General features: G+C 47.0%; 1 long non-coding RNA gene, 1 other non-coding gene and 1 pseudogene across 2 annotated transcripts; all 3 read right to left on the bottom strand.

Annotated features, from left to right (window-relative positions):
- Positions 1-29,319: 29,319 nt before the first annotated feature.
- LOC132539270 (uncharacterized) lies at positions 29,320-83,682 on the bottom strand. The gene is made up of 3 exons (XR_009550534.1): positions 83,500-83,682; positions 33,774-33,893; positions 29,320-29,455 (listed from the first exon to the last, which is right to left on the bottom strand). It is a non-coding gene; the product is annotated as an uncharacterized LOC132539270 (long non-coding RNA).
- Positions 79,599-80,139, bottom strand: LOC103127602 (ubiquitin-conjugating enzyme E2 C-like; annotated as a pseudogene).
- Positions 83,683-91,234: 7,552 nt separating the features above from the next.
- Positions 91,235-91,365, bottom strand: LOC132539681 (small nucleolar RNA SNORA28). Its single transcript, XR_009551010.1, has one exon. It is a non-coding gene; the product is annotated as a small nucleolar RNA SNORA28 (small nucleolar RNA).
- Positions 91,366-144,179: the final 52,814 nt, after the last annotated feature.

The following is a 144,179-nucleotide window of genomic DNA, read 5'->3' as shown; positions in this document are numbered from 1 at the left end:
CCTTCAGCAGTGCTGACATTGACCACGGGGCTGTTAGTGATTCCCCTTATTTTCCTTTCCCTTTTTTCTGATATCCCACTTGTGAGGTCCTTTGGTATTTACCTTCTTCCGGCTTATTGCACTGAGCATGGTCCCCACTAGACCCTCTTGTGTGACAAGAGATAGATCTCCTGGCTGCTCACAGCTGAGTGGCATTCCATTGTGTGTGTGTGTGTGTGTGTGTGTGTGTTTATAGAGAACATTGAAGAATCTGATGAAGATGAAGTACCACATATTCCAGAGATACCAGGTAGGAACAATCCCTGAGTGTCGGCTCAAGGGATGTGTGGTCCTGAGTTTTTGAGAATGAAGGCGGGCGGTATGATGCCAGAAAGACAAAGCAAAGTGTTTTAAGTCCCTGCCCCCCCCATATGTTAGAGGCATATTAGGAAAAGGAACTATGTCTTAGACCTTTCATTTATAGAGTTATAATCATCTGTTTTCTTTGGGAAATCAATATGATCTTTCTCAGAGATTAGTACTAATGCTTGGCTGTTTCAAATCATGCTGACATGCAGTGAAACAGAAAGCTATAAGGTTGGGTTTTAACCTATAATAAACTGACCTATAACGAAAATACAGGCAACACAACTCTCTGCCATATGTTTATCCCTGAAACACTATTTTCTAGGGAGCCAGATGTGAGAACTAAACCTAGCAGTCTGAGTTCTGGTAGATTTCATGTGCAGTTTTGAGAGCTGATCAAACTATGTGTGTTCATAGTGTGCTCATAGTGCTGTTGATTTAGAATTCCCTGAATTTCTTTTGGTGGCAAGTCATCTCCAGGTCACTTGGGGAGGTCAGGAGACAGCAGAATGTGAGGGTGTTGAGGTTGTGATGATGCAGCAAGTTCAAACTTGTCCCATTCTTTAGAACATCAAATCAAATCAAATCTAAGTCCTTTCTTCCTGGAAAAGAAAAAACTAAGATTCATAGTATGTTGCTTAGTATCATACAGGCATCTCTATAGAGATGCATTTGGAAGGCTATATGTGAAGTGTGTTGTAAAGGTGTTAGAAAGACACCTACAGGAGAATTCTGTGAGCAGTTCCAAAGTGTAATTGTCTTTTTATCAAGAAAATGTTTTATACTGGCCTGTATTAGGAGAACACAGCCATTTCTCCCATTTGCTCAAGAGGCCTTATTTCAGACTTAGAAGAAACTTGAAAAACAGTAAGTGCAAACTTGTCCCACTCATTAGAATTGTGTGGAATTGTACCTCTCCTACCCTATAGTTTTGTTAATTAATCTTTTCTTAAATAGAAAATAAAAAAGAGAAAAAAAGAATATCAAAAGTAAGTGAGAATCTGCTGTCCTGTCTTCATTTAAGTGTTAGAAAAATGTTAGAAAGACACAGGACAGTGCTCTTTGTGTCTTATTTGTTTATTTATTTATTTATTTATTGCCTTCAGGGTTATCACTGAGTCTCAGTGCCTGCACTATGAATCCACTACTCCCAGAGGCTATTTTTTTGTTACCCTTCTTGTTGTTGTTATTGCTGCTGGTATTGGATAAGACAGAAAGAAATTGATGGAGGAGGGGAAGACGAGGTTGGAGGAGGGGGGAGATTAAGATAGACACCTGAGACCTGCTTCATTGCTTGTGAAATGGCCCACCTGCAGTTGAGGTGCCAGGGACTCAAACTGGGATCCTTGTGCCATCAGTCCCTGTGTTTTGTGCCATGACTGCTGTGCTACAGCCTGGCCGCTTCTTTGTATCTTCTTTACCAGTCTAAGATGAGAATTCTGTGAGAAGATCCAAAGTATAGCTGTCTTTTTGACAAGAAAGTGTTTTGTTTAGACCCAGTGCTGGCACCTCAGTTGCTCCTCCCGGGAGACTTTGTTTAGGAGAAACTTCATGGTGCTGAGGGTCAGGAGTTGAGACCTGGAGAGAACTTGTTACTCTAGCATTTGTATTTATTTATCTTGGCTTCATTCCTCCACTGGGGTGTCAGTTCTCCCCTAGAAATCTTGAAGCAAGAACAAGTGATACAGACAGGGATCAAGGATCTTAGTGAGGGTTTGCTGCTTGGCTTGTCTGTTGTGTCTTAGGACAAGATACCTGCCTCCTCTCAGGGAACTAAAAGGTTTCCTGTCCTAGATACATCATTAACTTGGGATCTGGACAGGCCCGGTCAAAGTACTAAATACCATTCCCATGAATGAGGATATTCTGGCCCCATTCCTAACCTGTGCCCCTGCATGACTGGTGTGGAAACCCCATGGTGTTCACAGACCATCTCCATGGTGGTGAAGCAGTGGAGCTGTGCCAACATGCAATGTCCATGTCCTCAGTCTCCTGTCCTCTAGTCTCCAAGTCCCTTTTATGGTTTCAGTAGTCAATCATACTCCTCTAGATAGTCTAGTACATAACAATATTATAGCACCCCACAGTCACCAATGCCTTTCTAAATAGGTAGTTAACTTAAACAGTAATTCATTATTTTTGTTTCATGCTGTAACCAGTTACTGAGAACATTTTCTCAGGACAGGGCTGAGGACATAGGGACAGGGCAGTAGGTTCAGAGAACAGGCTCAGTCAAGTGCACTTCAACCTTTCTAGATGGTCTTTTGGAACTACAGTATTTGTGTGTGCAATTGTTTTTGAGGTTTCATGTTTTGTGGCAAGGGGAATTAACAGAACAGTATACACTTAGTCTTCAGAGTGTTTCACAGTGTTGTTAATCATATTCTATATATTGCACAGTATATGCAAAGTTTATTAATTTTGCATAACAGAAAAACCTGTAATTTTTTGTCAAACATTTTCTCCCCCCCATTATATGCTTTCCTACCATTATATGCTCTTTGTGTGTATGTCAGAATGTTAGAGTCCCAATAACATTCATAGCATATTCATTGAGGGAAATGTCCTTTCTTGTTGACATAAATGTCAGTACATTCCTCTTAAGAAAACCTAATCATATACCATTGTTGTATATTTCACAATTTTATTATAATTCCCTGCTGAGAGGCTTTTTGTTCATTTCATAACTGTGGACACTGCTGGGATGAGCAGTGTGGGCATAGATCCCTTTGTGCTCTTATTTATGGGAACATACAAATGATTTACAAAGTGTTTCTAACAACATGAATCACCTATTTAATGTTTACAAACAAACAGAAGCCAAGCTCTTATTAACCCCCACTGCAGTGGGCTGAGGACAATGTGATCAGGCTGTGAACTCTGAGTAGATTACTATTTTCTATGCTTTTCTTTTCTTTTTTTAAAAGAAATTATTTATTCATGAAAAAGATAAGAGGAGAGAAAGAAAGAACTATATATCACTCTGGTATATGTGCTGCAGGGGATTGGACTTGGGACCTCACAGTTGAGAGTTCAATGCTATATCCACTGTGCCACCTCCTGGACCACTTCTATGCTTTTCTAACAACAAATGCCAGTACTCCTCTTTATTATAATGAATTTTCCAGGATCATTGTTGTAAAATGTTGGTTGACGGGAATCGGGCTGTAGCACAGCGGGTTAAGCGCAGGTGGCGCAAAGCACAAGGACCGGCATAAGGATCCCGGTTCGAACCCCGGCTCCCCACCTGCAGGGGAGTTGCTTCACAGGCGGTGAAGCAGGTTTGCAGGTGTCTATCTTTCTCTCCTCCTCTCTGTCTTCCCCTCCTCTCTCCATTTCTCTCTGTCCTATCCAACAATGACAACAACAATAATAACTACAACAATAAAACAACAAGGGCAACAAAAGGGAATAAATAAATAAAATAAATATTAAAAAAATGTTGGTTGACCTATACTTTACACACTGTAAGATAGACACCTGCAGACCTGCTTCACCACCTGTGAAGTGACTCCCCTGCAGGTGGGGAGCTGGAGGCTCGAACCAGGATCTTTAAGCCAGTCCTTGTGCTTTGCACCATGTGCGCTTAACCCGCTGTGCTACCACCCGACTCTCACAATGTCATGATACTTAAGAAACACCAACACACTATATTAATTGTAGAGAAGTATAAATGTGAACCCAGGCATGTGTCCTGAGTCTGATTCTCTGAGCTCCCAGCTGAACTTAGCACACTGACAAGGCTGCCCCTGAGCGTGGGGTCAGTAGGATCCTTCCAGGTTGTGAAAACTCTCTGTGTGATTCTGTAAATGCCTGAGTCCACAGTGAGCCTCAGCTCTCCATCATTCCGTGGGGGGCTTCCTGCTCACACTGCCTGAGGAAGCCGTCACCATATTACTAGTGTGACAACTCATAGAAGATCCAGGGATTCTGGTCAGCTTCTAGATGGGATAGATGAGGGGCACCGCATAGCAATACCTGTGACATCACATGTAGTGCTGTCACACATAACACCAACTCATTATAGCTGATATTTTGCTAGCTGTTTCTATGAGCATCACAAGTAGAAGAAATGCCCAAGTACTGAAAGGCATGTCCTAGCACAGATAGGGACGCACAAGACCATTTATTACTATGTTGGAGTCAGCATCTATTGCAGTGCTCATGTGCAGCTGTAGGACCCAGACTCTGTGCACACACAAGGTAGACATTGTGGGTGCTCAGGCCACTCCTCAGCTCTCCTGAGCTCTCCCCCCCCATGGGCCATCCTCAGTTGGCACAGAGGGGCTGTTACACAGTGACTGCAGAGAAGAGGCAAAGCAAAGGATGCACCTGAATGTGGGCATATCTATGATACTGGCTGTTTGCATTACTTTCGTTCATGAGAGTCACCAACAATGATTGTCTTTTTTAAAAATAGTTATTTATTCCCTTTTGGTGCCCTTGTTGTTTTATTATTGTAGTTATTATTGATGTCATTGTTGGACAGGACAGAGAGAAATGGAGAGAGGAGGGGAAGACAGAGGGGGAGAGAAAGATAGACACCTGCAGACCTGTTTCACTGCTTGTGAAGTGATGCTCCTGCAGGTGAGGAGCTGGGGGCTGAAACTGGGATCCTTGTGCCGGTCCTTGAGCTTTGCGTCACCTGCCCTTAACCGGCTTGTGCTACCGCCCGACTCCCAACAATGATTGTCTTATACAAACACGTAATACTGGATGTGGAAAATGGCATTAGACTGGCTTGTTGCATCTGGATTCTTCCCTGGACTTTATCTCAGTGGAATCTGAGGACAGTTGTGATAAAAGTACTGAGAGCATATGTGGCTGCCCTGGGGCAGAAGGGCTTGTAGAAGTCAAAGAGATGTAGCAATTGCCTGAGCTTGCAAACACCACGGGGCCTCTTGTACATTTGAATGGTTCCATGTATTTATATCCCATCTATCTCTGCTATCCCTGAATCTCTGCTACTGAGTCACATTATTTTAACTAAAAAAACAAGGGTTTGTTTTCTCATTTCTTTTTTAAGAAATAGATTAATTTATTTTTAAATTATCTTTATTTTTTTTGGATAGACACAGCCAGAAATCAAGAGGGAAGTGTGAGAGAGAGAGGAAGAGAGACAGAGAAATACCTGCAACCCTGCTTCATCACTTACAAAGCTTTTTCCCTGTAGGTGGGGACAAGGGGCTCGAACCTGGGTCCTTGCCCACTGTAACATGTGCACTCAACCAGGTGTGCCACCACCTGCCTCCCCTTTAATCAGAGCACTGGGTCAGTTCTAGCTTATGGTGGTACGGAGGATTGAAACTGGGACCTTCGAGCCTCAGGTATGGGAGTCTGTTTGCATAAGCATTATGCTATCTCCCCTGCCCTGTTTTCTCATTTCTTTCCTGATCTCCCTTGTGTTACTCCCATAAGAAGCTCAGCAGTCAGTTGTGGGCCTTTCACCCACTGCAATCACATCTCATAGTTGTGGTGTGTCCCTGTCTGCAGTAGCTTCTTCATTCACTTGTGTCTTTAAGATTGTGTTTTGAGTCCATTTTGTTTTGAGGAGGACATCTTTGAAGAGATTCCAGGTAGGGACAGCCCCTGAGGTTGGATCCAAGGGAAGTGAGGTGCAGAGTTATAGCTGCCATTTCAGACACAGAGGGTGAGTGATATGACAGAATGAGAAAGGAAATAGAAGTGGGGATCATTGTGTTCTCAAACTGTCTGATATGGTAGGAAGAGAAATCATGCCCCTGGTAACCAATGCAAAGTGTGTATAAGCATATTTTCTTACTTTGGGAACTAAACATGATCTCTCCTGAAACTCTTGTGTTTACCTAAGCATGCCATGCATGCATTACCTTGTTTCTATTTGGGCAGAAATCCCTGAAATGAAATTCACTGCCCATGAGTCTGAGTCTCATATTCATTCACCTGTCATGGAAACAATCTGGAGGCTCCCTCTCTCACTTGCACTTGCACTGGAAACACAGTTCTGCTGTGAACCAAGTGCTGAGTGTGAATTAGGCCCTCTCTGTGTACACAGTGTGCATGGGTGTGAGAGGGTGTTTCTGTGGTCTGGGAAGTGTGGTTTTTAAAGATTAAGGGAAAGTATTTTTATTTCTCTTCAGCATGCAGAGTAACTTATTTGGCCAACCTTCTGTAGATGAATTGCAAATGTCAACACAAGTTTGGTTAAGTTTCATAATAGTTAGAACATATCACAGTATTTTTAATATGAGGATATTTTACAGTATAAATTAGTGAATGTCATCATTATGCTACATGCAGTAACATTTCCCTAAACTTAAAAACAGATTTGCATGATTATTTGGAGACCATGAATGGCTCTGGAGAAATACATGAATAACATTATGCCACAACTTGTTTAAACGTCCTTTCCAAAAGCTAATATGAACACTTGCTTGGTTGAGCACTGGCAGACAGGAATTAATGGAATATTCAAGAAACAGTGGGATTTGCTTACGTTTTGTATTTCTTAAGTTAAGTTTGCATAGTAAACTTGGGCATGTTGTCCTCATTCTTGTTATCACTCACAAAATTAAAAGTCTTTTCCCCTTTGTTAAGGAGTATAGTTTCATACCTCCAGATGACTGTGTTGTTCCCTCACTCATCCCCAAAATTCTGTGTCCTACCAGCAGCTGGAAACCTTCACCTTTCCTTGATCTTCCATGCCCCTCCCTTCTGCTAACAGCCTCTGTTATAGATGTATAGTCCTAACAATTGCTAAATTTTTAGTTCACTTGATAATCAAAGATAGTTTTTCTATTTTTCCAAAAATAGCAGTGTGTTACACTCTAAAATCCAGGAAGTATTCCACTGGGCATATATTCCATAACTTTATTACTTAGTCATATAGTTATGACACCTACAGACCTGCTTCACCACTCGCTAAGCTTTCTCCTTGTAGGTGGGGACCAGGGGCTCGAACCCAGGTCCTTGGGCACTGTTACTTGTGCACTTAACCAGGTGCACCACTACCTGGCCCCAACACTATTTCTTAAAGAAAACTTCATTTCACTATTTTGTAGTTTTGATCCCTCTGTTGTGCAAAATGTGCCTATACACGTGTGGATCTAATTCTGGGCTCTCAATCTTATTCCATTGGTCTGAACACTTGTGTTTTTTCCAGAACCACGTTGTTTTAATTACTGTTGTTTTGTAGTATACCCTGAAGTTGGGTATTGTGGTATCTCCATTTTTCTTCTTTTTCCTGAAGAGTCCTTTTGCTATGCATACTATTTTGAATAAGTTGTTCCGTTTCCTTGAGATATGTCATTGGGATTTTAATAAGGATTTCACTGAATCTATTGATTGCTTTTGGCATAATTGCCATTTTAATAAGATGTTTTCTTCTGATCACCCATTAACAGGAAATGTTCTTCCATTTCTTTGTGTTATCCATCCTCTGTTTCTTTTAAAAGCATCTTTTTTTTCCCCTTTGGAAAGCCCTTTTACCGCTTTTGTTAGATTTATTCCTAGGCATTTTATCTTTTTTTTTTTTGGTCCATCATTTGTGTAGAGAAATACCACAAATTTCCAGGTATTTTTTTTTAATCTGCTACTTTAATATTTTGGCAGAGTTTCTGGGGTCCTCTATCTATATTAACATATCATCATCACATAATGAAAATATAAGTTCATACTTCCCAGTTTGGAAAGAATCCTTTTTTTCTTAATATTCTGTTAGTGATTTAATAATGATTAACAAGATGGTAAGATAACAGCGGTACAATTCAACACAGTTCCCACCACCAGAGTTCCATGTACCATCTCTTCCACTGGAAGCTTCCTTATTCCTTTATTATTATTATCTTTACTGGATAGAGAGAGCCAGAAATCAAGAGGGTAGGGGAGATAGAGAGGAAGAGAGAGAGAGCTAGAGAAAGAGAGAGAGAGAGACCTGCACCACTGCTTCATCACTTGCAAAGTTTTCCCTCTGTGGTCAGGTCAGTTGCCAGGAGACCAGTGGAAGCTGTTGGCCAGGGCATCCCAAGTGCAGCAGGGGGGGCTTGAGGGAGGTCACCCCCACAGAGACGGTTCTGGACCTCCAGGGACTATCCAGGTGCTGGCCTGGAGGACAACACACTCACTGAAAGAAACACATCCCATCCTCTTGCTGCAATTCCAACCTATACTGGGTGCTGTAGGGTGCTTTTCTCCCCACCCCCATTGAAAAGTGGACTGTCCCTGTGCCCTGTGATTGGTGAAAGGTGTTTTTTTTTTATTTCTTTATTGGGGAATTAATGTTTTACATTTGACAGTAAATACAGTAGTTTGTATGTGCATCACATTTCTCAGTTTTCCATATAACAGTACAACCCTACCAGGTCCTCTGTCATCCTTCTTGGACCTGTATTCTCCCCCTGCCACCCACCCCAGAGTCTTTTACTTTGGTGCAATATGCCAATTCCAGTTCAGGTTCTACTTCTGTTTTCTCTTCTGATCTTGTTTTTCAACTTCTGCCTGATAGTGAGATCATCCCATATTCATCCTTCTGTTTTTGACTTACTTCACTTAACATGAATTTTTCAAGGTCCATCCAAGAGTGGCTGAAAATAGTGAAGTCACCATTTTTGATAGTTGAGTAGTATTCCATTGTGTATATATACCACAACTTGCTCAGGCACTCATCTGTTGTTGGACACCTGGGATGCTTCCAGATTTTGGCTATTACAAATTGTGACAGATCTTTTTGGATGGATGTGTTGGGTTCCTTAGGATATATCCCCAGGAGAGGAATTGCAGGATCATAGGGTAAGGTCCATTTTTAGCCTTCTGAGAGTTCTCCAGACTGTTCTCCACAGAGGCTGGACCAGTTTACATTCCCACCAGCAGTGTTTTGAGCCCACAACCTCTCCAAGCTTTGCTGCTGTTAACAAGGTGTTTTTCTAATGTCAATTAAAAGTGATGGTGTTCCATGACTGGCCCTCCCCCAACCCTTGGTAGGAATGTTCCACTTTTGAATGGGGGCATTTGCATATCTGCTAGATAGGGGAACATACCCTGTATCCACTGAGTATTGGAATCTACTTTTAACTGTATGGCTGTTAATGTGACTCATTTTACTAATACTTGCTTTGTGTATTTGCTGCTCCTTTATTTGGTTCATAGATAGGGTAGCACATGTAACACCTTCATGGTATTATGGGTCCCTAATCATCATATAATGCCCTACATAGATTTCTACCATTTTATGTGGGGATCTATGTTAGGATGTAAGTCAAGTTGTTCCTGCATTTTTTATTTTATTTTTTATTTTTTTTATTTTTATTTTTTTATTTAAGAAAGGATTAATTAACAAAACCATAGGGTAGGAGGGGTACAACTCCACACAATTCTCACCGCCCAATCTTCATATCCCACCCCCTCCCCAGTAGCTTTCCCATTCTCTATCCCTCTGGGAGCATGGACCCAGGGTCATTGAGGGTTGCAGAAGGTAGAAGGTCTGGCTTCTGTAATTGCTTCCCCGCTGAACATGGGCTTTGACTGGTCGGTCCATACTCCCAGTCTGCCTCTCTCTTTCCCTAGTAGGGTGGGTCTCTGGGGAAGCTGAGCTCCAGGACGCATTGGTGGGGTCTTCAGTCCAGGGAAGCCTGGCCGGCATCCCGGTGGCATCTGGAACCTGATGACTGAAAAGAGAATTAACATACAAAGCCAAACAAATTGTTGAGCAATCATGGACCCAAAGCTTGGAATAGTGGAGAGGAAGTGTTAGGGAGGGTACTCACTGCAAACTCTAGTGTACTTCTGCTTTCTTACTTTGGTGCCATACTCCAAACTCAGTCAATTTCTGCTTTGCGTTTCTACTTCTTTCTTCTTCTTTTTTTTTTTTTACATGCATAACATTCCCCAGATTCCCATTTAACAATACAACCCCCACTATTTGATTCATCATTTTTCATGGACCTGTATTCTCCCCACCTACCCACTCACCCCAGAGTCTTTTACTTTGGTGTAATACTCCAATTCCATTTCAGGTTCGACTTGTGTTTTCTTTTCTAATCTTGTTTTTCAAATTCGGCCTGAGAGTGAGATCATCCCGTATTCATCCTTTTGTTTCTGACTTATTTCACTCAACATGATTTTTTCAAGGTCCATCCAAGATCGGCTGAAAACGGTGAAGTCACCATTTTTTACAGCTGAGTAGTATTCCATTGTGTATATATACCACAACTTGCTCAGCCACTCATCTGTTGTTAGACACCTGGGTTGCTTCCAGGTTTTGGCTATTACAAATTGTGCTGCCAAGAACATATGTGTACACAGATCTTTTTGGATGGAAGTGTTGGGTTCCTTAGGATATATCCCCAGGAGGGGAATTGCAGGGTCATAGGGTAGGTCCATTTCTAGCCTTCTGAGAGTTCTCCAGAATGTTCTCCACAGAGGTTGGACCAATTGACATTCCCACCAACAGTGCAGGAGGGTTCCTTTGACCCCACACCTTCTCCAGCATTTGCTGCTGTTACCTTTTCTGATGTGTGACATTCTCACAGGAGTGAAGTGATATCTCATTGTTGTCTCGATTTGCATTTCTCTGACAATCAGAGACTTGGAGCATTTTTTCATGTGTTTCTCGGCCTTTTGGATCTCTTCTGTGGTGAATATTCTGTCCAAATCCTCCCCCCATTTTTGGATGGGGTTATTTGTTGTCTTGTTGTTGAGTCTGGCAAGCTCTTTATATATGTTGGTTATTAAACTCTTATCTGATGTATGGCATGTAAAGATCTTCTCCCATTCTGTGAGGGGTCTCTTGGTTTGGGTAGTGGTTTCTTTTGCTGTGAAGAAGCTTTTTAATTTGATGTAGTCCCATAGGTTTATACTTGCCTTAGTCTTCCTTGTAATTGAATTCGTTTCATTGAAAATGTCTTTAAAATTTATGCGGAAAAAAGTTTTGCCAATATTTTCCTCTAAGTATCTGATAGTTTCTGGTCTAACATCCAAGTCCTTGATCCACTTGGAATTTACTTTTGTATTTGGTGAAATACAGTGATTCAGTTTCATTCTTCTGCATGTTTCAACCCACTGTTTCCAACACCATTTGTTGAAGAGACTCTGTTTTCCCCATATAATAGTCTGGGCCCCTTTATGGATTAGATGTCCATACGTGTGGGGCCTCATTTCTGGGCTCTCAATTCTATTCCACTGGTCAGTGTGTCTGTTCATGTTCCAGTACCTAGCAGTTTTGATGACAATGGCCCTATAATACAGTTTGAGATCAGGCAGTGTGATGCCTCCGGTTCTGTTCTTTTTTCTCAAGATTGTTTTGGCAATTCTAGGTCTTTTCTGGTTCCAGATAAACATTTGTAGCATTTGTTCTATTCTCCTAAAAATGTGCTTGGGATCTTGCTGGGGATAGCATTAAATCTGTAGATGGCTCTGGGTAATATATTCATTTTGATGATGTTAATTCTTCCAACCCATGAACATGGAATATCTTTCCACTTCTTTGTGTCTTTTTCAATTTCTTTGAGTAGTGACTCATAATTTTCAGTATACAAGTCTTTCACTTCTTTGGTTAGGTTTACTCCTAGATATTTTATTGTTTTTGTTGCTATAGAAAAAGGAACTGATTTCTGGATTTCAATTTCTTCTAACTTAGTGTTTGCATAGAGGAATACCACTGACTTTTGAATGTTAATTTTATAGTCTGACACATTACTGTATTGCCTGGTGATTTCCAAAAGCTTCTTGCTGGATTCCTTAGGTTTTTCCATGTATACTATCATGTCATCTGCAAATAAGGAGAGTTTGACTTCTTCTCTTCCAATCTGTATGCCTTTAATTCCTTGCTCCTGCCTGATTGCTATGGCAAGAACTTCCAACACTATGTTGAACAGTAATGGTGATAGTGGGCATCCCTGTCTAGTACCTGATGTGAGTGGAAATGCTTCTAGTTTTTCACCATTGAGAATGATGTTGGCTGTAGGTTTGCTATATATAGACTCCACTATCTTCAGGAATTTTCCATCTATTCCCATTTTTTGTAGTGTTTTGATCATAAAGCAATGTTGTATTTTGTCAAAGGCTTTCTCTGCATCTATTGATATGACCATGTGGTTTTTGGTCTTGCTTTTGTTGATGTGGTGGATCACATTGATTGATTTACGTATATTAAACCAACCTTGCATACCTGGGATAAAACCCACTTGGTCATGATGAACAGTCTTTTTGATATACTGCTGTATCCGGTTGGCTAGAATTTTCTTCAATATTTTCGCATCTATGTTCATGAGAGATATTGGTCTGTTGTTTTCTTTTTTGGTTGTGTCCCTGTCTGCTTTTGGTATCAGGGTGATGTTGGCTTCATAGAAGCTAGCAGGGAGTATTCCAGTGTCTTCAATCTTCTGGAAGACTTTTAAAAGTAGAGGTATTAGTTCTTCTTTGAAAGTTTTGTAGAATTCATTTGTAAAACCATCTGGTCCAGGACTTTAATTTTTGGGAAGATTTTTGATAACTGTCTCAATTTCATTAGCTGTGATGGGCCTGTTCATGTTATCCACTTCCTCTTTGCTTAGTTTTGGAAGTTGGTAGGTATCTAGGAAATCATTCATTTCTTCCAGGTTCTCTAGCTTGGTGGCATATAGTTGTTCATAGAAGCCTCGCATGATATGTTGAATTTCTGCAGTGTCTGTTGTGATTTCTCCTCTTTCATTTACTATCCGATTTATTTGGGTCTTCTCCCTTTTTTGTTTTGTGAGTCTGGCTAAAGGTTTGTCGATTCTGTTTACTCTTTCAAAGAACCAACATTTACTTTCATTGATCTTTTGTATGGTTTTTCTATTCTCAATGTTATTTATTTCTGCCCTAACTTTAGTAATTTCTGTCCTTCTGGTTGCTTTAGGATTCCTTTGTTGTTCTTCTTCTAGGTCTTTGAGATGTGCAATCAGGCTGTTTATTTGTGCCTTTTCTTGTTTCCTAATGTGTGCTTGTATAGCTATGAACTTCCCTCTTAGGACTGCTTTAGCTGTGTCCCAAATATTGTGATAGCTTGTGTCTTCATTTTCATTGAACTCTCGAAACATTTTGATTTCTTCCTTGATTTCCTCTTTGACCCAGAAGTTGTTAAGAAGTGTACTGTTGAGCTTCCACATTTTGGCACTGTTACTAATCTTTTGTTGATTGTTAAGTGTTAGTTTAATTCCACTGTGGTCTGAGAAGATGCTTGGGAAGATTTCAGTGCTCTTGAATAGGCTGATGCTGTCTTTGTGGCCTAACATATGGTCTATCCTTGAGAATGATCCATGTGGATTTGAGTAAAATGTGTATTCCAGTTTCTTGGGATGACTGACTCTGAAAATGTCCAATAGTTCTAGTTTATCTATCTCTTCATTTAGCTCCCTTATGTCTTTACTGATTTTCTGCCTGGATGATCTGTCAAGTTGAGATAGTGGAGTGTTGAAGTCCCCTACTATGATTGTGTTACTGTTAATATATTGCTGTAGTTCTTTCAATAGAAGTTTGATGTATTTAGATGGCTTCTCATTGGGTGCATAGATATTAATAATTGTTAAGTCCTCTTGATTGACTGATCCTCTGAGCATTAAGTGGTGTCCATTCCTATCTTTTTTAATCTTATCTATTTTAAAGTCTATCATGTCAGATATGAGAATAGCTGTTCCTGCCCTTTTTTGTGGGCCATTGGCTTGAATGATAGTTTTCTATCCTTTCACTTTAAGTCTGTGTTTGTCTTGTTGCGTTAGGTGAGTTTCCTGTAGACAACATATTGTTGGGTTGTGTTTTCTGATCCATCTTCCTACTCTGTGTCTTTTAATAGGTGAATTCAGGCCATTGACATTTATTGATATCAAAGATTGAAGATATTTTAACGCCATTCTTGTATAGTTTTAGAGTGTTTTGATATATGTCCTATTTGTGGTAGTCTGGTTGTTTATAGGAGACCTTTCAGAACTTCTTTCAGGGCAGGCTTGGTGATGGTTGCTTCCTTCAACTGTTGCTTGTCTGAGAAGGTTTTGATGCTTCCATCTAGTCTGAATGACAATCTAGCAGGATATAGTATTCTTGGCTGAAAGCCTTTCTCATTGAGCACTCGATAGATATCATGCCATTCTCTTCTGGCCTGTAGTGTTTGTATGGAGAAGTCTGCTGCTAATCTTATGGGTTTTCCTTTGTAGGTGACTCTTTGTTTTTCTCTTGCAGCCTCGAGGATCCTTTCTTTATCCTTATTCCTTTTCATTCTAAGTATGACATGTCTTGGTGTCTTTAGGTCTGGGTTAATTCTGTTTGGGACCCTCTGGGCTTCTTGAATCTTTATTTCTTTGGTGTTGTCTAGACTAGAGAAATTTTCAGCTATTATGGCCTGGAGAATGCTTTCTTCCTCTCCTTCTCTTTCTTCCTCTGGTATGCCAATAATGCGTATATTGTTTCTTTTGAAGTCATCCCATAGGACTCTGTTGTTGTTTTCAGCATCTCTTAATCTCTTTTTGAGATCTCTTACTTCTTTTTTAGTTGTCTCTAATTCATCCTCAATCTTGCTAATTCTTTCTTCAGCCTCATAGATTCTATTCTCTCTGCCCTCTACTGCTTTCTGGAGTTCATCTATTTTGTTGCCCTGCTCTGATACTGTTTTAGCTTGTTCAGCTAGTTGCCTTCTTAGCTCAGCGATTTCAGCTTTCAGCTCTCTAATAACCATGAGATTATTAGAATTTTCTTCCATATTCTCATTTGTTGTTCCTGCATTTCTGATTACAATTTTTTCAAATTCTTTACTCACTCCTGTTATTATTTCCTTAGCTAATGTTTGGATATTGAACTCATTGTTTTGTGCTTCACCCTCTGGAGGACTTTTAGCTGGACTCTTGTCCTGGTTCGAGTCTCCAATATTTTTTCTTGTTATTTTAACCATTTTATATATTTTGTTATGAGTTCCCTTTATCAGTACTTTTCAAATTATTGATCACTATTGCCTGGATTGACTTGTGTCTAAGTAATTTAATTAAAGGGTTTACTGCGGTGGAAGTTAACAGTTTTTTTTTCAATCCCTGAGTTGGAGCTCAGTGGTGTAAAAACCTCTTTTTTTTCTTCCCTGTAGGCTATGGGTGCCTGAGGGCTTTTAAACTATCAATAGGCTTCTTACCTTAATCACTGACTCCTGACCAAGAGATAAAGCAGGGTGTGGCAGAGATAATCCAGTGGTTATGCAAAGAGACTTTCACAGCCCCTCAGCTATGCCAAGGAGGTATAGATATTCTCCTGAGTTTCCCGGTTAGATCTCTGTACCCTCGTGTCCCTCCCTGTTGCTGCTCCGGATTCTGAGGGTAGTAGCAATGGAGACTCAGAGTTGCACTTGGTGAGTCTCTGGGGAGTCCTTTCCTCCCTTCAGCTGTCCCCTTGTTGTGGAGCAGACTGGAGGTGGTGTCTCCACTGATAAACTGCTGAATGTTAGCAGTCACTTAATCTCTCCTTAGGCCCCTCTCTCCTCTCTGTCACCAGCCACGCGTGTTTGTACTCATGGGTGATTTACTGGTTCCTGTGGTCATTGTAGTCCTGTCTTGTTTCGGTCCGGGTGGTCTCCTTTGGTATTCCTAGTTGATCCGGGAGAGGAGAGGAGAGGAGAGGAGAGGAGAGAAAGCGATCTGCTGCTCGTAGCTCCCCTGCATTTTTTAAATGACCATCTGTTAGTGGGAGCATCTTCCTACCATTGACTTGGCACCTTTTTGTCTTAGAAGCTCAGCTGGATTTCTTGTAGAGAGCAATTCAACAAATGGTGTTGGAGAAATTGGGTTGAAACATGCAGAAGAAACTGGACCACTACATTCCACCACACACAAAAGGAAACTCCAGATGGATGGATCAAGGGCTTGAATGGTAGAACAGAGACTATCAAATACTTACAGGGAAATATTGGCAGAAGTCATTTTCATCTAGTCTAAAAGACAAAAACGAAAAGAAACCAATGTGGCGATATCAAATTGTAAAGCTTCTGCACAGGAAAGGAAACCACCACCCAAACAAAAATATTCCTTAGAATGGGAAATCTTTACATGCCATACATCAGACAAAATATTAATAAACAACAAAATACATAAAGAGCTCACCAAACTCACAAGAACCACAAAACAAATAACCCTATCCAAAAATAAGGAGAGCATATCAACAGAATATTCACCAAAGAAGAGAACCAAAAGGCCAACAGACATGAAAAAATGCTCCAGCTCATTAATTGTCAGAGAAATGCAAATAAAGACAACAATGAGCTACCACATCAGAAAGGATAGCAACAACAAATGCTGGAGAGGTTGTGGAGATAAGAAAACCCTTTGAATTACTTCTGGGAACATGAATTTATCCAACTCTTGTGGAGAGTAGTCTGGAGATCTTTTAGAAGGCTAAAATGGGCATACCCTATAACTGGCAATTCCTTTCTCGGGTATATATCCTAAAGAATCAAACACACCCTTCCAAAAAGTTCTCTGTATACCTGTGTTCATAATAGCACACTATATGATAGCCAAAACTTGGAAGTAACCTAGGTGTTCAAACCAGATGAGAAATTAAGTTGTGGTTGGGGCCAGGAAGAAACACACCCATTTAAGCACATGTCGTAGTAAGTTCACATAGTAGTAAGCACAAGGACCCATGCAAAGATCCGGGTTCAAGCCCTTGGCTTCTCACTTTCAGGGGGGGACGCTTCACAAACCGTGAAGCTGGTCTGCAGCTATCTATCTTTTTTCTCCCTCTCTATCTTCCCCTCTTCTCTCAAATTCTCTTTGTCCAATCCTATAAAAATGGGGAAAAAACGGCTGCCTGGAGCAGTGGAGTTCTAGTGCTGATACGACGTTCCAGTGATCACTTGGAGAGAAAGAAAAACATTGTGGGATATATGAACCGTGGAATATTACTCAGCTATTAAGAATGATGAATTCACCTTCTTTACCTCATCTTGGACGGAGCTTAAAGAAATCATGTTAATTTCCCCCATATTAATTAAATCGTGATTTATATGACTACAAATTAATAAGAGTGTACATAAACACCATTCCCACCACCAAAAGTCTGTGTCTCATCCCACCCCACCGCCTTAGGAAGCCGAACATCAAACCTCACCCTCACCCCAGGGTTTTCACTTTGGTGCCGTACTCCAGATTTAGTTAAATCCTGCTTTTAGTTTCCTTTTCTGTTCTTCTCAACTTCTGTTGATGAGTGGGATCATCCCATACTCATCTTTATCTTTCTGACTTAGCTCACTTAACATAATCCCTTCTAGCTCCATTGAAGATGGGTCAGAGAAGGTGGGTTCATTGTTCTTAATAGCTGCATAGTATTCCATTGTGTATATATACCACAGCTTTCTCAACCACTCATCTATTGTTGGGCACCTGGGTTGCTTCCAGGTTTTAACTATTATGAATTGTGCTGCTATGAACATAGGTGTACATATCTTTTTGGTTGGGTGTTATGGAGTCCTAACAAAGGGATTTTTCAAAGTTAACCCAATTGCCAAATAATGTGATTATGGCAATGATTCTTGTCTTCTTAACCCTATGACCTCCTGCTTCCTCTATAGAGCCTATATTTCCCCCAATCCTGGAAACTCTAGGGTGGGGACACACTTTCCTGCATGCTTCTCTCAATTCATACCAAATGATATTGCATCCTCCTATCCCAACATAATCAACACAACGAGTACCACCTCAGCATGCTTCACTTCAGACTGTGTCCACAGAAGTCAAGCATGGAATGTCAGCCCTTCAGCCTCATTACTTGAGTGAGACCTTTCCTTTCATAGGATTCTCTAATTCCATTCCAGGAGGTTCACTTCTAACAAAGTCCAGAAACCTAGATATAGACCAGGCCTAGTAAGATAGAGCATATGTTCACGTGTCCATAAAATAGGGCAAAATATTTACCTGAAAGCAAAAATACACAATAGTCTGTAGTGAGTCAGTATAAAGTTCATAATGAAAGAGTCTACTTAGACTTAGATACCCTCCTCACCTACTTCCTATTACAGTTATCTCACTCACTCCAAAGGAACCTTAGCAAAGTAAGGACTGCAAAAGCTGAATAAAGGCAAGAGGCTGGCACACTTTAACGATGACTCTTTAGTCACTATCAGACAACCACATCAGCTGGAGCCCTAACTGGGGAGTCCTGAGATTCTCAAACAGACATAATGGGCCTAGACCTCAAATAAATCTCTCTTGCCTTATTACCAGTCATCTCTAAGGAATAACGAAACAGACCCCTTTGTGGGCTCCCCATAGGACCTTGCCCTCAACTTGGATCAACAATGGTAGAGACTGTTCCATCCTCTGAAGGGAGGATGGACAATATACTCTATGCTACATCTGAGGAAGATGGGTCAATATTGGGGCAGCTTGGAATGTTTCTACGTATGACCACAGAATGTGAGTTCAGATCTACAGGGATGAAGATGTCACATAGGCTACAAAGCTGAATATGGGCCCCAGACCAAATCAAATAGATGGTGTTTACAGTCAACAATATTTATACCCCTTTCCCATCTTAGGGAGCTACTCTCTTGCCTGATCCAGCTTTCTTTTCCTTTTCCAGTCATGACATCATCCCCCCAGACAATAACTTGGATCTAACTGTATATCAGATTTCAGGCTCAGGGGACAAAAACAAACAAACAAACAAACAAAACTAGTATAGCCACAGGCCCTTTGGAATATAAAATATGCCTACTAGCTATCTACAAAATGGAGACCCCCCTCCCCCAACTCTTCATCTGCATCATTTCAGCCTTTAAGTTCATGATTGATCAACAATTTGTTTGGACTTGTATGTTAACTCTCTTTTCAGCCACCAGATTCCAGATGCTAGCAGGATGCTGACCAGGCTTCCCTGGACAGACAACCCCACCAATGTGTCCTGGAGCTCTGCTTCCCCAGAGCCCCACCCTACTAGGGAAAGGGAGAGGCAGGCTGGGAGTATGGATTGACCTGTCAACGCCCATGTTCATCGGGGAAGCAATTACAGAAGCCAGACCTTCCACCTTCTGCATACCACAATGATCTTGCGTCCATACTCCCAGAGGATTAAAGAATAGGAAAGCTATCAGGGGAGGTGATAGGATATGGAGATCTGGTGGTGGGAATTGTCTGGAGTTGTACCCCTCTTATCTTGTGGCTTTGTCAATGTTTCCTTTTTGTAAATAAATAAAAATGGGGGGGAGAAAGACTTGCAGCAACAAATGTCCAACTAAAACGCACCTAGTTGACTGACAATTGGCACCTCTTTGGGATTGTGGGTGGTGACTAGCACAATAAAAACCTTTGCTTGTAATGAATCAGACAAACAACAGAGGGAAATTCTATCCAAATTTTCCCCCCACGGCCCCACTTTTCTAAGGACATTTATCCCAAGAGTGGGTTCGCCTCTCAGCCACCTCCAGAGCAAGGACCCCCCTCCACACAAACCCCGCAGGGCTGAAGATGAACAGGCAGGGCAGGAGCCAGGAAAGGGTAGTAGGAGACTGAACAGCTCCTCAGACTCTCTGGTTCCTCTTGTGCTGGAGCTCCAAGGGCCAGAGGACGACCCGCCTGTCTGCGCCCAGTCCAGCCCAGAACTGCCCGCTTGGCCATGCGAGGGCGGTTCTGGGGGCAGCGGTGGGGGCAGCTCTCACACTCTTGTGAGTGTCCACCTGCAGCTTCTGCAAGATGATCTTCTGCTCCACTGTTGCAGGAGGCACGGGCCAGGAGCCACAGGCAGCAGTGAGGAGGTGGCAACTCTGGCCCTAGCCTAGGGTGGTGGGGCCCTTTGCAGCTGTCCTCCTCATTCTCTTTCTCCTCCCCACCTTTTCCTCCTAGCTGAATTCAGCCGCCTAACTCCCTCATCTCCCAGCTGAACCTTGCCCCCAAGGCCCTGCACCTGGCTTGCTCCCTCCTGTCTGCTTAAGGCCCCAGGGGTCTGCCTGCAGCTCTCAGGGCTATGCTGGGGCTACAGGCTGGGTCAGTGGCCCAGGCTGTAGGTAACTGCCCCCGGGCTCTGCGAAGGCCCCCACCTGCTCCTGCCTTCTTGGGGCTGCTGGTACACTCATGGCCTGGCTGGGCAGCTCCCTCGGTGATGTGGCCTCCACGCTGGACCTGGCCTAGACCACGGCATGACCCTGCCCACTGCACCATGAGTCCCTCACTATAGTGTATCTTCCAAAGATTATCAGGGGGTGACATTAATGCCTGTGCTGTCAGAAGAGAATAGGAGACACATTTTACTTTGTTTTGTGTAGTTGTCTACTTGTTTGCTGAGTTTATTAGGTCTAAGACTAGCTGCAGGGTGTGTGTGGATAGGGAGGGGTTAATAATCACCATGGAATATGATAAGAACTTTCATAGTAAGAGAGAACTACTTTACAGAAAATAGTCTACAGAGTTTTAACTACTACATTAAAACCTGACACTCCTGACTCTGGGCCTCTCTGGTCATTATGTTTTGCTTAAGGTCTGGAACATTTAAGATAGATGCACTTGAGAATATCACAGCCACTTTCCTCTCACCACCCTATGACCTACAGCCTAGGACAGTATGATGCAGAGTCCACCTTGAGAAGAGTTCTTTAAGAGCCCATAGACCAGAGCTGGCCAGTGGCCCATCTGGTTGAGCATACATAGTACCATGCACAAGGAACCACTTTGCAGCTTCTGCTCCCCACCTGCAGGGGGGAAGCTTCACAAGCAATAAAGCAGGTCTATAGGAGTCTCTCTTTCTATCTTCTTCTCTACCTTTTTCTCCACTCCCAGTTTCTCTCTGTGTCTTCTTAAATAAAAGAGAAAAGAAAAAAATGACACCCAGGACGAGTGGCTTTGTGGTGTTTGTACTTAGCCCCAATAATAGCCCTGGTGGCAAGGGGGGGGATAAGAAAGAAATATCTAAAAGAAATAAAAAATAAGTAGCCAAAATTTCACATTAGGGAATTAGGTAAAGTGAATGATTTTAGATTAAAGTAAGAAAATATAAAGAACTGGGATGAATTAATATTAATAGCAGTATTTAGAAGTCATTAGACTGCAAATAGGACAATAGCAGAGTAAGTGGAATTAAAGCCAGTTAATAGAAAAGATTAAAAACTTAATATCTAAGTGTACCAAGAAAAATAGAAGACAGGATTATGGATATCAGAAATGAAACAAAACTAACTTTCTGGGTATTAAAAGAATGATATAAAGCCCTAGAGAGAGCTCACTAGAAGGCTGGGCCTTGGTGTGTGTGTGTGTGTGTGTGTGTGTGTGTGTGTGTGTGTGTGTATGTGTGCATGTGTGTGTTCCTAGATTGATCCCCAGCACCAGATGGATCAGGGGAGCCCTACTGCTCTGGTGTTACTTTCTTTCTCTGGTTCTGTTATGCTAATGAGAAAGCAGATAGGGAGCAGTGAAATCATGTATGTTTTGGGAGCCACGCTCTGCTCATAAGCCAATAGAAAAGACATTCTATAAATAATCTTTGCCCACAGATTTGGGAAAAGTTAAATGGATACATTCCTTGAAACTTTATACAGAATGTCATGGGGATGGTCAAGGAAGATGCAATTTATTTTTATTTATTTATTTATTTATCTTTTTTATTTAAGAAAGGATTAATTAACAAAACCATAGGGTAGGAGGGGTACAATTCCACACAATTCCCACCACCCAATCTCCATATCCCACCCCCTCCCCGATAGCTTTCCCATTCTCTATCCCTCTGGGAGCATGGACCCAGGGTCATTGTGTGTTGGTATCTTCTAATTCTGCTTTTAAAAACCCCTTCTGTTTCATTTGGTTTAAATCCCCCCTGCTTAACACTGCATTCTATTTACATAACCACTGTATTCTATTTACATAACCACTGCCATCTATTTACATAAATCACTTTTACATTTACATAAATGTTTATGTAAATGTAAAAGTGATTTATTTACATTTACATAAATGGTTTAGTGGTAGAATTCTCACCTGCTCCACCCCCTCTCCTTGTCACACCCTGATCCTCTCCTTGTCACACCCTGATTTTCACCAGTCACTTTTCTCTCCACCCTCTCTGCGTCACATCCTGTTCATACCCTACTTGGGAAGTATATATAAAGACAACATTGTTCGTTTTAGTTAGTTGTTAGTTTAGTATAGCTTGGTATAGATTGCGCTGTGTCCTGCATGAATAAAGAGATACTGCGTACAGCTCAACCATGAGTCCCTGGTCGTCTGTCTCCCGTCAGTGAAGCTCAGCCCGGCAATTGTGGGTTGCAGAAGGTAGAAGGTCTGGCTTCTGTAATTGCTTCCCCGCTGAAATGGGCGTTAACTGGTCGGTCCATACCCCCAGTCTGCCTCTCTCTTTCCCTAGTAGGGTGGGTCCCTGGGGAAGCAGAGCTCCAGTACACATTGGTGGGGTCTTCAGTCCAGGGAAGCCTGATGACGTCTGGAACCTGGTGACTGAAAAGAGAGTTAACATACGAAGCCAAACAAATTGTTGAGCAATCATGGACCCAAAGCTTGGAATAGTGGAGAGGAAGTGTTAGGGGGGTACTCACTGCAAACTCTAGTGTACTTATGCTTTCAGGTATATATTTTGCAGTAGTTCATGGATACGTGTTCATGGATATGCTCTCTCTCACAGAAACTGGTGTATATCTAGGTTTTGGGACTTTGTTAGAAAGTGAACCACCTAAGATGGAATTAGAGTATACTATGAAAGGAAAGGTCTCACCCGAGTAATGAAGCTGAAGGGTTGTCATTCCACAGGTGAAGTCTCTGGACACAGTCTGAAGTGAAGCATGTTGAAGTGGCAATCGTTGTGTTGATTAGGTTGTGATCGGCAGATGCAATATTATTTGATATGGATTGGGAGAGGCATACAGGAAAGTGGGCCCTATCCAAGGGTTCCAGGACTGGGGGAAGTAGAGGCTCTATAGTGGAGATGTGAGGTTCCTGCTGTCTTAGGTTTCAGAAAGACAATGGATAGTTAATGTTATCATCACATTAATTGTTAATTGGGTTAACTTTGAAAAGTCCTTTTGTTAGGGTTTGCTGTACAGTACCCAGTATCTTGTATATAGATGTGCTATTGGTTGCTTCTGATCTACTTTGTCTAGGCTTTTGAGAGAGTCTGCATATCAATTACACAGCCTATATATTAAAAAGATTCAGTTTGTGTTTTGAAAAACTTTAAGACATACAATTAATTTCCCCCCTCATATTAATTAGTGATTTATATGACTACATTTTACTAGGAGTGTACATAAACACAACACATTCCCACCACCAAAAGACTGTGACCCATCCCTCCCACCCGCTCCCACCCCCCCACTGGCCCAGGAAGCTGCATGTCTACCCCTCACCACAGGGTTTTTACTTTGGTGCCCTACTTACAGTTTGGTCAGGTCCTGCTTTTAGTTTCCCTTTCAGATCTTCTTACTCAACTTCTGTTGATGAGTGGGATCATCTATTTAATATTTACATCAATGACCTCCCAGAAACTTCTTCAAGGAAGTTCATCTACGCCGATGACATCTGCTGTGCAACTCAGGCATCCAAGTTCGACATCCTCGAGGAAACACTCACGAAAGACATGTCTCTGATATCTGATTACTGTAAAAAATGGCGACTAATCCCTAGCACTGCAAAAACGGTATCTGTTTTCCATCTACACCATGCCTCGGCCTCCCGTGAGCTTAATGTGCAGCTTGGCGGTACGAGAATCCGGCATGAAGCCCAGCCAGTCTATCTTGGCGTTACTCTCGATCGCACTCTGTCATTTCACAAACATCTCATAAAAACTGCAGCAAAGGTGGGCGCGAGGAATAACATCATTGCAAGACTGGCCAGCTCCTCATGGGGTGCTAGCACTTCCACACTACGATCATCATCTCTGGCATTATGCTATTCCACTGCAGAATACTGTGCCCCAGTATGGTTCCGTAGCCCCCATGTCCACTTGGTCGATTCCAAATTATATTCCTCCATGAGGATAATTTCTGGAACCATCCGTTCCACCCCGGTTCCATGGCTGCCAGTTCTTAGCAACATCGCCCCGCCAGATATTCGTCGGGATGCGGCATCATCTAAGTTCATTTCCCACGTCTACGCTCGACCGGACCTGCCAATATACGCGGATATCTTCGCCCACCCTGTCCAACGCTTGACGTCTCGTCACCTAATCTGGTCCCCTATGCCTACACTGAACTTCTCTGTTCCAGTCTCTTGGAAACAGAGTTGGCAGTCAGCTGAGGTAAAGAACAAACACCTCATCACAGACCCCTGCAAGGGTCAACCCGGCTTTGACCTAGCACGTTATGATTGGGCCCTCCTCAATCGCTATTGAACAGGCCATGGCCAGTGCGCCGCTATGTTCCATCGCTGGGGAGCCAGAGATGACCCGAATTGCCCCTGCGGCTACAGACAGACTATGACCCACATAGTCAATGACTGCCACCTCTCCAGATTCAAAAGAGGTCTCGAAACTTTACATCAGGCTCAATCTGACGCTGTTGACTGGCTACGGAAGAAGGGCAAACGCTAGAAGAAGAATCCCATACTCATACATCTTTATCTTTCTGAGTTAGCTCACTTAACATAATTCCTTCTAGCTCTGTCCAAAATGGGTCAGAGAAGGTGGGTTCATTGTTCTTGATAGCTGCATAGTATTCCACTGTGTATATATACCACAGCTTTCTCAGCCACTCATCTGTTGTTGGGCACCTGGGTTGCTTCCAGGTTTTAGCTATTATGAATTGTGCTGTTATCAACATAGGAGTACACACCTCTTTTTGGTTGGGTGTTTATTCCCTTTTGTTGCCCTTGTTTTTTTTTTTTTGTAGTTAATATTGTTGTTGGTGTTGATAAACGTCATTTTTGGATAAGACAGAGAGAAATGGAGAGGGAAGGGGAAGATAGGGGGAAAGAAAGACACCTGCAGACCTGCTTCACTGCTTGTGAAGTGACTCCCCTGCAGGTACGGAGCCGAGGCTTGGAACCAGGATCCTTATGCTGGTACTTATGCATTGCACCACCTGCGCATAACCCGCTGTGCTACTGCTCAACTCCTGAGATTATTATTTTTTTGCATGATAATTATTACATGTTAATGTTGCTGCTACATAAAAATGTCATTTATTTATTTAGTTGCCACTAGGGTCATCATCAGAATTGCTGAAGGATATTACTTTACCCTTTAAGATTATCATTTAGGATAGAAGAAGCGTAACGGCTTTTAAAAAAAATTCCATTTATAAAATGGTAATATTCACAAGACTACATGATAAGAGGGGTACATTTCCACACATTGCCCATCCCCAGAACTCGATCTCCAATCCCCTCCCTTGACAGCTTTCCTATACTTTATCCCTCTGAGAGTATGGATCCAGAATCATTATGGGATGCAGAAGGTGGAAGGCCTGGCTTCTGTAATTGCTTCCCTGCTGAACATAGGTGTTGGCAGGTTGATCCATACTCCAACCCTGTCTCTCTCTTTCCCTAGTGGGGTAGGGATCTGGGGAGGCAGGGCTCCAAGACACATAGTGGGGTCGTCTGCCCAGGGAAGTCAGGTTGGCATCATGGTAGCATCTGGAACCTGGTGGCAGAGTAATGAAGCTGAAGTGTTGACATTCAGAGCCTGAAATCTCTGGACACAGTCTTTAGTGAAGCATGCTGAGGTGGTACTGGCTGCATTGAAATAGGTTGGGATCAGCAGATGCAGTAACAGTTGGTATGACTTGACAGAAACATGCAGGGAAATGAGCCCTGCCCTAGCGGTTCCAGGCCTGGGAGAAATACAGGCTTTATGGAGAAAGGGGAAGGTTTCTGCTGTTTAAGGGTTTAATAAGACAACAAATAGTTATTGCTATAACCAAATAATCTGGCAGTTGGATTAACTTTGAAAATCCTATTAGGATTTGCTGTATCAGACAAGACTTTACCATAATTTATGTCCTTTTATGCTATTTATATAGAGCTGTATTTTATTTATTTATTTATTTATTTATAAAAAGGAAACATTGACTAAACCATAGGATAAGAGGGGTACAATTTCACACAATTCCCACCACCAGATCTCCATATCCTATCACCTCCCCTGATAGCTTTCCTATTCTTTAACCCTCTGGGAGTATGGACCCAAGGTCATTGTGGGATGCAGAAGGTTGAAGGTCTGGCTTCTGTAATTGTTTCCCCACTGAACATGGGCATTGACAGGGCGATCCGTACTCCCAGTCTGCCTCTCTCTTTCCCTAGTAGGGTGGGACTCTGGGGAAGCGGAGCTTCAGGACACATTGGTGAGGTTGTCTGTCCAGGGAAGCCTGGTCAGCATCCTGCTAGCATCTGGAATCTGGTGGCTGAAAAGAGAGTTAACATACAAGGGCAAACAAATTGTTGACCAATCATGGACCTAAAGGCTGGAATAGTGCAGATGAAGAGTTGGGGGAGGGGGTCTCCATTTTGTAGATAGCTAGTAGGCATATTTTAGTTATATTCCAAAAGGCCTGTGGCTATGCTAGTGTTTTTTTTTTTTTTTTTTCCTTTTTCTTTTTGTCCCTGAGCTTGAAATCTGATATGCCAGGATCTAAGTTATTGTCTGGGGGGATGATTTCATGGCTGGAAAAAGGACCAGAGAGCTGGATCAGACAAGAGAGTAGTTCCCAAGATGGGAAGGGTGTATAAATATTGTCGATTGTAAACTCCATCAATTTGATGTGATCTGGGGCCCATATTCAGCTTAGTATATCTGAGCTCACATTCTATGGTCATAAGTAGGAATATTCCAAGCTGCCCCAGTGTCAGGACCCATCTTTCTCAAGTGGAAGATGAGTATATTGTCCAGCCTCCTTTCAGAAGATGGAACAGTCTCTACCATTGTTGATCCAAGTTGAGGGCAAGGTCCTATGGGGGCCCACAAAGGGGTCTATTGTGTTGCTCCTGATAGAAGTGACTGGTAACAATGGAGAGAGGGATTTATTCCAGGTCTAGGCCTATCATATCCGTTTGGGAATCTCAAGACTCCCTGATTAGGGCCCCAGCTAATGGAATGGCCTGATAGTGACTAAAGAGTCATCGTTAAAGGATGCCAGTCTCTTGCCCTTATTCAGCTTTTGCAGTCCTTGCTTTGATGAGGTTAGTTTTGGAGTGAGTGAGATAAGTGTAATAGGAAGTAAGTGAGGAGGGTATCTAAGTCTAAGTAGACGCTATTTCATTATGAACTTTATACTGACTCACTACAGACTATTGTGTATTTTTGCTTTCAGGTAAATATTTTGCCCTATTTTATGGACACGTGAACATATGCTCTATCTTACTAGGCCTGGTCTATATCTAGGTTTCTGGACTTTGTTAGAAGTGAACCTCCTGGAATGGAATTAGAGAATCCTATGAAAGGAAAGGTCTTACTCAAGTAATGAGGCTGAAGGGCTGACATTCCATGCTTGACTTCTGTGGACAAAGTCTGAAGTGAAGCATGCTGAGGTGGTACTCGTTGTGTTGATTATGTTGGGATAGGAGGATGCAATATCATTTGGTATTAATTGAGAGAAGCATTCAGGAAAGTGTGTCCCCACCCTAGAGTTTCCAGGATTAGGGGAAATATAGGCTCCATAGAGGAAGCAGGAGGTTCCTGCTGTCTTAGGGTTTAAGAAGACAATAGATAGTTATTGCTATAATCACATTATTTGGCAATTGGGTTAACTTTGAAATATCCCTTTGTTAGGATTTTCTGTATCATATACAACATCACCATAATTTATGTCCTTTGACATTATTTGTATATAGCTGTGCCACGGGTTGCTTCTGTTTTCCCTGGTCTAAGCTTTTAAGAGAGTCAACAAATCAAAGACACATCCTATGTATTAAAAAGACTCAGTCTGTGATTTAAAAAATTTGAGACATTCAATCAATTTTCCCCTCTCATATTAAAGAGTGATTTATATGAGTAAAAATTGATGTGTACATAAACACCATTCCCACCACAAAAGACTGTGTCTCATCCCATCCCCCCTCCCCTCCTTCCCCACCTCCTGCCCCATGAAGCTGAACATCCATCCTCACCCTCAACCCAGGGTTTTTACTTAGTGCCTTAATGCAAATTCAGTCAAATCCTGCTTTGAGTTTCCCTTTTTGTTCTTCTTTCTCAATTTCCGTTTATGAGTGGGATCATCCCATACTCATCTTTATCTTTCTGACTTAGCTCACTTAACATAATCCCTTCTAGCTCCATTGAAGATGGGTCAGAGAAGGTGGGTTCATTGTTCTTAATAGCTGCATAGTATTCCATTGTGTATATATACCACAGTTTTCTCAGCCACTCATCTGTTGTTGGGCACCTGGGTTGCTTCCAGATTTTAGCTATTACGAATTGAGCTGCTATGAACATAGGTGTACACATATCTTTTTGGTTAGGTGTTATGGAGTCCTTGGGGTATATCCCCATATGTGCAGCCTGTACCGTGACTCAGGCACTGTGACATCTCTCTGCCCCTCCCTGACAAATACACTTAAAGTTGGGCCAGAAGTCAGCTGGGCTGTGCTGGACAAGCCCTGGGCCTGAGAGGAAGGGTCCACCCACCCTGGGGTCCCACCAGCCTGTGGCACAAATAAAAACAAAAAAATATCACCACTCAGATTAAAGAATAATCATCTTTTATTTCACTTTGTTTTATTTCACTTTAAGACCCACAACCCATCAGCAGACTCCTCAGCAGAAGCAGTTGACAGCAGCAGCTCTGCAGAATCCGAGGCCATGAGTTGAGGGCCATCACTTAGCTCCCAGCATCACCTGCAGAGGAGAGAACAGTCCAGTGAGACTCAGGGTGGGGCTGTCACCAGGGGCTTGGGCTCTGTGTACTCACCAGACCGCAGAGGGATACCCTCATGTGTTAGCTGGCTGGACACAGGTTCTCCTGCCTGTGTGGGAGGATGAAGAGCAGCAGCAGCACAGCCGCAGGAAGCCATCTAGCAGCCTCCTGGCTTTGCCATGGTGCATTGCTGGCCTCTGGGCCCTGGCTGGCGGCAGGACAGCTTCGGAGGAGGGGACAGAGCAGCTGCTGTCAAGGGTGTTGGGAGTCCCCGGTGGGGGTGCAAGGCTCCAGGTGAACCCAGTGCAGCTGCTGTCAGAGATGTTGGGAGTCCCAGTGGGGGGTCAGGGCTCAGGATGGAAGTCCCTAGTGTGGAGGAAAGGCTCGAGATGGACAACTCCGGAAGACAGGAGCTTCCCTACAGGAGCCAAGCTCCCAGGCTTTGTCCTTTGGGGCTGGTGGTGAAGAAACACAGGTTCACCAGGGAAACAAGGCGAAGGGCACTCTGGACGGGATGAGCTCATCAGTGGGCTTGGGTTCCAGGAGTGCCCTTGTTGGCCCAGAGCACCCAGGGGTGACTTATTGTCTGTGTCCACCCCATTTGCCGCCTAGGATTTATTTGCAGCATGCCTTCCAGTAGGTGCTGGACTTGTGAGGATAGGGTGTTGCTGTGTGTGAAGGGACAGCTGGCTCCTGAAGGTTCAAATGGCCAGCATCCCTTCAGCATCTCATGCAGTATGATTCCCCAGCTCCCACAAATTGACCCCTGGGCCATAGGTGCCCCCCATGATGACCTCTGGCTCTATGTAACCTGGAGTGCCACACAGGGTTGTCATAGGCTGTTCCAGAAAATAATGACCCAAGCCAAAGTCCATGATTATGAACTTGTCCCCGTTCTCTATGAAAATGTTCTCTGGTTTTAAGTCTCTGTGACAGTAATGTACTGCGGATGCCAGCTAGAGAAACACACTTCTGACCTCCTCCTCCTCCATCACTGGCCCATTCTTATTGAGGTACTGCCTCAGGTTTCCCCCGCTCACAAAGGGGCATGGCCATAAAAAGCCTGCCCCTCTCCTCAGTGGTGCCCAGCAACCGCATAATATTAGGATGTGCCAAACCCTGTATGATTTCCTCTCTTGTCACGCCATCTCCAGGTTTGAGCTGCCCAGCTTGGTCATTTTGATGACAAACTCTTTGTTGGTGCTGAGACGCAGGACCAGTATTATATATGGAAAGGCACCTTCTCCAATGGCGCCTAGAACATGGCAACCTTTTGGGACCAAAACCTCTCCCAAGGGAGGGGTTTTCTGGTCCATTATACCTAACTATACTTAACTATTTCAAAGAACTAAATCTATCAACTATTAAAAATAACAAACAACTAACTTCACTGCTACTCTTATTATATAAACCCAAACCCAAAACTATTTACACTATGTACAGTATCTGATTTAGCTAAGGGAGGGGGTGAACAGGGGAAGGGGGACTAAAAAGCCTGCCCCTCTCCTCAGTGGTGCCCAGCAACCGCATAATATTAGGATGTGCCAAACCCTGTATGATTTCCTCTCTTGTCACGCCATCTCCAGGTTTGAGCTGCCCAGCTTGGTCATTTTGATGACAAACTCTTTGTTGGTGCTGAGACGCAGGACCAGTATTATATATGGAAAGGCACCTTCTCCAATGGCGCCTAGAACATGGCAACCTTTTGGGACCAAAACCTCTCCCAAGGGAGGGGTTTTCTGGTCCATTATACCTAACTATACTTAACTATTTCAAAGAACTAAATCTATCAACTATTAAAAATAACAAACAACTAACTTCACTGCTACTCTTATTATATAAACCCAAACCCAAAACTATTTACACTATGTACAGTATCTGATTTAGCTAAGGGAGGGGGTGAACAGGGGAAGGGGGACTAGCAAAGAGAATGGAGGGAGGGGACAAGTGTGGGGGAGGGGAGGGGTGGGGAAGGATGGGTAAGGGAGGAGGAAGAAGGAGAGTGAGTGGGTGGAGGGTAAGGTGCAGGGAGAGGAGGGTCAAAGAGTTCAAGGGAAAAAAAAAGAGTGCAAGGGTGAGAGAGAGAGAGAGCAAGTGTAAAGAGTGTGTGTGTTTGTGAGGAGGTGGTAATCTAGCTAGGGTCTGCCACAGGTCACCGAAAGCTTCCAGGGCATGTGGGAAAAAAAACCCAGTTTGGGCTGTGCTTTTTATATGTTTCTGGTCCCCATCATAATGGCTACCAGGAGGTCACAGCAGCAGGGCAGGCATGGCCTGGGTGGGGCAGTCATGGCTAGGGGTCACAGGGAGGTCAACCACAGGTTTTGCCCTTAATGGTGGAAAAGCCAACACCTTTGTATGATAAGGTCTCCCTATGATCCTTATATGTCCCTGTGACCAAAGTATCTGGCAGTGACTAGAGATCAATATCTGCTGAATCAAAAGCTGTAGGATCCTTCAGAGCACTCCCATAGCTAGTTGGAAAATCTGATAATTTTGCCTCAACACCTGTCTCATTTCCAGATGAAATGGTTCCATAAAACTTAAGCATCACACCAGTCTTTAGTATATTTAGGGAACTTAGGAAAGTTGAAAACAAAAAAACATTTACCCCATTATACCATCCTAGAGAATTTTTTTTAGAGTTGGGAAACATCTCATTTCAGTCTTTTCTTTTTTTTTCATCTTTTTTTTAAATATTAATTTAATTTTTTATTCCCTTTTGTTGCCCTTGTTGTTTTATTGTTGTAGTTATTATTGTTGTTGTCGTTGTTGGATAGGACAGAGAGAAATGGAGAGAAGAGGGGAAGACAGAGAGGAGGAGAGAAAGACAGACACCTGCAGACCTGCTTCACCGCCTGTGAAGCGACTCCCCTGCAGGTGGGGAGCCGGGTTCGAACCGGGATCCTTATGCCGGTCCTTGTGCTTTGCACCACCTGCGCTTAACCTGCTGCGCTACAGCCCGACTCCCTTTTCTTTTTTTTTCTTTGATGTATTTCAGGTCATTTTAAAAATTCCTAATTGATGATTACATATTTTGTTCTTACTGACTTTATAGCATCTAGAGTGTCTTTAGGAAGCATATAAGGAGACTTATTTATTGGAGAAAGTATCTCAATTTCTATTAGGCCTCTGATTTTACAGGTAAAATGGTTTTTACTGGAAAACCTATTTCAGAACAGCAGAGACTGTGACCTGCCTCCTTAAGAGCAGGCTTACTCCTATTCAGTCTGGTCAGTGTGGCAGTAAAGTTCAGAGGAAAATAAGTGGGGGGTCTTATTTGTTCTGAGACACACAGGAACAACCCCCCATCTCCAGCTCTGGAGATGCCACATGGCCCAGGCTAGTGCTCTCTTCTTAGCAGCATTGAAGAGGCTCCTAGACCAGCCCCACTCCATGCTACCTAAGCCTGAGGTGGAGGTGACCAAGGCAGTCCCAGGGAGTCCAGGGGGCTGTCTTTCAGAGGACAGAAAGTTGTTTGTTCAGCAAGTGCCTTTGCTCAGTGTGGGTGGGCTGGGTATAGCAGGTGTACTTCCTGGGTGTCAGTGCTGGGTTCTGGGTACTGCTGTGTGAGCAGGGCTGCCACTCCCAAACCTGCTGGACTCCCATTGGCACTGCTCCCACAGCCTCCCCCTGGGCCCAGCTTGTGTTCTGTTGCCCCCTGCTCTGTGCTTCCTTCCCTGAGGAGCTCTCACTCCCTAAAGGGACAGCCTTTCTCTCAGCCTATTCCTGTACTGACTCTGTGGTGTCCATCACCCACCTTGAAGGCTGGTCTGGGAGTCCCCACGAGACACTGAAGACCAACCAGGCGTGCAGGATTCACATGGGGCTGGGGAGGGAGCTGAAGTACCAACTCCTGTTGGAGTTGACTCTGACTGGGTCCAAGGAGACACCCCCACTGGGAGCCCTGAGGGTGGGTGGGTTTGGGGAGGTTCACATTCAGCCTGTTAAGTTCCTGGTGGACAGAAGCCTCCCTTGGGGGTCTGCACTTTATTCTCTAGCTCTCACGCACATCTCTTGGTGTCTCCATTCTGTAAGCTTATGGCAGTTGGTACCCCTAACTGCAGCTCTGTCTTGCTGAGGGATGCTGTCTGTCCATGGGGCAAGCAGCACCCCTCTTTCTCCCCCTCACTCTGTCTCTCTTGGTTCACTGCTTACTGTTCTGGGGATGGGTTTGTGCTGGCAAGGCAGGCTGACTTAGTGGGGGGTGGGGGCCACTGTCCCTGGTGATCACTTATGCCCACTTATGCACTCATGGCCCCTGTTAAGGTCCAAGTGAGGCCACTCCATGCTCCCTCAGTGGTCTCAAAATCAGGGAAGACAGCCTCTTCACACAGACCAACAACACCACAAGACACAGAAAATGACCACTTCAATGCTTGATTCTAAACATGCCCTTCATTTGCCACTGACATATGTGACACAGTGGTCCTTGTAGTCACAAGTCATGAGGCTCAGGAGAGAGACAGAGATAGTTCCATTTCTATTTCATAAAGTACATGGACTGCACACCCTGTACTCTGTCACTCTGGACTTCAAAGTCATCCTGGCTGCCAGATGATCTGTTTCCCTGAGCTGATTCTCCCAAAAATACATAAGGAAGGAGTCACAAGGCTCCCTTCTCATCCTCCAGGGTGGACCAGAACCTCCTCTAAGAGGGAAGCAGGGCAAGGCACTAAATGCCTACCTGGTCTATCACCAGTGGAGCTCTGTGGGGCAGAAGGCATCAGCCAGGTCCAAGTCCTCCACAGCAGGAATCCTGGGCAGCAGGCATGCACACCCAGGGCTCAGTGAGTCCTGATTATTCCTGCAGAGAAAAATAGGGAAGTGAGACAGTCACCCTCAGAGAGACTCCCCAGAACCCCACTCAGAACCCTACACAGGACAAGGATCTGGGGTACTAGATTCTCTTTTTTCAAGGGAATTTTATTGATATAAATATTACTTTTGCAGCAGGGCTTCAACCTGCACAAATCCACTAGCTCAGCAGCCTGTCGATAGGAAATGATATCCACAGCATATGACTTTGGTCCCTCTGTGTGGTGTCTCTGGAAGTGTGGGAGCACCCTAAGCCAGCATTATTCACCAGGCTGGACGCTGGGCTCTACCTCTCCTTCCTGGGCCAGGATGACTTCATTCCCTTGTAGTGTCCTGGAGGTACCCGGCTGACACCGTTTGTGGCCACCACTCACTCACTGTTCCCAACTGATAAAAGGTGGTGCCAGCAGGAGCAACAGGTACCATGGGAAATGGAGTGGCTGAGAGAGGACTAGAGGGCATCACTCACACCAGGGTGAGCAGTAAACACCCCAAGGCCCCACATGATGCCATAGATACAGCAAGACTGAAGGGGAGTGGGAACGACAGCATGCAGCACCAAGGCTTCTTCCACTGTAGTTGGGACTGGGCTACAACAGGCACAGCAGACAGATAATCCCGGTGAGCTCTCTGGGGAGCCCTACTCTGTAGATTCTCTAGAGAGACTACACAGGGTGGAAGAGACTGGCAGGAGACATTCAAAGCTTTGGAAAGAATTGCCAAACAAAGGATATTACTTTACCATTTCAGATTATCATTTAGGATAGAAGAATGTATAAGGACTTAAAAAAAATTTCTATATATAAAATGGAAATACTGACAAGACTACATGATAAGAGGGGCACATTTCCACACATTGCCCACACCAGAGCTCTATATCCAATCCCCTCCCTTGACAGCTTTCCTATTCCTTAATCCTCTGGGAGTATGGACCCAAAATCATTGTGGGATACAGAAGGTGGAAGGCCTGGCTTCTGTAATTGCTTCCCCGCTGAACATAGGTGTTGGCAGATTGATCCATACTCCAACCCTGTCTCTCTCTTTCCCTAGTTGGGTAGGGATCTGGGGAGGCAGGGCTCCAAGACACATAGTGGGGTCGTCTGCCCAGGGAAGTCAGGTTGGCATCATGGTAGCATCTGGAACCTGGTGGCAGAGTAATGAAGCTGAAGTGTTGACATTCAGAGCCTGAAATCTCTGGACACAGTCTGTAGTGAAGCATGCTGAGGTGGTACTGGCTGCATTGAAATAGGTTGAGATCAGCAGATGTAGTAACAGTTGGTATGACTTGACAGAAACATGCAGGGAAATGAGCCCTGCCTTAGAGGTTCCAGGCCTGGGAGAAATACAGGCTTTATAGAGAAAGATAGATTTATAGATACAAAGATTTATAGATTCCTGCTGTCTAAGGGTTTAAGAAGACAGTAGAGAGTTATTGCTATAAACACATAATTTGGCAGTTGGATTAACTTTGAAAATCCTATTGTTGGATAGGACAGAGAGAAATGGAGAGAGGAGGGGAAGACAGAGAGGAGGAGAGAAAGATAGACACCTGCAGACCTGCTTCACCGCCTGTGAAGCGACTCCCCTGCAGGTGGGGAGCCGGGGTTCGAACCGGGATCCTTATGCCGGTCCTTGTGCTTTGCGCCACCTGCGCTTAACCCGCTGCGCTATAGCCCGCCACATTAAAAAAAAAAAAAATCCTATTGTTAGGATTTGCTGTATCAGACAAGATTTTACCATAATTTATGTCATTTGACGCTATTTATATTAGCGTCAAATTAGAACTGTATTTTATAAAGTAACGCTACGAGCTGCTTCTGTTCTCCCTGGTCTAAGCTTTTAGGAGAGTCAACAATTCAAAGAACAAACAAGTCATTATTAGAAATGCATTAACAATTTGAGCCCACTGTTACAATTCAATCTGATTACCAATGTGAAGTCTTAAGTACATAGACTGAAGGAACATATACTCAGCCTATGGTCTATGCATCAAGTTGGAGACATTTGGTCCTCTTTTCCTCTCTCATATTAATTAGTTATTTGTGAGACTGTAAGTTAATATAAGTGTATATTAACACCATTCCCTCCACCAAAGGTCTGTGTCCATACCCCCTCCATTCTCCCCCCCAGTGCAGCTGGGCATCCACCCTCACCCTCTACTCAGAGAATTTTTACTTTGGTGCCCTACAAGAAACTCGGTCAGATTCTGCTTTGAGTTTCCCTTTCTGTTCTTCTTTCTCAACTTCTGTTTATGAGTGGGATCATCCCCTACTCATTTTTGTCTTTCTGTCTTAGCTCACATAACATGATTCCTTCTAGCTCCATCCAAGATGGGTCAGAAAAGGTGGGTTCATTGTTCTTTATAGCTGCATGATATTCCATTGTGTAAATATACCACAACTTTCAGGACTTTTATAGGTAGCAGTAAATGAAGGAAATCACATCCAATCAGTGTTGTGAGAAACACTAGATGAAGCCTTATCAAACAAAAATCCAGCTCAGTCAAAATTAGTGAGATATAAAAAACTGTACAAGAAAGATGAGGCATAGGTGACTCCTAAAAGAGTGTAAGAGTAGTCTGTCCAGGGTTTTATGTTGTAGTAGGATAGCATCTAGATTGGAAATTTACTTTTTATTTTGGTGGAAATAGTGGAGGGGGATCCAAACTCTTTATACAAAGAGCAAAATGGGGCCATTTGCATGCAGAGCAGCTAAAGATGCCAAGACAACCAAGAAAGACCTAAGAACACAATGTTAGGTGGTAGAACTCATGGTCTGGTATGTTCTATCAAGAACAAGTAATCCTAATCTGTGTTTCTCCTGTCACATTCAGGAAGGATAAAACCCCTGAGGGGAATATCACCTGGCTTACTGATGGGCAGCAAAGACTGTCAATAACGACAGGTGGAGCAGGTGCAGAAAGAAGAGAGAAAAGTAGCTGGAGATGACCCCTACTTCATTATAATGTCAGAAATTTACATTGTGCCTTTGCCTCCCAGCCCCCAACTTGGTTTTTCTGTACACACTATGAATAATGCACAAAGTACTGTAGGTTACATAAACCCCAACATTCAATCAGTTGTATAACTTCAATTCCTCCCAAATTCTTGCTTTAAAACACAATCAGACCTATACTTCCTGGCTCACTTCCTTTCTGAAAAGTAAGTCCTCTCATTCTCTGAGAATATCTTTACTTACTAACACTAAAATAAAACTCATTTATTTATTTTATTTTGCTTCCAGGGTTATTGCTGGGGCTCTGTGCCTGCACTATGAATCCACTGCTCCTGGAGGCTCTTTTATCCACTTTATTGCCCTTGTTGTTGCCCCTGTTGTTGTTATTGCTATTGTTGTTGGATAGGACAGAGAGAATCAAGAGAAGAGGGGAAGACAGAGAGGCTGAGAGAAAGACAGACAGACACCTGCAGACCTGCTTCACCATCTGTGAGGCGGCCCCCTACAGGTTGGGAGCCAGGGCTTGAACCTGGCCAGTCATTGCACTTCACGCCATGTGCGCTTAACACCTGCTGCGCTACGGCCCAGCACACCACAATAAAACTCTTTGCTTCAGGGAGTTGGGTGGTAGCGCAGAGGCTTAAGTGCAGGTGGTGCAAAGCACAGGGACCAGCATAAGGATCCCGGTTTGAGCCCCTGGCTCCCCACCTGCAGGGGACTCCTTTCACAGGCTGTGAAGCAGGTTGGCAGGTGTCTTTTTCTCCCCCTTTCTGTCTTCCCCTCCTCTCTCCATTTCTCCATATCTAACAACAACAACATCAAGAACAGCAATAATAACTACAACAATAAAACAACAAGGGCAACAAAAGGAAAAAAATATATACATAAAGAAAAACTCTTTGCTTCAAACTTCCATGTGTCAATCTTTAATTCTTCACTGTTTCTCACAAGGACCAAAGTAACTGTGATTCCTTGAGCTGATTATCCTTTAAGTCCCTCGAATTGAGAAATTAAAAGTCAGACCTGACAAGAACATTTAGCATAATCTTAAGATAAAACCTTTCAACAAAAGCACAAGAACATAAAACCCAAATATAACACAAAAGGAATAAGTTAAAGTATAAGAGAAGGAAAGAGAAATACAATGAGAAAATATATAAAATTAATTAAATGATCATAAATACTAAGGTTTCAATATTTACCCTAAACATTAATGGCCTGATTTTTGCAACTTAAAAGGCAAAGAGTAGATAGCTAGGAGAGTCAAGAAAATCCCACTTCTTGCTCTCTATAAGGAACTCACCTGAACATCTAATACAAAGAGAGACTCCAAGTCAAAAGTTGGAAGATATCCCGACCAACAAATGGTCACTTTAAAAAAGACAGGTGCAACTTAACTCATATCCATTAATATAGATTCCCACTACAAAAGGCAGAAACGTTTGTAGAATGCTGTATGGCAATTAAGCTTCCATTACAACGTGAAGATATTACATTTATTCCCCTATATATGAACCAAATAAAGGAGTAGCAGAAACATGAAGCAATTATTAATAAAACCAGAGAGTAACATGAATAGCCAGACAGTTAACAGTATCTAGCAGATATGCAAACTGTGCCCCATTCAAAAGTGGCATGGGTTGGGAGAGGGGCAGTAAGGGAATGCCATCACCTTAACTGACATTAGAAAAACCCTCTCCACCAATCACATGACACAGGGACTGTCCACTTTCTGATTGGGGTGGTGAGGTTGTTGCTAAAGTATCCAGGATAGGTTGGGGTTGCACCTGGGGAAGGGGATGTGAATCTTTTAATGATCCACTTGTTGATCAACTATTTTAGGCAAACTGCAGAAAAACATCCATGCCAGAGCTGTTCACAATTACAGACTAAATAAAAATGTTTCAGAAGTTGCTTGTTCCTCACCACACTGTCCAGACACACATGGACTTCTTAAGTTTGGCATGCCATGTATCTGGATTTCTTTTTAATTTGTGAATTTAATTAATTGATTAATTTACCGATTTTGCTGCCAGAATTGTCACTGGTGCTCTTTGCCAGCACAAAGACTACGCAGCTCTCAGTGCTCACTTTTTTCTCTTTCTTTTCCTTGATAGAGGAGGGGGGTGTCGAGCGGTAGTGCAGAATGTTAAGTGCACATGGGGCTAAGCGCAAGGACCGGCACAAAGATCCCAGTTTGAGCTCCCAGCTCCCCACCTGCAGGGGAGTCACTTCACAGGCAGTGAAGCAGGTCTGCAGGTGTCTATTTTTCTCTCCCCCCTCTTTGTCTTCCCCTCCTCTCTCCATTTCTCTCTGTCATGTCCAATAACAGTGACAACAATAAATATCAACAAATATCAATAACAACAACAATAAACACAACAAGGATAAAATAACAAGGGAAAACAAAAAGGAAAAAAATAGCCTCCCAGAGCAGTGGATCCATGGTGTAGGCACTGAGCCCAAGCAATAACCCTGGAGGCAAAAAAAAAAAAAAGAGGGTGGGGGGGGTGAGGAAGAGGACAGGTAAGTGAAGAGAGATAACCGCAGCACTGCTCCACCACTTGTGAAGTTTCCCCCACTGGTGCAGATGAGTATCAGGGGACTGAACTGGGTCCTTGCTCATAACATGTAGGTGTGCCTCCACCTAGCCCCTACTTGGAAATTTTCCTGCTATGCCCACCAGTTACTCAGTTGCTTATAACCAAATTTCTGCATTTAGTAATATATTTTTGTTTTATGTTGTATATACTTTGTGTATGTTAAATTTATTATCAAATCAGTAAAATAGGCACAATAATTCCCTTTTTACAGATGGTTAAATTGATATTTATATTTCACACTATCTTGTAAGAAGCTCAGTAGAGTCATTAATTCTTACCCCTATAGCTGTACCTAAACTCCTTCAGTTATGTTAGTCTTCTGACTACTAATCCTTGATCACTGGGACTTGCATATATATGCACTCATACATAAATTCATATAAGTTATATATTGTATACATATACAAATACACAATATATAAATAGCATATACATATAATTGCCAATGGAGCTTCATTGCTCAGGGTCAACTTTTTTATTTATTCTGATAAAGGGAGATGGAGAAAGAAAGGGAGAGTAACACTATAGTACTGAAGCTGCCTTCAATGTGTTGGAGGGTAGGGCTCAAACCTGAGTTGCACATATGCCACAGGAGTGCACTATTGTGGTGAGCTATTTTGCCAATCCAATCCATATTTCTTTTATTCTGGAATCTATATGAGGGCTTTTGGTCTTGACATTTGACTATCAATTTCAATATATAGTTTTTAAAAGTTAAATTCTCCTCACTCTCTTTATTTAAACTCTTTTCCTCAATCAAAAGTCTGTGACCTATGGCTGCCAATGACACCCATAAGACATCTTAAGCATAATTAGATGAAATCCAATTTTATAGCAGGTATTTACATACATAATTATTAAACTGAAAGACCCATCAAATCACATTTAGTGGCATTTACAGTACAAATATTGACTTGTTCCCATTGACATCACTACTTGAGAGGATGGACCAAGGTAGAGGAACACTGTCTTAACAACACTTTTCTAAGATACCCCGCTGTTAATGAACACTACCAGTATTACAGCTGATGAAAAAGTGGCTCACAGTTACTACTCTTTTCTGTAATAAACCTGCCTAGCTGTACCCTTAAGTCTCAACTCACAAGTCAAGAAGCCCTTGTCAGCCTGGCTCTAACTTGCTTTTTATTTTTATTTATTTATTATTTATGGTCTCCAGGGTTATTTTTGGGGCTCAGTGCCTGCACTACTAATCCACTACTCTTGGAAGCTATTCTTTCCCTTGTTTATCGTCATTGTCATTGTTATTATTATTGTTGTTGTTAGATAGAACAGAGAGAAACCGAGAGAGCAGGGGAAGACAGAGAGGGGGAGAGAAAGATAAACATCTGCAGACCTGCTTCACCACTTGTGAAGCAACCCCACTCAGGTTGGGGAGTCTGGGGCTCCAACCAGGAACCTTACACCGGTCCTTGTGCTTTGTGCCATGGCCCTCTAACTTGCTTTTTATAACATCACGAGGATGTTCAAGGATGGAGGACATTCCTGTGCACATGCATAATGCATATACTGCTTGAGCTTCGGGGTGGTGCTTTGAGTGTTTCGTGCCCAGGTTCTTCTACTTGCTTTGTTTCAGTATGTCTGGTAATATTTTTGCTTATTAATATTTACTTCCCCATCTAGACTTTCTGTCTGACTTCTGAAGACACTTCTAAACCTTGAATGAAAGACCATCATTTAGGACTAGTAAGTCTCAAAACCTAGATATAGGCCAGGTCCCATTAGGCAGAGCATATGTTTACATGTATCTATAAATTAGGGCAAAATATATACCTGAAAGCAAAAATACATAATAGTCTGTAGTGAGTGAGTACTTTTCCATTTCTACTGTTGACTCTGGAGTCAAGTGTCTATCACATGAAGCTAGATGACTGTGTTTTCAATAATATTAATAAGGCTGGACTTTTAAGGATGGTCCTTTCTGTTTTTAAATGATGATTAATTTCTAGAAACCAGATTATCTTGAGAAGGAGTACTTTTTGAAAAGGATAGTTACTTTAGAGAATTACTAAATACTTATCTCTTGTGGCTCTATGTGGATGGTTTTGATTAAGAAGATAAGGCTGCCCACTGTAAAGATTTGTTTTCACACTCCATCTGTTTAGCATGCACTGTGTAGAATAGAAAAAAATGTTCTTACCTTAGTGAAACACTGTTTGATATTCTCATATTCCTTTTTTTGTGAGTCATTCTTTCCTTATGTCTAACAAGCTTGTGACCTTTATACAAACAACAAAAAAAGAAATCTACTACTCAAAAGAGAATGAGTATTTACATCATTAAAGTTGATTTTTAAATACCATATAGTGGATGTTATATAATAAATGTAGAGAGGTACAGGACATGTGAACTAGACTAGCACTTTGTAGTGAAAGCAAACATGCCTGGAGGGGAATTTTGATTGTAGTGTGTTTCAACACCAGTTGCACAAACTTTTTACACATAAAAATCTTTGTTTTCTTGGTGTAGAGTTGAAATAACTTTGGCTTAATCACAGATTATATTCAACTCCATTATATGTATTGATTGATTTGTCATGTGATTTTGTTCAGAATTTAAGAATAAACAATAATGAGTTTAAAGGCAGAACAGTTATTTGTTTAACTTAGATCTGACCAAAATCTTTGTTTTCACTGGTACACAAAGTCCTTTATTTTAATTAATTAATTTAATTTAACTTAATAATGAGAAAGGAGGAGAGAGAGAATCAGACATCACTCTAGTACATGTGCTGCTGGGGATTTAACTCAGGATTTCATGCTTGAGAGTCCAATGCTTTATCCACTGCACCACCTCCGGACAACCAAAGTCCTTTATTTTTAATATATATATGTATATATATATATTTAATTTCTTTTTTCTTTTCTAAATGAATAACAATGGTCTTTTAAAAATATTTATTTATTCATTCCCTTTTGTTGCCCTTGATGTTGTTGTTGTTGGATAGGACAGAGAGAAATGGAGAGAGGAGGGGAAGATAGAGAGGGGGAGAGAAAGACAGACACCTGCAGACCTGCTTCACTGTTTGTGAAGCGACTCCCCTACAGGTGGGGAGCTGGGGGCTCAAATTAGAATCCTTACACGGGTCCCTGTGCTTTGTGCCACCTGTGCTTAACCAGATGCACTACCGACCAACTCCCAACAATGGTTTTTCTGTGTCATCTTAGGGATTAATCATACATTATTATATGTATTATATGTATTATATATTATATAATATATTATATGTATTACATTATAATTTTACTAGTAGCAGAATTGTAGACTGAAATTGATTTTGAAATCACTTCAAGTGACAGTAATATGAACGATAAGCACATCTCTCTTAGTAACTTGTGGTCTACTTACTTAACACTTGGGAATACTTAACAGACATTTTAAAAGATGTTTTATCACATTTCCTCCTAGTTTAAAAACTTTTCCATTTATAAATGATTTTTTACATATTTTTTCAATATGACCATAAATTTTCTTGTGCCAGTAACTGTGATGAAATGTCATAACATGTCAAGTAAAATGTCTCACATTCAGTAAGTGCCCAATAAATGCCAGTTCATGTTGTCAGGGAGTTAACCACATTGTTGGAACATAACTTTAAAAAAAAATTATATTTATAAAATGGAGGTACTGACAAGGCCATAGGATAAGAGAGGTATAATTCCACACAGTCCCCACCACAAGAACTCCTTATCCTCCTTCCAAATACTTGAAAGTTCTATTTTTTATCACTCTGGGAGTATGGACCCAAGATCATTATGGGGTGCAGAAAGTAGAAGGTCTGGCTTCTGTAATTGCTTCCCCACTGAACATAGGTGTTGGCAGGTTGAACCATATTCCCAGCCTGTCTCTCTCTTTCCCTAATGGGGTAAGGATCTGGGGAGGTAGAGCTCCAAGACACATGGTAGTGTCCTCTGCCCAGGGAAATCCAGCTGGCATCATGGTAGCATTTGGAACCTGGGGACAGAGTAATGAAGCTGGAGGGTTGACATTACATGCCTGATGTCTCTGGATACAATCTGAAGTGAAACATGTCAAGATGGTACTGGCTGCATTGATTAGGCTGGGATCGGCAGATGCAGTATCAGTTGTCATGAATTGGGAGAAGCATGCAAGAAAGTGAGCCCCACCCCAGAGATTCTAGGACTGGTTTTGTAGATAATGGGGAATGTTTCTGATGTCTAAGTGTTTAAGAAGGCAATAGATAGTTATTGCTATAACTAAATCATTTGGCAGTTGGGTTAACTTTGAAAATCCCATTGTTGGATCTGCTGTATCATACAAGACCTTGCCATAATTTATGTCCTTTAATGTTATTTACATATAGCTGTATCTTATAAAGTGACACCAGCAGTTGCTCCTTTTCTCCCTGGTCTAAGCTTATAGGTGGTTTAATATTTCAAAGAACAAGTCATTACTAGAGATGTATTAACAATTTGAGCCCACTGTTAAAATTCAATCTGATTACCAATTTGAAGTCTTAAGTGCTTAGATTGAAGGCATATATACTCAGAGCTATGGTCTATGCATCAAAAGTTCAGACATTCAATCCATTTCCCCCCTCATATTAATTAAGTAGTGATTTGAGAGACTATGAGTTAATAGGAGTGCATATTAACACCATTCCCACCACCAAATGTTTGTGTCCCTCCCCCCTGACTCCTACACTGAAAGTGAACATCTACCCTCCCCCTTCCCCCAGAGATATTTACTTTGGTGCCATACTTAGAACAGAAGTTTTACATAGAAATTGTCAACAGCCATTATTACATCTAGTTTGTTCTCAAACCATCTTCTATTAAGAAACGATTAAGAAACCAATACTTTCCTGACTACTTGTAAATAATTTGGCACAATTAAATAAGAAAACTTCTTTACTGGGTATTCCACAAATTTTTTGCTTCTAGTAATTCTCACATAAATCCAGATTTTGCATTAATAGAAATAATATATGAATGTTCCACTACAAATATAAGCAAAGCATTAAGGACCCATTCAAGGTTCCTGGTTAGAAGCCCCAGTTCCCCACCTGCAGAGGCGGGGTGGGGGTGGGGGCTTCAGAAGCGGTGAAGCAGGTCTGCAGATGTCTTTCTCTCTCTTCCTTTCTGTCTTCCCTTCCTCTTTCCATTTCTCTCAGTCCTATCAAAAAAGTGGACGCAGGAGCATAGGATTCGTGTTGTAGGCACCAAACCCTAGTGATAACCCTGGAAGCAAAAATAATAAGCAAGCAAGTAAATAAATAACATTTTCTGCTTCTGATAAGTGTATATTATACATAACTAACTATACTAGTTATAATTTATGTCTAGTTTTAAAGTACTTGGAATGAAAGTTATTAAACATTTTTAACATTTAGGCAAAGTTAAGGGAAATTTAAAATGTTTAATGAAAAATTAATTTTTATCCTCTTAATGCATATTAACATTACTTCCCTTATTAAGAAATAAGATCTTTATAGTCATACATTCTAATAATAAAATAATTTATATCTTGTTCAGTTTCACATTTTCAACATTATAGTTATTGATCCGAAGAGACTAATACATCTACTTTAGTGAATTATTAATCCTGATTTCAGCAAAGACCAAAATGTAGGGTCCTTAACTTCAATCAAGTTCATTTATATGCCCCTATTCTCTGACTTTTCAGACACAGAGACACAAAGTAGCATCAAGTTTTATTCTTTACTAATCAGTAATGTCATATATTTGATATAAGAGACTAATTTAGAAACTTATAGGATTGGAATGATACCATAATGGCTATGCAAAATGTTTTCATGCCAGGACCTTTGTTGTCCCAAGTTCAATCTCCAGCACTACCATAAATCAGATCTGAGCAGTTCTCTGACCTCTTTCTCTGTATCTCTCTCATTAAAATACATAAAACTTTTTAAATAAAATGTTATTGATGCAAAATGGGCTAATATCTGTATTTCTTAGATGTTTCACCCCAAGGAAGATCATATGCATAAAAAGAAAGTTTGTTACATGATTTAATTATAAATTCTTGATATCTATAAGCAAACATTTATCTTTAGAGTCAAATTGTGTAAACATTACAGTAATATGAAATCAGCATATTATTCTGGTTGTAACTGAATAGTTGGCTTTTTTTTTGTCTACTTAGGTGTCTTTATAATAACATTAAATGGAACCGGTTTGTTTTATCTAAAATGAAACTCAAAAATAATACAAGATGAAAGAAACGATCTCATATAGATATCCATAGGAAGATTGCTAATCACTAGAATTAAAGACAATTTTCTTTGTGCACAAAAAACTAGTATATAGTAAATTTCATTCTGATATCATGAGTCCATTATTTATAATTACATTATATTATGGAATGACCAAAGGAAGCCAACTAAATATATTATTTCAAAGAATTATGAGGAAACACTTAATAAATTTTTATTAGCAATTTAATATTGATTTACAAAATTATAAGATAGAAAAGGTATAGTTCCACCCCTCCCCACCACCAGAGTTATGTGTCCCCATTCTTTCCTCTGGAAACTGCATTAGTTCTCCTAAGATCATAGGTATGCTTGACTATTATTTCTCCATCTATCTATATTTATATTTGTTGATATTTTCCTATGATCCAGACTTCTCTTCCTTTCACACCTACTACTTCCTAGTTTCCCCCCCCCCTTTTCTCTCCAGGTCCTGGTGAAATTGGAGTTGAGAACCCACTTTCCCGAGATCAGACGAGATCGGGCGTGTTCAGGGTGGTATGGCCGTAGGAGAACCCACTTTCCCATAACATTAACTACCCCTCTGGAAGTTTAGACCAAAATTCTTTATGGGGTGCAGAAGTTGGAAGATTTGGCTTCTGTAATTGCTTTTCTGTTGGAAATGGGCATTCTTTCTCTATCTTCCCCTAGTGAGGCAGGGCTCTGGAGAGATGACATTTTGGAATACCCTGGTTACATTGTCTGCCCAGGGAGCTCAGGATAAAGCCATGGTAGCTGTGGCTTAGTGAGTTTCTGAAGCTCTGGCTGTATTTTGCTGAGTTTTCAGGTGGTTTTTGTTTATTTCTAATTTATCAGCAGTGTGATCCAGAATGGCTCCTACTCCATAGTCAAGGCTCTGGAAGTTTAGAAATTTTTTTTTTTTTAACAAAAGCATTGGAAATTATGTGAAGAAGTAGTCCAGGAGGTGACACAGTGGATAAAGCACTGGACTCTCAAGTATGAGGTCTTGAGTTCAATCCCTGGCAGAACATGTACCAGAGTGATGTCTGGTACTTTCTCTCTTTCTCATTAATAAATAAATAAAGTCTTTAAAAAAAAGAAATTTGTGAATAAAAGACAAGGAAGCATTATGCCAAAAGATCTCTGTTTCTGAATTTAAGATTGTTAGCATTCCTACTTTCGATTAGACTAGTCTAACACTCTGCAAACACATTAAACTCAGATTTCATGTAATGGAATAGAGATGAAGCTGGGGAGCATTCAGTGACTTTGCAAATGTTACTGATGCCTAATGAACAATAAAACCTCCCAAAATTCTACTTACACCTGGTAAAACTCTGAACTAGCTTGTCTGATGACAACATGCTTATGTCCATGAGTATCAGGATGGACTGTTTACTTCAAAATAGTTCCAAATTACATATTATTTTATCTTTTTATTCTAAGGAAGTGGGTATATTTATTTAAATTTAAAGTCAAATTTATAAAATATATATCACTGGGTCAGTTTTTTATGCCTCCCTCCTATTCTCTCATCCTAAATTTTATGCTTAATGATTTTAATTCGTCTTCAGTAGCCAGATCCATATATAACTATGCTAACATACAATTAGTAGTGTATTAAGTTTAATAATTATCTCATATTTTTCCTATTACACAGTGGAGACATATTTATACCTTCATTAGTTTTCTGAAATTTTGAATCCTTAGAGTGTGTGTGTGTGTGTGTGTGTTGATTTTAGCTTGCTAGAATCTTAGTTAACATTTCAGTCTAATTTTTTTCATTTAAGTTAAAAAGAAAACACATTTGATGAATTCGACTTCCGGAGGCGGAGCTACGAGCAGCAGATCGCTTTCTCTCCCCTCCCCTCCCCTCCCCTCCCCTCCCCTCCCCTCCCCTCCCCTCCCCTCCTCTCCTCTCCCGGATCAACTAGGAATACCAAAGGAGACCATCTGGACTGAAACAAGACAGGACTAGAATGACCGCAGGACCCCAGTAAATCACCCGTGAGTACAAACACGCGTGGCTGGTGACAGAGAGGAGAGAGGGGCCTAAGGAGAGATTAAGTGACTGCTAACAGTTCAACAGTTTATCAGTGGAGACACCACCTCCAGTCTGCTCCACCAACAAGGGGACAGCTGAAGGGAGGAAAGGACTCCCCAGAGACTCACCAAGTGTAACTCTGAGTCTCCATTGCTACTACCCTCAGAATCTGGAGCAGCAACAGGGAGGGACACCAGGGGACTAACCGGGAAACTCAGGAGAAGACCTATACCTCCATGGCATAGCTGAGGGGCTGTGAAAGTCTCTTTGCATAACCACTGGATTATCTCTACCACACCCTGCTTTATCTCTTGGTCAGGAGTCAGTGATTAAGCTAAGAAGCCTATTGATAGTTTAAAAGCCCTCAGGCTGCCATAGCCTACAGTGAAAAAAAAAAGAGGCTTTTACACCACTGAGCTCCAACTCAGGGATTGAAAAAACTGTTAACTTCCACCACGGTAAACCCTTTAATTAAATTACTTAGACACAAGTCAATCCAGGCAATAGTGATCAATAATTTGAAAAGTACTGATAAAGGGAACTCATAACATAATATATAAAATGGTTAAAACAACAAGAAAAAATATTGGAAACTCGAACCAGGACAAGAGTCCAGCTAAAAGTCCTCCAGCGGTTGAAGCACAAAACAACGAGTTCAACATCCAAACATTAGCTAAGGAAATAATAACAGGAGTGAGTAAAGAATTTGAAAAAATTGTAATCAGAAATGCAGGAACAATAAATGAGAATATGGAAGAAAATTCTAATAATCTCATGGTTATTAGAGAGCTGAAAGCTGAAATCGCTGAGCTAAGAAGGCAACTAGCTGAACAAGCTAAAACAGTATCAGAGCAGGGCAACAAAATAGATGAACTCCAGAAAACAGTAGAGGGCAGAGAGAATAGAATCTATGAGGCTGAAGAAAGAATTAGCAAGATTGAGGATGAATTAGAGACAACTAAAAAAGAAGTAAGAGATCTCAAAAAGAGATTAAGAGATGCTGAAAACAACAAAAGAGTCCTATGGGATGACTTCAAAAGAAACAATATACGCATTATTGGCATACCAGAGGAAGAAAGAGAAGGAGAGGAAGAAAGCATTCTCCAGGCCATAATAGCTGAAAATTTCTCTAGTCTAGACAACACCAAAGAAATAAAGATTCAAGAAGCCCAGAGGGTCCCAAACAGAATTAACCCAGACCTAAAGACACCAAGACATGTCATACTTAGAATGAAAAGGAATAAGGATAAAGAAAGGATCCTCGAGGCTGCAAGAGAAAAACAAAGAGTCACCTACAAAGGAAAACCCATAAGACTAGCAGCAGACTTCTCCATACAAACACTACAGGCCAGAAGAGAATGGCAAGATATCTATCGAGTGCTCAATGAGAAAGACTTTCAGCCAAGAATACTATATCCTGCTAGACTGTTATTCAGACTAGATGGAAGCATCAAAACCGTCTCAGACAAGCAACAGTTGAAGGAAGCAACCATCACCAAGCCTGCCCTGAAAGAAGTTCTGAAAGGTCTCCTACAAACAACCAAACCACCACAAATAGGACATATATCAAAACACTCTAAAACTCTACAAGAATGGCGTTAAAATATCTTCAATCTTTGATATCAATAAATGTCAATGGCCTGAATTCACCTATTAAAAGACACAGAGTAGGAAGATGGATCAGAAAACACAACCCAACAATATGCTGTCTACAGGAAACCCACCTAACTCAACAAGACAAACACAGACTTAAAGTGAAAGGATGGAAAACTATCATTCAAGCCAATGGCCCACAAAAAAGGGCAGGAACAGCTATTCTCATATCTGACATGATAGACTTTAAAATAGATAAGATTAAAAAAGATAGGAATGGACACTACGTAATGCTCAGAGGATCAGTCAATCAAGAGGACTTAACAATTATTAATATCTATGCACCCAATGAGAAGCCATCTAAATACATCAAACTTCTTCTGAAAGAGCTACAGCAATATATTAACAGTAACACAATCATAGTAGGGGACTTCAACACCCCACTATCTCAACTTGACAGATCATCCAGGAAGAAAATGAGTAAAGACATAATGGAGCTAAATGAAGAGATAGATAAACTAGAACTATTAGACATTTTCAGAGTCATTCATCCCAAGAAACTGCAATACACATTTTACTCAAATCCACATGGATCATTCTCAAGGATAGACCATATGTTAGGCCTCAAAGACAGCATCAGCCAATTCAAGAGCACTGAAATCTTCCCAAGCATCTTCTCAGACCACAGTGGAATTAAACTAACACTTAACAATCAACAAAAGATTAGTAACAGTGCCAAAATGTGGAAGCTCAACAGTACACTTCTTAACAACTTCTGGGTCAAAGAGGAAATCAAGGAAGAAATCAAAATGTTTCAAGAGTTCAATGAAAATAAAGACACAAGCTGTCAAAATATTTGGGGCACAGCTAAAGCAGTCCTAAGAGGGAAGTTCATAGCTACACAAGCACACATTAGGAAACAAGAAAAGGCACAAATAAACAGCCTGATTGCACATCTCAAAGACCTAGAAGAAGAACAACAAAGGAATCCTAAAGCAACCAGAAGGACAGAAATCACTAAAGTTAGGGCAGAAATAAATAACATTGAGAATAGGAAAACCATACAAAAGATCAATGAAAGTAAATGTTGGTTCTTCGAAAGAGTAAACAAAATCGACAAGCCTTTAGCCAGACTCACAAAACAAAGAAAGGAAAAGACCCAAATAAATCAGATAGTAAATGAAAGAGGAGATATCACAACAGACACCGCAGAAATTCAACATATCATGCGAGGCTTCTATGAACAACTATATGCCACCAAGCTAGAGAACCTGGAAGAAATGAATGATTTCCTAGATACCTACCAACTTCCAAAACTACGTAAAGAGGATGTGGATAATATGAACAGGCCCATCACAGCTAATGAAATTGAAACAGTTATCAAAAATCTTCCCAAAACTAAAAGTCCTGGACCAGATGGTTTTACAAATGAATTCTACAAAACTTTCAAAGAAGAACTAATACCTCTACTTTTAAAAGTCTTCCAGAAGATTGAAGACACTGGAATACTCCCTGCTAGCTTCTATGAAGCCAACATCACCCTGATACCAAAAGCAGACAGGGACACAACCAAAAAAGAAAACTACAGACCAATATCTCTGATGAACATAGATGCGAAAATATTGGACAAAATTCTAGCCAACCGGATACAGCAGTATATCCAAAAGATTGTTCATCATGACCAAGTGGGGTTTATCCCAGGCATGCAAGGTTGGTTTAATATACGTAAATCAATCAATGTGATCCACCACATCAACAAAAGCAAGACCAGAAACCACATGGTCATAACAATAGATGCAGAGAAAGCCTTTGACAAAATCCAACATCCCTTTATGATCAAAACACTACAAAAAATGGGAATAGATGGAAAATTCCTGAAGATAGTGGAGTCTATATATAGCAAACCTACAGCCAACATCATACTCAATGGTGAAAAACTGGAAGCATTTCCACTCAGATCAGGTATGAGACAGGGCTGCCCACTATCACCATTACTATTCAATAGTGTTGGAAGTTCTTGCCATAGCAATCAGGCAGGAGCAAGGAATTCAAAGCATACAGATTGGAAGAGAAGAAGTCAAACTCTCCTTATTTGTAGATGACATGATAGTATACATGGAAAAACCTAAGGAATCCAGCAAGAAGCTTTTGGAAATCATCAGGCAATACAGTAATGTGTCAGGCTATAAAAATTAACATTCAAAAGTCAGTGGCATTCCTCTATGCAAACACTAAGCTAGAAGAAATTGAAATCCAGAAATCAGTTCCTTTTTCTATAGCAACAAAAACAATAAAATATCTAGGAGTAAACCTAACCAAAGAAGTGAAAGACTTGTATACTAAAAATTATGAGTCACTACTCAAAGAAATTGAAAAAGACACAAAGAAGTGGAAAGATATTCCATGTTCATGGGTTGGAAGAATTAACATCATCAAAATGAATATATTACCCAGAGCCATCTACAGATTTAATGCTATCCCCATCAAGATCCCAAGCACATTTTTTAGGAGAATAGAACAAATGCTACAAATGTTTATCTGGAACCAGAAAATACCTAGAATTGCCAAAACAATCTTGAGAAAAAAGAACAGAACCAGAGGCATCACACTCCCAGATCTCAAACTGTATTATAGGGCCATTGTCATCAAAACTGTTTGGTACTGGAACATGAACAGATACACTGACCAGTGGAATAGAATTGAGAGCCCAGAAATGAGGCCCCACATGTATGGACATCTAATCTTTGACAAAGGGGCCCAGACTATTACATGGGGAAAGCAGAGTCTCTTCAACAAATGGTGTTGGAAACAGTGGGTTGAAACATGCAGAAGAATGAAACTGAATCACTTTATTTCACCAAATACAAAAGTAAATTCCAAGTGGATCAAGGACTTGGATGTTAGACCAGAAACTATCAGATACTTAGAGGAAAATATTGGCAGAACTTTTTTCCGCATAAATTTTAAAGACATTTTCAATGAAACGAATCCAATTACAAAGAAGACTAAGGCAAGTATAAACCTATGGGACTACATCAAATTAAAAAGCTTCTTCACAGCAAAAGAAACCACTACCAAAACCAAGAGACCCCTCACAGAATGGGAGAAGATCTTTACATGCCATACATCAGATAAGAGTTTAATAACCAACATATATAAAGAGCTTGCCAGACTCAACAACAAGACAACAAATAACCCCATCCAAAAATGGGGGGAGGACTTGGACAGAATATTCACCACAGAAGAGATCCAAAAGGCCGAGAAACACATGAAAAAATGCTCCAAGTCTCTGATTGTCAGAGAAATGCAAATCAAGACAACAATGAGATATCACTTCACTCCTGTGAGAATGTCACACATCAGAAAGTGTAACAGCAGCAAATGCTGGAGAGGGTGTGGGGTCAAAGGAACCCTCCTGCACTGTTGGTGGGAATGTCAATTGGTCCAACCTCTGTGGAGAACAGTCTGGAGAACTCTCAGAAGGCTAGAAATGGACCTACCCTATGACCCTGCAATCCCCTCCTGGGGATATATCCTAAGGAACCCAACACATCCATCCAAAAAGATCTGTGTACACATATGTTCTTGGCAGCACAATTTGTAATAGCCAAAACCTGGAAGCAACCCAGGTGTCCAACAACAGGCTGAGCAAGTTGTGGTATATATACACAATGGAATACTACTCAGCTGTAAAAAATGGTGACTTCACCGTTTTCTTGGATGGACCTTGAAAAAATCATGTTGAATGAAATAAGTCAGAAACTGAAGGATGAATATGGGATGATCTCACTCTCAGGCCGAATTTGAAAAACAAGATTAGAAAAGAAAACACAAGTCGAACCTGAAATGGAATTGGAGTATTATACCAAAGTAAAAGACTCTGGGGTGGGTGGGGAGAATACAGGTCCATGAAAGATGATGAATGACATAGTTGGGGTTGTATTGTTAAATGGGAATCTGGGGAATGTTATGCATGTACAAACTATTGTATTTACTGTTGAATGTAAAACATTAATTCCCCAATAAAGAAATAAATTTAAAAACAAAAAAGAGGAAATATCATATATTAACAGTATTTTAAAATAAAATGAATAAAAAAAGAAAACACATTTGATAATGCTATCCTTGGTTGGCTTTTTCTTTTTTTCTATTCTTTTGTTTTTTGGCTTCCAGGGTTATTGCTGGGGCTCAGTGCCCGCACCATGAATTCACCGCTCCTGGAGGCTATTTTTCCCCCTTTTGTTGCTCTTGTTGTCTTATCGTTGTTTTGGCTATTATTAGTATTATTATTGATGTTGTTGTTGGACAGGACAGGAAGAAATAGAGAGAGGAAGCAAGACAGAAGGGGAGAGAAAGACTGACACCTGCTTTACCGCTTGTGACGCGACCTCCCTGCAGGTGGGGAGCTGGGGGCTTGAATGGGGATCCTTAGACCTGTATCCTAGATGTGTCCTTGCGCTCTGCGACATGTGTGCTTAACCTGCTGCGCTATCTCCTGACCTCCACTACCCTTGCTTTTCTTATTTTCCCTGACCATCCAAGAATGTAGATTTTAAATCTCATGCTCTGATCCTGACATTTAATTTTTTGATTTTTTTCCTAAATTTTGAATTCCAATTTTACATTTCAGTCAATTCCTTTAGTTTTATTTTCAAAGTTTTATTTACTTTATGATTTTTAAACTTTTAATTACAATAAATGCGATTTTTTTTTTTGCTTCTAGGGTTATTGCTGGGACTCGGTGCCTGCACCACGAATCCACTGCTCCTGGAGGCTGCTTTTAAAAAAATATTTATTTATATTTATTTTTCCCTTTTTGTTGCCCTTGTTGTTTTCTATTGTTGTAGCTATTATTGTTGTTGATGTCTTCGTTGTTAGGACAGAGAGAAATGGAGAAAGGAGGGGAAGACGGGGGCCCCGAAAGAGAGACACCTGCAGACCTGCTTAATGCCTGTGAAGTGACTCCCTGCAGGTGGGGAGCTTGAGGTTCCAACTGGGATCCTTAAGCTGGTCCTTGCACTTTGCGCCACATGCGCTTAACCCAATGCGTTACCGCGGACTCCCACGGAGGCTACTTTTTTCCCCTTTTGTTGCCCTTGTTGTTTTATCCTTGTTGTGGTATTGTTGTTGTTATTGCTGTTGTTGTTGGATAGGACAGACAGAAATCGAGAGGGGAGGGGAAGACAGAGGGAGAGAAAGACAGACACTTACAGACTTGCTTTACCATTTGCGAGGCAACCAACCCTGCAGGTGAGGAACCAGGGTATCAAACTAGGATCCTTGCTCAGTTCCTTGTGTTTCACACCACATGCGCTTAACCCGCTGCACTACCGCAGAATAGGACAGGCATGCTTATTTAACTTGGGCAAGAGAGGAGGTATTAATTTGCTTTTTTGCACAGAACTGATAAATTCGTTTTGTTTTTTTCTAGACTCATCTTTCTCTTTTGTCCCCTATGTTAATTGGTGCTTAAAACTCTCTGTCATAGTGATTATTTTAGACAGTCCATCCTGATACTCATAGACATCTGCATATCACGGGGATTTAACACATGCAGGTACTGGCTATACACAAGTATATACTGGCTATACACAAGTATATACTCCCCATCCTGTAACACATGATAAGGTATTTCAGTCACTACTGTCTCTTCTTCTGTTTTAGTTACCTTTTAATTTTATTTTAAAAAACTTATCTGAGTGCATGCCATTTAATCTTGGGAGGGCATAGCGATACTACCTCATGACTAATCCATATAATTAACTTGAATATACCAAAGCACTGTCAAGTTTCATTTTAAAACATTTCAAATTATCTGCTATTGAATAGGAAACAAATGTATGAAGGTACACAAGTAAAAGATCACTCTTGTTCCTGTTTATATTTCTTTTATGGAATCGGTCTTCTTTTAGCTTGCATTATGGCAAAAAGTATACACCCAACTGTTTTAGACAGTCAGACAGACAGAGGAAGACTCTCTCCTTCTTTAAAATAAAAAACAGTTAAAAAGCTGACCTTGGGGGCTAGGTGGTGGCGTACCCAGTTAAGTGCACATAGTACTAAGTGCAAGGACCCACACAAGGACCAAGGCTAAAGCCCCAGGCTCCCCACCTGTAGAGGAGGAAGCTTCACAAACAGTGAAACAAGTCTGTAGGTTCCTTCCTTCCTCCCTCCCTCCCTTCCTTCCTTCCTTCCTTCCTTCCTTCCTTCCTTCCTTCCTTCCTTGCCTCCGGGGTTATTGCTGGGACTCAGTGCCGGCACTGTGAATCCACTACATCTGGAGGCTATTCCCCCCCATTTTTGTTGCCCTTGTTGCTGTTGTTGTTGTTATTGATGCTGTAGTTATTGGATAGGAGAGAGAGAAATGGAGAGAGGAAGGGAAGACAGAGAGGGGGAGAGAAAGATAAGACACCTGCAGACCTGCTTCACCGCCTGTCAAGTGACTCCCCTGCAGGTGGGGAGCCGGGGGCTTGAACCGGGATCCTTACACCAGTCCTTGTGCTTTGTACCACCTGTGCTTAACCAGCTGCATTACTGCCCGACCCTCATGTGTCTTTCTTTCTTTATCTCCTTCTACTCTCTCAATTTCTCCATTATATACAATAAAATGGAAAAAAGGGGAGGTGTCACCAGGCGCAGTGGATACATAGTGCCGATACATAGTCATCGAACCCCAATAATAATCCTAGAGACAAAAAAAGAAAAGAAAAGGAAAGGAAGGAAGGAAGAAAGAAAGAAAGAAAGGAAGGAAGGAAGAAAGAAAGAAGTGGACTTGGAGCTGTGAAATATCACGTGCTCAAGAACTTGATGTCACACAAAGAGAGAGAGCGAGTGATGCCAATGTCATTGAAAAAAGTATTCCTTTAAATTGATCACTTTCAAATGTTAACTTAAATTTTCTTTTTTTAAAAGCAACATACCATATACTGTGTTTTTATTGTATTGAAAGTCAGTTGATTAAAAATATTTATTTAATTTTAGTATTATTTTACTTTTTTGTATTTATGTATTTTCCCTTGTTTTTTATTGTTGTAGTTATTATTGTTGTTGTTGTTATTAATGTCGTTGTTGTTAGACAGGACAGAGAGAAATGGAGAGAGGAGGGGAAGACAGAGAGGGAGAGAAAAAGATAGACACCTGCAGACCTGCTTCACTGCCTGTGAAGTGAATCCCCTTCGGGGAGCCGAGGGCTTGAACCAGGATCCTTATGCTGGTCCTTGTGCTTTGTGCCACATACACTTACCCCACTGCGCTATTTTACTTTTATTTATATTCATTTGTTTATTGTTTGCCACCAGAGTAATTGCTGGGGATCCAGGGCCTGCACAGCTCCCAGTGGCCTCCTTTCTTTATTTCCCTCCCTTCCTCCCTTACTTCTTTCCTTCCTCTCTTCCTTTTATAGAAATAGAGAGAGGGGCAAAACCAGGTCCTTGCACATGGTAATGTGTGGGATCAAACACTTTCACCACCACACAGTCCCTTGAAACACCTAGCCTATGACCCAGCAATTCCTCTCCTGGGCATTCACCCAGAGGAAAAAGAAACTATTAGAAGATATCTTTTTATATCTATGTCCATAGCAGCACAATTTGTAATCACTTGAACCTTTAAAAGTGTGGGACTATGTGAAAGCTTGGTAGAGCTTAGAGGAAACTCCCTCATCCCTGGATGGAGGTCTGGGAAAGACATCCCCTTGCTAGCCTCTCTCACAGAGATGAGCAAAGGAGAAAACAGTCTCCCAGACTCAGTTTCCCCTTATTAGACTCTCAAGCCCACAGAGATCTCACTGTTTCTCCCCTAGCTGCAGGCCACATGGCTGCCTGCTTTAAGGTTCATTCAAAGTTCACACAGTCACCCAGAGTTCACATAACCACCTCACTTTTGATCACTAAAGAGAACATACTCCATCAAACACCTCCCTGACATCAGTCAGTGAAGCCCCCAAAACACTACTCCTTATTTCCTTTGATATGATGATTTACATCAAGCCTTGTTTATCTTCTCTCTGTCTCACCCTGCTGGTTTAACCCCTATGCTTCTCTCAAATGCCTTTAGATAATTAACCTGTTTGCATCATGGAGAATAATTGTCTTGACCTTTATGTGTCGCATCAATTCTTGTCATACTAGCCCCCTACCATAGGGGCAAGCTGACCTGTAAGAAACCTGTAATTTCTGACGTATTTGAAAAATGTTCTTTGTATGCATCCCTATATAAACCCAAGCCCACCTTCCAATAAATGAGAGTGTTCCAATTCTCCCCAGTGTCTCTTATCTATATTGCTGAGCCCTTGAGCTAGCAAGGGAGAACTGGTAGCTTACCTTCCTGGCTGAGAGTCACCCCGCGTGAGCCCCAGCATAGAAGGAACCCAGATATCCAACATCAGATGAGTGGGTAAAAAAAATGGTATATATAGACACAATTGTATACACAGTGGAACACTACTCTGCTGTTAAAAATAATGAAGTTGGCTCCTTTGCATCCTCTTGGATGAAACTTGAGGACATCATGTTGAGTGAGATAAGCCAAAAGAAGAAGGACAAATACCAAATGATCTCATTTATTAGCTGAACTTAAAAATGTAGGGACCAGGAGGAAGAACACAAAGTGAAACATGGACTGGACACTGTATATTCACCAAAGCAAGTGACTCTAGGGAAGAAGAGGGAGGGAGAAGAGGAAAAAGACTCCTGGGGCTGGTACATAATGAGAATGAATGCATATGTTAATGAATGCACTGTAAAGCATTAGCTCCCTCAATAAAAAGAAAAAATACACTTTTAATAATTGCTGATACATTTTTGGAGCACCTACATCTCTGCTAGGCTAAACTCAACTGGGGAAGCACAAGGTATATCCCTCAACTTCATATTTTTTCACACTTTCTTCCTAAAATCATAGATTAAGCTCTGAGTTCTTGGCAGAAGCATGTGTGATAAAGCACAGTTGGTACTACTGAGACATTCTCAATGAATAAATCTCTACATAACTGGCTTCTCTATGTAAGCACGTTTCCATGTTAGTACATATACCGGTCTTAATATGTCCAAATAAAATTTCAAAAAGATGGTAGAAAAGATAAGCATTAGAAATAATCAACAACATAAGGATTACTCATCAAACATTAGTGTCTTCATCTTTTAAAATTTGCAATATTGTATCATTGCTAGTCATCTACCAATAATAGAATCACAGGCATTTTGAGATTGAGCTACTGCATTAGTGTTCATACTTGCCTAGTAGCAAATAAATCACATTAATATTTAAGCAAAAAAAAAAAGCGTATTTTGCTCAACTTTTGGTTAAATTATCACATACAAAGCATAATATAAATGAGAGAAATAAATAATCCTCTAGGATTTTTCTTATCAAGAAAAATCAGAAAAAGATTTTTGAATCCATTATCAGAGCAGAAAATAAACTGTCTCCTTTTGAGTCATACAGAAACAAGTATTGTGGCCAGAATCAATAGTATCTTAGAATTTATTATATCAATTTCAAATCAGGTTGACTGTTTCTAAGATTATTTAAGAGCAACTGAATTGACTTTCATGCTATAAAGTAATACATAATTATTATATAAAAACCGAATTTTTTTTTTATTTTCGCTTTTGTTGCCCTTGTTTAACACTGTTGTGGTTATTGATGTCGTTATTGTTGGGTAGGACAGAGAGACACGAAGAGAGGAGGGGAAGACAGTGAGAGAGAGACATCTGTAGACCTGCTTCACCGCCTGTCAAGTGACTCCCCTGCAGGTGGGGAGCTGGGGGCTGGAACCAGGATCCTTACACTGGTCCTTTGTGCTTCGTGCTATGTGCGCTTAACCCATTGCGCCACCGCCCAACTCTTGAAAACTGAACATTCTTAAAAGCCTTAAGAAGGGGTGGAGGTAGGATAGGAGTAGGTAGAATAACAGTTATGCAAAGAGACTTTTATACCTGAGGTTCCAAAGTCCCAGGTTCAATCCCAGGCATCATAAACCAGAGTTGAGCAGTGCTCTGGTAACAAAACAACAACAACAACAACAACAACAACAAAACTTAAGAAAAAAAAATTAAAACAGTCATAGTCAAATGACTTTTTTTTTTAGATGTAACACAATTTCATACACATAGAATTCATTTCATTCACTCATCAAAGAAAGTACAGCACAGTGAGATTCATTTGTCTTTTGAGACCACAGGTCTAAAAATTCTAAAAATGAAAGCCTGAAAATTAAAGTCCACTGTTCTCAAATGTAGGTAAGAGCTCACCCAGCTATGGGCCAGCTGAAAGACTTTAAGATCAAACTAGAACTAAAGAACTATAACGAAAGGGAATTTAAAACTTTTTATTGTTTTTGATTCCCCAAATGCAGAAGATTTCATTTCTCAAGAGTCTTCTGCCTTTTAAGACTGGAGTAGGTTAGTACACATTAATTTCTAAGACTTGTAAGAACTTAGAAAATTTGTGTCTTAATTGTTGCATTTAAATTAGTGCGTTGCAGCTGTTGTTTTCCTGTTTTAACTTTTTTTTTTTTTTACATCTTCTTTTTATTAGCAAGTCTAAAGAAAGCCTTCACTGAACTGGGGGACATCATACAAATCATAGTTCCCTGCACGTAAAACCTGGCTCCAAACAGGAACTTTTAGAAACACTGATTTATTTAAAAAAGGATTAAAATCTGCACAGGACACAGTGCAGAATGACAATCCACCAGGAAGGCTCACAGTGGTAGGTCTGGCCACTGGGCACAGTAAATAGTTGGTCCCAGTCACAGGGATGAGCAGTGTGTGTGTGTGGCACTATGTGAATGAGGCCCCCTTGAGGAGACAGGAGCTGGCCTCTGAGGACAAGCCTGTGGGCACCAGCACCTGGCTCACACGGAACTGACAGGTGCCGGGAGAAAGCTGGGCAGGGCTCTTCCCTTGCCAGGTTGCTAAGCTCAGACCAGGACTCCAGCCCTTTGCAGACAGATCAGCCTTGACATCAGAGGTGACTTCTGCCATTCCCAAATGCATTTTTTTCCCCAAGTAAGCTGATCGATTCTGGTTTGGGGAGTCAAGCCATAATTAGCATCATTTTGAGGATTCCAAACTAGTTCTTATATCATTTTGTGCAGGCCAAGGCCCTGAAATACTTTTCAGAAAGGTTATAATCACAACAGAAGAAATGGAATGACGGTGGTCTCAATCTGAATGCAGCTGGGCAGTTTTAACCCAGAAATTACGCCGTGTCAGCAGACAGACAACGGACAGAGTCAGGTCCCTCATGCCGGGTGTGGACTCGTTATAAGTTTTCAATAAATTTCCAAGTTCATATCCTCTAGACTTTTTTTTTTTTCATCACTGGGACATCACTACTTCAGGCCAACTTTTCATATGGAAATAGAGGGGGTGGGGGGTAGGGTTGAGAAGTGTCAGAAGGGTAGGAGTCAGTAGGGGAGTGGCAAGTGGAAAATATCCCAGCATCAACACTGCCTTCAGTATAGTGGGGGGCAGGGCTTGAATCTGGATCACACACATGGCAGAGCAGGTGCACTTTCCAGGAAACAATTTTTAAGCAAATTCAATTATAATAGCAAAATGAATAATTTCACTGACTAGATTTATCAAATGCACTTGAGAAGACATGATCCTAATATTGATATATTCTGTAAAATATGAAACTTTAGAATTGAGGACTTTGTATAGCTCCTTCTCGTTCTTTTTTTTTAATTGGAAATTAATTCTCTTTACATCCAAAGGAGCTGTCCATAAATTTACTTGTAATCATATTTTAGGAGAACATTTTATTTCAAAGGGATCAAAAATTAAGTAAAATTATATGGAAGTCAATTTATTTTCAGGATAAAGCAGCCTTTGAAATCATGTACTCCAATAAGTCCTGCCAAAGAACATGTTATTAAAAGAAGCTTTATACTCTTTCTCACAGTTTTTTTTTTTTCTTTTAAGTTATTTTGACAGTGTTGGGGAGATTAGATGTATTTATGCTTGTAGCTTTAGATGTAATTCTCTTCATTGATTTGTCTCTGGACATTTCTCGTGTAAACCATAATGCAATTCCAGTTAGCAGAACTATCTGAGATGGTCTACTAACATGTGTTTAAAAGCAGTGAGAAACAAATAAATTACCTCATATGACAATCAGAATTTCACTATACAAAGGCCTCCAAATAGAATGAAACATAAATCAGCGCAAGCTGTGAAAATAATAATTTCCCAAATAGTGTACTCTAGTGTCTACATAGTGTTACAACACAAAAACAGAGTCTCAATGAGTCTACACCCAGGATTTCAAAGGAAAATATACACCGTTGCCTCAAACAGATGCCGATATACATACGTCTGGCACAGTTGTAAAACAGGGCCTTCAGGTTCCGTGGAGAGGTGCTGATGGCATCACCATTAACTGATCTCAGTCAAGTTTGTGCTAATAAACAGAATTTTTAAGAGGATTTGGGGGTGGTATCTACAGAAAGTTGTCTTTTATTGATGCATTGCTGCTCTTTCCTGACATTTAAACAGAACTGGTTTAAACACTATTGTAAAATAGGTTATTCTTCGGTAGCCACCATTTTAAAAGGTCATAAGTAATAGTGCCTTTTTATACAAAAGACCCTATGATATTCAATGTATTTATACTTATAACTCATAAGAAATGAAGAATGATTTAGATGCAATAAAACTGCTGCTACCTGATATGTCTCGACCTCAAACAATATATTGATTTAGATTCCTACCTGTGAAGTAATATAGCTGGGAGGAATTGGTAGTTGTAAAATTTAATGGTAGATGCTTAAGCATACTTTCAAAGGAAATGAAAACACTGGTCTGAAGGAACACAGTCACCCTATGTTCATAGCAGCACTATTCACGGTTGCCAAGGAGTGGAAGCAACCTCAATGTCTGTCAACAGACAGTTGGATAAAGAAGTTATAGGAAATAAATCCAACAAACACTACTATGTAATTTAAAAAGATACCTTCCCAGGTGATTTATCTTCCTGACTTACTTATTTTAAATAGTTCACTTATTTTAATTAAGATAGATAGGTAGGTGGATAGACCAGATTACTATTTGTCTTTCATTTTCTGTCTGTCTCTATCAACAACATAAAAAATAGGAAATAACAGGAAAAAACAATCTTTGAAGTGGTGGATTTGCTATGTGGGCACCAAATCCCTATGACTGCACTGGTGGCAATTTAAAATCAAACAACAACAACAAAAACACTTGTCTCAAGGTCTTCTCCTATTATTTTTTAAGTGTTTTTATTTAATTTTATTTATTTATTCAATTATTGAAAAGAGACAGAAAAAACTGAGAGGGAAGGGGGAGCTAGAGGGGGGGGACCTCTGCAGCATTGTCTCACCACTAGTGGAGTTTGCCCTGAAAGTGGAGACCCAGAGATGAAGATCAGTCCTTGTACACCCTAATATGTAAGCTCAACCAAGTACACCACCTCAGTACCTCAAGTGGTTCTCATTTAAAAAATTTTCTATATGAGTCGGGCTGTAGTGCAGCGGGCTAAGCGCAAGTGGCACAAAGACCGGCATAAGGATCCCGGTTCGAACCCCGGCTCCCCACCTGCAGGGGAGTCGCTTCACAGGCGGTGAAGCAGGTCTGCAGGTGTCTGTCTTTCTCTCCTCCTCTCTGTCTTCCCCTCCCTCTCTCCATTTCTCTCTGTCCTATCCAACAACAACAACAACAATAATAACTACAACAATAAAACAACAAGGGCAACAAAAGGGAAAAAATAAATAAAATTAAAAAAAAATAAAAAAAAATTTCTATAAATACTATTGAGCACTTAGTATGTGGCAGACATTATGTGCTAAAGATACAGCAAATAACAGAAATAAACTTTTCTGCTATTATGGTACTAAATCCCTGGGGAAAGACAGACCATACACAGAAAAGAAGAGATAAAATACTAGAGGCTGGTTAAGTTCTTTTCAGAAGATTAAGGCATAACAAAAGAGTGCTCAGAGAAGGGGATTCAGAGTAGCATCCAGTAACTGGTCCAGAAGATTTGCTGATGAAATGGGAATCGAGAAGACAGTTTAAGTGTGTATTTTTTTGGCAAAAAACACAGAAACAGAAGGTGTGAAGCCCCTGAAGGAGGAATATGTTTGAAGTTTACAAATACATACGAAAGGAGCCAGCGTGAATAGAGAAAAGAGGTGAAGAAGATTAGTGATGGGTGCTGGGCTAGCTTCACGGATGGGAGAGAGACGACCAGGAACTCATGGCTGAGCTGAACGCAATATGCCCTCGTTTATTAATCAGATACATTGCCTTTTAAGTATCTCTTCACTGGAAGTGGCAAGGGGGAAGAAATGACTAGGAGAGGGGGAGGAGCAAAAAAAAAAATAGCTCGAACAGAACATAGAAAGCTTCCATTTTACCAGTGGGGATTAAACCAATACCCTGCAGGCAGAGTGTGAAAGTAGCAAGCTTCCATTTAACCAGTGGGGATTAAATCAATACCCTGCAGGCAGGGTGGGTCTCAGGCAAAACAGTGATTATGTAAATAGACCACAACATCAAGCAATACAGCAGACCTGGTAATGAACAACAAATGGGGAGATAGCAACAGCAGCAGCTCACAGGGCTTGTATACAAGAGGTCCCAGGTAGCTGAACAGTGCACCAGGGAAAAAGTCTATAGGGTCAATGGAGGTCAGTGATTAAACTTACCTTTTAATTAATTTATTTTTTATCTTTTAATTAGTCATTTATTTTCCCTCCAGGGTTATTGCTTGGGGTTCAGTGACAGCACTATATATCCATCACTCATGGTGACCATTTTTTCTTTCTTTTTTTCTAGTTCAACAGGACAGAGAGAAATTTAGAGGGGAAGGTAGAGAGCAAGAGAGAAACTTAGATATCTGCAGGCCTGCTTTAATGCTTGTGAAGTGTCCCTGCTAAAGGTGGGGTGTTGTGGGCTTGATATTATGTGATTACTAAGCATGTGATAAACAGATGTCAAATGTAGTTAAATCAATTCTTACACCCACTAGTAACTAGAAAAAATTACATTAAAACTTATTACAAAGACTTACTATTTTAAAAAATATTATCTTTATTTAGTTATTGTATAGAGACAGAGAAATTGTGAGGGGGAGAGGGAGATAGAGAGGAAGAAAGAGAGACACCTACAGCCCTGCTTCACCACTTTGTAAAGCTTTCCCTCTGTAGGTGGGGATTATGAGCTCAAACACAGGTCCTTGTGCATTGTAACATGTTTAACCAGCACCACCACCCAGCCCTCTAAGATCTACTATTTAGGACTGCCTTCACTGTTGCTGATCTAATGAAGTGGGTGACTACTGACTTATTTTGGACTACTAATGAAATCAGAACATATTTACTGAATTTTTCTTCCTTCACACTGTCATTTATATTTTTGCCAGTTTCCTGTAATTCTTAGTTTATAACTGTTATAATTTCTAATAATTTCTTCATATAATTATAAAATTAGAATTGCATATAGAATTTCTATTGTGATTATTACATGTCACATGAATTTCATAATGCTTCCTATTAGAACAATTTCTAAGTACTTATCCTTCTTACACTTTATCCATTTATATGACAAAATATCACTTTAAACTAATACTATAGTCTTAGAGAATCATTTTTAGGATACTTTTCCTGTTGTTGGCACCAAATTATTAATTATTAAACTTTATTATATAAATTAAACTCTTTATCATTTAATAACCTAAGACTATTCAGTTTTACAGTTCTATATGGTGCATTGAAAAATATGCCAAAATAATATCATTAGCTATTTGTCAGTCCAATAATACAGTTCTTTACTTCCACAAAGAATATCATCACATACACACATACAAACACCTATAAGATCATGTACATAAAGTATCATTTACTCATCCATTTGAATATGTAAGCTCTCTATTAAATAACAGTTTAAAAATATGGTGTTGGCCCATAGTTAATACATCATATGCATTCAAAGCTATGCAAAGTCCTTATGTATATAATGTAGAAAAATACAAAATAATTAGAAATTTGAATAACAGAACACATGTATATGGAAAATAACCTCCACTTACTAGGATGTCATGATAACACCTGAGGTATACATTTGGTATAGATTAGCAAACCGCCAATCAATCTGCAAATCAAGCAATTTATTACCCACAAGAATTTACTGGGGAGTTTGGCCTAGATGCTGGTATGTACGCTTAGAAAAACACATTCCAGAGATTTAAAACAGGCTGATAAATCTACCTATATTACTAGATGTCAGACAAAGTACAGTAAGTAGGATAAGGGTGATGGAGACCAGGCTTATAAACACAAAAAATTCAAATTATTGCCAAGTTAGAGATTATGGTTCAGTTAAGTGGCCTCTGTTTTCTGGGTACATTGTTGATAGAAAAGCATAAGCATGTAAATAAATATGTATGCTTTATTAGAATTAAAAGTGCATTAATATGATTCTTACATGTAAATGAATATTTATGCATTATTAGAATTAAAAGTGCATTAATATCATTCATACTACTATCATTGTAATATTTAATCACGCTTTTTTTTTTTTTTTGCAAGAGCATTAAAGTCTCTTTGTATAACCACTATACTACCTCCCCTGCCCTTAATCATACATTTCTAATGACAACACTGACTAGTGTTTTATTAAATGCTAGTTGGTATACTCAAAGGAGTTTTGTTTTAATTGCATTCTGTCTGAAAAAACAACAGAATGAGGAATCTGATTGCAAGTTTGGGAAATAACCTTCAAGGAAAATAAAAAAGGTTCTGCATCCTGAAGGTGACATCATGGAAAAATGGAAGAACTTGCAAGCATAAGATTCCAAGGTTGTTCCCTAGCACTGCATATGCCAAGTTGACACTCTTTCTCAAAAATAGATCTTAAAAAAATTAATTTAGTGGTCTGGGAGGTGGTGCAGTGGTAAAGCTTTGGACTCTCAAGCATGAGGTCCCGAGTTTGATCCCCAGCAGCATATGTACCAGAGTGATGTCTGGTTCTTTCTCTCTTCTGTCCTTCTCATAAATTAATAAAATCTTTTAAAAAATAAATAAACTTAAATGAAAAGGTGTTCAGACAATAAATTATAACTTTAATAAATTAATAATAAAACCAGTATGTCTTTAAAAATGTATATTTGGAGAGCTGGGTGATAGAGCATCTAGTTGAGCTACAGTGTGCAAGGACCAAGGTTCAAGGCCCCATTCCCCACATGCAGGGGGAAAGGTTGGCAAGTGGTAAAGCAGTGTTGCAGCTCTCTCTCTCTTTCCCACTTCTCAATTCAATAAATATAGATAATAAAATAAAAACAGTTTAAGTAAATACACACACACACACACACAAAATCACATCACCAACACAGTCACCAGAGGTCTAGGAGTCCTGTGAACTCCAGCCTGGCCTCTCCCTTGGGGATTGATCCAATCCTTGCACTCACTACCAGAGGTCTGCACTACAGCCAGGTCTCTTGAGACCTCCAATGTGGGACCTCACGAACTGTGCATTTAACTAAAAGTCTGTGCAGCACCCCCCCCCCCACATCATCTAGGTCTTCAGGGCCCCCAAGGAGGGGCCCCATCACTGGCTGAATGTTCTATCAGCACCTGAGCACCCAGTCAGAGATAGAGTGTCCCTGCCCTGCCCACTCTGAGAAACCAGGAGCCATCGTCCATCCTCCTATGACCATTAGACATTGCCTGCTCTTCCTGGGAACCAATGGTTCTGTTTCAGCCATGTTGAGTGTCCCCCCCACCCCAGTGTTGCAGAACACACTCAGGAGCTACCATACCCTGTGTGCCCCCTTTTAGAGGCACTCAGGAGATGCTGTGTACCCCAACCCCCGTGACCTTGCCAGTCCTTATGTACCCTCCCAAAGTTAGCCAGATGGCTTAAGGTTCATGACAGTACCCCATATATTTGACCACCCCAAGAGCACCTTGGCAATCTTCCTAGGCTGATGACTGAATAATCTTGAGCATGCTGACTATTCCAGGAACCACTTTGTGACTGTTCCAAGATGAACTCTTGGTGTGACTCACCCCTGTGAGCCATTCATCTCTGAAATCTCAGCACAATCTGAAAAGTGTTGGCAATAATCAGAATGGGGAGACTGAAAAAATCCATCCCACCAGCAAGTCAAGAAAAAAAAATCTGGGAAGAAAACTCTAATAAGTCAGAATCATAACCTGAAAAAATAGTCCACATTTGCCATTGAAGTGGCACAACTCCTGGGCAAAAATTCCACTGTTGGGAACACTATTCTCTGAATGTTATCTTTTAAAAGTTCTCTTTGCTTTGTTTCGTTTCTTTGTCACTGAAGCCAATAAAATCACTAACTTAAAGTTGAGAGTATGATTTTTTGTTTTGTTTTGTCATTCACATGTCTTATTTGAACCCATGCCAAGATAGCTAAACCTTTCCTCTGCAAACTTCTCATAAGAACTAAGGACCTGGGAGTTGGGCGTTAGCACAGCGGGTTAAGCGCAGGTGGCGCAAAGCATAAGGACCAGCGTAAGGATCCCTGTTCAAGCCCCCGGCTCCCCACCTGCAGGGGAGTTGCTTCACAGGCAGTGAAGCAGGTCTTCAGGTGTCTATCTTTCTCTCCCCTCTCTGTCTTCTCCTCCTCTCTCCATTTCTCTCTGTCCTATCCAACAACGATGACATCAATAATAACTACAACAATAAAACAACAAGGGCAAAAAAAGGGAATATATATATATATATGGACTAAGGACTTGATTGCAGTACCTCAACACCCTGGATAGGCCATGATCACCACACAGGGACCACCTGGATTCTGGGCTACTTGCTGGTTTCTGTTCCAAGATTCTAGAGGCATTTGTCCACATTTTGGTTAGATAGGTAAATGGACCAACAGTTCTCCAGGCTAAAAAAAAGCTTTAAGCTGATATCTAAGTATTGTGCCTGCATTCTTGGGCAAGTTCAGAGCTGTGTGGAGTAAACTCCAGTGACACAAAGTTGCCTTTTTACTGGTAACTGTAAAGACCGAACATCTTAGTCCATTTTTATTCTCAAAGTGGGGAAATGTTGGTGAGTAAAAGGAATTATGAGACATTAGCATAATTAGCATATGGGTAACATCAGACTGACATTAAGAGCATAGGACAGACATAGGTAAACTCACAAGGGGTTGTGGGTGTGGAAAATAACTTAAGGGCAGGAGTAGATAGCATAATGGTTATGCAGAGACTCTCATGCCTGAGGCTCCAAAGTCCCAGATTCAATCTCCCATTCCACCATCTGGCAGAACTGAGCAGACACACACACACACACACACACACACACACACACACACACACACACACACACACACACACACACAGACTTTTAGTATGTGTTCTGGTATACAGCAGGTTTTTTGATGATGTTAATGTTTATAGGAGGCCTTTTAGCTCTTTCAGGGTGGATTTGGTGGTAGTTGGCATCTTTAATTGCTGCTTGTCTGAGAAGGTTTTTATTTCTCCATCTAGTCTGAATGACAGCCTAGCAGGACATACTATTCTTGGTTGAAACCCCTTTTCATTGAATGCTCTATATAGCTATCTTGTGATTCTCTTCTAGCTTTTAAAGTTTATGTGGACAAATGTGCTGATAGTCTTATGGGTTTTCCTCTTTTTGTTTTTCTCTTGCTGCCTTCAGGATCCTTTCTTTACCCATACCTTTTCTTTTTCTATTGTAACTGTGATGTGTCTTGTTATCTTCAGGTATGGGTTGATTTTGTTTGGGAATCTCTGAGCTTCTTGAATCTTTTTTTTTTTTTGCCTCCAGGGTTATTGCTGGAGCTTAGTGTCTACACCATGAATCCACTGCTCCTGGAAGCCATCCCCCCCCCTTTTGTTGCCCTGGTTGTTATAGCCTTGTTGTGGTTATTATTGTTGTTGTTGATGTCGTTTGTTGTTGGATAGAACAGAAAGAAGTCAAGAAAGAAGGGGAATAAAGAGGGGGAGAGAAAGATATGACACCTGCAACCTGATTCACCGCCTATGAAGAGACTCCCCCGCAGGTGGGGAGCCGGGGGCTCGAATTGGGATCCTTATGCTGGTCTTTGAGCTTTGACATGTGAACTTAACCCTCTGCGCTACCACCCAACCCCCAGCTTCTTGAATCTCAATGTCCTTTTTGTTCAGGGTAGGGAAGTTTTCTTCTATGCATATGCTACTGTTTTTGAGGTTGTAGTTTTCAGTTATTATGTGGTATGACCTCTAGTCTGTTACTTTACAGACAACTGACGTGAGTCACCTTGTGATCTGATTTAGGAGTTGCTGGGGCTGTTGTTCTAAACTATATCACTGCCACTGCAGTGAGAGGAAGTGTTTCTTGTGTCCTAATTGAAATGGGGAATATATGACTGGAATGCCAAAAAAAAAAAAAAAAAACCTCACAACAAACCACAAAACTAAACTTCCCTCACAAATGAAATCACAAAGAAATACCAATCAATACAGCAACAACAACATCAAAATGAAAGATTGATCAAACCAGAGATAATGAAAAAAAAGTGAGAGAGATAAATTGGGGGGGGTTAAAGCACAGGAAGCTGCACCCTCCTTCAAAAGAAATCACAAGGTTCCAGCCAATACAATAACAATAACCATAAAAGCAGAGTTGATCAAACCAGAGGGAATGGGGAAAAACAGAAACAAAACAAAATACATGAAAAAACAAAACCTAACACCAAGAGCCTTGCAATTAAACCAAGAAAAAAGTGCCCCCTCCCCCCCCACCAAATCTAAACTGAGACTTGCGACTAACTCTAACAAGGTGGGTTAAAACCACTGGAAGCCAAACTCCTTTCAAAGAAACTGCAAAGATCAGCAGATGCAATATTATTTGATAAGAATTGGGAAAAGCATACGGGAAAGTGGACCCTACCCTAGGGTCCCAGGACTGGGGGAAGTTTAGGCTCTATAGTGGAAATGTGAGGTTTCTGCTGTCTTAGGGTTCAAGAAGACAATGGATAGTTACTGTTCTCATCACATTATTTGGTAATTGGGTCAGCTTTGAAAAGTCCCTTTGTTAGACATACAATCAATTTTTCCCCTCATATTAATTAAATGGTGATTTATATGACTACAGTTTAATAGGTGTGTATATAAACACCATTCCCATTACCAAAAGATTGTGTCCCATCCCACTCCCCTGCCCCCCCCCCACAGGCCCAGGAAGCCGCATGTCCACCCTCCCGCTCACCGCAGGGTTTTTACAACCTAATCAACTCAATGAGTGCTACCCCAGCATGCTTCACTTAATACTGTGTCCAGAGACTTCAGGTGTGGAATGACAACCCTTCAGCTTCATCACTCGAGTAAGACCTTTCCTTTCATATTATTCTCTAATTCCATCCCAGGTGGTTCACTTCCCAACAAAGTCCCAAAACCTAGATATAGACCAGGTTCCAGGAGATACAGCATATGTTCACAGGTATCCCATAAACTAGGGCAAATATATACCTGAAAGCAGTAGTAGACTAGAGTTTGCAGTGAGTACCACCCACACACACACTTCATCTCCACTATTCCAAGCTTTGGGTCCATGATTGCTCAACAATTTGTTTGGCTTCGTATGTTAACTCTCTTTTCAGTCACTAGGTTCCAGATGTCATCAGGATGCCGGCCAGGCTTCCCTGGACTGAAGACCCCACCAATGCGTCCTGGAGCTCCGCTTCCCCAGAGACTAACCCTACTAGGGAAAGAGAGAGGCAGACTGGGAGTATGGACTGACCAGTCAATGTCCATGTTCAGTGAGGAAGCAATTACAGAAGCCAGACCTCCCACCTTCTGCAACCCACAATGACCTTGGGTCCATGCTCCCAGAGGGATAGAGAATGGGAAAGCTATTGGGGAGGGGATGGGATATGGAGATTGGATGGCAGAAATTGTGTGGAGTTGTACCCCCCCATCCTATGATTTTGTTAATGTCTCCTTTCTTAAATAAATTAAAAAATAAATAAATAAACTGCAAAGAAATTCCAGTCAGCACAACAACAATAAATGCAGAGTCTGATCAAATCAGATAGAAGGGAAAGAACAGAAACAAAAACAAATAGAAAAACAAAACCTAACACCAAGCAGCTTTCAAATTAAAACAAGCAAAAATGCTCCACCCCCACCTATACCTAAATTGAGACTTGTGCTTACTTTACCTGGGTTCAGATGGCTCCCACTGAAGGCTGACAAAAGGTTCAGTATTGGAATCTTTCTTGATGAATTTAATTCCACATGGGGCCCCATAATCTCCAGCTGCTTTTCTTTCCTCTAGTAAGCCATTTCTGCCTTGGGTTGGGGAAGTGCAGAGTGAAAATTCACCACCTGCTTAGTTTGTCCTATTCAGCACCAGTTTGCCAATATATAGTTCAGTTATAACATTCCACTCTGGTTCCTCCATGTCCCTTCTTCTCTCTATAGTTTCTCTCCTACCGGTCTGGAAATCCTACTCTTGGAATTCCCAGGTTTAAATAGTTGGGGTTTTTTTGTTTGTTTTTTTTTGTTTTTTTAAGGAAAGTTGGCTAGGTGTTGTCTTCAAGAGTTCTGTATCCCCTTCATTGGAAGGTTCCCTATTCTTTATCCCTCTGGGAGCATCAACCCAGATCATTACGGGGTGCATAAGGTGGAGAGTTTGGCCTCTGTAATGGCTTCTCTGCTGAACATGGACATTGGCAGGTCAATCCATACCACCAACCTGTTTCTATCTTTCCTGGTGTGATAGGGTGTTGTTAAAATTCGGAGGTTCCAGCTGGCCTGGCTAGCTTCACGGGCGGGTAACAGAGACGACCAGAGACATACGGCTGGGCAGGGAAGCTGTATTTCTTTATTCAAGAACAACGATTCATAAACTAAACCAAACTAATCACCAAACAGAACTCTGCTGCCTCTTTCCCCCGTGGCGGCGCCAAGCACTCTCTCTAACTCTGGAACTCTCTCGGGGTTCCTTGGGGCGGGGCCAAGCGGGCCTGCGAAACTAGCAGGACTGATCCAATTTTCTTGGCTAGAACAACCTTGTGTAAAGCATACAACAATTCCCCCTTTTCTTTTTAACTAAATGACTACAGTATCAAGGGTGTGGGGTGAACAGAAACCTATATCGTACAGGCATTTTTAAAAAAAGAAACTGGCACAAACATGGAGAAACATGTAAGCAAGTAACAAGAACCAGTGTGCTGCCAAGGGAAGGCCTGAGGGGGCCTTTTTTTTTTTTGCCTCTGTGGGCAAAACTTTATCAGCTTAAAAAAAAAATGTCTTCCCTCTGGGGGGCGTACTTGCCTCAACAGGCATTTGCATGGGGGTGGGGAATGGCCTAGAGTCCCAAAGGCAGCTGGAGATCTTGTGTGCCCAGTTTCGGCAGGGAGCCCGGGGGTCCGGGATCGTTCCAGAATTCATAGCACAAGGGCGGGTGGGCCAGCCTTGTAGAAGGTGCGGGCCGAGGTGCCCAGGGGTGGCGACCATGATAGGCCGCCGCGGCCCTGCCCCATGGCCCTGCCATGTCTACTGCCCTGTTTCATGGCCCTGTCATATCTGCTGCCCTGTTCACAGTGGCCGAGCAGCGTGGAGAAATCCCGCGTCCAGTGCCCTGCGCCACGCGGTGGAGAGCTGGCTCCTGTGGGCTGGCCTCGGGCTCCTGCATGTTGGCATCGGGCTCCAGCGTTTTGGCATCGGATTCCAGCGTGTTGGCATCAGGCTCCAGCGTGTTGGGATCGGGCTCCAGCGTGTTGGCATCGGGCTCCTGTGTGGTGACATTGGGCTCCTGCGTGCTGGCGTCAGGCTCCTGTGTGGTGGCGTCGGCCTCCTGTGGGCTGCAGGGCTGCGGGGCTGTGGGAGCAGTGCGCGGGGTTGTCTGGGCGCAGCCGGCTGGCTGGCTGTTCCACCAGGTGGAAAAGGCAGCTCCGCGCCTTGCCTCTTGTCCGCTGACTCTTCCCGACTCCTCTGGCTGTGGTAACAAAGGTTTCTCTCCTTGTGTATTAATGACCATGTTTATGTGTGTGTTTAAAGTTTGGTAAACAGTAACTTAAGGCTAATTTCTTACTAGACAAAGTTAAATGAAAAAGGTTTTCAACGTAATTCTCATAAAGATAAAATTAACTTACATTTAAAGTCTGAGGTAAAAATTAGTTAACAATCAATATATTTTAACTAAGTTGGTCTAAAGACTTGCGCACACCTAGGGTGTGTCTCCATCTTGAATGGATATAACAAAAGGTTAAATATACTTGTTGATATGTAAAACTCTCCATTACCTTCTCTATTAGAAATGGTAGATCGCACAATGGCTATGCTAATTATTCTCATGCCTGAGGTTTCCTTTCCTGTGCACAACTAGGGTGTGACTCCATCTTGAATGGGTGTAACAAAAGGTTAAAAGACGTTGTTGATATGTAAAAGACTCAAATTCCTTCTCTGTTAGAAATGTTAGATTGTGCTGTGGTTATGCTAATAACAAGTTTTGTTTCATAGTAAGTAAATTGCAGCCAGTTGCCTTTGGGACTCTAGGCTGTTCCCCACCCCCATGCAAATGCCTGTTGAGGCAAGTACGCCCCCCAGAGGGAAGAAATTTTTTTTTTAAGCTGATAAAGTTTTGCCCACAGAGGCAAAAAAAAAAAAAAAAAGGCCCCCTCAGGCCTTCCCTTGGCAGCACACTGGTTCTTGTTACTTGCTTACATGTTTCTCCATGTTTGTGCCAGTTTCTTTTTTTAAAAATGCCTGTACGATATAGGTTTCTGTTCACCCCACACCCTTGATACTGTAGTCATTTAGTTAAAAAGAAAAGGGGGAATTGTTGTATGCTTTACACTAGGTTGTTCTAGCTCTCCCCCGCCAAGAAAATTGGATCAGTCCTGCTAGTTTCGCAGGCCCGCTTGGCCCCGCCCCAAGGGACCCCGAGAGAGTTCCAGAGTTAGAGAGTGCTTGGCGCCGCCGCGGGGGAAAGAGGCAGCAGAGTTCTGTTTGGTGATGTTTGGTTTAGTTTATGAATCGTTGTTCCTGAATAAAGAAATACAGCTTCCTTGCCCAGCCGTATGTCTCTGTTACCCGCCCGTGAAGCTAGCCCGGCCAGCTAGAGCCACCGAATTTTAACAACAATAGGGCTCTGGGGAGGATACAGTGGTGAGGTCGTCTGCCCAGGGGTGTCAGAATGCTGTCACAGTAGCATATGCAACTTGCTGGCTAAAAAGTAGTAAGATATAAAGCAGGGAAAATTGTTTAGTAATAAGGAACTGTTGTTTTCGACGGGCTATGTTGTTTTCGCTGGGCTGGCTTCACCGGCGGGTAACAGACGACCAAGGACTCATGGGTGGGTTGTACTCAGTATCTCTTTATTCATGCAGGATGCAGCGCAATCTGTACCAAGTTAAGCTAAACTAACAACTAACTAAAACGAACAATGTTGTCTTTATATATACTTCCCAAGTAGGGTGTGAACAGGATGTGACACAGAGAGGGTGGAGAGAAAAGTGACTGGTGAAAATCAGGGAGTGACAAGGAGAGGATCAGGGTGTGACAAGGAGAGGGGGTGGAGCAGGTGAGAATTCTACCAATGGTTTAACCAATGCCCTGAAGGGAAGGTGGTGTTTTATGTAAATGTAAAAGTGATTTATGTAAATAGACGGCAGTGGTTAAGTAAATAGGATACAGTGGTTATGTAAATAGAATGCAGTGTTAAGCAGGGGGGATTTAAACCAAATGAAACAGAAGGGGTTTTTAAAAGCAGAATTAGAAGATACCAACAAGGAACGTAAAGGTAAGAATAGAGCAGATGGAACTAAGGGTCTTTATGTGGGAAGAAGTTCAGAAGTCTATTTTAGGTATATTCCAAGGGCCTCATGACTTTATTAATTTTTGCCTGAGCCCAACAGCTAACATGCAGGTGGGCTAAAAGTACTGACTGGGAAGAAGGTGTCAGAGTTGAGATTAGGACTAGAAAGCTGGATCAGGGCAGAGTGCTCCCAAGTCTGCAGGTCTGCAGTGGTCTTTCTTAAAAGAGACTGGCATACTTTAAAGATGACTCTTTGGTCACTACCAGGCCACCCCATCATTTGTGGTCTTAGTCAGGGAGTCCTGGCATTCCAACACAGGCATGACAGGCCTAGACCTCTAACAGATCCCTCTCACCATTGTCATTGGTCCTCTCCATCAGGAACATCACAATGGACCCTTTTGTGGGCCCCTGCAGGACCTGGCCTTCAATGTGGATCAACAATGATAGAATGCTCCATTCTAGAAAGGGAGGTTGGACAATATACTCTACCACCCAAGGAAGATGGGTCCTGAAATTAGTGCAGCCTGGAATGTTCCTAGCCGTGACCACAGAACACGAGCTCAGACCTACAGGGATACAGAGACCACACAGAGTCCTGTGCTGAAAATGAGCCCCAGGTCGAATCAATGGGGTTTACAGTTAACAGTATTTATATAATTTTTGCATATTTGGGAGCTATTCTCTTCCCTGATCCAGTTTCTAGTCCCTTTTCCAACTATGACACCATCTCCCCAGATAATACCTTGGGTCCACCTGCATGTTAGCTGTCAGACTCAGGCAAAAACTAGTAAAGTTGGAATATACCTAAAGTAGACCTACAAGCTTTCTCCAAAAAGGAGACCCCAAATCTTTATCTGCAATATTTTTGCCTTTAGGTTCATGATTAGTCAACAATTTGTTCTGCTTTATAGCTTGACTCTTTTTCAGCCACCAGGTTCTAGATGCTACCAAGATGCCAACCGGTCTTCCCCACCAATGTGTCCTGGAGCCCTGCCTCCCCAGAGCCCTGCCACACTAGGGAGAGAGAGAGACAGGCTGGGGGTATGGACCAACCTGCCAATGCCCATGTTGGACAGGAAGCAATTATAGAAGCCATACCTTCCACCTTCTGCAATCCATAATGACCCTGGGTCCATACTCTCAGAGGGATAAAGAACTGGAGAGCCTTCAAGGGGCCAGTGGAGACAGATGGGATAGGGAGTTCTGGTGATGGGAATTGTGTGGAATTATACCACTCTTATAAGACCCTATAACCTATGGTATTATCAATATCTCAATTTTATTAAAAAATTAAAAATTAAAAAAATCTTACTGACATCTTGTTTTCTATAGTTTCAAGGATCATTAATTCACATAAAATTTTGTGAGGTGGGGACTGTACCCCTCTTATCCTATGGTCCTATCAGTGTTTCCATTTTATAAGTTAACTAATTAATTAACCAAAAGAAAATAAAATTTGTAGGGCCTGGCAGTGGTGCACCTGGTTAAGTGCTTAAATTACAGTGCACAAGGATGCAAGTCCAGGCCCATGGTTCCCACCTGGGGGAAGCTTCAGGGTTGGTGAAGCAGGGCTGCAGCTGTCTGTTTCTCTCCATCTCTGTCTCTCTCCTCACTCTCTCCCCTATACTCACAATTCATCTGTCTCTGTCCAACAATAAATAAAATATTTAAAAAGGAAAATAAAAAGGGAAATCAAATTTACTAATATTTATAAGTAACTTCATATAGTGACTAACATACAGCGATATTTTCATAAGAATTTGACTGTGTGATTACAGTTTATCTTACAGATTTGTAAATGAATTTTTTTCCATTTTTCTTGTATAAGACAGAGAGAGGAGGGGAAGGCAGAGAGGGGGAGAGAAAGTTTAACACCTCCAGGCCTACTTCACTTTACTACTTGTGAAGTAACCCCCCCTGCAGGTGTGAGGCTAGGGTCTCCAACTGGGATGCTTGAGTAGGTCCTTGCACTTTGTACTATGTGAGCTTAACACTGTGCACTGCTGCCCAGCCCCCTTAAATTAAAATTTTTATTTGATGGTTAAAAAAAACTATTATGAACCTTTACATACTTATTTTCTGCCTACCCCTATGTTCATTTACTTTTCTAAAAAATACACTAGAATGCTTATTACAATGATATGCAAAAGTTTATAATCCTCTTTGACTCCTCTTTCCCTCTCAACTTATCTCTGTCTCTATAAAAATGGAGGAAGAGATGATGACCCTAGTGGCAACTAAATAAATGGCACTTTTATGTAGCATCAACATCAACATGTAGCAATTATTATGCAATAAAAAAATAATCTCAGGATTTAGGGGATAGTGCAGCGGGTTAAGCGCAGGTCACACAAAGTGCAAGGACCAGCATAAGGATCCTGGTTCAAGCCCCTAGCTCCCCACCTGCAAGGGAGTCGCTTCACAAGCAATGAAGCAGGTGTTCATGTGTCTATCTTTCTCTTCTCCTCTCTGTCTTCCCCTCCTCTCTCCATTCCTCTCTGTCCTATCCAACACTGACAACATCAATAACTACAACAATAAAAAAACAAGGGCAGCAAAAGGGAATAAATATTTTGAAAAATTAAAAAAATAATAATAATTGCACCTTCCTTGCCCATCCCCAGTTTCTCAGCATGGCATTCTGTATAAAGTTTCAAGGAATGTATCCATTTAACTTTTCCCAAATCTGTGGGCAAAGATTATTTATAGAATGTTTCTATTGGCTTGTGAGCAGAGCTTGGCTCTCAACACATACATGATTTCACTGCTCCCTATCTGCTTTCTCATTAGCATAACAGAACCAGAGAAAGGGAGTAACACCAGAGCAGTAGGGCTCCCCTGATCCATCTGGTGCTGGGGCTCAATCTAGGGGCGCACACACACGTGTGCACTTGCACACACAGACACACACACACAGACACACACACACACACCAATGCCCAGCCTTCTACTGAGCTCTCTCTAGGGCCTTTTATCTTTTTTTTTTCCTTTGGCCTCCAGGGTTATTGCAGGGTCTCAGTGCCTACACCATGAACCCACTGCTCCTGGAGGCTATTTCCCCCCCTTTTGTTGCCCTTGTTGTTGTAGTTATTATTGTTATTGTTGATGTCATTCATTCTTGGATAGGACAGAGAGAAATGGAGAGAGGAGGGGGAAGACAGAGGGGGAGAGAAAGACAGACACCTGCAGACCTGCTTCACCACCTGTGAAGCAACTCCCCTGCAGGTGGGGAGCTGGGGGCTCGAATTGGGATCCTTATGCTGGTCCCTGCGCTCTGTGCCACCTGCGCTTAACCCGCTGCGCTATCGCCTGACCCCCGCCTTTTATCATTCTTTTAATGCCCAGGAAGTCAGTAGTTTTGTTTTGTTTCATTTCTGATATCCATAACTCTGTCTTCTACTTTTCTTGGTATAGTTAACTAACTAGAGATTAATTAAGGTTTTTTTTTTTTCTTTGCCCCCAGGAGCTCGGTGCCATCACCTTGAATCCACTTCTCCTGGAGGCTATTTTTTTTTCCCTTTTGTTGCCCTTTTTTTTTAAACCATTGTTATGGGTATTATATTATTATTTTTGTTATTGTTGTTGAATAGGACAGAGAGAAATGGAGGAGGGGAAGACAGAGAAGGGGAGAGAGAGACACCTGCAGACCTGCTTCACTGCTTGTTAAGTGACCCTGATGCAGGTGGGGAGCTGGGGGGTTGAAACAGAATCCTTACCCCAGTCCCTGCACTTCCCTCCATGTATGCTCAACCTGCTGCACTATCACCTGACCCCCCTAGAGATTAAGTTTTTAATCTTTTCTGTTAACTGGCTTTGATTCCATTTACTTACTCTGCTACTGTCCTATTTGTAGTCTAATGATTTCTAAATACTGCTATTAATATTAACTCATTCCAGTTCTTTATTTCTATTTTCTTGTTTTAATCTAAAATCATTCACTTTACCTAATTCCCTAATGTGAAATTTTGGCTACTTATTTATTCTTTCTTTTAGACATTTCTTTCTTCTTAACCCCCCCTCCCCCCGCCACCAGGGTTATTTCTGGGGCTAAGTGCAAGCACCACAAAGCCACTGGTCTTGGGTGTCATTTTTTCTTTTATTTCTCTTTTATTTAAGAAGAAACAGAGAAAATGGGAGGGGAGGAAGAGGTAGAGAGGAAGATAGAGAGACTCCTGTAGACCTGCTTCACTGCTTGTGAAGCTTTCCCCCTGCAGGTGGGGAGCAGAAGCTGCAAAGTGGTTCCTTGTGCATCATACTGTGTATGCTCAACCAGATGGGCCACTGGCCAGCTCTGGTCTATGGGCCCTTTTTTTTTGTACAAAACACCTCAAATTTATTTATTTAATATATTCATCACAAGAGCTTAACAAGAGACTACACACACCTACACACTTATGTACACACACAAACAAACACAGATACCACAGTTAAGGACAGAGTCCTATACAGACACAAATTCAAAAGACACTATCCAAGGGGGGAAAAAGGGACAAGGTGAAAGGCTGGACAGTGCAGGTTAGGGTTCTTAACTGGAGACCCGCTTTGAGTAGGTTTCTTGTAGGTACTTCTTAAAGGCTGTGGGATTTTTCCAGAGCTCAGCAGCATGTGTTCAAAGGGCTGTTGATATTGGGTTCTCCAGGAAGGCTCTGGATGGAGAGCAGGATAGTCCTGACCTCATACAGGGCAGACCACTTGTCTTTCAAGATGTCCAGGCAGATGTTGCTCTGGGTGTGTACACTGGGGTGGTAGCAGTGTGTGAGGAACTTCATAGTGGGTGCGTTGTAGGGGTAGTCAGCAGGGAACTGCAGGGAGAGCTTATACTTCAGGTCATCATATATGGTGCCAGCGGCTCCATGGATGGTCCCCACCCATTTGAAAAGGTTGTCTTATTCAGGGAAAGCAGAAATTCCTTTGCCACCGGACATCATGAGGTTCATCAGTTCCTGCTGTAGCTTCTTGCCCACAGGGCCTCTAGAGATGTCCCTGCTGGGCTTGGCTGCTTTGAGGACTGCAGCAGTGAATCAGGAGGTGACTGGGTCATTGTTCTGCAAGGCCATCACAGAGGCGCTGGGAGAAACACTGGAACAATGCAACAGCAACTCCTGGTCCACGGTCTCTTAAAAACTCTTCTCCCCACACACCTATGGACATCTAAGCTTTGACAAGGGGGTCCAAAGTATTAAATGGAGGAAGGAGGTATAAATGGTGCTGGCAAAACTGGGTTCAAACATGCAGAAGAATGAAACTGAACCTTATCTCACCAGAAACAAAAATCATCTCCAAATGGATCAAGGACCTGGATGTTAGACCAGAAAATATCAAATACTTAGAGGAAATCATTGGTGGCACACTTTCTACCTAAACCTCAAGGACATCTTTGATGAAACAAACCCAACTGCAAGGAAGACTAAAGCAGAAACAAACCAATGGGACTACATCAAATTGAAAAGCTTCTTCACAGCCAAAGAAACTACCACACAAACAAAAAGACCCCCTTCTCACAGAATGGGAGAAGATCTTCACATGCCATATATCAGACAAGAGCCCCCGCCCCATAGGCTAACTCTTTGATATGTTGACTCTCTTGAGAACTTAGACCAGGGAGAACAGAAGCAACCAGTGGCACAGCTCTATACAAATAATGTCAAAGGACATAAATTATGGTGGTGATGTGTATGATACAGCAAATCCTAACAAAGGAATTTTTCAAAGTTAACCCAATTGCCAAATAATATGATTATAGCATTAGCTATCTACTGTCTCCTCAAACCCCAAGACAGCAGGAACCCTCCCGCTTCCTCTATAGACCCTATTAGCCCCCCCGCCAATACTGGAACCTCTAGGTGGGGGCTCACTTTCCTGCAAGCTTCTCTCAATTCATACCAAATGATGTTGCCTCTGCCAATCGATCCCAACCTAATAAACACAATGACTACCACCTCAGCATGCTTCACTTCAGACGTCTCCAGAGATGTCAGGCATGGAATGTCAACCTCTCAGCCTCATTACTCAGGTGAGACCTTTCCTTTCATAGGATTCTCTAATTCCATTCCAGGTGATTCACTTCCTAACAGAGTCCCAAAGCCTAGATATACAGTGAGTCCCATGAGATAAAAGCATATGTTCACATGTACTCATAAATTAGGGCAAAATATATACCTGGAAGCAAAAGTACACAACAGTCTGCAGTGAGTCAGTATAAAGTTCATAATGAAATAGTGTCTACTTAGACTTAGATACCCTCCTCACCTACTTCCTATTACACTTCCCTTACTAACTCCAAAACTAACCTTATCAAAGTAAGGAGTGCAAAAACTGAGTAAGGCAAGAGACTGGCAACTATGATATACAAAACAGAGACCCCCCAACTCTTCATCTGCACTATTCCAGCCTTCAGGTTCATGTTGAGTCAACAACTTGTTTGGGGTTATATGGTAACTCTCTTTTCAGCCACCAGGTTCCAGATGCTAGCATGATGCCAACCAGAATTCCCTGGACAGACAAACCCAACAATGTGTCCTGGAGCTCTGCTTCCCCAGAGCCCTGCCCTCACAGGGAGAGAGAGAGACAGGCTGGGAGAATGGATCGACCTGTCAATGCCCATGTTCAACAGGGAAGCAATTACAGAAGGGAGACCTTCCACCTTCTGTACCCCATAGTGACCCTGGGTCCATACTCTCAGAGGGATAAAGAACTGGAGCACCAACACATTGGCCAAGATGATACCAATTTTCCCATTATTGTTTGCTGCTTGTAAAGTAAGCCTATCACTGCTGGTTATTTTTAAATACATATGGCATTGTCTAGTGTTCAATCTAAATTGACTCAAATACTAAAAATTAGTATTCCTATGACTATACTCATTCCACTAGAATGATTATCTGACAAATTTCTGTGAATTAACATTACTTCATATGACCTATTAACACATTAAGTTTGAGATACTTAAAGTAAGCAGACTTTATAAGTTAAACCTGTCAGCAACTTTCTTCTATTATAGACACTGGCACTAGCACTCACAGTCAACATCACTGGGGCAAAAACTTTTAATTAAGGTTTATATTAATTATATAGTTCTATCCTAATTATACTATAGCTGTTCCTAATTATAACCACTGAACTTGTCTTATTTCATATTCTACTTGAAGCCACCCTAACTTGCTACAATTATCACCACCCAGTGAGGCTACGACACAGAAAACTTAAATGTAGGACTTTATTTCCTGCTTTATACTTTGCTTGGATCTTTGCCTCTCTTAGTTGCCCTAGTCTACATGGAAGGGACATTATGTTCCCTAAACTTTATTCTCCTTCAACCCTGAACCCAAACATTATCATGCCAGTGATATAGCAGCAATCTTGTTGTGATTAGGGAGTTAAGGTATAATACAAATTATAACTTTAACTGAATTTTAACAGAATTATTGTGTTGCCTATTTAGCATCTGTCCCAATGAGGGATAACTATTACTAGCTCTATTTGTCTCCATCAGATGGATTTAAAATCCTTAATTGCTTACTCCTCTGTACTAGTAGTAATCACTGTCTTAACTCAGAGCCCCTGAAGCCATATAGGAACCACCACCCTAACAATTTCCCATGGTCTAACTTCTTCCGTATTATCTTCATTGGCAGAGGCAAACTACATGCAGATTCACAGCTGTCCTAGATTTCTCCCGCAGGCTTACAAACTACATTACCATTAATGGCAATACGATGACTACTTACAGATTTAGCAAATCTAGACCTCCCACCAACCATCGATCTTGTGGTGAATCAATCCTGATAGTTAACAGCATTCTCTTGATCCAGTCTCACTATTTTTCTCACAGGAGTAAATATAGTACTCACAGCAAGTTACTCACTCTATACAACAGGGTAAATCATCACGACACATTAGTAACACAAATGAAAATTCCTTCACGCGAGAAAATACACTTATAACACTTCCTATTGTCCCTCTTCTAACACTGTTACTCAAACCCCAAAATTACTCTAGGATCTCCATTCTGATAACAGAGTTCAATAAAATATTAGATTGTGAATCTAACATTAGAAGCTTACAGATTCTTATTCACAAAGTCTGCAAGAACTGCTCCTTCCTGCCTACCGCCCGCTGCTCACCTGCCCCTGCCCCTGTCCCCTACTCTCCCCCTTGGGAGTCCCCGAGTTCCCCACTCTCCCCACACCTATCCCCTCGGCTCACCTGCCCTCCCCTTTCCCACTCTCGCCCTACAAGTATCTTCCAGATCCCCTGCCCTCCATGTTCCCACTCTCCCCCTTACCTGGACCCCAGGTCCCTTGTCTCCCATTCCTCTCCCCTATCTCCACTCCCTCAAGTCCCTCCTCCTCCACTCTCCCCACCCCGCCCCCTCCCCAGCAGTGGCCTGGCTGTGCCACCCCCACCTGGCTGCTCACCTGCTCAGGTGTCCCCACTGACCACACCCCGAGCTGCAGAGCCAGGCAGGCAGCTGAAGCCCAGGCCGCTAGTGGAAGCTCTGGACACCCTCCATGAGCACACTGAGGGCCGCTGAGCGTAGAAGCCGGCTCCGCCCGCCATCTGAGGAGGGAGAACGAACCCAGCTGTGCCTTTGAAGCCTCCCCAACTCAAAGGCCTTCTCTGGGCTCAGGACCCTCTGAGCGTGCCTTCCCAGCAGCCCTTGAAGCAGCAGCCAATCAAGAGGGGGCAGGCGGTTCCAGGGAGCCAATCAGATGCCGGCGCAGCCAGCCTGTCTGGGCAGAGGAGAAGCAAGACCCCACCTCCCAGAGTACCTGGGGCTATCCAGGAAGTGAAACTAGAAGTGACCTGAGCCCACGCCCCTTCAGGACTTGCCAGGCCTTCATTGCATCGTGGACGGTGAGAAAGAGTCCCCCGCTGGCCTCTTTAAATTGCTGCTTGCCCCTCTTGGGAATGTTCACAAGAAGACAGAGATAACTGTAGAGGGAAAGGGAGACAGGCATCCGCTGGGCTTCCTCCCCATCTGTGAAGCTTCCCCCTGCATCTGGGGACCCGGGTGTTGAATCCCAACCCTTAGGGGAGGTGTGCTGAGAGCTGAGCCAGGTGCGCCAACCGTCATCTCTGTTCTGCAGGTGCACTTCCTGCAGCGTCCCGCATGAGCTGAGCTGCCCTCAAGTCACTGCTGACTGTGTCCAAGCTGTCCCCTGGCCCCAGGGGTCAAGGTCACTGAGGGGCGTTTCCAGGTCTAGAAGCCGGGAGCCCAGGGCTTGTTTGCCACTTCTTTATTATTATTATTACTTCTTCTTCTAGCGTTTGCCCTTCTTCCATAGCCAGTCAACAGCGTCAGGTTGAAAGCTGTCAGGAGCTGCTTGTTGCTGGCTTTGAAAGTGACTGGGATCCATGTGGATTCAGTCGGCTAGGAAGGATCGTCAGTTTCCCCAATGAATGGGTACTCACGGGATGCACCACGAGAAGGTCGATCCAAATTATTACTTATTTCCCCTAGCATCGTCGCTTCCACTTCCATGGATAATGACACATAGCATTGATTTTCCCCTTTATGGATGGCAGTTGTTTATTTATTTATTAATTTTTTTGGAGTATGATTGGGAGCCAGGACTCTGGGAGGCAGGCTTCTAGGTTTCTTACTTTCTTTTGTTTATTTTTTATTTATAAAAAGGAAACACTAGGGAGTCGGGTGGTAGCACATCGGGTTAAGCGCACATGGCGCAAAACACAAGGACCTGTGTAAGGATTCCTGTAGGAGCCCCTGGCTCCCCACCTGCAGGGGAGTCACGTCACAGGAGGTGAGGCAGGTCTGCAGGTATCTGTCTTTCTCTCCCTCTCTCTTCCCCTCCTCTCTCCATTTTTTTCTGTCCTATCCAACAATGACGACATCAATAACAATAACTACAACAATAAACCAACAAGGGCAACAAAAGAGAATAAATAAATATTATAAAGAAAAAAAGGAAATGCTGATGAAAACCATAGGATAAGAGGGGTAGAACTCCACACATTTACCACCACCAGAACTCCGTATCCCATTTCCTCCCCTGATAGCTTTCCTATTCTTTATCCCTCTGGGAGCATGGACCCAAGGTCATTGTGAGGTGCAGAAAGTGGAAGGTCTGTCTTCTGTAATTGCTTCCCCGCTGAACATACAAAGAATTGAATGGACCCCCTGCAAGTGGAAAACCAGGGGCTGGGATATTTAGGCAGGTCCTTGTTGTAGTCCCATTGATTTGTTTCTGCTTTAGTCTTCCTTGCAGTTGGGTTTGTATCATCAAAGATGTCCTTGAAGTTTAGGTGGGAAAGTGTTCCACCAATGTTTTCCTCTTAAGTATTTAATAGTTTCTGGTCTAACATCCAGGTCCTTGATCCATTTGGAGTTGACTTTTGTTTCTGGTGAGAGAAAGTGGTTCAGTTTCATTCTTCTGCATATTTCAACCCAATTTCCTAGCACCATATATTGAAGAGAGCCTCCTTCCTCCATTTAATACTTTGGGCCCCCTTGTCAAAGCTTAGATGTCCATAGGTGTGGAGGTTTAGTTCTGGGCTTTCAATTCTGTTCCACTGGTCTGTGTGCCTATTTTTGTCCCAGTACCAGGCTGTTTTGATGATGATGTCCTTATAATCTAATTTTGAGATCTAGGAGTGTGATGCCTCCATTTCTGTTTCTTTTTCTCAAGATAGTTTTGGCAATTCTAGGTGTTTTCTGTTTCCAGATAAATTATTGTAATTTTTGTTCATTCTCTTAAAGAAGCTTGGTGGAACTTTGATGGGCATCGCGTTAAATTTGTATATGGCTGTAGAGAAAATATTCATTTTGATGATATTAATTCTTCCAGTCTATGAGCATTGGATGCCTTCCCATTTCTTGGTATCATTTTCTATTTCCTTGAATAGTGATTATGCGAATGTTACTTCTTTTGAGTTCATCCCATATGTTTCTTTTGTTTTCAGTGTCTCTCAATCTATTTTTTTTTTTTTTAGCTCTTTTACCTCTTTCTTAGTTTTTGCTAGCTCATCCTCTGTCTGGATAATTCTGTTTTCTGCTTCTGTTAATCTGATTTCACTGTCCCTCAGCTTCTTTCTACAGTTCAGATATATATTTAGCTTGTTCTGCTAACTGGCCATTTAGCTCAGATATTTCAGCTTTCAGCTCTCTAATTACCTCAAGATAGCTAGTATTTTCCTTGAGAGTATCATCTGTTGTTTCCCTATTTCTGATAGCCCTTTCCACCATAGTTGTCTTCATTTCTGTGATTATTAGGTTTATTATTGCTTGCATACTTTTCTTATCTATGGTTACTTCTGGCTGATGTGGAGTTTCTTCTGTGCTCCTGTCCTGATTCATTATGGTAGAAGTTTTATTTACTCTTGATTTAACTGTGTTTTTTAATTGATGTGGCTTGTATTTTTCTTTTCTGCCATTCTTCAGTTGTTGTGTTTTGAGTAGAAGCCATGCTATACCAATGTCTTTTCACAAATGAGTCACAAACCTCAGAACTTACAATAGCGACTGAAGCAAGGATTGATGCAGTTCAACCAATACCAGTTAGCCAAACAACACCTCCAGTCCAAGAAAAAAAAAAAGAAGAGAAAAGAAAAATGGCAAAGCAAGAATAGGTAATTATGCAAATCTACTATCCACTATAAATTGTAGTTTTAGCAAGAGGAGAAATGATAGTAGAAACGAGACACACACACACACTGGGAGAGGGAGAGAATGCACTTCAAGTCATATTTCTTCCACAAAATAAATCACAAATGAGTGTCAGTGAATTCAGAAAGCAAAAGAAGGAAGAATAAGAAAAAAGAGCAGTGAATGGAAAGAGATTTTTTTTTAATTAGCTAGGAAATAAAAAGGAGGGTTGAGGGAAGAGAGAGAGAGAGAAAAAGTTCCTCCCACAGTGGATAGGATGCAGTCACCTATCAATGGAAAAGGTCACAACAGTTACTTTTGGTCAACCTGAAGAGGAAGGAAAAGGGACATGCATATATAACAATAGTAATAATAAAATAAAATAGAGTAAAAAACCCTAACACTCAGTCTGCAGCTTGGACCGCTTTAGATTATCTGCATGCAGCCTGGTCCCCTTACTAAACTAAGCAAAGACAAACAATTATAAGAAGTATCAAAAAAAAAAACTCCAGCTAGACTTTCCTAGGCAGGGCGGAGGACCTGATTGGTCAGGTATTCTGTCACTCAAATAGAGCTCCCTATAATACCCACCAACAGAGTTTTGTATCAGATCCCCTCCATTGGAAGGTTCCATATTTTTTATTCCTGTGGAAGTATGTACCAAAGATCTTTTGTACAGAAGATGGGAAGTCTGGCTTCTGTAATTACTTCTCTGCAATTTTAAAAATGTTATTAGTGACTTAATATTGAGCCACAAAATTATAATTTATCAAGGGTCTAATTCTGTACCATTCATACCACCAGAGTTCTATATCCCCATTACCTCCATTAGAAACTATAGTAGCCAGAGTGAGGCTGTAGCACAGTGAGTTAAGTGCATGTGGTGCAACGCACAGTGGCCAGTGTGAGGATCCTGGTTCGAGTCCCTGGCTCCCCCCCTGCAGGGGAGTTGCTTCACAGATGGTGAAGCAGGTCTGCAGGTATTTATTTTTCTCTCTCCCTCTCTCTCTTCCCCTCCTCTCTCCATTTCTCTCTGTCCTATCTAACAACAATGACATCAATAACAACAACAATAACTACAACAACAATAAAAAACAAGGGCAACAAAAGGGAAAATAAATATTTTAAAATATTAAAAACTTATAGAGAGTTGAAAAATTTCTGCTCTAAGGTGGTATTTCTTTTCTGATCTCTAAAAACAGCTATCCTATACTTTTTTATCTATAAAATGGAAATATTGATAAGATCTTAGGATAAGAGGGGTATACTTCTGGGTACACTTCCACACAATTCCCTCCACCAGAACTCCATATCCTATGCACTCCCTTGAAAACTTGCCTATTCTTTCTTCCTCTGGCAGTATGGAGTCAGGATCATTATAGGGTGCAGAAGGTGGAAGGTCTGGCTTCTGTAATTACTTCCCCACTGAACATGGGCATTGGCAGGTCGATCTTTACTCCTAGCCTCTCTCTCTCTCTCTCTCTCTCTCTCTCCCTAGTGGGGCAGGGATATCGGGAGGCAGGGCTCCAGGATACATTAGTGGGCTCGTCTGCCCAGGGAAGTCAGACTGGCGTCTGGAACCTGGTGGCTGAAAAAGAGTTAAGATATAAAGCAGAACAAATGTTTGACTAATCATGAACATAAAGGCAAGAATATTGCAGAGGAAGATTGGGGTTCCTATTTTGTAAAAAGCTAGTAGGTCTATTCTAGGTGTATTCCAAAGGGCCCATGACTTTACTAATTTTTGCCTGAGCCTGACATCTAATATGCAGGTGGACCCAGGTTATTGTCTGAGGAGATGGTGTCATAGTTGGAAAAAGGACTAGAAAACTGGATCATGTAAAAGAGTAGCTCCCAGATATTGGGAAAGTTTATAAATATTGTTAACTGTAAACAGCATTGATTTGATCTGGGGCCCATATTCAGCACAGGAGCCAATGAAACTCTGAATCCCTGTAGGTCTGAGCTCACAATCTGTTGTCATGGCTAGGCACACTCTAGGCTGCACTAATTTCAGAACCCATCTTCCTTGGGTGGTAAGTAGAGTTTGTTGTCTAACCTCCCTTTGGATACTGGAACAGTCCCTACCATTGTTGATCCACATTGAGAGCAAAGTCCTTTAGGTGCCCACAAAGGGGTCCACTATGTTGTTCCTGATGGAGATGACCAGTGACAGTGGTGAGAGGGATCTGTTAGAGGTCTAGGCCTATCATGTCTGGGAATCCCAGAACTCCCTGACCAGTGCCCAGGGTGATGGGGTGGCCTTTTAGTGACCACAGAGTCATCATTAAAGTATGACAGTCCCTTGCCCTTATCCATCTTTTGTAATTCTGACAAGGTTAGGTTTGGAGTGATTGAGGAGAATGAAGTAGGAAGTAGGTGAGGAGGGTGGCTGGGTCTAAAGAAATTATTTGGTTATGTACTTTATGGTGTCTTTTTTAGGTCTTTTTACTTGCTGCATTTATTGGCTCACTGCAAACTGTTGTGCTCTGTTGCTTTAAGGTATATATTTTCCCCCAACTTATGAATACATGTGTACATAATCCCTATCTTATGGGCCCTGGTGTATATCTAGGTTTAGGAAGTGCACCACCCGAAATGGAATTAAGGAGTTTTATGAGCTAGGAAGGGTCTCACTAGAGTAATGAAGTTGGAGGGTTGACAGTCCACACCTGCTGTCTATGGACACAATCCGAGGTGAAACATGTCAAGGTTGCATTGAATAGGTTGGGATCAGAAGATGTAATATCAATTGTATATATTGAGAGGAGCATGAAGGAAAGTGATAACCACCCTAGAGGGTACAGGACTGGGAGAAATATGGGTTTTGTAGAGAATGGCGAAGGTTATTGCTGTCTTAGGGTTTAAGAAGGGAATAGATAGTTATTGATATAATCATATTATTTGACAATTGGGTTAGCTTTGAAAATCCCATTGTTAGGATTTGCTGTTATCATACAAGACCTACAAGACCTCACCATAATTTATGTCCTCATGTTATTTGCATATAGTAGTATCTTTAAGTGACACCAATAGATGCTTCTGTTTTCCTTGGTCTAAGCTTTTAGGAGATTTAATATTTTTTCTTTTTTTAAATTTATTTTCCCTTTTTGTTGCCCTTATTCTTTTTCACTGTTGTTGTAGTTATTATTGTTGTTGTTGATGTCATCGTTGTTAGATAGGACAGAGAAAAATGGGGAGAGGAAGGGAAGACAGAGAGCAGGAGAGAAAGACACCTGCAGACCTGCTTCACTGCCTGTGAAGCAACTCCCCTACAGGTGGGGAGCTGGGGGCTCAAACTGGGATCCTTAAACCGGTCCTTCCGCTTTGTGCCACATGTGCTTAACCTGCTGCACTACCACTGGACTCCAGAGATTTAATATTTCAAAGAACAAGTCATTAGAGATACATTAGCAATTTGAGCCCACTGTTAACATTCAATCTGATACCAAGTAGAAGTCTTAAGTACTTAGATTGAAGGAACCTATACTCAGAGCTATGGTCAAAAAGATTGAGACATTTAATTTTCCCCCTCTCATATTAATTAGTGACTTGTGAGACTATGAGTTAATAGGAGTGTATATTAACACAATTCCCATCACCAAATGTCTACACACACACACACACACACACACACACACACACACACACACAGAAGCTGAACATCCACCCTCATCCTCCACCGAGATTTTTACTTTGGTGCCCTACTCCAAACTCAGTCAGATCTGCTTTGAGTTTTGCTGTCTGTTTTTCTTTCTCAACTTCTGTTTATGAGTGGTATCATCCCATACCCCTCTTTGTCTTTCTGACTTACCTGACTTAACATAATTCCTTCTAGTTCCATCCTAATGGATCAGAGAAGGTGGGTTCATTATTCTTAATAGCTGAATAGTATTCCATTGTGTATATATACCACATCTTTCTCAGTCATTCATCTGTTGCTGGACACCTGGTTTGCTTACAGGTTCAAGCTACTATGAATTCTGTTGCTATTAACATACGTGTACTGTTTCAGTTTCTTTGTCTGTGATTTGTCCATTTAGGTTTTGTAGTTCTTCGCGCTGCAGTTTTGGAATGTTTCTAGGAATTTTTCCATTTCTTCCAGATTATCTAGCTTGGTGCCATATCGTTGTTCATAGAAGCTCCGCATGACTTTTTTATTTCTGTAGTGTCTGTTGTGATATTTCCTTTATCGTTTATAATTCCATTTATTTGAGTCCCCCCCCTTTTTTTAGTGACTCTGGCTAAGTTTTATTCAATTTTGTTTGATTTTTCAAAGAACTAACATTTGGCTTCATTGATCTTTTGTATGGTTCTCTTATTTTCTATGTTGTTTATTTCCACTCTAATTTTAGTGATTTCAGTCCTTCTGGTTGCTCTAGGGTTTCTTTGTTCCTGTCCCTCTAAGTCTTTAAGGCATGCAGTAAGGTTGTTTACTTGAGCTTTTTCTTATTCTTTAATGTGTGCTTGTATGGCTATGAGTTTCCCTGTAAGTACTGCTTTAGCTGTTTCCCAAATATTTTGACAGCTTTTTTTTTTTTTTAAATAATGTTTAAGTCTATATAACAGCATGTCTCAGAGGAAAGAATACCAGAATAGGTTATACTTTCTTGCTATAGCAAGCTCAATAGCTCATTTGTTTCTAGGAACATTTGAATTTCTTGCTTGAGTGCCTCTTTGAACCAGTGGTTATTAAGCAGTATGTTGTTGATTTTCCAAAATTTGTGACTTTTAGTAATTTTCTCTTTGTTGTTATTAGCTTTACTCCACTGTGGTCTGAGATGATGCTTTAGTGCTCTTGAATTTGTTGATACTTTCTTTGTGGCCTAAAATATGGTCTGTCTTTGAGAATGTGCCAATAAGAACTCTGAAAATGTCCAGGAGGTCTAGTCTATACATCTCTTCGATTAATTCTCTAGTTTCTTTGTTGATTCTCTGCTTACATGATCTACGTGTGAGAGTGGGGTGTTAAAGTCCCCTACCCTTACTGTGTTACTACTGATGTATTCTTGTAGTTCTTTCAGTAAGAGTTTGATGTATTTGGGTGCATATATGTTAATAATTGTTAAATCTTCTTGGTTGATGGATTCTCTGATCACTATGTAATTGCTTTGTATATATTTTATTACTTATTTATTTTGAAGCGTATTGTGTCAGAGATGAGAATGACTGTTCCTGCCTTTTTGTGTGGTCCATGAGCCCATATAATACTTCTCCATGCTTTCACATGTGTTTGTCTTGTGGGTCAGGTGGGATTCTTGCAAGCAGCATATGGTTGGTTTTTGTTTTCTGATCCATCCTCCTACTCTGTGCCTTATAATGGATGAATTTAAGTCACTGATATTTATTGATATTATGGCTTTAAGGTATTACAGTGCCATCATTCAACAGTTTTTTGTTTGTCCTGATATATGGGAAGATTTTTGATGCTGTTCTTGTCTACAGGAGGTCTTTTAGGACCTCCTTTTTCAGGTCAGATTTAATGATAGTTGCCTCATTTAGCTAGTGGTTATGTGAGAAGGCTTTTATCCCTCCATCTAATCTGAATGAGAGTCTAGCAAAATATACTATCCTTGGCTGAAAGCATTTCTCATTGAGAACTTGATACCTTGCCATTCCTTGTCTTAAGAGTTTGAGTGGAGAAGTCTGCTGATAGTCTTATGGTTTTTCCTCTATATGTGATTTTTTTGTTTTGTTTTTCTCTTGCAGCCTTCAGGGTTCTTTCTTTTTCCTTCCCTCTTTCAACTGTAAATATTGTTTTGGTGTCTTCAGGCTTAGGTTGATTCTGTTTTGAACTCTTTGGACCTCTTCAATTCTGATGTCCTTTCTGTTGTTTAAGACTGGGTAGTTTCCTTCTATTATTTGCTCTATGATGTTTTCTTCCCCTTCCTCTGTTTCTTGCTCTAGTATGCCAATTATGTGAATGCTGCTTCTTTTGAGATCATCCCATATGTCTCTGTTGTTGTTTTCAGAGTCTCTCAATTTCTTTTTTAGCTCTTTTACTTACTTCTTAATTTTCTCTATCTCATATTCTGTCTGGGTAATTCTGTCTTCTGCTTCTGTTAATCTGCTTTACCTTCTCTCAGCTTCCTTCTTCAGTTCAGCTATTCTTTTCCTTACTCAGTTACAGTGTTATCTTGCTTAACTTTAACTCAATGATTTCAGCTTTCAGTTCTCTAATTTTCCTTGAAGGTCTCATCTGGTATCTCCTCATTTCTGAGAGCATTTTCATCCATAGCTATCCTCACTTCTGTGACTAGTAGGTCAATTAATGTTTGTATATTTTCCACATTTTTAGTTGCTTCTGGCTTACTTGGAATATTTTCTGGGCTCCTGTCCTGATTCATTGTGGTAGCTGTTTTAACTGCTTTGGATTTGGCCATATTTGTTAAAATGATGTGTTTTTTATTTCTTGTTATCTTGGTGATGGTTTAAGGGCTTCTTTAAACACATGGCATAATAGCTTCTCTTTCAGTAAAAACCAGATGCTTCTCTGCCAGTATATTTTTATACATTTTGTTCCTATATTTATCTTATTCCTTCTCAGATTTCTCCAGCATTTTTGAAACCTAATTTTGTTTTTAAACTTTAATTCCATTTTAATTTTAATTTTAATTTTTATTTAATCACCCTATTTAGTCCTCATATCTTTGTTTATGCAGATATAGAAGTGAATAATTCCGAGTTTTAAATCTCTCCTGGAAGACAAACTATATCAGTGGGTGGAAACTTTGACACTATTTTCATGAAGGAAATTGCTTGATATGGAAAAGTATTGTCTCCATTTTTCCATTTGAAAATATGTTAAATCTTTGAACAAGTAGAACCTGAACTGGAATTGGCATATTTTAACAAAGTAAAAGGTTCTAGGGTTGGTGAGGGGGGGAGAATACAGGTCCAAAAAGGATGACAGAGGACCTAGTGGGGGTTGTATTGTTATATGGAAAACTTGGAAATGTTATGCATGTACAAACTATTGTATTTACTGTAGAATGTAAAACATTAATTCCCCAATAAAGAAATTTAAAAAAAGGGAAAAATGTTAACTCTTTTGAGTAACTGGAGGAGGAGGTGGAGGAGAACTTTTCCATCTTTTCTTCCCATTTATTTTTGTAGGACCACTTGTTTATTATACTGACCACTTGGGTAAAAGTAAGCTTATTTCTTGCTTTTAGAGTTTTACTTGTGTATTTAGCATTCATTTTGCGTCTCGAGATTTATGGAACAATAAATGTCATTTAATGCTGTGTGCAGTTTTGAATCCTTCAAGTTTTAAAAGTGGATTAGAATAATTAAAAGCTCATCAGACTTGAAACTATACCAAGTGACACTGGACATCAGTTTGTCCCAATGAAGTTGGATGAATTTTGGCACCAGCAAATTTGTTGTTTTTTTAATAGTAGAATGTACACATGTTAGTATAATAAATATCTTCTATATGTTTTGCAGAAAAGTCAGAATTTTAGTTTTTCACTTTTAAAATATAATGTTCAAACCCTCAGCAGAGAATTTGAAAGTTAATGCAGTATGTTAAATTATTACATTTACAACAAAAGGAGTTAACAGCATGCAATATGTCCCCCTAACCCAGTTTAAGAAATAAAATATTTTTACTATAATTGAGGTCCTTTTTGTCTCTCCAGCCAAATACATCCTCTTTCTACTCATTACCCTGAATGTAAGCACTAATCATGTCCATGCATTTTTAGCAGTATAATCACAACTCATAATTGAACATATAAATAGTAGATACTTAAAGTTTACTGCTGCTATTTTCTTTATTTGGCTTGTTCCCTCCTCTTCATTCCCTCTCTTTTAGACTGCACAACCTTAGTCTTTTATATGACTTTGTAGAGATTTGCAATAGTAGTCATTTCCTTATACATTTACATCAATTTTTTCCATATGCCATTCTCTAAGAGTATAAACTTTGCTTGACTCAAAATTTTAACTGTAAGAGATGACCAATTTAATTAAATGAGCTTCATTAATTCTTGTTGTTTTACATGCCTAAGTATATAAATGTACAACACTAACATTCTTTCCTCCAGGGGCTAGGTAGCGGCAACACACTTGGTTGAGTACACAGATTATAGTCACTATTCAAGGAAACAGAAAAAGTTACAATGAATTGGAAAGTTATTTCATGTTCATGGGTTGGAAGAAATAAAACCATCAAAATTAATATTCTACCCAGAGCCACATACAAATTCAATGTAATCTCCATTAATGTCCCACCAGTCTTTTAAGAGAATAGAACCCAAGCTACAAACATTTATATGGAACCAGAAAATACCTAGAATTGCCAAAAAAAATACTGAGACTATATTTAAGGATGTTGTGATGAAAACTGATTGGTACTAGAAAAAATACTCCGAAAACTAGAATAGAATTAAAATCCCAGAAAAAAATTCCTATACCTGGTAGGGGATTGGATATGGAGTTCTGGTGGTGGGAATTATGTGGAATTGTACTCCTCTTATCCTATGGTCTTTTTAATATTTCCACTTTATAATTTTTAATTTCTTTATTGGAGAATTAATGTTTTACATTCAACAGTCAATACAATAGTTTGTACATGCATAACATTTCCTAGTTTTCCATATAACAATACAACCCCCACTAGGTACTCTGTCATCCTTCTTGGACCAGTATTCTCCCCCCTGCCAGCGTCTTTTACTTTGGTGCAATACGCCAATTCAGGTTCTACTTGTGTTTTCTCTTCTGATCTTGTTTTTCAACTTCTGCCTGAGAGTGACATCATCCCATATTCATCTTTCTGTTTCTGACTTATTTCACTTAACATGAATTTTTCAAGGTCCATCCAAGATCAGCTGAAAACGGTGAAGTCACCATTTTTTATAGCTGAGTAGTATTCCATTGTGTATATATACCACAACTTGCTCAGCCACTCATCTGTTGTTGGACACCTGGGTTGCTTCCAGGTTTTGGCTATTACAAATTGTGCTGCCAAGAACATATGTGTACACAGATCTTTTTGGATGGATGTGTTGGGTTCCTTAGGATATATCCCCAGGAGGGGATTGCAGGGTCATAGGGTAGGTCCATTTCTAGCCTTCTGAGAGTTCTCCAGACTGTTCTCCACAGAGGTTGGACCCATTTACATTCCCACCAGCAGTGTAGGAGGGTTCCTTTGACCTCCACACCCTCTCCAGCATTTGCTGCTGTTACCTTTTCTGGGTTTGAGCCTTGTGGGCCCAGGTTCGGGTCTCATGGGACCTGATTCGATCCTCTGGGGACCCGGATTCAAGCCTTGCTGGACCCGGGTTTGAGGCTCACATGTCCAGGGTTTAAGCCTCTGGACCTAGGTTCAAGCTCGTACACCCGGCTTCGAGCCTGTGGGAGCTGGGTTTGGGAAACGGTACCCGGGATAGGGCCTGCAGCACATGGGTTTGAGCCTCGTGGAACCCGGGTTCAAGCCTTGTGGGCCTGGGTCTCATGGAACCCTATTCGAACTTCTTGGGACCTGGGTTCAAGCCTCTTGGGACCCAGGTGCGACCCTTGTGGGACCCAGTTTTGAGCTTTGTAAGCCCAGGGTTGATTCTTGTGGGACCCAATTTGAGCCTCGCAGGACCCTGGTTATGGACTCAAGGGACTCACTATAGGGCCTGCGGGACATAGGTTCGAGCCTCACGGAACCCGGCTTCATGCCTCATGGGACCCGGGTTTGGGAATAAGGGGACCTGGGATAGGGGTTGGTTCTCACGGGGTCTGATTCTAGACTCTCGGGACCCGGGTTGGAGCCTCTCAGGACCTGGGTTCGAGCCTCGTGAACCCGGAGTTGATTCTCACAGGACCCGATTCAAGCCTCGTGGGACCTGGGTTGGGACTCAAGGGACTTGGGATAGGGACTGTGGGACCTGGATTCGAGCCTCGCGGGACCTGGGTTCGGGAATCAGGGGACCTGGGATAGGGCCTGCAGCACACATGTTTGAGTCTTTTGGCACCTGGGTTGGAGCCTCGTGGGCCTGGGGTCAAGGCTCATGGGGCCCGATTTGAGCCTCGCAGGACCCGGGTTCGAGCCTCGTGGGCCCGGGGTCGGGTCTCGTGGGACCTGATTTGAGCCTCTCGGGACCCAGGTTCAAGCTTCGCGGGTCCAGGATTTAAGCCTCCGGGACCTGGGTTCGAGTCTCTCAGGATCCGGATTCATTAATAAGGGGACCCAGGAGAGAGCCTGCAGCACACATGTTTGAGCCTCATGTGACCCATTTTAGAGTCTTGTGGGTACGCGGTCAAGTCTTGCAGGACCCTATTTGAGCCTCTTGGTACCCGGGATTGAGACTCATGGACCCAGCTTTGAGCCTTGCAGAACCTGGCTTCGGGACTTATGGGACCTGGGATAGGGCCTGCAGGACACGGGTTCGAGCATCGTGGTGCAAGTCTCCCAAGACTCGTGTTCAAGCCTCATGGGACCTGGGTTCAAGCCTTGCAGGACCCTGGTTCAAGCCTCATGGGACCTGGGTTCTATCCTTGTGGGATCCACATTCATGGCTCTCGGGACCCAGGTTCAACCATCACGGGATATGGGTTAATCCCTCGTGGGACCCGGGTTTAAGGCTCATGTCACCTGTTCAAGGCTAATGACACCTGGGCTCAAGTCTCCCAAGACTTGAGTTTAAGCCTCGTGGGAGCCTGGATCAAGCCTTGCCATAACCAGGTTCTAGCCTTGTGGGATCCAATTTCATGCCTCGAGGGATATGGGTTCAACCTTCATGGGACCCAGGTTCAAGTATCATAGAACACGGGGGGCCCTGGCTTTACCACCCTCCATTGGTATTAGCAGTTCAAACCTCTTGGGACATGAGTTCAAGCCTTGAGGGGCCTGGGTTCTAGACTTGCAGGATCCAGGTTCATGATTCACAGGACTCGGGTTAAAGCCTTGCGTGATCTGGGTTCAAAACTCAACCCTGGTTTAAGGCTCCTGGGCCCTAGATTCAAGACCAATGACACCTGGGTGCAAGTCTCCCAAGACTCGCATTTAAGCCTCTTGGGACTAGGGTTCAAGCCTTGAGGGAGCAGGGTTCTAGACATGTGGGACCCGGATCAATGCTCGCGGGATCCAGGTTCAAACCTCACAACCCTGGTTTAAGGCTCGTGGCACTCGGAATCAAGGCTAATGACACCTGGGTTCAAGTCTCCCAAGACTCGAGTTCAAGCCTTGCGGGACTATGGCTCAAGCCTCGTGGGAACTGGTTTCTGGCCTTGCTAGATCAACATTCAAGCCTCATGGGAGCCATGTCAACCCTTGTGGGACCCGGGTTCCAGCCTCACGGGACATGGGGGGCCCCTGGCTTTACCACCCTTCATTGGAATTAGAAGTTGAAGTCTCCTGAGACCCAGGTTCAAGCCTTTTGGGACTCAGATTCAAGGCTAATGACACGTGGGTTCAACTCTCCCACAACTTGCGTTCAAGTCTAGTGGGACCCAGGTTCAAACCTTGCTGGAGACGGCTTTACCACCCTCCATTGAAATTAGTTCATCTCTCGTGTAACCTGGGTTCAAGCCTCACCACCTCGTTTTAAGGCTCGTTGGACCCGGGATCAAGGCTGATGACACATGGGTGCCCAGGGTCCGGCGAAGCTTGGTCCATGTCTCATGAGGCTGGAACGAGGTCCTGTGACAGTTGAACCCAGGCCACGCAAGGCTCAAATCGGGTCCCACGAGACTCAGGACCATAAGGCTTGAACCCGGGTCCCACGAGGCTCTAACCTGGGTCCTGCAAGCCTTGACCCTGGGTCCCATGATGCTTGGCCCTGGGCCCACGAGGCTCGAAACTGGGTCCTGCGAGGCTGGATTGTGGTCCTGTGACAGTTGAACCTGAGCCCCCTGAGGCTCAAATCGGGTCCCACAAGACATGAGCCCTGGCCCACAAGGCTTGAAATTGCAAGGCTCAAACCTGGGACCCATGAGGCTCAAATCGGGTCCCTTGAGACTCCTCAAGGGTCCTGAGAGGCTCAAACCTGCACCACGTGAGGCTCAAATCCAGTCCCTAGAGACTCAGTCTTGGGTCCCGCAAGGCTCAAACCCAGGACCCTTGAGGCTCAAATTGGGTCCCATGAGACTTGTCCCTGGGACCCATGAGGCTTGACCCCGGGGCCACGAGGCTAGACCCCAGGTCCTGCGAGGCTCAAATCCAGTTTCCATGAGGCCTAATCAGGATCTGCGAGGCTAAAATCGAGTCTGAGGAGACTCATCCCTGGGTCCTGTGAGGCTTGATCCCAGGCTCTGCGAGACTTGGCCCCAGGCCCATGAGGCTCAAAACTGGGTCTCATGAGGCTTGACCACGGGTCCCTCGATGCTCAGCCCCAGGCCCATGATGCTCGAAACTGGGTCCCACGAGGCTGGAACGAGGTCCCATGACAGTCGAACCTGAGCCCCATGAGGCTCAAATTGGATCCCCTGAGACTCGTCCCCAGGTCCCACGAGTTTCGTCCCATGAGTCTCGCACCCAGGCCACTCAAGGCTCATATTGGGTCCTGCGGGACTCATCCCTGAGTCCTGCAAAGCTTGACCCCGGGGCCATGAGGCTCGGACTTGGGTCCTGCGAGGCTTGAACCCGGGTCTTGCGAAGCTCATCCCCGGGCCCACAAGGCTCAAAACTGGGTCACGCAAGGCTGGAACGAGGTCCTGTGACAGTCGAACCCAGGCAAACTCGAGGCTCAATTGTGGTCCCCTGAGACTCATCCCCAGGTCCCACGAGGCTCGCAACCGGGCCATGCAAATCAGGTCCTGCAAGACTCATCCTTGGGTCCCGCGATGCCCAATCCCGGGGCCACAAAGCTCGACCCCGGGTCCCATGAAGCTCAGTACCGGGCCCATGAGGCTTGAAACTGGGTGTCATGAGGCTGTAATGAGTTCCCATGGCAGTCGAACCTGAGCCCTGTGAGGCTCAAATCGGGTCCCACAAGACTCGAGCCCTGGCCCACGAGGCTTGAAACCGGGTTCATTGAGGCTCAAACTTGGGACCCGTGAGGCTCAAATAGGGTCCCGCAAGACTCGTCCCTGGATCCCGCAAGGCTCGAACCCAGGCCCTGCGAGGCTCGAACCCGAGTCCCGTGAAGATAGGCCTCAGGCCCACAAGGCTCAAAACAGGGTCCCACGAGGCTCGAATCCAGTCCTGTGAGGCTCGAACCAGGGTCCTGCTAAGCTTGGCCCCGGGCCCATGAGGCTCAAAACCAGATCCTGCAAGGCTCAACCCAGGGTCCTGCGAAGCTCAGCCACTGTCCCATGAGGCTCGAAACCAGATTCTGCGAGGCCTATACCTGGGACTCGCGAGGCTAAAATTGGGTCCCAGGAGACTTGTCCCTGGGTCCCGTGAGGCTTGACCCTGGGGCCACGATGCTCATACCCGGGTTCCACAAGGCTCGATCTTGGGTCCCGCGAAGTTCAGACCCGGGGCCCTCGAGGCTCGAAACTGGGTACTGCAAGGCTGGAATGAGGTCCTGTGACAGTCGAACCCGAGCCGTGTGAGGTTCAAATTGGGCCCCACGAGACTCGAGCCTTGGCCCGCGAGGCTTGAAACTGGGTTTCGCGAGGCTCAAACTCGGGACCGGCAAGACTCAAATCGGGTCCTGTGAGACTCATCCCTGGGTCCCACAAAGCTTGAATCCAGGGTCTGAGAGGCTTGACCCCGGGTCATATGAGGCTTGAAGATGGGTCCCACGAAGCCTTGCCCCAGGCCCACGAGGCTCGAAACCAGATCCCGCAAGGCTTAAATGAGGTCCATGACAGTCAAACCCAGGCCATGAGGCTCAAATCGGGTCCCGAGAGGCTCGAACCCAGGCTCCGCGAGGCTAGACCCCGGGGCCATGAGTCTCAAACCCGGGTCCCACAATGCTCTAACCTGGGTCCCTCGAAGCTCAGCCCCAGGCCTATGAGGCTCAAAAGTGGGTTCTGCGAGGCTGGAACGAGGTCCCGTGACAGTCGAACCTGGGCCACTTGAGGCTCAAATTGGGTCCCTCAAACCCATGTCCCCTGAGTCAAAATTTTGGTCCTGCATGACTTGACGTTGGGCCCACGAGGCTCAATCTCGGCTCCTGGGAGGCTCATAGCAGCCTCCCACAAGGCTGGAACATGGGTCCCATGAGGCTTGAACGCGTATTCCCCAGGGCTCAATTTGGGTCCCAAGATACTACTCCCGGGTCCTGTGAGGTTTCTAACTAGGTCCCGTGGGGCTCAATTTGGTTGCTGAGAGGCTAGAACCCTGGTCCTGTGAAGCGTGAACCTGGGACCTGCGAGGCTCAATCCTGGGACCCACGAGGTTCAAATGCAGGTTTTGCAAGTCTCAATCCAGGTCCCATGAGACTGCTCCCCAAGTCCTGCCAGGATCGAACCAGAGTCCTGCCAGCCTCGAGACAGGGTCCCATGAGGCTCGAACACTTGTCCCGCAGGGCTCAATTTGGGTCCTGCGATACTACTCCCTGGGTTCTGGGAGGCTCCTAACATGGTCCCGCGGGGCTCAATTTGGGTGCCAAGAAGCTCAAACCTGGTTCCCATGAGGCTCAATCCTGGGTCCTGCGAGTCTCAATTTGGGTCCCACGTGACTGCTCCCTGGTTCCTGCCAGGATTAAACCAGGATCTTGCCAGCCTCGAGATCGTGTCCCGTGAGGGTCAAACCTGTGTCCCCCAGGGCTCAACTTGGGTCCCTTGAGGCCTGAACCCGGTTCCAATGAGTGTCAATTTGAGTTCCACAATACTACTCCCTGGGTCCCTTGAGGTTCCTAATTGGTCCGTGGGGCTCGATTTGGGTTCCAAGACACTTGAACCCTGGTCCCCTGAAGCACAAAACTAGGTCCCTCAAGGCTCAATCCCATGTCCCATGAGGCTCGCACCTGGGACCTGCGAATCTCAGTTCGGGTTCCGCGATACTACTCCCCAGGTCCCACAAGGCTCCTAACATGGTCCCGCGGGGCTCAATTTGGGTGCCGAGAGCCTCGAATCCTGGTCCTGTGAAGCGCGAAACTGGAACCCGTGAGGCTCAATCCCGGGTCTCATGAAGTGAGAACCTGGGACCTGCAAGGCTCAATCCCGGGTCCCATGAGTCTTATTTTGAGTCCCGAGAGATTTGATCTTGGGGACAAGACACTTGAAGCTGGGTCTTGCGGTTCTCATTTCAGGTCCCGCGATACTACTCCCCGGGTCCTGCGAGGCTCCTAAAAGGGTCACACGGGGTTTACATTGGGTGCTGAGAGGCTCGAACCCTGGTCCTGTGAAGCACGAACCTGGGTGCCGCGAGGATTGATCCTGGGTCCCTTTGAGTCTAAATTCAGGTCCCACTAAACTATTCCCCAGGTACCCCAATAATCGAACCAGGGTCCCACCATCCTCAAAACTAGGTCTCGAGAGGCTCAAACCCGTGTCCCCCCAGGGCCGTATTTGTGTCCCATGAGGCTTGAACCCAGGTCCTGAGAGGCTCATTTCGAGTCCCGTGAGACTCGACCCTGGATCCCGTGAGTTTCTAACCCGGTTCTCATGAGGCTTGAACCCTGTGAGTCTAAATTCAGGTCAATCGAGACTCAACCCTGGCCCTATCTCAGGTCCCACGAGGCTCAACTGGAATCCCACGAGATGCAAACTGGGACACACAAGGATCAAACTTGGGTCATGCGAGGCTCGAAACTGTGTCCCGTGAGACTCAAACCCGCGTCCCCTGAGTCTAAATTTAGGTCTTGTGTGACTCAATATTGGGCCCATGAGGCTCGATCTCGGCTCACAGGAGGCTCATAGCAGCCTCCCACAAGGCTCGAACATGGATCCCGTGAGGCTTGAACCTGTGTCCCCCAGGGCTCAATTTGAGTCCCACAATAATATTCCACGGACACTGCAAATCTCGTAACCTGGTCCCACGGGGCTCAATTTGGCTGCCGAGAAGCTTGAACCCTGGTCCTGTGGAGCACAACCTGGGACCCGTGAGTCTCAAACCCAGGTCCTGCCAGTCTCAGTATGGGTCCCACTAGACCGCTCCCCAGGCCCCCCAAGGTTCAAATCAGGATCCCGCCAGCCTCGAAACCACGAGACTCGAACCTATGTCCCCCAGGGGTGTATTGGGGTCCCATGAGGCTCGAAGCCAGGTCCTGAGAGGCTCATTTCAGGTCCTGTGAGACTCGACCCCGGATCCCATGAGTTTCTAACCCGGTTCTCATGAGGCTTGAACCCACGTTCTGTGAGTCTAAATTCAGGTCAATTGAGACTCGATCCCTAGACCCTCAAGGCCCGATCTCAGGTCCTGCAAGGCTCAACTGGAATCCTGCGAGACTCATAAACCGGGACACATAAATATCAAACACGGGTCCCACGAGGCTCGAAACTGGGTCCCATGAGACTCGAACTCATGTCCCCTGAGTCTAAATTTGGGTCCCACATGACTCGATGGGCTCACAAGGCTCGATCTCAGCTCCCGAGAAGCTCGTAGCAGCCTCCTGCAAGGCTCGAAAGCGGGTCCCGTGAGGCTTGAACCCATGTCCCCCAGGGCTCAATTTGGGTCCCATGATACTACTCCACGGACACCGCAAAGCTTATAACCTTGTCCCAAGGGGCTTGATTTTGCTGCTGGGAGTCTGAAACCCCATTCCCATGATGTGCAAACCTAGGTACCGCAATGCTCGTACTGGGGTCCCGTGAGGCTTGAACCCTGGTTCCATGAAGCATGAACCTGGGAACCGTGAGGCTCGATCCCAGGTACTGCAAGGCTCGAACCTGGGTCCCATGAGTCTAATTCTGGGTCCCAAGAGACTCGATGCTGGGGACACGAGGCTCAAAGCCGGGTCCTGAGAGTCTCATTTCAGGTCCCGTGATACTACTCCCCGGGTCCCCCGAGGCTCCTAACAGGGTCCTGCATGGCCCACTTTGGGTGCTGAGAGGCTTGAATCCTGGTCCTGTGAAGAGTGAAAATGGGACCCGTGAGGCTCGATCACAGGTCCTGCGAGTCTCAATTCAGATCCCATGAGACTGCTCCCTGGGATCTGCCAGGATCAAACCAGGGTCCCGCCAGCCTGGAGACTGGGTCCCACGAGGCTCGAACCTTTGTCCTGCAAGGCTCAATTCGGGTCCCATGATACTACTCCACAAACCCCGCAAATCTCCTAACATGGTTCCATCAGGGCTTGATTTGGGTGCCGAGAGGCTCGAAATCTGGACCCGTGAAGTGCAAACCTGCGTCCCGCAGGACTCAATCCTGGGTCCCGCGAGACTCAATTCGGGTCCCATGAGACTGCTCCCCAAGTCCTTCCAGGATCGAACCAGGCAGGGTTCAGCCAGCCTCGAAACTGGGTCCCTAGAGGCTCGAACCCATTTACCCCAGGGCTCAATTTGGGTCCCATGAGGCTTGAACCTGGGTCCTGCAAGTCTAAATTCAGGTCCCGTGATACTAATCCCTGTGTCCCGTGAGGCTCCTAACAGGGTCTTGCAGGGCTCACTTTGAGTGCCAAGAGGCTCGAACCCTATTCCTGTGAAGCACGAGTCTGGGACCTGCAAGGCTCTATCCCAGCTCTGGCGAGTCTCAATACAGGTCCCTCTACACTGCTCCCCAGGTCCTGCAAGGATCCAACCAGGGTCCTGCCAGACTCGAAACCAGGTTCTGTGAGGCTTGAACCCATGTCCCCCCCTGGGCTCTATTTGGGTCCTGTGAGGCTTGAACCCAGGTTCTAAGAGGCTCATTTCGGGTCCCGTGAGACTCAACCCCAAATCCCACAAGTTTCTAACTGGTTCTCACGAGGCTTGAACCAGTGTCGTGTGAGTTTAAATTTGGGTCAATCAAGATTCAAACCCATGATCCCCGAGGCCCAATCTCAGGTCCCACAAGGGTCAACAGGGATCCCACGAGACTCGAACTGGTACACACAAGGATTGAACATGGATCCCAAGAGGCTTGAAACTGGGTCCCTTGAGACTCGACCCCGATCCCGCGAGTTTCGAACCCAGTTCTCAGGAGGCTTTAACCCACGTCTCATGAGTCTAAATTCAGCTCAATTGAGACTCAACCCCGGGACCCCTGAAGCCCAATCTCAGGTCCTGCAAGGCTCAACTGGGATCCCACGAGACTCAAACCCGGACACACAAGAATTGAACACAGGTCCTGCAAGGCTTGAAAACGGGTCCCACTAGACTGCTCCCCAGGTCCCATGAAGCATGAAATTGGGACCCAAGAGGCTCGATCCCAGGTCCTGGGGTGTTGTTTGATGCCACAGAGAAGAGAGAGAGGAGGTCTGGGGCGAAGAGGGAACACAAATCTTTATTTGCACTGGCACCTCAGAGTTGGGTGCAAGAGAAGCAGGTTGGGCCACATGGAGGTAGCAAAAATGGCTGCCTCACACAGTAACCTTTCCTGCATCTAAACCCCAAAGTGAAGCGCTGGCAAAAGCAAGGTGCGGAAGAAGAAGGGCTTTTATAGGAGCAGCTTTCATGAGAATGGGAAGGGGGAGGAGTAACCATAGCACTCCAGGATAGGATAATAACTCTCGTGACAATGGGAGGGGGGAGGAGTAACCAAAGCACTCCAAATATCGCGGGGAAATAGACAATGCCCTGAGGGCACAACATGGCAGAACAGGCACTCTGAGAATGTCCCAACTCTTGCGGGAACTAGCCTGAGGGGACAACATGGCAGATGTGACTGCATCTGCACAATTTCCCAGCATCTCCCCCTTTCCTTTTATCTAATGGCCAGAGCAACAGTCTGTAAAGTCTATGAACTACTCAGGGTCAGTCTATGAAAAACCAGCAGTGTGAAGGGAAGGAAGCTGCTTTAAAATTGTCTAAAGTGTCCAAAGGATATACCAGCAAGTCCGATAGAAGTATCATTCCAAAGTAGGCGACAAGGGGGAGAAATGGCAGGGGATGAAACGCTGCATGAGGAAGGTCAACCTCTGGAATTCCGCTTTTCTGTAGAGAGTGAGCTGGAACAGCCAAAATGTGACAGGCAAAGCAGAATCAGGAAAGGCAGACAGGCAGTAAAAAAGTTCTGTCCTTGGAGTCTGTGAATCAGGTTCTTCAGATCACATCAGGTGATATCTAGGGTTTCGGGGGGTGGGGGGTGTGCCACTGTAGTCATGCCATCTAGTGGGTGATGTCAGGGTGTGCAGTGGTCCAGATGGTTTTTTTCTGGGATTCCTGTGGAAGAAACAAACAATCTGCTTCTCGTGGTTAGCAGGGCATCTGATTTGAATTTTTTATAGAAAAAAAGGTTTGGTGCCTTAGCCAACTGAGTATTGGGGGATGTATCTTTCCTATTTATTTATTATTGTTATTATTTTTATTTGTCATGGTAATCCGCCATTATCTGGAAGGTCCTGGGTGATTCACGGGGAAGAAGAACTTATCTATTAACAAAGACTATAAGGTGTAGGGAAGCGGGAACTTATCCCTTTTTTTGGTATTTATTTATTGCCTTTTGTTGCCCTTGTAGTTTTATTGCTGCTATTATTATTGTTGTTGTTATTGATGTTGTGGTTGTTGGATAGGACAAAGAGAAATGGAGAGAGGAAGGGAAGACAGAGAGGAGGAGAGAAAGAGACACACCTGCAGACCTGCTTCACCGATTGTGAAGAAACCCCCTTGCAAGTGGGGAGCCGGGGCTCGAACCGGGATCCTCATACTGGTGCTTGTGCTTTGCGCCGCCTGCACTTAACGCGCTGCACTACAGCCTGACTCCCAGGAACTTATATTTTAACAAAGACTCTATGGCCATGCTAATAGCAACCTTGAGGGCACATGTGGCTCCCCACATGTCCCCCTTTCTTACATCATGTTTTGATGTTTGGCAGACTTTGTTTTGTGGCAGGGTGGACTGTGCCTGTCTTAGGTTGGGGATCAGCCTTCCGTCTTACCCATCATTGGAACACCTGGTCATTTTTGCCCAGTAGTACGAGGTGCCCTGTCTTAGGTTGACTGGATAGCGCTAGTTTCCCCTTTACCCATCATTGGCTAGCCAGCCCTCTACATGATGGACATTCTGAGGTAGGGGGCAAATCCTCCACAGCAACTCCATATTCTGCTATGTCCAGCCTACGATAGTGAGCTTGTATAGGTTGCATCTTTATGGCATCAATCTGTTGCTGCAAAAAGGCCATGAACTTGTTAAGAATTATAGGAGCTACTTTGAGCAGAAGAAGTAAAACAAGCAAGGGTCCCACAACTGAGGGTAGCCAGGTAAGGAAGGGGGAATTTATCCATTGGTATAAAGAGGTGGGATCATATCTCAAGTCTAAGGGAAGCAGTCAGTGGATGTGATGTCCAGGGGAACAGCCATTTGTCTTTGGGGGTAGTAAGGGATGTCTGTGGCATGGATGATGTTATAAAGGGAAACATCTTTAAATTGTTGGCTGACAAAGGCAGGCCTATGGTGGCAAGACAAGATATACCAGTTAAATGTACAAGAATATGTGAATGTTGTTAATTCACATAGGTTGTATATGGAGGAACTTCTTATAGTTTAATACCTTACCATATGAACAGATGATTCTTCATATGAAGGCTTGATAGCTGTAATCACTTACTTGTGAAAAAAATAAAACTTGTAACAAGTAGAGGTTTACTATAATTGACTTTGGACTATAAACAGACTCAGGTTACTTAGAAAGTTAACACATGTTAGTGACAATGGTTTTAACATTTAAAGTACTCTGAGCAGATGGGTCATACAAAAATTTTTGATCATTCAACACAATCACAAATCACAACTGGCCAGTCATAACATAAGACATCCAGAGAAGGGGTAAGAGAGAGGGCTCTGTGAGCCAGATTTTCCAGATTCTGCCATGTCATATTATGGATCCTGGGATGTATCCTGCATCTATTCCTCTTGTATTTCTTGTTCTTCAGGGATAGCAGTGCCATCATGTGGGTATTGTCGGACATGGCGAGCAGGAACCCAGACAGGTTTAGGGTAATTCTGTGGGAAAATGCATGCAAAACCTCTTCCCATAGTCAGTAGAGGGTCAGGCCCTTTCCAAATTTTATCGAGTGAGTCTTTCCATTTGACCTTAATAGATGGTGTTTAACAGTGAAGAATAATAGGAGGTAGGTCCGAGTTATTGTAAATATTAAAGAGATTTAATGTAGTTAAGGCTTTTGCTAGCTGGATATTGGGGGGGGGTACATTCCTCCTTTATCTTTATTTAATTGAGCCTTAAGGGTTTGATGGGCCCTCTCGACAATGCCTTGTCCCTGTGGATTATAGGGAATGCCTGTGGTATGTGTAATGTTCCAGAGGGAACAAAAGTCTTTAAATTGTTTGCTGGTAAACATATACCCATTGTCAGTTTTCAGTTGAAGAGGTAAGCCCATCAGAGCAAAACAGGAGAGCATATGGCTTATAAGCTTTTTAGAGCTTTCTCCTGTCTGAGCTGTTACCCACATAAATTTAGAAAAGGTATCAATTGAGACAAACACATATTTTTGTTTGCCAAAGTTTGGTATGTGGGTGACACCGATTTGCCAAAGAGCATTACCTTTTAAGCCTCGGGGGTTAACCCCAAGAGTTTGAATAGCAGGTGTTTTTGTGAGACTTGCACAGGAAGAACATGTAGCAAGGATGTTTCAACTGTGGTAAAGGAACATCAGGAAATCAAGCTTGAAGGCCTTTAAGATTAACATGGGTTAGGGAATGAAAGTCAGCAGGATCAGAGACAGAGACTGGGAAAGTTCCTGTGGAGGCAAGGCGGTCAGCTGCAGCATTTCCTTCATACAGGGAACCAGGAAGAGGGCTGTGGGAACGAAGGTGTTGAATATACATTTGGTTGGGTTTGAGAACAGAGCATAGAGGCGATTTTAATCAAGAGAGGGGAAAGTGGGTTGTCATCAATTTTCACATAAGAACAAGCAAGCCATGGAAGTAAGTTAACAGTATACACACTGTCAGAAAAAAGGTTGAAGGATTCTGGTACAGCTTTTAATGCAAGGAAAACAGCATAAAGTTCTTTGTACTGAGGGGAATTCTCAGGAAGATCAGCAAAGAGAGGTTTAGGGGGTTGTTTGGGTAATATATAAGAGCAGCAGCTCCCTTTATTCCACCAGCAGTAAAGACTGTAGGAGAAGAGGGAATGGGATCCCGAGAGAAAAGTTTAGGTACTAGTAGAGGCAAAAGAGGTAAAGAAGCTATCAATTTATTAGAAGGAAAATGGTTATTTTTTCCTGGAAACCCCGCGAAGCTTATGGCATAGTGGGAATGATGGCGTATGAACCACTCTGTATCTGTGAGAGAAAAGGGAAGAATAATTAAATCCGGTTCTTTCTCTCAGACCTGCACAGACCTATTTCTTCCTTGGCGAACCATGAATGCTAATGCGTCTATCTCAGTAAGGAGTCTTGGAGCTCCACCTACTGGCGTGTGAAGCCACTCCAGAACCCCATGGTTCTGCCACAATGCCCCTACTACTGTGGGGGTGGAGTTAAAGATTAGAAGGTTTACCGAAGAGGAGGGGGAGAATCAAACAAGGTGCATGTCCTGGAGGGCCCGGTTAACCCTTTCCAGTGCCAAGGAGGCCTCGGGAGTTAGCCTATGTTTTGAGGAGGGCTGTTTGTTTCCTTTTAACAGGTCAAACAGTGGTTGGAGGCAGATTGTAGGCAGATAAAGATACTGTCTAAGCCAATTTAAATTTCCAAGAAAACTTTGTAAAGAAGCAAGAGTGAGGTTAGAAGGAAAATAACACTAGGTTTTAAGGGACGGATTTGCATTAGATAAATCTCTGAACCTAAGAAAGATATTGGAGGAATTATCTGTATCTTCTCAGGAGCTACATTAAGGCCGCTTTTCTTTAATGCAGGAATGAGAAAATCACGTAGGGCACAGAGATCTGTATCTGATTTTCCCCATATTAATACATCATCCATGTAATGAAAAACCTTAAGGCCCTTGTGAATATATGGAGAAAGGGCAGATTTAACAGTCTCTTGACAAATTGTAGGACTATTGGCCATGCCCTGGGGCAGTACCACCCATTCAAATCTATTGGCAGGGCTGGTGTTATTAATCGAAGGAACAGAGAAGGCAAAACGTTTACAATCTTGCAGATGCAAGGGAATAGAGAAAAAACAATCTTGTATATCAATAGCTATGATTGGAATTCCCGTGGGAATTGCAGAAGCAAGAGGCAAACCCCTGTGGGGGGAGCCCCAGACCTGCATGGTTTTATTTACTGCACAGAGATCTTGGAGGAGGCACCATTTTCCTGAGCGCTTTTTAATCACAAAGACAGGAGTATTCCATGGGCTTCGAGAATGATGAATGTGTCTCAAGGACAACTGCTCTTGGATGAGCTCTTTTAAAATTTCTAGCTTATCCCTAGGCCAAGACCACTGTTCCACCCAGACAGGCTTATTGGAAAGCCAGTGTAAGCAGGAAGTTTGGTTACGAACAGTGGCAGTTAGTATTGGGGGTGCTGATTAGATCTAGTCTCACAGGAGCAGGTGTTACACTCTGCAGAGGCATCTGTGGATATCCTAACATCAAGACCCTCCAGAAGATCTCTGCCCAGTAGGTTGGTGCTAATATCAGCTACCAAAGGGCGGAAGTGTCCGGTAGTCCCTTCAGGGTCTTCCCACATGAGCGAATCTCTTGTGAGAAAGGCTTGGGTCAACCCTCCAACTCCATGTAAATGGGGTCCTGGGAGGAGTTCCCAATTTTGGGGAACCTTTGCTTGCCTTAAAAATCGTCTTTTCTGCTCCCATGTCAATCAAAAATTTAAAAGGAATATTGCCAATCCTTACTGTCATAGTAGGGTGACCTCGTTCTAAAACAGGAGTGGTCCACAAAATCTCAGGCCCCGAATTTGTACCATTCAGGGTCGTGCCATCTTTATGAAACTTGGACCAACAATCTCTCTTCAAATGAAAACCTTTCTGACATCTAGGACAAGGTGTTCCTGTCCTCTGGCTCCCTGACTGAAGGCGTGGTTGCCCTAACTGGAGGCATGGTTGCCCTGACTGGAGGCATTGTAGCAGCTTATCTGGACATTGGTTACGCCAATGCCCTTGGCAACCGTACTGAAAGCAGGCCCCATTTTGATTACATGGGGTAACTGTATAAGCCTGTGTCAAAATGGGTGCCCCATTAGAGCCTGATCTAAGTTCCTGTGTCACTAAAATCCAATTATCTGGGTGTTGGTGTTTAAGACTTAGGCATGCCTGATGGAATTGTGGTATCATGCCATCCCAGACAATAGAACGCAGGAGGAGAGAACAGACTTCAGGATTATAAATCTTTCTCTCTAAGGTTGACTGCACCCTGGAAATGAAGTCAGCCAAGGATTCATCAGTTTTTTGGTGAAGGGAATTAATGGGTACTGAGGCCTCTCCTGTGGATGGGGTTAACCTTTGCCATGCTTGTGTTGCGCAAATAACTGGTTGGAAGCTTGGCTTCTGCCTGCTGAATTCCAGTTTCAAACTCTCCCGCTCCAAACAATGCATCAAAATTCCATTCTAGCTGTTTGTGACTATTTTTCTGGGATTGTTTAGAGCATTCATCATGAAAGCATGCCTCCCATTGCAGATAGAGTGGGTCTGGGAGCACAGCACGAGCTAAGTCCCTCCAATCTTGGGGGGTATTAAGGTGCTGGAAAAAGTTTCGTAAAATGGACTTGGTCCATGGGGCATGAATTCCATCCTCCTTCACTGCCTGAGTGAAATCTTTGATTTCTTTGGATGCCACACCTGAGGGTTTTGTCTATTGGGGGCCACATTTACCAGAAAGGTGTGGAGTTGGTTTGATGACGCGGGGGAAGGAGTCATGGAAGTGGGAGCTGCTAGTGTAGCGGCTCTCAGAGCTGCTGGAAGAGAACTCTTGGGGCAAACTGTAGAGGAATTAGGGTGGTTAAGCGCCAAGAATATCTCTTTTAACTTTTGTATCTCAGCCTCAAAGTCTCTTAATGATGAGGTATCAGTGGGGGGAGGAGTCATGGAAGTGGAAGCTGCAGAAGGCTTAGAGGGATTAAGCGCCGAGAACATATCCTTTAACTCTTGTATCTCAGCCTCAAGGTCTATTAACCTTTTGGCAGGATGCCTTATACATATCCTGAAAGTTGCAAACATAGCCAAGAGAACCCAGGTGTAGCTCCAATTAAAGCATCTCTGAGATCGAGAGCCTGTACCATGAGAAAAGAATAGAATGTCTGGGACGCCTCCTTGTAAAGCGGAAAAAATCCCATGGTGGGGGGAAACGCGGGGCCGCAGAGTCAGGCGGCTGCCACTTACCTGTGTCTGGGCGACTTTTCTGGACCTCAGGCCAGGCCACCCAGTGGGGCGTGAGTACGGGACATGTTGGGCGCCAGGTGTTGAGCCACGCCATGGAGAAGAGAGAGAGGAAATCCGGAGCGGAGAGGGAACACAAATCTTTATTTGCGCTGGCACCTCAGAGTTGGGTGAGAGAGAAGCAGGTTGGGTCACATGGAGGTAGCAAAAATGGCCGCCTCACACAACAACCTTTCCTGTGTCTAAACACCGAAGTGAAGGGCCGGCAAGAGGTGCAGAAGAAGAAGGGCTTTTATGGAGTAGCTCTCGTGAGAATGGGAAGGGGTAGGAGTAACCATAGCACTCCAGGGTAGGATAATAACTCTCATGAGAATGGGAAGGGGGAGGAGTAACCATAGCACTGCAGCTATTGCGGGGAATAGACAATGCCCTGAAGGCACAACATAGCGGAACAGGTGCTCCGAGAATGTCCCAACTCTCGCGGGAACTAGCAATAGCCTGAGCGGACAACATGGCAGATGTGACTGCATCTGCACAATTTCCCAGCACCCCACGAGGTTCCAATTGGGTCCCACGAGACTTGAGCTCTGGTCCATGAGCCTTGAAACTGGGTTCAGTAAGGCTAAAACTGGGGACCTGCAAGGCTCAAATTGGGTCCCAGGAGACTCATCACTGGGTCCCATGTGGCTCGACCCTGGGGCCACAAGGCTCAAACCCAGGTCCCACGATGCTCAAACCCGGGTCTCTGGAAGCTCTGCCCTGGGCCCACGAGGCTTGAAACCGAGTCCTGCGAGGCTGAAACGAGGACCCATGACAGTCAAACCCAGGCCCTGCGAGGCTCAAATTTGATATCTTGAGACTTATCCCTGGGTCCCACGAGGCTCAACCCCAGGTCCATGAGGATCAACCCCAGAACCCACGAGACTCAAACCCTGGTCCTGCAAGGCTGGAATGTGCTCCTGTGACTGTCGAACCTGGGCCCCAGGTGGCTGTAATCAAGTATCTTGAGACTTGTCCCTGGGTCCCTCGAGGCTCGAACGTGGGCCACGTGAGGCTCAAATCTGGTCCCTTGAGACTCGTCCCAGGGTCCCACTAGGCTCACACCCGGGCCACACGAATCTTGACCCTGAGACTATGAGGCTTGGACCCGTGTCACACGAGGCTCAAACTGGGGTCACCTGAAGCTCAGCACTGGGCCCACGAGGCTCAAAGTGGGTCCCACAAGGCTGAAACGAGGTCCTGTGACAGTTGAACCTGAGCCCCAAGAGGCTCAAATCGGGTACCATGCATGAGACTCGAGACCTAGCCCACAAGGCTTGAAACCATGTTCCACGGGATTGGAACTAGGTCCTGTGAAAGTTGAACCTGGGCCCGGCGAGGTTCAAATTGGGTCCCTTTAGACTTGTCCCTGGGTCCTGAGATGCTCGAACCCAGGACACATGAGGCTCAAATCAGGTCGCTCAAGACTGCCCCAGGTCCTGTGAGGCTTGAATCCGGGCCACTCGAGGCTCAAATTGGGTCCCGCGAGACTTGTCCCTGGGTCCCACCAAGTTCAAACCTGGGGCCATGAGGTTTGAACCCGGGTCCTGTGACGCTCAACCTGAGGTCCCACAAAGCTCGGCCACTGGCCCATGAGGTTCGAAACCAGGTCCCAAGAGGCTGGAACTATGTCCTGTGACAGTCGAACTGAAGCCCCACAAGGCTCAAATAGGGTCCCACAAGACTCGAGCACTGGGCCACGAGGTTCCTTGAGGTCTGAACTATGTCCATGAGAGTCTAACCTGAGCCCTATGAGGCTCAAATCGGGTCACATGAGACTCGAGCCTTGGCCCACGAGGTTTGAAAATGGGTTCCGAGAGGCTCAAACCCAGGACCCATGAGGCTCAAATCAGTTCCCACGAGACTCATCACTGGGTCAGTGAGACTCGTACCCAGGCTCTGTGAGGCTGGACCCTGAGGTCATGAGGCTCGACCCCGGGTCCCATGAGGCTCGAACCTGGGTCCTACAAAGCTTGGCCACAGCCCATGCGGCTTGAAACCAGGTTCTGTGAGGCTGGAGTTCCCGTCACAGTAGAACCCGGGCCACATGAGGCTCAAATCAGCTATCTTGAAACTCATCCCCAGGTGCCATGAGGCTCACACTTGGTCCCTGAGAGGCTCAAATCAGGTCCCTTAAGACTTGTCCCCAGTCCCACTTGTCTTGCACCTGCACCATGCGAGGCTCAAATCACATCCCTCGATACTCGGCTCCGGGTACCACTAGGCTCAAACCGGGGCTCCGAGAGGCTCAAATCGGGTCCCTGGAGACTTGAGCCCTGACCCACGTGGCTTGAAACTGGGTTCTGCGAGGCACAAACCCGGGACCCACGAGGCTAAATTGGGTCCTTTGACACTCATCCATAGGTCACACAAGGCTTGAACCCAGGCCACGTGAAGCTCAAATTCTGTCCCTCAATACTCGGCTGCAGGTCCCTCGAGGCTCAAATCAGGTATCACAAGATTCTAGCCCTGGCCCACGAGGCTTGAAACCAGGTTCTGCGAGGGCTAAACCTTGGACCCATGAGGCTCAAATCGGGTCCCATGAGACTCGTTCTTGGGCGTTGCGAGCCTAGAACCCAGCCCTAGCGAGGCTTGACTTTGGGGCCATGAGAATCGACCCCAGAACCTGCGAGGCTCAAACCCAAGCCCCTCAAGACTCAAATCAGGTCCCATGAAACTCGAGCCCTGGCTAGAAGGCTTGAAACTGGGTTCTGCAAGGCTCAAACCCGGGACCCACGAGGCTCAAATTGGGTCCCGTGAGACTCGTCCCTGGGTTCCACGAGGCTCAAACCCAGGCTCCGCGTGGCTTGACTCCAGATCCACAAGGTTTGACCCCGGGTCCCATGAGGCTCAAACCTAGCTCCCGCAAAGCTTGCCCCAGACCCATGAGGCTCAAAACAGGGTGCCACAGGGCTCGACTCTGGGTCCCACAAAGCTCAGCCCTGGGTTCACGAGGCTCGAAACTGGGTCCTGTGAGGCTGGAAAGAGGTCCCATGACAGTTGAACCTGGGCTACGTGAGGCTCAAATCGGGTCCCTTGAGACTCGTCCCAGGGTCCCACAAGGCTCAAACCCATGCCATGTGAGACTCAAATCGTTTCCCTCGAGACTCATCCTTGGGTCCCTTGAGGCTCAAATGCGGGCCTCGAGAGGCTCAAATCGTGTCCCACGAGACTCGATCCCTAGCCCACGAGGCTTGAAACCGAGTTCTGTGAGGCTCAAACCCAGGACCTGCAAGGCTCAAATCGAGTCCTGCGAGACTCATCCCTGGGTCCTGTGAGGCTTGACCCCGGGTCTTGTGAGGCTCGATACCGGGTCCCGCCAATCTTGGCCCCAGGCCCATGAGGCTTGAAACCTGGTCCCGCTAGGCTGGATCGAGGTCCTGTGACAGTCAAACAAGGACCACATGAGGCTCACACCTGGACCACTTGAGGCTCAAATCAGGACCTGCGAGACTAGTCCCTGGGTCCCTTGAGACTCAACCTCGGGGGCCATGAGACTCAAACCCATGTCTGAGAGGCTCGAACCCAGGTCCCCTGAAGCTCAGCCCCGGACCCACGAGGCTCGAAAGTGGGTCCAGTGAAACTGGAATGAGGTCCCATGACAGTTGAACCCGAGCCTGCTGTGCTCAAATCGGGTCTCATGAGACACTGGGTTCCACAAGGCTGGAACGAGGTCCCATGACAGTTGAATCTGAGCCCCACGAGGCTCATATCTGGTCCCCCAAGACTCGAGCTCTGACCAACTAGGCTGGAAACTGGGTTCCATGAGCCTCAACCTTGGGACCCGCAAGGCTCAAATCAGGTCCTGAGACACTGGCCCCTGGGTCCCGAGAGGCTCCAACCCAGGCCCCATGAGGCTTGACCCCAGGTCCTGCGAAGCTCGACCCCAGTCCCACGAGGCTTGAAACTGGGACGAGTCTCAAGGGACCCAATTTGAACCTTGCAGGGCCCAGGTTCGACTGTCATGGGACCTATTTCCAGCCTCGCAGGTCCCGGGTTTGTGCCTCGTGGAACCCAGTTTCAAGCCTTGCGGCCAGGGCTAGAGTCTCGTGGGACCTGATTTGAGCCTTGTGGGGCTTGGGTTTGACTGTCTCGTCCCTGGGTCCTGCGAAACTCGAAACCAGGACATGGGAGACTCAAATCAGTTCCCTCGAGACTTGGCCCAGGGTCCCAGGAGGCTCAAACGTAGGCCATGAGGGGCTCAAATTGGGTCCCACGAGACTCAAGCCCTGGCCCACAAGGCTTGAAACTGGGTTCCACGAGGCCTAAACCCGGGACCCACGAGGCTCCAATCGGGTCCCGCAAGACTCATCCCTGGGTCCTGTAAGACTTGAAACAAGGCCACACAAGGCTCGACCCCAAGGCCACGAGTCTCAAACCTAGGCCCTGCGAGGCTCAACACCAGGTCCCACGAGGCTGGAATGAGGTAGCTTGACCCCGGATCCACGAGGCTCTAACCCAGATCCCACAAAGCTTGAACCCAGGTGCTACAAAGCTAAACCCCGGGCCCTCAAGGCTTGAAACCGGGTCCCGTGAGGCTGGACAGAGGTCCTGTGACAGTTGAACCTGGGCCACTTGAGGCTCAAATCGGGTCCCTTGAGACTCATCCCTGGGTTTTGTGAGGCTCGAAACCATGCCACGCGAGGCTCAAGTCGGATCCCATGAGACTCGAGCCCTGGCCCACGAGGCTTGAAACTGGGTTCTGTGAGGCTCAAATCTGGGACCTGTGAGGCTCAAAACTGGGCCCCGAGAGGCTCAAATCAGGTATCAAGAGACTCTAGCCCTGGCTTATGAGGCTTGAAATCAGGTTCAAAGAGGACTAAACCTGGGACCCGTGAGGCTTAAATCAGGTCCCACGAGACTTATCCTGTCCTTGGGTACTGCAAGTCTAGAATCAGGCCCCATGAGGCTCAACCCAGGGGCCATGAGGCTCGACCCCAGAACCCACGAGGCTTGAACCCTGGTCCTGCGAGGCTGGAACTATGTCCCGTGACAGTCAAACCCAAGCCCCATGAGGCTCAAATCAGGTCCCATGAGACTCGAGCCCTGGCACGAGGCTTGAAACTGGGTTCCACGAGGCTCAAACCCAGGCTCCGTGAGGCTCAACCCCTGGGCCACGAGACATGACCCCGGGTCCCACGAGGCTTGAACCCAGGTCCCACAAAGCTCAGCCCTGGGCCCATGAGGCTCTAAACCGGGTCCTGCGAGGCTGGAACAAGGTCCCATGACAGGTGAACCCGGGCCACATGAGGTTCAAATCGGGTCCCTTGTGACTCGTTCCTGGGTCCCACAAGGTTCACACCCAGGCCCCGAGAGGCTCAAATCGGGTCCTGCAAGACTCATCCCTGGGTCCCATGAGGCTTGAACCCAAGCTCTGTGAGGCTCAACCCCGGGCCCATGAGCCTCGACCCCAGAATCAGCGAGGCTCAAACCCTGGTCCTGCAAGGTTGGAATGAGGTCCCCTGACATTCGAACCCAAGCCCTGAGAGGCTCAAGTCGGGTCCTACGAGACTCGAGCCCTGGCCCATGAGGCTTGAAACCAGGTTCCAAGAGGCTCAAACACAGGACCCAGGAGGCTCAAATCGGGTCCCACGAGACTCGTCCTTGGGTCCTGCAAGGCTTGTACCCAGGCTCAATTCAGGTCCCATGATACTACTCTCTGGGTCCTGCGAGGCTCCTAACATGATCTCACGTGGCTCAACTGGGGTGCTGATAGGCTTGAACCCTGGTCCCATGAAGCACTAACCTGGGTCCCGCAAAGCTCGATCCCGGGTCACACGAGTCTCAATTTGGGTCCAGGAGACTGCTCCCCGGGTCCTGTGAGGCTCCTAACAAGGTCCCACAGGGGGTGCTGAGAGGCTCGAAACCTGGTCCCTTGAAGCATGAGCCTGGTTCCCGTGAGGCTACTAAAAGGTCCCATGGGGCTCAATTTGGGTACTGAGAGGCTTGAAACCTGGTCCCTTGAAGCACAAGCCTGGTTCCCGTGAGGCTACTAAAAGGTCCCTTGAGGCTCAATTTGCGTGCTGAGAGGCTTGAACCCTGGTCCTGTGAAGCATAAGACTGAGACACATGAGGCTCAATCCCAGGTCCTGCGAGTCTCAATTCGGGTCCCACAAGACTGCTCCCCGAGTCCTGCCAGGATCGAAGCACGGTTCGGTAAATCTCGAGACCGAATCCCACGGGGCTTGAACCCATGTCCCCCAGGGCTCAATTTGGGTCCTGCGAGGCTCCAACCTGGGTCCCACGAGTGTCAATTCTCGTCTCGCGTCACTACTCCCCGGGTCCCACGAGGCTCTTAACATGGTCCCATGCGGCTCAATTTGGTTGCCGAGAGGCTCAAACCCTGGTTCCCTGAAGCACAAACCTGGTCCCGTGAAGCTCCTAAAAGGTCCTGTGGGGCTCAACTTGGGTGCTGAGAGGCTCGAACCCTGGTCCCGTGAACTGCAAACCTAGGACATGCAAGGGTCGATCCCGGGACCTGTGAGGTTCGAACCTGGGTCCCGCTATTCTCAATTTGGGTCCCAAGAGACTTCTCCTGTCTCCTGCCAGGATCGAACCAGGGTCCTGCCAGCCTCAAGACCAGGTCCCATAAGGCTGGAACCCTTGTCCCCCAGGGCTCAATTTGGGTCCTGCGATACTACTCCCTGCTTCCTGCAAGGCTCCTAACAGGGTCCCATAGGGCTCATTTGGGTGCCGAGATGCTCAAACCCTGGTCCCATGAAGCATGAACCTTGGTCCTGCGAAGCTCGTTCCCAGGTCCCAATAGTCTCAATTCGGTTCACACAAAACTGCTCCCCGGCTCCTGCCAGGATCTAACCAGGGTCCCGCCAGCCTCGAAACAAGGTCCCAAGAGGGTCAAACCCGTGTCACCCAGGGCTAAATTTGGGTCCCACGATACTATTCCATGGACTCCACAGAGCTCCCTAACGTGGTCCCGCAAGTCTCAAGTTGGGTCCCAAGAGACTGCTCTGGGGTCCTGCCAGGATCAAACCAGGGTCCTGCCAGCCTCGAGAGCAATTCCTGAGAGGGTCGAATCCATGTCCATCAGGGCTCAATTTGGATTTCGCGAGGCACGAAATCGTGTCCCACGAGTCTCAATTCAGGTCCCAAGATACTACTCCTTGGGTCCCACAAGGCTCCTAACATGGTCCCATGGGGCTCAGTTTGGGTGTCAAGAGGCTCGAAACCTGTTGGGTAGTATGCCACCTCCCCCTGGATTCTGCTTAACCATATGCCTATATAGGGATTTACTGATTCAAAGCTTTGGTCTATTTACATAAATCACTTTTACATTTACATAAAGCACTCCCCCCAGGGCATTGGTGGTTCAGTGATAGGATTCTCGCCTGTTCCGCCCCCTCCTTGTCACACTCTGATTTTCACCAGTCACTTTTCTCTCCACCCTCTCTATATCACATCCTGTTTCCCCCCTTCTTGGAGAGTATAAAAACAGCTGCTCTTCTGATTAAAGACACTTGGAAATTGCTTTCCGGCTCCGAGAGTCCCAGAGTGTATCTCCTGCGGAAGTTAGTGTGGCACGAGTTCCTGATCCCTCTCCCACGCAGCAGCCTAGATAGGCTCCAGTTGAGTTCTCTCCAAGCCAGAGAGCACTAGCTCAGGAAGAAGTACCCTCAGGCTATCCCGGCAGAAACCTTGTCCCGTGTAGCGCAAACCTGGGTACTGCGAGGCTTGTTCTTGGGTCCTGCAAGTCTCAATTCGGTTCCCCTGAGACTTCTCCCTGGGTCCTGCCAGACTCTAATCAGGGTCCTGCCAGCCTCTAAACCAGGTACCGCGAGGGTTGAACCTGTGTCACTCAGGGCTAAATTTGGGTCCACGATACTACTCCACGGACCCTGCGAAGCTCCTAACACGGTCCCACGGTGCTCAATTTGTGTGCCAAGATGCTCCAACCCTGGTCCCACGCTGTGTGCACCTGGAACCCATGAGGCTCGATCCTGGGTCCCACGATCCTCAAACCCGGGTCCCGAGAGTCTAATTTTGGGTCCCAAGAGACTAAATCCTGGGGACACGAAGCTTGAAGCAGGGTCCCACGAGTCTCATTTCGGGCCCCGTGATACTACTCCCTGGGTGCCACGAGGCTCCTAACAGGGTCTTGTGGGGCTCACTTCGCGTGCCAAGAGGCTCAAAACTTGGTCCTGTGAAGCATGAACCTGGGACCCTCGAGGTTCAATCCTAGGTCCTGCGAGGATAGAACCCGTGTCCCGTGAGTGTCAATTCAGGTCCTGCGATACTACTTCACAGGTCCTGCGAGGCTCCTAACACAGTCCCAAGGGGCTCAATTTGGTAGCCGAGATGCCTGAACCCTGTCACTGTGAAGTGCGAACCTGGGACCCTAGAGGCTCGATTCTGGGACCAGTGAGGTCCGAACCTGGGTCCAGCAATTCTCAATTCAGGTCCCATGAGACCACTCCCTGGTTCCTGCCAGGATCGAACCAGAGTCCCGCCAGCCATGGGACTGGGTCCTGCGGGGTTGAACTCATCTCCCCAAGGGCTCAATTTGGGTCCCGGAAGGCTCAAACATGGGTCAAGCAAGCGTCAATTTAGGTCCTGCGATACTACTCCTTGGGTCCTGAGAGGCTCCTAACATGGTCCCGTGGGGCAAAATTTGGCTGCTGAGAGGCTCAAAACCTGTCCCTTGAAGCAGGAACCTGGGTACTGCAAATCTCGTTCCTGGGTCCCTCATCTTAATTTGGTTCCCACAAGACTGCACCCCTGGTCTTGCCAGGATCGAACCAGGGTCCCACCAGTCAGAAACCAGGTCCCGTGAGGGTCGAACCCGTGTCACCCAGGGCTAAATTTGGGTCCTGCGATACTATTCCATGGACCCCACGAAGCGCCTAACATGGTCCCGCTGCACTCGATTTGGGTGCTGAGAGGCTAGAACACTGGTTCCATGTAGCACACACCAGGAACCCGCGAGGCTCAATCCTGGGTCCAGCAAGGCTCAAACCCGGGTCCTGTGAATCTAATTTTGGGAATATGAGGCTCAAAGCTGGGTCCCGTGAGTCTCATTTCAGGTTCCGTGATACTACCCCAGGACTTGCAAGGCTCCTAACAGGGTCTCATGGGCTCACTTTGGGTGCTGAGAGGCTCGAACCCTGGTCCTGTGAAGTGCGAACCTGGGTCCCTCGAGCCTACATCCCAGGTCCTGAGAGTCTCAGTTCAGATCCCACAAGTCTGCTCCCCAGTTCCTGCCAGGATCACACCAGGGTTTCGCCAGCCTCAAGACCGGGTCCCATGAGGCTCAAATCCATGTACCCCAGGACTCAATTTGGGTCCCGGGAGGCTTAAACCCGGGTCCCGCGAGGCTTAAACCTGGGTCCTGCGAGGCTTAAACCCGGGTCCTGTGAGTGTCAATTCAGGTCCCATAATACTGCTCCCCGGGTCCCGCGAGGCTCCTAACATGGTCCCATGGGGCTCAGTTTGGTTGCCTAGAGGCTCAAACCCTGGACCTGTGAAGCATGAAACTGGGACCTGCATGGCTCCTAAAAGGTCCTGTGGGGCTCAATTTGGTTGCTGAGAGGTTCTAACCCTGGTCCCGTGAAGTGTGAACCTGGGACCTGCAAGACTCGGTCCCAGGACCCGTGAGGTTCTAACCTGGGTCCCGCGAGTCTCAATTCGGATCCCACAAAACTGCTCCTGGGTCCTGCCAGGATTGAACCAGGGTCCCGCCAGCCTACAGACGGGGTCCCACGAGGCTCAAACCCTTGTCCCCAAAGGCTTAATTTTGGTCCCGAGATACTACTCCCAGTTTCTCGTAATGCTCCTAACAGGGTCCCACAGGGCTCATTTGGGTGCCGAGAGGCTCAAAACCTGGTCCCATGAAGCACGAACCTGGGTATTGCAGAGGCTAGATCCCGTGTCCCAAGAGTCTCAATTTGGATCCCATGAGACTGCTACCTGGGTTCTGCCAGGATAGAACCAGGGTCCCACCAGACTCAAAACCAGGTCCTGCGAGGGTCGAACCCATGTCACCCAGGGCTCTATTTGGGTCCAGTGATACTACTTCACGGACCCTGCAAAGCTCCTAACATGGTCCTGCAAGGCTTGATTTGGGTGCTGAGAGGCTTGAACCCTGGTCCCGTGAAGCACAAACCTAGGTCCAGCAAGGCTCAATCCCGGGTCTCGATGGGCTTGAACCCGAATCTCATGAGTCTCAATTTGGGTCCACAAGACTGTTTCCCTGGTCCTGCCAGCATTGAACCAAGGTCCTGCCAGCCTTGAGACCAGGTCCCGTGAGACCTAACCCGTCTCCCCAGGGCTCAATTTGGGTCCCACAAGGCTCAAACCCGGGTCCCATGAGGCTCCTAACATGGTCCCAAGGGGTTCAGTTTGGTTGCTGAGAGGCTTGAACCCTGGTCCTGTGAAGCTCGAACCTGAGTCCTGCGAGGGTCGAACCCGTCTCCCCCAGGGCTCAATTTAGGTGCAAACCCAGGTCCTGCGAGTCTCAATTCAGGTCCCGAGATACTACTACCCAGGTCCCACGAGGCTCCTAACATGGTCCTGCGGGGCTCAATTTGGTTTCTGAGAGGCTCAAACCCTGGTCCAGTGAAGCGAGATCCTGGGTCCCACGAGGCTTGATCTTGGGTCCCGTGAGATTCAAATCCGTGTCATGTGAGTCTCAATTCGGGTCTCACAACACTGCTCCCCGGGTCCTGCCAGGATCGAACCAGGGTTCCACATGCCTCAGAACCAGCTCCCATGAGGCTAGAACCCGTATCCCCCAGGGCTCAATTTGGGTCCTGCAAGGCTCGAACCTGGGTCCCGCAAATGCCAATTCAGGTCCCGAGATACTACTTCCTGGGTCCCTTGAGTCGCCTAACATGGTCCCATGGGGCTCAATTTGGTTACTGAAAGGCTCAAACCCTGGTCCCATGAAGCATGAACATGGGTCCTGCGAGGCTCCTAAAATGTCCCAAGGGGCTCACTTTGGGTGCTAAGAGGCTCAAACCCTGGTCCCATGAAGTGAGAACCTGGGACCCGCAAGGCATGATCCCAGGTCCTGTGAGGCTCAAACCTGGGTCCCAAGAGTCTCCATATGGGTCCCACTAGACTATTCCCCAGGTCTCGCAAGGATTGAACCAGGGTCCCGCCAGCCTCGAAACCAGGTTCTGCAAGACTCGAACCCATGCCCCCAGGTCTCTATTTGGGTCCCATGAGGCTCGAACCCATGTACTGAGAGGCTCATTTCAGGTCCCATGATACTCAACCCCGGATTCCACAAATTTCTAGCCCAGTTCTCACGAGGCTTGAACCCAAGTCCTGTGAGTCTAAATTTGGGTCAAATGAGACTCGACCCCGGGACCCCCAAGGCCCGATCTCAGGTCCCGCAGGGCTCAACTGGGATCCCGAGAGACTTGAACCGGGGCAGACCCTGGCTCAAACCCTGGTCCAGTGAAGCGAGATCCTGGGTCCCACGAGGCTTGATCCTGGGTCCCGTGAGATTCAAACCCGTGTCATGTGAGTCTCAATTTGGGTCTCACAACACTGCTCCCTGGGTCCTGCCAGGATCAAACCAGTGTTCTGCAAGCCTCAGAACTGGGTCCCATGAGGTTTGAACCCGTGTCCCCCAGGGCTCAATTCAGGTCCTGTGATACTACTCCCCGGGTCCCGCGAGGCTCCTAACATGGTTCCACGGGGATCAATTTCGTTGCCGAAAGGCTCGAAACCTGGTCCCATGAAGTGCAAACCTGCATCCCAAGAAGTCATGAAAGGTCCTGTGGGGCTCAATTTGGCTGCTGAGAGGCTTGAACTCTGGTCCCGTGAAGCGCAAACCTGGGACCCACAAGGCTCGATCCCAGGTCCCGTGAGGCTTAAACACCATGCATCTGGGAGCCCCTGACAGACACCCCACATTCTGGGGCGACCCTGACAGACACCCTGCACCTAGAAGAAATCTGACAGACACACCACAACTGGGGGAGACCCTGATAGACACCCCACATCTGGGCACGACCCTGTCAAACACCCCGCACCTGGGCAAAACCTTGACAGACACCCAGCACCTGGGCGCCCCTGACAGACACCATGCACCTGGGGGCGACCCTGACAGACACTCTGCACCTGAGTGTCCCTGACAGACACCCCGCACCTGGGCACGACCCTGAAACACCATGCACCAGGGAGCCCCTGACAGACACCACACACCTGGGCATGACCCTGACAGATACCCCGCACCTGAGCTAGACCCTAACAGACACCGAGCACCTGGGTGAACCTGAAAGACACCCTGTGCTTGGGAGATACCCTGACAGATACTCCAAACCTGGAGCATCCCTGACAGACACCCCACACCTGGAAGCCCCTGACAGACAACATGAACCTGGGAGTGACCCTGACAGACACCTTGCACCTGGGAGTGACCCTGACAGACACCTTGCACCTGGGTGCAAACCTTACATACACTCTGCACCTGAGTGTCCCTGACAGACACCCCGCACCTGGGCACGACCCTGAAACACCACGCACCAGGGAGCCCCTGACAGACACCACACACCTGGGCATGACCCTGACAGATACCCCGCACCTGAGCTAGACCCTAACAGACACCGAGCACCTGGGTGAACCTGAAAGACACCCCGTGCTTGGGAGATACCCTGACAGATACTCCAAACCTGGAGCATCCCTGACAGACACCTCACACCTGGAAGCCCCTGACAGACAACATGAACCTGGGAGTGACCCTGACAGACACCTTGCACCTGGGAGTGACCTGACAGACACCTTGCACCTGAGTGTGACCCTGACAGACACCCAACACCTGGGAGCCCGTGACAGACACCCCGCACCTTGGTGCAAACCTTACATACACTCCACACCTGGGCGTCCCTGACAGACACCCTGTACCTGGGGGGCAACCCTACAGACACCCCAAACTTGAGCACCCCTGATAGAGACCCTGCAGCTGGGGGTGACCCTGACAGACATGCTGTGACTGAGTGCCTCTGAAAGACACCCCATGCCAGGTGGATACCCTGACAGACACCCCAAACCTGGAGGCAACCCTGTTAGACACCCCACACCTGGGTGCTACCCTGACAGACACCCCACATGTGGAAGCGACCCTGATAGTTACCTGGCACGTGGAAGTGACCCTGATAGATACCCCGCTCTTGGACAAGACCCTGACAGACACCCTGCACCTGGGTGCCACTGACAGACACACTGCACCTAGTTGCCCCTGACAGACATCCCATGTTTGTGGCATACCTTGACAGACACCCCACACCTGGGGGCAAACCTACAGACAACCCGCACCTGGGTGCCCCTGGTAGACATCACACACCTAGGTGCAACCATGACTGAAACCCTGCACTTGGGTGTGACTGATAGACACCCCATACCTGGGCGCTACCCCTGACAGACACCCCACACCTGTGGGCAACCCTACAGACACCCTGCACCTGGGCACCCCTGACAGACACCCAGCACCTGGGGGCTATACTGACAGACATCCCACATCTAAGGGCAACCCTACAGACACCAAGCACATGGTCGCCCCTGACAGACACCCTGAACAGGGGATGACCCTGACAGACACCCCATACTTGGGTGCAACCCTGAGAGACAACTCACCCATGACAGACACCCTGTGCCTCAGGGATACCCTGACAGACACCCCAAACCTGGGGGCAACCCTATAGACACCACACACCTGGGAGCCCCTGACAGTCACGCTGCACCTGGGTGCTACCCTGACAGACAGCCCACAATTGGAAGCGACCCAGACAGGTACCCTGCACCTGAATGCTACCCTCACAGACACCCCACATGTGGGAGACCCTGACAAACACCTCTCACCTTGGTACAACCATGATAGAAAACCCGCACCTGGGTGCACGCTTACAGACACCCCACACCTGGGTGCCCCTGACCTTGTGCCTTGAGGAACCCTGACAGACACCCCAAACCTGAGGGCAAACCTACAGACACCATGCATCTGGGAGTCACTGACAGACATACCGCACCTCGTGGCTACCCTGACTGACACCCGGCACCTGGGGGCAACCCTGACAGACAGCCCTCATCTTGGCATGATCCTGACAGACACCCTGCACCTAGGCACAACACTGAGAGACACCCCATGCCAGGGCGCCCCTGAAAGACACCCTGCACCAGTGGGATACCATGACAGACACCCCAAACCTGTGGGCAATCCTAAAAGACACTCCACACCTGGGAGCCCCTGACAGACACCCTGCACCTGGGTGCTACCCTGACTGACACCTTGCACCTGGGCACCACAGGCAGACACCCTGCACTGGGGGCTACCCTGAGAGACTCCCCACACCTCAGGGCGACCCTACAGACAACCAGCACATGGGCACAATGCTGAGAGACACCCACCAAGTAGGCTCCCCTGACAGACACCCCGCGACTCGGGGATACCCTGACAGACACCCCAATCCTGGACATATCCCTGACAGACACCCTACACCTGGTGGTGACACTGAGAGACATTCACATCTGTTCGTGGCCCTGACAGACACCCTTCACCTGGAAGCAACCAGGACAGATACCCCACACCTGGATGTGACCCTCACAGACACCCTGCATCTAGGACACCATGACAGACACCCCCTCACCTTGGGGCGAACCTGACAGAAACCCCACACCTTGACGAGGCCCTGACAGATAACCTGCACCTGGCGGCGACCATGACAGACACCCTGCATCTGGGGGCTACCCTGACAGACACATCACACCTGGGAGCCCCTAAAAGACACCTCGCACCTGGAAGCAATAATGACAGACACCCCGTGCCTGGGGGATACCTTGACAGACACCTGGCACCAGAGGGCAGCACACTTATAGACACCCCACACCGGGGAGCCACTGACAGACACCCAGCACCTGGACACGACCCTGAGAGACACCGCAAAACTGGGGCTGACCCAGACAGACACTCCACACCTGAGAGCCCCTGACAGACATCAGGCACCTGGGATCTACCTGACAGACACCCTCACCTGAAAGCGAAGCTGACAGATACCCTGCACCTGGGCACCCCTGACAGATACCCCGCACCTGGGCGCTACCTTGAGAGATACCCCACACTTAGCTGCCCCTGACAAACACCCTGAAACTGGGGCACCATGATAGACACCCCAAACCTGGGCGCCCCTGACAGACACCCCGAACTGGGAGGTGACCCTGATGGACACTCCACGCCAGGGTTCTACCCTGACAGACAACCCACAAGTGTCTGCGACCCTACAAATATCCTGCACCTGGGGACTCTTGACAGATACCCCACACCTGGGGGCTACCTTGACTGACACCCCGCACCTGAGGGTTACCCTACAGACACCGAGCACCTGGGAGCACCTGACAGACATCCCAAAATGGGTGGTGACCCTGACAGACACCCCACACCTGGGTACATCACTGAGGGATACCCCGCACCTAGGTGACCCTGACACACACCACGTACTTGGGGATACCTTGACAGACACCCTGCAACTGGGGGCAACCTTCACTGATACCTCGCACCTGGGTTTGACCCTGACAGACAAACCAAATCTGGGTGCCCCTGATAGACACCTTGCACCTAGGGGAGACCCTGACAGACACCTTGCACCTGAAGCGACCCTGACAGACACCCCACACCTGGGCGCAACCCTGGCAGACATCCCACACCTGAGAACTACCCAAGAGACACCCTGCACCTAATAGACACCCTGCACCTGGGGGTGACACTGACAGAAACTCTGCACCTAGACCCAACTCTGACAGACACCCGACCTGGGTGACCCAGACAGAAACCCCATGCCTGGTTGCCCCTGACAGACACTTCGTGCCTGTGGGCTACCTTGACAGACAACCCGCACCTGAGGGTGACCCTACAGACACCCCATACCTAGGCGGCCCTGATAGAAACCCTGCACCTGGGTTGGGGGTGACCCGCACAGACACCCCGCACCTGGTTGCAATCCTGGCAGACACCCTGAACCTGGGGGATGGATACCTTGACAGACACCCCGCACCTGAGGGATACCTTATAGACACCCAGCAACTGGGTGCACCTGAAAGACACCCCAAAATGAGTGAGTGGTGACCGTGACAGACACCCTGCACCTGGGTGCATCAAGAGATACCCTGCGCCTGGGCACCCCTGACAGACACCCTGCTCGGGCAGTGCCGCGGCTTGGCCCAACCAAGCCCAGACCCACTTCCGATTGCGGAGGCTCCAACCAGCTTGACCGGCTCCCCTCAAGCTGACTGCAAGCGTGTCTGCCCAGGAAGCGCTGCGGTGTGGCTCCGACCATCCCAGTCTACTTCCACGGGCTTCAAGACACCCGCCACCCACCTGCATGGGTTGCTCTGTGGCACAGCCCTGCCCAACCCAGACCCACAGACCGGACTGACCGACGGCCCTCAAGACGCCTGCCCGCGTGCCTGCCCGGGCAGCACCGCAGCTCGGCCCGGCCCAACCCAAACCCACTTCCTTGGGCAGAGGCTTCGACCCGCCCGAAGGGCTGCCCTCAAGTCGCCCGCCCAGGCACCTGCCCAGGCTGTGCCATGGCACAGCTTGGCCCGGCCCAGCCCAGACCCACTTCCGCAGTAAAGGCTCCGACTGCTCCGAAGGCTGCCCTGAAGCCACCCACCTGGCGCCGGCCCAGTCATCGCCCTGGCATGATTTGGCCCGGCCATGCCCAGACCCACTTCCACAGGTGGAGGCAGTGACTGGACCAACAGGCTACCCTCAATCTACCCACACACATGCCAAAATAGGAAGCTCCCAGCCTGGCCAAAACCCACTTCTGCGGGCTAAGGCTCCTACTGCCCGACCAGCTGCCCTCAAGCCACCCGCACGGGGGCTGGCACGAGCAGTGCCAAAGTGCGGCTCAGCCTGGCATGGCCCAGACCCACTTCCATGGGCAGAGGCTCTGACAGTCCCTACCGGCTCCCCCAAGCTACCTGCCCGTGCACCTGCCTGGCAGTGCCGTGGGGTTGCTCAGCCTGGCCTGGCCCAGGCCCACTTACGCAGGCAGAGGCACTGACCACCTGGCTTCAAGATGCCCGCCTGTCCGCCTGCGTGGGCTGCGCAGCCCAACCCAGCCCAGATCCACTTCCGCAGGCGGAGGCACAGACCGGCATGACTGGCTGCCCTCAAGCCACCCCCCCTGGCACCTGCCCGGCATCGCCATGGCCCATCTCGGCCTTTATCAGACCAGACCCACTTCCGCGGGTGGAGGCACCAACCGGTCAGATCGGCTGCCCTCAAGCCACCCCCCATGGCGCCTGCCCTGCATCGCCATCGCCCATCTCGGCCTGTCCCAGGCCAGACCCACTTCCGTGGGCAGAGGCTCCGACTGGCCCGAAAGGCTGCCCTCAAGTCACCTGCCTGTGCACATACCCGGCAGCACCGTGGCACGGCTCGGCCCGGCCCAGCGCAGACCCACTTCCACGCTGCGGAAGCTCCGACAGGCCCTACTGGCTGCCCTCAAGTTGCCTGCCCATGCACCTACTTGGGCAGCACCGTGGCTAGGCCCGGCCTAGCCCAGACCCACTTCCGTGGGCAGAGGCTCCGTCTGGCCCGACCGGCAGCCAAAAAGCCGCCTCTGCCTGGGCAGTGCCGCAGAACAGCTTGGCCGGTCTGGCCCAGACCCACTTCGGTGGGTGGAGGTTCCAACCATCCCGACCTGCTGCCCTCAAGCTGCCCGCCCGGGCGCCTGCACAGGCATCGCTTTGGGGAGGCTCGGCCTGGCCTGGCCCAGACCCACTTACACAGGCAGAGGCATTGACCAGCTGGATTCAAGACACCTGCCTGCCCAACTGCGTGGGCTGCGCAGCAGCACAGCCTGTCCCAACCCAGACCTACTTCCGCGGGCAGAGGCACCAACTGGCCTGACGGCTGCCCTCAAGCCACACACCCTGGTGTTTGCCCAGCATCACCATTGCCCATCTCGGCCTGTCCTGCACCAGAACCACTTCCACGGGCGGAGGCACCAACCAGCCTGACCAGCTGCCCTCAAGCCACCCATTCGCGCTCCTGCTCGGGCAGTTCCACGGCTCAGCCTGTCCCGGGCCAGACCCACTTCCACAGGCAGAGGCTCCACAGGCTGCCCTCAAGCCACCCACCCGCACACCAGCTCAGGAAATACCACGGCTCGGCCTGGCCCAGCCCAGACTCACTTCTGTGGGTGGAAAAAATGACCGGCCCGACTGGCTGCCCAAAGAGGCCCAACCGCATGCCTGCTCGGCACACCACAGCCCAGCCCAGCCCAGCACGGTCAAGACCCACTTCCGCAGATGGAGCCAACGACCGGCCGGTCCGGCTGCCCTCAAGACGCCCAGCCGCAAGCCTGCTTGGGCATCACCACGGCGCGACTCAGCCCAGCCCGGCCCAGACGCACTTCCACAGGCATAGGCTCCGACCGGCCCGACCAGCTGCCCTCAAGCTGCCTGCCCGCATGCCTGCCCTGCAGCGGTGTTGCACGGATCGTCCCTGCCAAGACCCACTTCCACGGTTGGAGGCTCAGACTGGCCTAACCAGCTGCCCTGAAGCTGCCCGCCCAGCAGCCACACTGGCAGCACCATGGTGAGGCCCAGCCTGGCCTGGCCCAGACCCATTTTGGCGCAGGGAGGCACAGACTGGCCCAACCGGCTTCCCTCAAGGCGTTTGCCCGCATGCTTGCCGGGGCAGTGCTGCAGCATGTCTCGGCCCGGACTGGTCCAGACCAGCTTACACAGGTGGAGGCACCGACCTTCCTGACCGGCTGCCCTCAAACCACCCGCCAGGCCCGGTTCAGGCCCTGTTCTGCGGGCTGAGGCTCCGACAGGCCCAACCATCTGCCCTCAAGCCGCCTGGCAGCGCGAAGGCATGGGAAGCGCTGCAGCATGCCTTGAACCGTCCCAGCCAAGACCCACTTCCGTGGGTGGAGGCACTGACCGGCTGGCTTCAAGACACCTGCCTGATGGCCCAGAACCTGTTCCGTGGACGGAGGCTCTGACCAGCCCGACCATCTGCCATCAAGTCACGCGGCTGTGCGCCTGCATGGGAAGTTCAGCCCAGCCTGGCCCAGACCCACTTCTGCAGGCGAAATCTCTGACTGGCCCGACCAGCTGCCCTCCAGCTGCCTCCCCATGTGCCTGCCCAGCAGAGCCGCGACTCGTCTCAGCCCTGGCTGGCCAAGACCCACTTTTGCGGGTGAAGACACTGACTGGCTGGCTTCAAGATGCCCACCTGCCTACCTGCATGGGCTGCGCCACCCCACCCAGACACAATTCCGTGGGCGGAGGCACCAAACAGCCCTAATGGCTGCCCTAAACCGCCCACCAGGCCCGGCCCTGACCCTGTTCCACGGAAGAGGCTCCTACTGGCCCGACCATCTGCCCTCAGGCCACACACCCACACTCCTGCACAGGAAGTGGCACGGTTTGGCCCAGCCCGGCCCAGACCCAGATCCATGGACAAAGTCTCTGACCGGCCCAACCTGCTGTCCTTCAGTCACCTCCCCGTGCGCCTGTCCAGCAGTGCCACAGCCCGGCTCGGTCCGGCCTGGGCCAGACCCACTTCCATGGGCGTAGGCACTGACTGGCTGGCTTCAGGACACGCGACTTCCCGCCTGCATTGGCTGCACCATGGAGCAGCCCGAACCAGCCCAGACCCAATACCGCTGGCGGAGGCACTGACCAGACCGACCGGCTGCCCTCAAGCCACCTTCCCCCGCACCTGCTTGGTCAGTGCCGCTGCTTGGCCCAGCCCAGCCCAGACCCACGTAAGCCTGCAGAGGCTACACCGGCCCAACTGGCTGCCCTCAAGCTGCCCGCCCGCATGCCTGCGCAGGCATCGCCACAGCTCTGCTCGGCCTGGCCTGGCCCAGACCCACTTCTGTGGGTGGAGGCACCAACTGGCCCAACCGGCTGCCATCAAGCCGCATGCCCGTGCTCCTTCCCAGCAGTGCCGCGGCGAGGCGAGGCCCGGATCAGCCCTGACCCACTTCTGTGGGCAGAGGCTCTGACCGGCCTGACTGGCTGCCCTCAAGACGCCCGCCTGTTTGCCTGCCAGGCAGCACCGTGACACAGCTTGGCCTGGCCCAGATCCACTTTCCCGGGCGGAGGCTCCAACTGGCCCTACCGGCTGCCCTCATGCTGCCCGCCTGCACACCTGCCCTGCAATGCAGTTGCACAGATTGGCCCAGCCCAGACCCACTTCCGCGGGTGGAGGCTCAGACCGGCCCGACCAGCTGCCCTGAAGCCATCCTCCCTGCGGCCTCACTGGCAGCACCACGTTGTGGCTTAGCCTGTCCCGGCCCAGACCCACTTCCATGGGGGGAGGCACAGACCAGCCCAACCGGCTGCCCTCAAGGTGCCTGCCCGCTTGCTTGCCCAGGCAGCGCCACGGCACAGCTCGGCCCAGCCCGGTCCAGACCCACTTCCCTGGGCGGAGGCTCTGACCAGCATGACTGGCTGCCCTAAAGCCACCCACAAGAGCGCCGGGAAGGGCAGCGACGCAGAGCAGCTTGGCCCAGCCCAGAGCCACTTCCGCGGGCACAGGCTCTGACCGGCCTGACCATCTGCCCTCAATCTGCCCGCTCATGCACCAGCACAGACATAGCCACAGTGCGACTTGGCCTGGCCCAGCCCAGATCTAATTCCATGGGCAGAGGCTCTGATGGTATGACCAGCTACCCTCAAGCCACCCGCCCGCGTGTCTGCACAGGAAGCGCCACGGCGCAATTTGGCCCAGCCCAGCCAAAACCCACTTCTGCGGGCAGAGGTTCTGACCGTACTGAACAGCTGCCCTCAAGATGCTGCCCCAGGTGACAGCCCGGGCAGCGCCAAGGCGCGGCTCAGCCAGGCCAGCCCAGACCCACTACTGAGGGCGGAGGCACCAACCAGCCTGACCGGCTCTCCTCAAGACTCCCGCCCGGCTCTGACCCACTTCCACGGGTGGAGGCATTGACTGGCCCGAACATCTGCCTTCAAGCTGCCTGCCTGTGCACCTGCACGGGCATCGCTGTGGTGCGACTCGGCCCAGCCTGGCCCAGACCCACTTCTGCGGGCGGAGGCACCGCCTGGACCAACCAGCTGCCTCAAGACGCCTGCCCACGTGCCTGCCTGGACCGTGCCAAGGTGCAGCATGGGCCATTCCGGCGCAGACCCGTTTTCGCGAGCCGAGGCACTGACTGGAGTGACTGGCTGCCCTCAAGACACCTGTCCGTGTACCTGTCTGGACCATGCCACAGTGCGGCATGGGCCATCCCAGCCCAGACTCATTTTCGCGAGTGGAGGCACCGACAAGACCGAATGGCTGCCTTCAAGATGCCTGCCCACGTGCCTGCCTGGGCAGCGCCACAGCATAGCTCGGCCTGGCCCAGACCAGACCCACTTCCATGGGCAGAGGTTCCGACCATCTTGACCAGCTGCCCTCAAGCCGCACGCTCCAGCGCCAGCCCGGGCAACGCCACAGCATGTCAGGGCCCGGCCCAGCCCTGACCCACTACCTTGGGCGGAGGCACCGACCGGCCCAACCAGCTGCCCTCCAGCCACCCACCAGGCCAGGACAGGTCCCTGGACAGGTCCCTGGACAGGCGTAGGCACTGACTGGCTGGCTTCAGGATGCCTGACTGCCCACCTTCATTGGCTGCACCATGGAGCAGCCTGAACCAGCCCAGACCCAATACTGTGGGTGGATGCACTGACCTGCCCGACAGACTGCCCTCAAGCCACCTTCCCCTGAGCCTGCTCAGGCAGTGCCACAGCTCAGCCCGGCCCAGCCCAGACACACTTAAGGCTGCGGAGGCACTGACCTGCCCGACCGGCAGCCCTCAAGCCACCTGCCAGGCCTGGCCCTGACCCTGTTCTGCAGGCGGAGGCTCCTACCGGCCCGACCATCTGTCCTCAAGCCGCACACCCATGCGCCTGCACGGGAAGTGCCGCGGTGTGGCTCTGCCCAACCTGGCCCAGACCCACTTCCATAGACAAAGTCTCCGACCAGCTCAACCGGCTGCCCACCAGCCGACTCCCATGCGCCTGCCCGGCAGTGCCACAACGCGGCTCAGCCCGGCCTGGGCCAAACCCACTTATGTGGGCATAGGCAGTGACTGGCTGGCTTTAGGATGCCCGCCTGCATGGACTGCACCATGGTGCAGCCCAAACCAGCCCAGACTCAATTCCTCAGGCGGAGGCACCCACCAGTCCAACCTGCTGTTCTCAAGCCACCTTCCCTCGACTGCTTGGGCAGTGCCATGGCTCGGTCCGTCCCAGCCCGGACCCACATCCACTTGCAGAGGCTCTGACCAGCCCGACCTGCTACCCTCAAGCTGCCCGGCTGGACGCCTGTCTGGGCATTGCTGCAGCCTGGCTCGGCCTGGCCCGGCCCAGATCAACTTCCGCAGACGGAGGCAACAACTAGCCCAACTGGTTGCCCTCAAGCTGCATGCCCGTGTGCCTTCCCGGCAGTGCCACGGCAAGGGTCGGCCCGGATCAGCCATGACCTACTTCTGCGGGCAGAGGCTCCGACAGGCCTCATTGGCTACCCTCAAGTTGCCCGCCTGTGTGCCTGCCAGGCAGTACCGCGGCATTGCTCGGCCTGGCCCAGACCCACTTCCCGGGCGGAGGCACCGACCAGCCTGACCAGCTGCCCTCAAGCTGCCTTCCCTCGCCTGCTCGGGCAGCATCTCGGCTCGGCCCTTCCCAGCCCAGACCCACTTCCGATTGCGGAGGCTCAGATAGGCCTGACCAATATCCCTGAAGCTGCCCGACTGGCGGCTGAACTGGCAGTGCCACGGTGCGGCTCAGCCTGTCCCGGCTCAGACCCACTTTAGCGGGGGGAGTCACAGACTGGCCAACCAGCTGCCCTCAAGGTACCTGTCCGCTTGTTGACCAGGCAGCACCACGGAGCGGCTCGGCCCGTCCCGGTCCAGACCCACTTCCGTGGGCAGAGGCTCTGACCGGCATAACTGACTGCCCTGAAGCCACCTGCTTGAGCGCCTGCAAGGCACGCAATGTGGCGCTGCTCAGCCCAGCCTGAGCCACTTCCATGAATGCAGGCTCTGACCGGCCTGATCATCTGCTCTCAAGCTGCCTGTTCATGCACTAGCATGGGCATAGCCGTGGAGCGACTCGTCCCGGCCCAGCCTAGACCCACTTCCATGAGTGGAGGCTCTGACCAGTATGACAGGCTGCACTCAAGCCGACTACATGGACGTCTGCCCGGGAAGCGCAGCGGGGTGGCTCGGACCATCCCAGCCAAGACCCACTTCCATGGGTAGAGGCACTGACCGGCTGGCTTCAGGAAGCCCGCCTGCCTGCCTGCATAGGCTGTGCCATGGCGCAGCCCAAACCAGCCCAGACCATGAGAGGAGGCACCAACCGGCCCAACCAGCTGCCCTCAAGCCACCTGCCAGGCCTGGCCCTGACCCTGTTCTGCAGGCGGAGGCTCCTACGAGCCCAACCATCTGCCCTCAAGCCGCACACCCGCGCGCCTGCACGGGAGGTGCAGCAGTGCGGCTATGTCCAGCCCGGCCCAGACCAACTTCCATGGATGAAGTCTCCATCCAGCCCAACGGGCTGCCCTCCAGCCGCCTCCCCATGCGCCTGCCCGGCAGTGTCGCAGTGCGACTTGACCCAGCCTGGCCAGACCCACTTCCGTGGGTGTAGGCACTGACCGGCTGGCTTCAGAACGCCCGCCTGCCTGCCTGCATGGGCTGTGCCATGGTGCAGCCCAAACCAGCCCAGACCCAATTCCGTGGGCGGAGGCACCGACCAGTCTGACCAGCTGCCCTCAAGCCACCTTCCCCCATGCCTGCTTGGGCAGCGCTGCGGCTTGGCCAGGCCCAGCCCAGACCCACTTAAGCCTGCAGAGGCTCCGACTGGCCCGACCAGCTGCCCTGAAGCCGCCCTCCTAGCGGCCTCACTGGCAGCACCACAGTGCAGCTCAGCCTGTCCCTGGCCCAGACCCACTACCACGGGGGGAGGAACAGACAGGCCCAACCAACTGCCCTCAAGGTGCCTGCCTGCTTGCTTACCCGAGCAGTGACACGGCACGGCTCGGCCCGGCCCCGGTCCAGACCCACTTCCATGGGCGGAGGCTCTGACCGGCATGACTGGCTGCCCTCAAGCCACCCACGCGAGCATTGGCAATGGCAGCGCCACAGCGCAGCTTGACCAGCCCAGAGCCACTTCCATGGGTGCAGGCTCTGACCTGTCTTACCATCTGCCCTCAAGCTACCCAATTCCTCACCAGCATGGGCATAGCCACGGCACAACTCGGCCAGGCCCAGCCCAGACCCACTACCAAGGGCGGAGGCACCAATCAGTCTGACCAGATGCCCCCAAAACTCCCGTCCGGCCTGGCCCTTTCCTACTTTCTCAGGCAGAGGGACCGACTGGCCTGAACATCTGCATTAAAGCAGCCCGCCTCTGCACATGCACAGGCATCTCCGCAGTGCGACTCAGCCCAGCCCAGCCCAGACCCACCTCTGTGGGAGGAGGCACCGACTGGACAGACCGGCTGTCCTCAAGCCACAAGCTCCAGCGACAGACCAGGCAACACCACAGTGTGTCTCATCCCGATCCAGCCCTGACCCACTACCACGAGTGGAGGCACCAACCGGAACGACCGGCTGCCCTCCAGCCACCCGCCAGGCCCCGCCCTGACTCTGTTCCACGGGCGGAGGCTCCTACCAGTCCGACCATCTGCCCTCAAGCCGCACACCACATGCCTGCACGGGAGGTGCTGCGGCACGGCTAGGCACAGCCCGGCCCAGACCCACTTCCATGGCTGAAGTCTCTGTCCAGCCCAACAGACTGCCCTCCAGCTGCCTCCCCATGCGCCTGCCCGGCAGTGCCACAGTGCGGTTCGGCCTGAGGCACAACTCGGCCAGGCCCAGCCGAGACCCACAATGATGCGGCTCAGCCTGGTCCGGCACAGACCAATTTCCGCGGGGGGAAGCACAGACCGGACCAACCGGCTGCCCTCAAGGCACCTGCCTGCTTGCTTGCCCGGGCAGCGCCATGGCACGACTCTGCCCGGCCCAGTCCAGACCAACTTCCATGGGTGGAGGCTCTGACCAGCATGACTGGCTGCCCTCAAGGCACCCTCATGAGTGCCAGCAAGGGCAGGGCCGCGGTGCGGCTCGGCCTGGCCCAGACCCATTTTCCATGGGCGGAGGCTCAGACCGGCCCGACCATCTGCCCTGAAGTGCACCGACTGGCCTGCCTGGGCATCGCCATTGCCCATCTCAGCCTGTCCCAGACCAGACCCACTTCCACGGGCAGAGGCACCAACCAGCCAGACTGGCTGCCCTCAAGCTGCCTGCCCGTGCTCCTGCTCAGGCATCTCCACTGCTTGGCCTGTCCCAGGCCAGACCCACTTCCGTGGGCAGAGGCTCCGACCGGCCCGACAGGTTGCCCTCAAGCCACCTGCCTGCGCACATACCTGGCAGCATTGCAGCACAGCTCGTCCTGGCCTGGCACAGACCTACTTCTGTGTGCGGTGGCTCCGACAGGCCCTACCAGTTGACCTCAAGTTGCCTGCCCACGCACCTACTCAGGAAGCACTGCGGCTAGGCCTGGCCCAGCCCAGACCCACTTCCTTGGGTGGAGGCACTGACTGGCCCTACCGGAAGCCAACTTACTGCACACCTGCTTGGCAGCGCTGCCATGCGGCACGACCCAACATAACCCAAACCCACTTCTATGGGCGGAGGCTCTGCTGGCCTGACCAGCTGAACTTAAGCCCTATGCCCAAGTGCCTTCCTGGCAGTGCCGCGGTGAGACTCGGCCCAGACCAGCCCAGACCCTCTTCTGCAGAGTCTCCAACCTGCCTGACAGGCTGCCCTCAAGCCACACACCTGTGTGCCTCCCAGGCAGCGCCGCAGCACAGCTCGGACTGGCCCAGACCCACTTCCCGGGGAGGAGGCTCCAACGGGCCCGACCGGCTGTCCTCAAGCCTCCAGGCCACGTGTCTGCTTAGGCAGCACTGAGGCTTGGCCTGCCCAGCCCAGAACCACTTCCTCGCATGTAAATTTGACTGGCCCAACTGGCTGCCCACAAGCTGCCAGCCTGCGCACCTGCCAGGTCTGCGGCGCACCTCGGCCCTGCCAAGCCCAGACCCACATCCGTAGGCAGAGCACCAACAGGCCAGACTGGTGCTCTCAAGCCACCCACCCAGCAAGGCCTAGACCCACACCCGTGGGTGGAGGTTCCAACCATCCCAACCAGCTGCCCTCAAGCCACCCTCTCGGGCGCCAGCACGGGCAGCGCCATGGTGTGGCTCGGCCCGGCCCAGCCCTGAACCAGCATCGTGGGCGGAGGCACTGACCAGCCCGATTGGCTGCCCTCAAACCACCCATCAGGCCTGGCTCAGACTCTGTTCTGCCGGCCATGGCTTGACCAGCCCGACCATCTGCTCTCAAGCTTCCCAGCCGTGTGACAGCATGGGAAGCACCACGGCATGGCTTGGACCTTCCCAGCCAAGACCCACTTAAGTGGGCAGAGGCACTGACCGGCTGGCACAAGATGCCTGCCTGACAGCCCAGACCCTGTTTCATGGATGGAAGCTCCGACTGGCCCGACCGTCTGCCATCAAGCCACACGCCCGCGTGCCTGCATGGGAAGTTCCGCTGCATGGCTCAGCCCAGCCCGGCCCAGACCCACTTCTGCAGGCAAAGTCTCCGACCGGCCGGACCAGCTAACCTCCAGCCGCCTCCCTGTGTGCCTGGCCGGCAGTGCCACAGCGTGGCTCAGCCCTGGCTGGCCAAGACCCATTTCTGCGGGCATAGACACTGACCAGCTGACTTTAAGATGGCCGCCTGCCCGCCTGCATGGGCTATGCCATGGTGCAGCCCAAACCAGACCAGACATAATACTGAGGGCAGAGGCACCCACCAGCCGGACCGGCTGCCCTCAAGCTGCCTTCCCCTGCGTCTGCTCGGGCAGTGCCCCAGCTCGGCCTGGCTCAGCCCAGACCCCCTCCACTTGTGGAGGCTCCGACCAGCCCTACTGGCTCTCCTCAAGCCGACTGCACATGCGTCTGCCCACAAAGCTCTGCGATGTGGCTTGGACCATCCCAGCCAAGACCCACTTCCGCGGGCAAAGGCACTGACCGGCTGGCTTCAAGACGCCCGCCTGCCAGCCTGCGTGGGTTGCTCTGTGGCACAGCATAGCAAAGCCCAGACACACTTCTGCTGGCAGAGGCACAGAATGGCCACCCTCAAGCCACACACCCTGGCGCGTACCTGGGCATCACCATTGCCCATCTCGGCCTGTCCCGGACCAGACCCACTTCCACAGGTGGAGGCACCAACCATCCAGACCGGCTACCCTCAATCTGCCCGCCCAAGCTCCTGCTCAGCCAGTGCCATGGCTCGGCCTGTCCCGGGCCAGACCCACTTCTGTGGGCAGAGGCTCTGACCGGCCCGACCGGCTGCCCTCAAGCCTCCAGGCCACACGTCTGCTCGGGCACCACTGCAGCTTGGCCCACCCGGCCCAGACCCTTTCCTCGGGTGAAAATTTGACTGGCCTGACCAGCTGCCCACAAGCTGCCCACCCACACACCTGCCAGGGCAGCAGCGCAGCTCGGTCAAGCCAAGCCCAGACCCACTTCCATGGGCAGAGGCACCGACCAGCCAGACTGGGTGCTCTTAAGCCTCCCGCCCAGCCCAGCCCAGACCCACTTCCACGGGGGGAGGCTGCGACTGGCCTGACCATCTGCCCTCAAGCTGCCTGCTCGTGCACCAGCATGGGTATAGCCGTGGCGTGACTCAGTCAGGCCCAGCCCAGACCCACTTCCACAGGCGGAGGCTCCAACCTGTACGACCGGCTGGCTACCAGCAAGTCGCCCGCACGCGCGCCTGCCTGACTTGCTGCCCTAAAGCCACCCGCACGAGCTCCAGCAAGGGGAGCGCTGAGGTGCGGCTCGGCCTGGCCCAGAGCCACTTCCATGGGCACAGGCTTTGACCAGCCTGACCATCTGTCCTCAATCAGCCCACTTGCACACCAGCACAGGCATAGCCGCTGTGTGACTCGGCGTGGCCCAGCCTAGACCCAATTCCATGGGCGGAGGCTCCAATGGTATGACCGGCTACCCTCAAGCCACCCGGGCGCCTGCACGGGAAGCGCCATGGTGCATTTTGGCCCAGCCTGGCCAAAACCCACTTCTGCAGGCAGAGGTTCTGACCGTACTGAACAGCTGTCCTCAAGACACCACCCTGGGCACCAGCCCAGGCAGCACTGAGGCACAACTCGGCCAGGCCCAGCCAAGACCCACAATGATGCGGCTCAGCCTGGTCCGGCACAGACCAATTTCCGCGGGGGGAAGCACAGACCGGACCAACCGGCTGCCCTCAAGGCACCTGCCTGCTTGCTTGCCCGGGCAGCGCCATGGCACGACTCTGCCCGGCCCAGTCCAGACCAACTTCCGTGGGTGGAGGCTCTGACCAGCATGACTGGCTGCCCTCAAGCCACCCTCATGAGCGCCAGCAAGGGCAGGGCCGCGGTGCGGCTCGGCCCGGCCCAGACCCATTTCCATGGGCGGAGGCTCAGACTGGCCCGACCATCTGCCCTGAAGCCGCCCGATTGGTGGCCGCACTGGCAGCACCACGGCCCAGCATGGCGCAGACCCACTTCTGCGTGTGGAGCATCTGGCAGTGCCACAGTGCGGCTCAACCTGGCCCGGCCCAGACCCAATTCCGTGGGGGGAGGCACAGACCGGCCCAACCAGTTGCCCTCAAGGAACCTGCCTGCTTCCTTCCAGGGCCATGGCATGTCTCGGCCCTGCCCAGTGCAGACCCAATTATGTGGGCGGAGGCACTGACCATCCTGACTGGCTACTATCAAGAAGCCTGCCTGCACGCCTGCCTGGGCAGCGCCACAGCGTGGTTCGGCCCAGCTCTACCCAAACCCACTTTCGCGGGCGGAGGTCTGACTGGCCCGAATGGCTGCCCTCAAGCCTCCAGGCCACAAACTTGCTCGGAGAGCACCGCGGCTTGGTCCTCCCTGCCCAGACCCGCTTCCTCGGGTGTAAATTTAACAGGCCCGACTGGCTGCCCACAAGCTGACAGCCCACGGGCCTGCCAGGGCAGTGGCACAGCTCAGCCCAGCCAATCCCAGACCCAATGCCGCTGGCGGAGGCACCGACCAGACTGACTGGCTGTCCTCAGGCCGCCTTTCCCAGTGCCTGCTCGGGCAGTGCTGCGGCTCGGCCTGGCCCAGCCCAGACCCAATTCCGCCTGCGTAGGCTCCAACCGGCCTGACCCGTTGCCCTCAAGCTGCCTGCCCGGACACCTACCTGGGCCTCGCCGCAGCCTGGCTCAGCCTGGCATGGCCCAGACCCACTTCCATGGGCAGAGGCACCAACCGGCTGCCATCAAGCCGCTTGCCTGTGCACCTTCCCGGCACTGACACGGCGAGGCTCGGCCTGGATCAGCCCTGACCCACATCTTCAGGCAGAGGCTCTGACCAGCCTGACTGGCTGCCCTCATGCCACCCCCCCACGTGCCTGCCCTGCAGCACCGTTGCATGATCATCCTGGCCCAGACCCACTTCCGCGGGAGGAGGTTCAGACCAGCCCAACCAGCTGCCCTGAAGCCGCCCACCCGGTGGCCGCACTGGCAGCGCTATGGTGTGGCTTAGCCTGGCCCGGCCCAGACACACTTCCGTGGGGGGAGGCACAGACCGGCCCAACAGGCTGCCCTCAAGGCACCTGCCCGTTTGCTTGCCCAGGCAGCACCACGGCACGGCTCTGCCCGGCCCAGTCCAGACCCACCTCCCTGGGCGGAGGCTCTGACCAGCATGACTGGCTGCCCTAAAGCCACCCGCACGGGAGCGTTGGCAAGGGGAGCGCCAGCAAGGGAAGCGTTGAGGTGTGGCTCGCCCCACCTAGAGCCACTTCTGTGGGTGCAGGCTCTGACCGGCCTGACCATATGCCCTCAATCTGCCTGCTCATTCACCAGCACAAGCATAGCCATAGCACGACTCGGCCTGGCCCAACCCAGACTAAATTCTATGGGCGGAGGCTCCAATGGTATGACTAGCTACCCTCAAGCCTCCTGCATGGGAAGTGCCACGGCGCAGTTCAGCCCAGCCCAGCCAAAACCCACTTCTGCGGGCAGAGGTTCTGACCATACTGATCAGCTGCCCTCAAGACACCGCCCCAGGTGCCAGCCTGGGCAGCGCCATGGCAGAGCTCAGCCAGGCCCAGCCCAGACCTACTACCAAGGGCAGAGGCACCGACCAACCTGACCAGCTCTCCTAAAGACTCCTGCCCGGCCCTGTCCCAATTCCGCGGGTGGAGGCATCGACTGGCCTGAACATCTGCCTTCAAGCTGCCTGCCTGTGCACCTGCACGGGCATCGCCACGGTGAAACTCGGCCCGGCCCGGCCCAGACCCACTTCCATGGTCGGCGGCACATCCTGGACCAACCGGCTGCCCTCAAGATGCCTACCCACATGCCTGCCTGGACCGCGCCGCAGCACGGCACAGGCTATCCCAGCCCAGACCTATTTTTGCGAGTGGAGGCACTGACCGGACCGACTGGCTGCCTTCAAGATGCCTGCCCGTGTGCCTGCCTGGGCAGCACCGCAGCATGGCTCGGCCTGGTCCAGACCAGACCCACTTCCGTGGGCAGATGTTCTGACCATCCTGACCAGCTGCCCTCAGTCCGCACACTCCAGCGCCAGCCCGGGCAACGCCACAGCGTGTCTCGGCCCGGCCCAGCCCTGACCCACTACCATGGGCAGTGGCTCCAACCGGCCCGACCGGCGGCCCTCAAGCCACCCGCTGGGCCCATCCCTGACTGTGTTCTGCTGGCGGAGACTCCTACCACCCCAACCATCTGCCCTCAAGCCGCACACCCTTGCGCCTGCACGGGAAGTGGCGCGGCTCAGCCCAGCCCGGACCAGACCCACGTACGTGGATGAAGTCTCTGACCGGCCCGACCTGCTGTCCTCCAGCTGCCTTCCCATGCGCCTGTCTGGCAATGCCACAGCGCGGCTTGGCTCGGCCTGGGCCAGACCCACTTCCGTGGGCGTAGGCACTGACTGGCTGGCTTCAGGATGCCCGACTGCCCGCCTGCATTGGCTGCACCATGGAGCAGCCCGAACCAGGCCAGACCCAATACCATGGGCGGAGGCACCGACAAGCCCGACCAGCTGCCCTCAAGCCACCTTCCCCCGCGCCTGCTTGGGCAGAGCCGCTGCTCATCCTGGTCCAGCCCAGACCCACTTAAGCCTGCAGAGGCTCCGACTGGCCCGACTGGCTGCCCTCAAGCTGCCCGCCCAGATGCCTGCTCAGGCATCGCCACAGCCTAGCTCGGCCTGACCTGGTCCAGACCCACTTCCACAGGCAGAGGCACCAACTGGCCCAACCGGCTTCCATCAAGTCGCATGCCCGTGCTGTTCAGCCCAGATCAGCTGTGACCCACTTCTGTGGGCAGAGGCTCTGACCAGCCTGACTGGCTGCCCTTAAGCTGCCCGCCTGCTGCCTACCAGGCAGCACTGCAGAGCAGCTTGGCCTGGGCCAGACCCACTTCCCCGGGCGGAGGCTCCAACCGGCCTGACGGGCTGCCCTCATGCCGCTCGCCAGCATGCCTGCCCTGCAGTAGCGTTGCACAGATCATCCCGGCCCAGACCCACTTCTGTGAGCGGAGGAGCCAACTGGCCCAACTGGCTGCCCTCAAGCCGCATGCCCATTAGCCTTCCCGGCAGTGCCATGGTGAGGGTCAACCTGGATCAGCCCTGACCCTCTTCTGCAGACAGAGGTTCCGACCGGCCTGTCTAGCTGCCCTCAAGCCGCCTGCCTGTGTGCCTGCCAGGCAGTGCCATGGCTCTGCCCGGTCTGGCCCAGATCCACTTCTAGTGGCTGAGGTTCCAACCGTCCAGACTGGCTGCCCTCAAGCCGCTCGCCCAGGTGCCTGCCCAGGCAACGCTGTGGCCCAGCTTGGCCTGGCCCGTCCGAGACCCACGTACACCGGCGAGGCACCAACTGGCCCCACCAGATGCCCTCAAGCCACCCGCCCATGCGCCTGCTTGGGCAGTGCCATGGCTTGGCCTAGACTGGCCCAGACCCACTTCCATGGGCAGAGGCACCGACCAGCCAGACTGGGTGCTCTCAAGCCTCCCGCCCAGCCCTTCCCAGACCCACTTCCGTGGGCGGAGGCTGAGACCAGCCTGACCATCTGCCCTCAAGCTGCCTGCTCTCACACCAGCATGGGCATAGCCACGGCACGACTCTGCCTGGCCCAGCCCAGACCCACTTCCATGGGCAGAGGCACCAAG

Source organism: Erinaceus europaeus, chromosome 7, assembly GCF_950295315.1.
Source record: "Erinaceus europaeus chromosome 7, mEriEur2.1, whole genome shotgun sequence".
Classification (NCBI taxonomy): domain Eukaryota; kingdom Metazoa; phylum Chordata; class Mammalia; order Eulipotyphla; family Erinaceidae; genus Erinaceus; species Erinaceus europaeus.
Note: the sequence above shows the minus strand (reverse complement) of the source record. Positions and strands in the feature narration are given on the sequence as shown.